General features: G+C 31.9%; 10 protein-coding genes, 1 long non-coding RNA gene and 1 pseudogene across 12 annotated transcripts; 7 read left to right on the forward strand and 5 right to left on the reverse strand.

The window, feature by feature from the left end:
* The first annotated feature begins 3,118 nt into the window (after positions 1 to 3,118).
* LOC129912876 (protein dimmed) lies at positions 3,119 to 4,275 on the forward strand. Its single transcript, XM_055991250.1, has 2 exons — positions 3,119 to 3,589; positions 3,646 to 4,275. Exons 1-2 carry the CDS (start codon positions 3,173 to 3,175, stop codon positions 3,991 to 3,993), a joined length of 765 nt encoding a protein of 254 aa, XP_055847225.1. The 5' UTR covers positions 3,119 to 3,172; the 3' UTR covers positions 3,994 to 4,275.
* Positions 4,276 to 18,446: 14,171 nt separating this feature from the next.
* LOC129912711 (methylcrotonoyl-CoA carboxylase subunit alpha, mitochondrial) lies at positions 18,447 to 20,900 on the forward strand. Its single transcript, XM_055991085.1, has one exon. The coding sequence runs from the start codon at positions 18,555 to 18,557 to the stop codon at positions 20,685 to 20,687; it is 2,133 nt and encodes a 710-aa protein (XP_055847060.1). The 5' UTR covers positions 18,447 to 18,554; the 3' UTR covers positions 20,688 to 20,900.
* A 4,465-nt stretch (positions 20,901 to 25,365) lies between these two features.
* LOC129912701 (ubiquitin carboxyl-terminal hydrolase CYLD) lies at positions 25,366 to 44,597 on the reverse strand. Its single transcript, XM_055991073.1, has 11 exons — positions 44,097 to 44,597; positions 37,298 to 37,844; positions 35,486 to 36,764; positions 31,813 to 32,122; positions 31,575 to 31,756; positions 31,352 to 31,506; positions 31,076 to 31,294; positions 26,388 to 26,622; positions 26,190 to 26,331; positions 25,937 to 26,133; positions 25,366 to 25,876 (listed from the first exon to the last, which is right to left on the reverse strand). Exons 2-11 carry the CDS (start codon positions 37,835 to 37,837, stop codon positions 25,683 to 25,685), a joined length of 3,453 nt encoding a protein of 1,150 aa, XP_055847048.1. The 5' UTR covers positions 37,838 to 37,844; positions 44,097 to 44,597; the 3' UTR covers positions 25,366 to 25,682.
* Positions 44,598 to 46,817: 2,220 nt separating this feature from the next.
* On the forward strand, positions 46,818 to 48,265 carry LOC129912788 (alpha-methylacyl-CoA racemase). Its single transcript, XM_055991216.1, has 3 exons — positions 46,818 to 46,913; positions 46,996 to 47,121; positions 47,180 to 48,265. Exons 2-3 carry the CDS (start codon positions 47,014 to 47,016, stop codon positions 48,200 to 48,202), a joined length of 1,131 nt encoding a protein of 376 aa, XP_055847191.1. The 5' UTR covers positions 46,818 to 46,913; positions 46,996 to 47,013; the 3' UTR covers positions 48,203 to 48,265.
* Positions 48,266 to 51,140: 2,875 nt separating this feature from the next.
* Positions 51,141 to 52,834, forward strand: LOC129912733 (cytoplasmic dynein 1 intermediate chain-like; annotated as a pseudogene).
* A 305-nt stretch (positions 52,835 to 53,139) lies between these two features.
* Positions 53,140 to 54,596, reverse strand: LOC129912988 (uncharacterized). The gene is made up of 4 exons (XR_008771950.1): positions 54,335 to 54,596; positions 54,183 to 54,253; positions 53,581 to 54,130; positions 53,140 to 53,496 (listed from the first exon to the last, which is right to left on the reverse strand). It is a non-coding gene; the product is annotated as an uncharacterized LOC129912988 (long non-coding RNA).
* Positions 54,597 to 59,409: 4,813 nt separating this feature from the next.
* On the forward strand, positions 59,410 to 62,741 carry LOC129912893 (uncharacterized). The gene is made up of 6 exons (XM_055991251.1): positions 59,410 to 59,597; positions 59,672 to 59,875; positions 59,942 to 60,001; positions 60,062 to 60,145; positions 62,304 to 62,357; positions 62,421 to 62,741. The coding sequence occupies exons 1-6, from the start codon at positions 59,539 to 59,541 to the stop codon at positions 62,644 to 62,646; spliced, it is 687 nt and encodes a 228-aa protein (XP_055847226.1). The 5' UTR covers positions 59,410 to 59,538; the 3' UTR covers positions 62,647 to 62,741.
* Positions 62,742 to 62,952: 211 nt separating this feature from the next.
* On the reverse strand, positions 62,953 to 67,142 carry LOC129912776 (2-oxoglutarate and iron-dependent oxygenase JMJD4 homolog). The gene is made up of 2 exons (XM_055991191.1): positions 66,501 to 67,142; positions 62,953 to 63,719 (listed from the first exon to the last, which is right to left on the reverse strand). Exons 1-2 carry the CDS (start codon positions 67,040 to 67,042, stop codon positions 63,035 to 63,037), a joined length of 1,227 nt encoding a protein of 408 aa, XP_055847166.1. The 5' UTR covers positions 67,043 to 67,142; the 3' UTR covers positions 62,953 to 63,034.
* On the forward strand, positions 63,631 to 82,817 carry LOC129912764 (WW domain-containing oxidoreductase). Of its 2 annotated transcripts, XM_055991177.1 has the most exons (7): positions 63,631 to 63,756; positions 63,830 to 63,872; positions 68,826 to 69,335; positions 69,400 to 69,579; positions 82,042 to 82,171; positions 82,261 to 82,389; positions 82,481 to 82,817. In XM_055991177.1, the coding sequence occupies exons 1-7, from the start codon at positions 63,750 to 63,752 to the stop codon at positions 82,664 to 82,666; spliced, it is 1,185 nt and encodes a 394-aa protein (XP_055847152.1). In that variant the 5' UTR covers positions 63,631 to 63,749; the 3' UTR covers positions 82,667 to 82,817. The 2 variants fall into 2 exon arrangements, with proteins under 2 accessions (XP_055847152.1, XP_055847145.1); XM_055991170.1 differs by lacking the exons at positions 63,631 to 63,756; positions 63,830 to 63,872 and adding an exon at positions 68,500 to 68,757 and having other exon boundaries at positions 82,481 to 82,816.
* Positions 82,818 to 89,879: 7,062 nt separating this feature from the next.
* On the reverse strand, positions 89,880 to 91,009 carry LOC129912941 (succinate dehydrogenase assembly factor 4, mitochondrial). The gene is made up of 2 exons (XM_055991255.1): positions 90,551 to 91,009; positions 89,880 to 90,400 (listed from the first exon to the last, which is right to left on the reverse strand). The coding sequence occupies exons 1-2, from the start codon at positions 90,615 to 90,617 to the stop codon at positions 90,129 to 90,131; spliced, it is 339 nt and encodes a 112-aa protein (XP_055847230.1). The 5' UTR covers positions 90,618 to 91,009; the 3' UTR covers positions 89,880 to 90,128.
* A 2,940-nt stretch (positions 91,010 to 93,949) lies between these two features.
* On the forward strand, positions 93,950 to 102,110 carry LOC129912812 (protein l(2)37Cc). Its single transcript, XM_055991246.1, has 3 exons — positions 93,950 to 94,062; positions 94,297 to 94,739; positions 101,302 to 102,110. The coding sequence occupies exons 2-3, from the start codon at positions 94,308 to 94,310 to the stop codon at positions 101,698 to 101,700; spliced, it is 831 nt and encodes a 276-aa protein (XP_055847221.1). The 5' UTR covers positions 93,950 to 94,062; positions 94,297 to 94,307; the 3' UTR covers positions 101,701 to 102,110.
* A 3,909-nt stretch (positions 102,111 to 106,019) lies between these two features.
* On the reverse strand, positions 106,020 to 123,586 carry LOC129912971 (WD repeat-containing protein 81). Its single transcript, XM_055991262.1, has 6 exons — positions 122,881 to 123,586; positions 117,746 to 119,028; positions 111,682 to 114,200; positions 111,444 to 111,619; positions 107,665 to 109,109; positions 106,020 to 107,603 (listed from the first exon to the last, which is right to left on the reverse strand). Exons 1-6 carry the CDS (start codon positions 123,205 to 123,207, stop codon positions 107,369 to 107,371), a joined length of 5,985 nt encoding a protein of 1,994 aa, XP_055847237.1. The 5' UTR covers positions 123,208 to 123,586; the 3' UTR covers positions 106,020 to 107,368.
* Positions 123,587 to 144,179: the final 20,593 nt, after the last annotated feature.

The raw sequence follows: 144,179 nt of genomic DNA on the forward strand, positions 1-144,179 counted from the left end.
CAAAATCGGGCCTAATTCTAATACTTCCTCTATTTTTATAACTGTGATTTATCAAAACTGAAGATTTGAATATTGCCGAGACAATTAGGATAATGCTAATTTTAAACGTCAAACTTTGTTAGATACAGGGGAAGTGGGGGCAAGACCGCCTATGGGGGCAAGACGGTTTTTGTACTATGTTGTATGAAAAAATATTAAATTGACAGGACTTTTAATATTAAATAAATGGCTTCTGGTAAGATCGATTATGAGCAAGTTTGGTTGAAATCCCGAAAAGTTATAGTAAATTTTGTGATTTTTCATCAAATCGTCATGTTTTGTGTGAAAAGAAATTATTACTTTTTTAAATGAAATATTTAAAAGTCTTAACTTTTTCTTTTTTTTTGTAATAAAAGTTGGAAACCGATGAAAATATAGCATACGTTTGTGATGATTGCAAAAAGATTCCAAATTTTAAGATAGAAACGGTTTTATTATTAACAGAAGTTGATAGTGCGTTTTTTGTTAGATGTTTTTTCAAAACGTATTGTCTTTTGTTCAGTATTTTTAAATTTTTTTTAATGATGAGATTTCCTACAAAAAACATTAAAGTTAATGAATAAACACTTTATTTTAATTAACAGATGTTTTTTATTGATTTTTAAAACGGTTAAACACTAAAGGGCGGTCTTGTCCCCACTTTCCCTATTATAAGAACTGCACCCACCATCTGAATTTGCAATGATCGTCTTTTGCGTGGTATTACTTGAAGGGAAAGCAATGTTTACCTAAACTTATCTGGTTTTTACCCAAAAGACGCATCTATTCAGTTTTGAATAGACTTTTTGTAATGACCGATTCAAATATACTGGTAGGTCAATAAATTGGACCTTAGTGCATTTTGTAAAATATTTTTATTAAAGCAAAATGATCCCACAAATCGAACTCTGCAAACAGATGAAAAATCACAATTTTGCTTTTTTTTACCCCCTTTTGATCACTCCTTAAGTATAGCTTGATATACTCAAATTTTATAATGGGTCAAGTCCACTTTTTAAAGATGTTTTAAGGTCTAATTAAGGGTTTCGTTTTATATCAAATAGAATGAAACACGAGATACATATAAGGCTATTGATCTGTGAAAAATTCATTTCAAAAGTTCCTTTAGTTCTTGAGAAAAAATTTCTCAAAATTTAAAATAATGAACAAGTTTCAAATGGACTTGAACGCCTCAAATGATGAACGTAAAGTTAAGGTACTGAAAAAATTAAGTAGTTATTTGCACATTTTGTCAAAACACGTGGGAAGGTTATACACCATGTGTTTTGGCAAAATATTTTCAGATATTAACTAGAAAGTAGTTATCAAAGTATAAAGTTGAACTACATTACTCAGGTCTATTTTTGCTTAGTAAGTATATAAATATCTTTGATTTGAATAAATAAAAATAAGTTCAAAAGTTACTTTGGGGACGTACTTTCGTGCTTTCATAATTTCTATTCATTAAACACAAATAATAAAAATAGTTTATGAACCTCTAAAGTGCTCCAGAGAGGCACTTTCAACGAATCTTCGTTTGTTAAATTTCGATAAGCAATTAAAATGCTAAGATGCCACAGATGAACATACATTCATACATTCCAGTCAAACACATAACCCTCCTTTTGGCTTTGCCAGGTTAAGAACAAATAAGCAGATTTTTTTTTTTTTCAAATATTTGCTGCATCTGAATTTGGAAAAGCATAGCTTTGAAAAGTTGATTTTTTGGGTTGGGATTAAAATTTTGTATGTTTTAATTTTTAAAAATAAGTTTCCGAAATTCTGAATACCAGAATTCTGTATTTTTAAATTCTGGAAATCCAAAATTTTCTATTCCAAAATAATCTAAATGGAAAAAAAAAATTGTTTTGATAATGAAATGACAAAACAATTTTTTGAAAACCTTAAAATTAACAGAATTTTAAAAAGCAGAATTATAGATTTATTTTTAAGTTCAGAATTTTAAATTTTCCAAATGTTAGATATTCAGAAATGACAGATTCTGAATTTACAGAATTTTGTTATACAAAATAATAAAAAAAAAGTATCAATTTAAAGTATATCGACATCAATTTAAAGTAAATGTTTTCAAAACAACATGCCGTTTTAAAAATATATTCTTAAATAATATTTATTTCCAAATGAAACGAGGTATTTTTTATGAAAATCAGTTCAAAATTGGCTTAGAAAAAGAAATTTCAACCAAGATACCGAACGTTTAGGCACCGAACAAAAATGTTATTTTGGCACGTAATACGATAACTTGGGTGCCAGGATTTGATAACGGTTTTTTGTAGAGGAGTTCAATACAATTATTTTTTACTATATATATTTTAAAATATTAAAAAACAACGGCAACACTTACAGTTATAGGTGATACCATTTCCAAAGTTGAAAATAGGCGAAAAAAAATTTAAAAAACTCATTAGGTAATTACTATTTTTGTACAGACTGTGTTTTATACATTTTTGAAAAGGTATAATTATCTTCTATCAGAAACTTTAAAAAAATCAATAATTGGTAAAAATTTGATGAAGTGTAATGGAAGGAATTAATTCCCCCTTTCGTGACCTTTTTTAGTAAAAAAAGTAAAATTTATAATGGAAGTAATACAGAATTTTCAAGTTAGAATTTTGACCCGCTCTAGAAATTACCTTTTTTTGATTTAAAAAAAATAACCATTTCAGTGTCTGGGATACTGCTTCAAAGCAAAGTTACATACATCAGTTTTTTATACTTTTGCTCAAATTTTAATTCTTATCAATTTTGATAGACTATAGATTTTACTCAATTTCATATCGAATTGGCATTTTAATTGCACACAATCTAAGGGTGATTTGTGTTTTTAACCCTTTAACGTTGAATTTATTGGCAACGTTCTTATTTTTCTATCCCTTCTTTGTAGTGCAATTCCTTAGCTTAGTCTTAAACATATCTAAAGCACTAAAACAACAATTATTGTTTTTTTTTTTTTTGAATAAAAATAACCTAACTGAATTCTTCTCTTTAATCCTACAGATTTAAAATGGATAAATAAAATCTCTAAATGAAAAAATAAATCAACTTATATATATCTCTCAACCCACTTCTGTACTTGAAACCCATATAAAATTTTAATATCCTAAATATTAAATAAAATACCAACAAAAATAAAATGGACACGAAACGAATTAGTGAACTTCTCGCCGTTCAGGATTTCACTATACAAACATTGGATTTTTCCGAAAATACAATACAATCGGAACAGGAGAGAATCTCTCGTCCCGTCAGACGTGCAAGTCGACGAACTTCACAAGCCAACAATACCCCAAATAGCATTAACCCCATCATAAGCAGCAGCAACTATGATCCCGAAATGACCGATTCCAGTTGTCAGAGTGACGACACTAGCGGCGGTGGGGGTAGTAGCAATGGTGGCAGTGTTAGACCATCTAGCAGGGGTCGTAATTCCAACTCTGCCCAAAATCGACGACGGAAGGGGGCACTCAATGCAAAGGAGAGAAATTTGAGGCGCTTGGAGTCAAATGAGAGGGAAAGAATGAGGATGCACAGTTTGAATGATGCGTTCCAGGTAAGAAATTTAAATTCATTGATTTATTTGTTCAGAGTCTTAACTGTCTTTAATAGTCCTTGCGCGAAGTAATTCCCCATGTGAAAAAGGAACGACGTCTATCCAAGATTGAAACACTCACATTGGCTAAGAACTACATTACCGCACTTACCGATGTAATCCTTTTGATGCGTGGCGAAGAGATACCCACCGGCAGCGATGGGGGTGATCTAACTGCAGAGCACTTCGATTGCAGCATCCTGGCAGACAATCCCAGCATCATACAGACCCAACAACAGCAACAGCAGCAACAACAACCGCCGATGACTGTCATCAACAACATTAACATTATGGCTGACAGCACAGCAGCAGTATTCAATGAGACAAATGGCAATTATGGTCAGCCATTCCGGGAGTTTATATAAATCCGCGAAAAGACCTATAGTCCTCGAGGGTCAACAAATTGGGGGAAACCGCCTACAAAACAGACATAATAACAAACCCACACCACAAAATAGTTACCTGAGAGCAACACAGTGTAGGTATAAACAAAAAACCTTTAATGCACACAGGATACATAGTTTGAGTTGTGCTGGTGTAAGTCTTAAGAATTATAATCATTACTGTTATTATTATTATAAGGATAAGAGTGACGATGACGATGATGATCCTTTTCAATGGCATCGAGAGTGAATAAGTTTGTATAAGGGTAGTAGTTAGTTGATTAAACAAAAGCTAAGTGGATGGCTTCAAAGAGTTAAATAAAAAAAAAAAACAAAAATAAGACAATTTTAAATCTTAAGAACAATTTAAAACCATAAGAAAAACAAAAAAAAAACCTTTGTGATTTAATGGTATACTTAGAGTAAAATACGTATAGGTGGCTCTTTTTATGGACATAAACATTTTTAAGTTATTTAATAGAAAATTTTTAAAAAATATACGAGTACCATAAAATTCTATCTCGTTGAAATTATAAATTTTAAGTTTCATTTTTAGGAATTTGTTGATTCTTTCTCCCAAGAAAATTTTCTAGAAAAAATTGCAAAAAAGAACACATAAATGTGGATAATAAAGCCTGTCGGGTAATATGGCCCACAGTACAGAAATGAAATTAAAAAAAAATAAATTGCTGATATGAGTCACTGTTGTTAATGGGACAAGTGGTATCGATTTCTTCAAAAAAGGCGTTGATAAATACACACTTTCCAAACATTGATTTATTGATATTGATTATTTTTTTTTTATTTCTTAAAAATGGCATGGTAATTTTTTTTTTTAATTTTTATAAAATCAAATTGCATTACAAAAATATTGAATTAAAGGCATTGAATTCAAAACCTTTTTGAAGTGTTTTTTATTTTTTTTTTTAATTTAAAAACAATTTTTTAATTTTTTTTTTTAATATTAAGGTATTAAATTAAATTTAATAATTTTTTTTATTATAGCCTAAATAGTTTTAATATTATTTTAAATCACCATTAGCTAGACCTTATGACCCGCACCTACTGAAATTACCTATGCAAAATCGTGTCTATGAATGGCGTGGATGAAGGCTTACATCTGCAAATGTATCTTGAAATTTTTCAAATGTTAGTCGAGTTTCCAACCTATCTGGGCCCTATTTCACCAACTTACAAATTTGTAATTACAAGTGATTTTCACAATATTTGTGAAAAAATCGATAAATTTTGTTTCACCAGTTTCTTGTGATCACAAAATTGTACTTGTAATCTACAATTTTAAATTTGTGAAAAAATCCATTTTCTGTTTCACCGAAACTTGTATTTTACAAGTAACAAATTTGTGAGCTTTCAAGTTTCTTGTGGGTTTCTGTTTCACCAAACAAAAAAAAATTACAAGTTTCTCTTTATTTGTGAAAATTTTCTACAAGTCTCAAGACGTATGTCATTTTTGATACAAATTTGTAAAAAACATGTTTCAGGTGGTAAAAGTGTTTAAAATGGCCCTACGCCGAAGGCCATTATTGTTATTTTTAGAAAAGCTATGTTATTATTATTCAGGGTTGTAAATATACATTTAAAATTAAAAAACAATCACTTATTGCAACTGAAAAAAATTGCATTAAAAAAAAAATTTTACTGCAACTGAAAAATATTTTTTTAATACAATTTTTTTTTTTGCAATAAAAATACAATAACATTTTTTTTAATGCAAAATTTTTTTATTTGCAATTAATATTTTTTTTAGGCAAATATTTTGCAGTTGCAATAAATATTTTCCTTAATGCAATTTTTTTTATTTGTAACAAAGATTTTTTAAATTTGTAATGGAATACAAAAGCATTAAAAATTGGAATAGCATTTGAAAAATTTAAATGAAAACATCACAAAATATCTATTTACAAATTTTTCCTAATCACTATAACCTGCCTCTTAAATGTGTAAAAATTCATTCTCTTTTGATCAAAGAAGCTTTAATAGTGTTTTTATTTATCAGATTTGTAATTCTTCATTCCTTATATTATTTTATTAATTTTCCTCACTATTTAGAATTATGTTTAGCATTTAAAAAAATTTCTTATTTGGTGAAACTCCAATGATATGACAGTATTAGTTATTTGACAATTTTCCGTTAAAAATAGCGTTGCCACATAGGAGCTCCAGTTTTAAAAGTGCCAATCCTATGTTTTCATGTTTATATCAACTTATTTTTCATTCTTAACCAATTTTAACCTCTGTCGTTATAAGTTAAGTAACTCAACGGTCACCAAAAGACTATAACGAGCTTTACAAGTTTGTGAAATATACTTGTTGTTTACAAGAAAAAAATATAATTGGTGAAACGGTAATTCTACAAACTTGTGGTTTTCAAAAGTTAGTTGTAATTTTTTTTTTCAATAATCACAAATTTGTGAATTACTTACCTATTTGTACTTTGTGAAACAGAATTTCATCGTACAAATTTGTACTTGTGATCTACAAGTTACAAATTTGTACTTGTAACTTGTAGTTGGTGAAATAGGGCTCTGGTGAAATGTGCAGTAAGGGACTTTCTCCGAACGTGTTCTCAAATTTCCGTATTTTCACCTAAACGATTCTAGATTTGATCGAAAAATTCTTTGTTCTACCTCACCGATCCATGATTTTAACAAGATAAATCGTGATTTTTTCGGAGTAATTAATGATTAAAGTAAGCTCACCTTGTTAATTTAATTAACATTATTGTAACTGAAGCAGATCGCAATTTGATCGTGATTTTACCATGGTGACTAGTGATTTTACTAAAAAAAAATCGCAATTAAACGAGACAGGTTATGTATTTTATAATAAGAGATTAGGCGTTTCAGCAGTTTCTATTGAAGGTAACATGTGTAGTTTTGCCTTTAAAAAACCGATTTCATTCAACTCAAAAACCCGATTTCATTTTTAAAAATTTAAACTTGATGAATGATGAGTGGAATTACGGACGGCCTTTGTTTTATTTACTCCTCACAACTGGTCTGCACGAGGTGAATGTTTTAATTTCGGTAAAACTAATTTTATCAACTTATATACCATTAAAATTACATTTTTTTTTCATTTACAATTCATTGACTTGAAGACTTCAATACAAAATTCATACCATTATTCTCAACAGTTAAAAAACCATACACTGAAAAAAAAAATATTTTAGATATCCACCGTAGCGTAATAAGTTTTGCGATGAACTGTTACATCGCGTACATCGAGTACTGTCGTACTGACAAAAAATTTATGAGAGTATCAGTGTACTGAAGAAGAGTAAATCAACTTAGCCGTTCAGACTCGGTCTCCTCCGTTCCTTCCTGCGAAGTACAAAAGTCAGAATAACTATTTTGAAAAAAAAAAAAAACAAAGAATATTTCTCGATTAGACGAGAATAATCTGTAACAAAATTATGTCTTGAAACAAAAGATGCACTAATTTCAATTTTTATTTCTGCTTTTTGTCCACTTTTTTCACTCAGAAATTAGCACTTCTAATACAAATAAAATGCACGACTGGGGTTGCACGTTATTGCTCTTGCAGTTCAAAGCACTTTTATGTTAGTCTACTTGTAGATTTTAAAAGCTGGATCTAAATTTAAAAAAAAATTGATATTGGGGAAGAGCCGACATTTAGGGCAAAATTTTGTTAAATGAAAAAAAAATTTTTTTTTTTATTTGACTTTTTTGAGAAAAAATAAAAATGCATTTTTATTGCCACTGCTTTAAATATTACGTATACAAAGTTTAATCAAAATCGTTAGAGCCGTTTTCGATAAATTCGTAATATCGTATTTTTTTGTATGGGAGGTATACGTTCTAAATGAGATATAAAAAAACAAAAAAAAACCAACTTTCAGAATTCCATAAAAATCATCTGTACCAAATTTGAAGAAACTCCATCCACCCGTTTAGGCTGTGGAAATGTGTACAGATGGACGCACATCCGCACAGACGCACGGATGGAATTGCGGGACCCACTTTTTCGGAATTCTCCATCATCGTAATGTTGGTTTTGATAAAACCTCAATTTTTTTTTCGACACGAAACCAATACTTGCCCTATAGAGCAAGTAAAAAGCATAATACCACCCATATGACTAATTTTGAGCATCATGAGATTCATCTTCTTTTATATTTAACCTTAACTGAATATTCTTGTCAAATCGAGAAATGTTCTTTTGTAAAAATAGTTATTCCAATGATTGTATTGAATAACGTGAAGCATTAACATCTCCATTCCATTCAATTTAAACTTACCATTTTAATAATCATTTTTTATCAAAAAACAAAACAGAGTTTTATGGTATTTCTAATAGTTCCTATGACCAGAACTGAAAGAAATTGCAGCCACCAGCTTTCCAATACAAAAAGAATTATCAAAATTGGTTCACTCAGTCCAAAGTTATGAGGTAACAAACACAAAAAAAAAATACAGACGAATTGAATACCTCCTCCTTTTTGAAAGTCGGTAAAAAAAAATTTCCTATCTTTAATGGAAACTTTATACATAATGGAGATTTACCAAACTCCCATGGTGGTATTGATTGAAGAAAGTGACAATCGGAAGAGGCAATATCTGAATATAACGGATGGAGTGCATCCGTTGTAAACACCCCAGAGGCTGTACGCCGGCGGCGCCGCTTAATATGATTATTAAGCCAAGAGGTGTTAGGCCAAATTTTTCTTGCGTTTGACTACAATATTGCTTCCGGTTTCACGTTTTTGTTCCTACTTTTTCGGCTTTCCACACCGTCAAAACTTTAGATGTTCGCAAGTGATTAAATAAATATCGAAAACTTACTTCTTGTATACTAAATTTTTTTAAATTCACTTCAGTATGCATTTGGGCTCTATTTGGATTTGTTAAGCTTTTAAACAAACATATTCCATCACTAAGGCCTTAGTTGATCAATTTTTATCATACATAATGTTCCATATTAAATTGATTAATAAAATATCGTATTAATAAAAAAAAAACACGTATACGCCACAGTGAACATTCGTTTTAATTTTTTGTTCTTGTTTGTATTTTAGGTTCTATTAATCGGATGGTCAAATTTAGAAGAAATGATAGAGTACTTTTCTAAAATAGCAAATTTTTAAACCGCCTCAAAAATCCAAACTACAATTGCGTGTTGGAACTATTTTCGAGAAAATTAAACTTTCCCAACTTAGTTATAACACAAGTGTTCAAAGTTTGGTAATACGCTTTTTATTATTGGGTAATGAAAGTCCAAAGGCTGATCAATTAATGAGAAAATAATTTTTTAGGATATCAATGTTTTAAGTCTTTCCTTACACATGCAAAATTTTGAAGGAACACCCTTGAAATACCCTTTATTTGAAATGTAAATACTAAAAAAAAATTATCATCTCTTTGGAAATTTCCGTAAATCCGGTGTTTTCACTTCTTTTTCTTATACATACATGTAGAGCATGATGGTATCCATCCAATAACTCCTTCCTCATCCATTTACCACGTTCATAGTGAGAACAACTAAATGAAATCCTCTTAAGAAAATGTATTGATGATTATGTTGGTAATCAACAACAAATGCTGATGGTAATGGTGTTGCTGGCGCTAGTTCTACACACATCTCTCATTTGACAAAAAAGTATGATGAAAACAAGCAACAGGACTCTACCAACTAACCCAAGAGTATAGATACTCTGTACTCCATTCCATTACAAACAGGATAAACTCAGCTGTGCACTTTATTGAATCTAGTGTCACTCAGCAAAACCCAACCAACAGGTCGGCTGGCCGGCCGGCAAGCGCATGGTAGATGGCGCGTCATTTTGTAATGAATTTTATGAAGAGAATGAGACACGAGCTGTATGTGTGTATAAAAATCCTGACGGGTGGTAATTTGTGGGGCGCCAAATGACATTATTTCTTTCGGCCAAGCGATAATTAGATAAAAATACATGAGAACAATTTTACTTTTAATACACACCAAAATCAATCAATTGTTGAAATTGTGTGTTGTTCGTATAATTGAAATTATTGGCGCGTTCTTAAGAGTTTGATTATGAAAGTTTATGGGTATAATACTTTTATGTATATGTGTTCTCATAATTGTGTATAGGAAATATAAAACTCAAGGATGACAATAAATTAATAATAGTCTAATATTAGACAGACATTTTTGGAAGCAAAGTGAAAGCAAAAGGTTAGTGTCACAACTTAAAAAACACGATTTTTCAGGAGAAGTGCCTAAAGAAAATTATTAAACCAAATTTACATATAAAACAGATGAATTTGATAACTACACTATAGTCACACTCGTACCATTTAGAACGACTGTAGAACTTAAATATCTTTCTCAACGTGCAATATTCTTAAAAAATTTGATGAATTCTATTCCAAGGTAGACTAGAATTGCATATTTGATTACCAAATCGTTTGATCAAAAGAAAAACTTATAAGGTACAAAATTTTTTAAATTTTTTTAAAGAAATAGTCATATTTCCTCTCATTCTGACAATAAAAATAAAATGATAAACTGGGTCACACGTATTTGCTCTTGGAATTCAAAATGCTAACAACAACATCAAATATAGTATAAAGGGGTCGAACTACGGCATACGTTCGTTAAAGTATTGACGCCTTATGTCTCTATCATTTTCTTCTGATTAAATAGAGAGGGAGCAATAGTCAAAACGTTAACGAACGTTTGTCGTCGTTCGACCCCAGGTTTATAAATAAAAGAATGTGTTTTTTTGAGTTCTATTGATCGCATTAGCAAGATTGATGTTTGTAGGCTTAAAGTTTCTATATTTAGAATATGAAATATTACGAATTTAGGCTATACATACGATTTGGAAAGCTAACTTTTTTGAACCCCTTGAAAACAACATAAAGCCAGAACTTGAAAAAATCGTTCAAAAAAAAATTTGGAGTGGACCACGCTAACCATTTATGGTATGGAAATAGATTTTGACCGATTCTTAGACTTACCCAATGTACCCACAAAATTTCATAAAAATCGTTCCAAAAATATATAAAAAAAAATTTTGGTTGGACCACCCTAAATATTTAGTGGTATAAAAATAGATAGACTTACCCGATATACCTACAAATTTCATAAAAATCATTTCAATAAAATATAGAAATTTTTTTTGATTGGACCACCCTAACGATTTAATGATATGAAAATTCATGTTGGTCGAATGGCCGATTCTCAGACTTCCCGACATACACAAAAAATTTCGAAAAAATCGTTCCAAGAAGATATAAAAAAAATTTGGCTGGACAACCCTAACAATTTGAGGTATGAAAAATAGATGTTGACCGATTCTCAGACTTACCCGATATGTGTACAAAATTTCATAAAAATCAGTCTAGCCGTTTCGAAGGAGTTTGATAACAAACACTGCGACATGAGATTTTTATATATTAGAAATATAAAAATAAATTTAAAAAAAAACACCTACTCGTAAATTTCGTTCTTCAAATGAAATCGTGAAAAAAACATGATGTTTAATTTCTTTTAGGTACAAAGTTGCATTTTTAGAATTTTTTTTTTTTTTTTTAATCGTTAGAACCGTTTTTTTTTAACTAATTTTGCATAAATATTAAATAAATTTTTTGAAAAAAATGTTTTAAAATAAAGTTAGTATGCCATTTAGTAAAACCTATTAATCAACACCTAAAAATTTCAAGAAAATTCAATGTCTCGTTTTCGAAATTTGATTTTTCAAAAAAAAAAATTTAATTTTTTTAAAAATCCAAAAATTTATTTTTTCAAAATTTAATTTTTGATTTATATAAAAATTATAAAAGAGCTTTTTTTAAAAAAATTTCGTTGAAATTGAGCAAATCGATTGGGAGTAAATTAAATACCGTTAATAACGACTTTTGAAAAAAACTTTTTCCATGAAAAGATAGACCTTGTCTAAGAACTAATACTAGAATTTTTTAACGAAATCTTAGGAGCTATTTTTGAGAAAATAAAACTTTTCCAAAATTGGTATATGACAGGTACCGTTGTTTTTGGCCTAAAAAAATTAATTCAAACAAACCCCTCTGTACAGAATCCAAAAACTGCTACACACCAAGTTTAAAGTTGATAGGCCCATCCTGTGGCTGTAGCAAAAAAAAAACTCACGGCAATTATACTTTTTCTAACCGGAATTAGATATATTTTATTGTTCCATTTCTCGTTTGTTTTTGTATTTTTTTTTTTTTTTTCTTAAATCCTCTTTAAAATTCCATTTCATTTTTATGTCAACTTACCTACTCGTTCAACTAAGAAAAAGTTATTTAAAAAATTAAAAACAAAACTGCAAAAGAAACTTAGCCTTGCTCATTTATTTTAGCTCATTTATTTTAGCTTGAGATAGTTTAAAAATTTTGTATTTAATATTTCTTGAAGTATACGCCGCAGTGAACATTCGTTTTTGTTTTTTTAAATTTTGCTGAGGGTATTAGATACAAATGTAAGTTCTTTTAATTTATTTATCAAATTTGAGCTCTTCAAAGTAAGGAAATGAAAGAGAGTCGGAGACAAAACAGAACCCTGGGGCACACCTGCATTTGTGTGATTTGCTTCTTTTAATGTTTATTTATCTAAAAACAATTTTTTTTTATTTTGATTTAGGGATCACAGTAAATTTTATAACTCAGGTTATCATATAATTTATCAAAATGTCCAGTAAGAGAGCCACTCCATATCTAGTAAAAATGTAAATAATATTATATTTGTTCATTCATGTGTGTCTAATAAAATATCACATAATAAAATTATTTAAGCTAAGAAATAGGCCTTAATCCCAAAATGTGAAAAAAAAAATATTATTTTAACTAAGATGTTACATAGTACAAAAAATTAAATATTATTTAAGACATATAAAAGAATTTATTATTATTATTTTTATTAGTTTTAAATTAAAAATTGTTTTTTTTTTTATTGATATGGCTTTAAACGGGATCGGGTCAAAATTCTGGCTTCAAAATTCTGCTTTTCAAAATTCTGCTTTTTCAGCGAAAATTCTGTTTTTCAAAATTCTGCTTTTTTTCTATTCTGTTTTTCAAAATTCTGCTTTTTAAAATTCTGCTTTTCAAAATTCTGCCAGCATTATATTTGAACAAAAAAATTCTGCTAATTCTGTTTTTTTTTTTATAGCATATGCGCTGGCTAAAGAAAAATACACCTCATTAATGTAATTCAACATTGGTACTTTCCTAAATTTTTTTATTTAAGTGTAGCAAATATTTTTTGAAATGCATATACTGACTTTCTTTCAAATAAAATATGTATACTAATTGGAACCGATGTTGTACATTCCTTTTCTTATTCAAAATTTGAATATTCATCTTTATTTGATAAATTAATAAATTTTTAGTTATTTTCGGAAATGTTTAATATTAAAAACCTTTTCTTAATATTTTCAAATTTATTCATTTATAAAACAAAAATTAATTCTCATTTAAAAAATGACAAATTATGTAGGTAAGTGATCAAATAAGCAGAATTTTGACCCCAACCCCTTTAAACTCCTTAAAACTTCCAGTAAAACAAATAAAACATTTTATTTTTATATTAAAAAATGTGTTTCTAAAAAAATATTCGTCAATCAGGGTGAAATTCATTGTCTTCACTACAGTCAAAATTTTCCTCAAGCACACATTTATTTGAGGAGATTTTTATGAACGCATGCATAAGTATTTGCTTAAGAACTTCCTCAGTAAGTATTTTGATCAAAATCTTTGGTTTTCTTCGCAAGCTTCGAGAAGTTCAAGTTTACCAGGACTACTTTGAATTCCACCCCGCCCACAATATCTTTTTCTTGTTATAATTTTTTTATTTTTAATGTGATTTAATATTTAAACCAAGTTATTTATTTACTAGTTAATTTCTCTGTGTTTTATTTTTTTTTTTTTTCAAATAATTTTTAAAAATGTTGTTCATAAACTTTAAAATTTAGCAAAAATCATTGCTTACTTAAATGTGAGGTAATAAACTAACTAAATGTAAATCAAAACAAAAACAATTCTAAGCAATCAGTATATGATAAATGCTTACTACTTTAATCAATAAATTAAGCAGAACTTAAGAAAGTGTAATCAAATTTAAGAATATTTTATCAAAAGATTAATTAAAACAATCTCTAAAAAAAACTACCAAAGAATACAAAAAAAAACATAGCCAAAAAAGAATGTATGACAAACAATGAAATGATAAGAAACGAAAATCAATTATGTATTAAATATTATAAAAAAATATTTGATGTTGGAAATTTATTTAAAATTAATAAAAAAAAAAAAAAAATAAATGTTTTAATTTATTTGTATTTAATTTTTTGTAAGTTAAATATACCAAGAAATAAATTAATATCAAATTAATTAACAAACCAAATACAAATAAAAAATAGTTATAATAATATTCTTAACTTATAAGATAAAAAAAAACTATAAAATACATCGATTGTTCAAACAAAAAGTATAATTCAAAACTAAATGTAAACTAACAAAATAAAAATTAAATCAATTATGTAAGAGATAACAAAAAAATATGTAATTTATACTATTATACATATACTGTCATTAATTTTAATTGCTGTAAATAAAAAATTAGTTGAAAATAATAAGCTGTTCTTTAATTCCAATCGAACCGAAAAATGTGTGGGTAAGAATCAACTTTTTTTGATTGGTATAGGAAAGAAAATACACGACTGGTTTGCACGTACTTTTCTTATTACGGTCTAGTCGTTTACGAGAATTCCAAATATGTATTAAAAAAATTGTTATACATATTTCAAGAATAAGGCTTTATTTGAAACATAATACACAATTATCTTCTATTTAAGTTATATGGCAATAGGTACCCCTTGTCTAAAAAAACGGAGAATGAGATATCAAAAAGAAAGGGTTTCTAGGATTTCGGGTCGCTGAATCAATGCAATTGAAATATTTGTTTTTCCTTCTTCATTACGAATCAGATATCTTCAGGTAAAAGTCCCGAAACAAGAAAAACAGAAAACTATCAAAATTAGCATACTCATTGAATAAGAAGTACAGGAAGGGGTGTTTATCCAAATAAGTGAAGTCGCTTTTTATTAGTGTGATTTGTACAGATGCTCATGTATTGGTAAAGGGTCGGAGTGCAGATATATTGTTCACTCAAGGGGCGCCAACGGAAATGTAACTAGTCTCGTGAGAGACTTTCGTATAAGTGCTATTTTTTATCATAATTATATACGAATTTTAAACTGTTTCTTTTCTCAACTAAAAACAGACTGAAAATTGTTTTAAAATCATCAAGATTAGCTGAAACATTGGCGGTCAATGATTGTATCGCCTTGTCATCACCAATAAGAGTAAGTTCGCCCATGGAAAACGAGCTCGAAATTTGACAGATTATATAAAATGTTTGACAGTTTATATAAAATTTATTTTTTTTTTATTTTTTTGTGGCTTCACTCGCCAACTCTATAGGTGTGATATACACCCCTTCCTGTACTTCTTATAGCCCAGTCGGGATGTACAAAAAATTAAGCTGAAATGGAAATAATTAGATCGTGCAATTTTTTTTCATAGGATGATAGAGGGGATCACTGAGAGCTTAAAATGAATTTTTCAAATCGGTTCATTAATGCCTGAGATATGACCAATTGTTTATAATAAGAGCTTAAAAGAGAGAGTGAGTTATAAACAATTGGTCATATCTCAGGCATTAATGAACCGATTTGAAAAATTCAAAGACTAGCTTGTCTTGCTAGACATCAATTATAATATTTATTAATTTTGTTTAAAACGACACTTACCGATTTTGAGATAGTTGCTTTTGTTTATAAAATTTCATGAATTTGCAAAAACTAACATTGCAGCTAGATTTATCATCTTCAAAAACATATAAAAACACTCCCATATTGCGTTGATCTTAAAATTTATAATCAAAGCGGGTATAAAGTTTAAGCTGATTAGGGGTATAGTTTTTTCAAATTAACTCGAAAAATATAGGTCATATAGAAAAATTTATTAAGACAAAAGTTATAGAAAATAAAATTTTCTACAAGTTTTACATATATAATTTTTGTCAAAAATCAAAAATGGCCGAGTTATTCACCTAAACGTGTTTTACCTTTAATCCAAGATGGCGGCTTAAGCACAAGGTCGATTTTCCCGAAAAACTGGTTTTAAGCTCTCAGTGATCCCCTCTATCATCCTATGAAAAAAAATTGCACGATCTAATTTTTTCCATTTGAAATGTTTAATTCTACTGGGCTATTATTCAATGAGCATACTTGCACAGTAATAGTTTGTGTATTATGCTTTTTTTTGCGTGTTTCGACTGTTCTAATATTCGTTGGAATTTGAACACGGAAACGAAAATTGAATCCGTAAGAATTCGGATTGTAGATCTGGGAGTCTATTCTGGTACTGTCTCCTGTGAATAAGTGAAACGAATAAAAAGTTTTCACATTGCTTTCACTTTTTCGATTAATTTGGTCTAAAAAAGCAATTTTCGCTCTGTGAATGAAAAACATCCAATGATTTTGGTGTCGACATCAAACCACCTTACGATTTCTATTGCAATACACTCAATGTCGGTACAATTTCCCCAAAATGTGTTCGAACACGGAATTCGGAGCAGCTTAAATTCGAAAACGTAAGCAAATACAATTCGACGATTCCTTTTCACTTTTTCTTAACATTTTCAAGGAAAAAACAATAACAAACGAGTCGATTTTTTCGCGTTTTTTCCTTCAAAGTGAAATTTCAAAAGTACCTCATAGTGTGACATGGGAAAAACTACGAATAAATTTTATTGTTTTTTTATTTCGAATCATCCATCAACCATTTATGAGGAGCCCTGCAATACTACTTTGTTTATAATTTCTGCCATTGCTCTCTTAATTTTAAGCCTTTTTACTTGCGATAAAGGTACTACAGTGGAATCTCGCTAACTTGAACACATACGAAACCAGGCCTGTTCAAGTTATTGGATTGTTCAAGTTACTGGAACATATAAAAAAGTCTTCGTTTTGTATGAATTCAATTTGTTATTATAAATGAATTCATGTAAATGACACACAACACGATTACAAAAGTAGTATCCTATATTGAGGAAATTCAAACTTCTGTTGAAATACAATTTATTTGTTCAACTTAAAGAGCTTCGAATATTTAAAATATTCAACTTATAGAGTCAGCAATAAAAAAGTTCAGCAAAATAGGATGTTCAAGTTATTGGATTGTTCAAGTTATGGTATGTTCAAGTTAGCGAAAGTCCACTGTATTATTAAGTTATGCATTCGTACCGAAAGTCCATCTGTCAGTCTGTTAGTCTGTCTGTATAAGGAGCTACAGCCTAAACGGATGGACCGATTAATGTCAAACTTGGTATGTAGCGTTATTTGGCGACTCTCCAGAGGGGTTTTTGGAATTAATTTTTTTGGACCAAAAATAATAGTACTTGTCATATACCGATTTTAGTAAAATTAAAATATCTCGAAAAGTGCTCCAACGAATTTGTTTAAAAAATTCAAGTGTTAGTTTTAAGCTAAGTTCTATCTTTCAATGAAAAATTTTTTTTGAAAATCATAACGCCATACATGCCATAGAACCGTTTTTTTTTTCAAATCCAATTATCTCCGAAACTGCTTATTCGATTTCAACGAAACTTTTTGTGAAGAAGCATTTATGTAATTTAAATATAAACCAAAAATTAAATTTCCAAAAAAGTAATTTTTGGATTTTTAAAAAAAATTTGAAATTTTGTTTTAAGATGTTGATTACTGATTTCTACAAAATGGCATACCAATTTTATTTTAAAACTTTTTTTCCAAAAAATTATTTATAAGAAATTAGTTTTTTTAAAAAACGGCTCTAACGATTTTTAAAATTTTTCTAAAAATGCACCTTAATATATCAATCAAAACTGCATACTTGTTTTGGAGGGCAATTTGATTTCAGATTTTATTTTATTTTTACATTATTTTAACACAAGAGCAAGCAAGCGACCCAGTCGTGCATTTTATTTCTAGTCGTTTCATATTTTTATGAAACCAAGCCCCCTGAGTAGAAATCTCAAATATTAATTTTTTTCTCTGCACTCAGAGAAAAAATAGTTAAAATCGCGATAGTTATTTTAAATACCCACATAATTAAAAATGGTTATTTGTGACTTTTTTAAAAGTTAATAACCATTTTTAAACTATTTAAAATAGATATCCCGGTATTAACTAGGTATATCTTTTGTTTCTAACGGCCATATGTTATTCACTAGTTTAAAAACTACACTTTTTTGGATTCTGCTGATAGTAAACATATTCAAATTACAAATTTCTAACTGATATCTTTCTTTCCTTTCTAATGCAACTTCCAAAACACAGAGGTCACTACTAAAGACAAAGAGAAAAAAGTGACAGCTACCCCCAAGGTCACATACCCACTTGTTTTTGATAACAAAAAACATTAGTATGCATATAAAAAATTATCAATTCTTGTTATCAACACGTTAAAAAAATTAAACTTTAAATTCTAGTAAGAAAAAAACAAATTTTAATAAATATGTTCAAGCACCTCAAAACGGTCAACAACTTCCTCTCCCACCTTCACATATCAACTCGACCAGCCCACAAAAATGTCACCATTCAACCAATAAAAAAAATCCTCATCGCAAATCGAGGTGAAATTGCTTGCCGAGTGATAAGAACTGCCAAAAAACTTGGTATTCAATCAGTTGCAGTATATTCCGATGCCGATAAAAATTCAATGCACACTTTAATGGCTGATGAAGCATATCGTGTTGGTACAGCTTCTTCATCTGATTCATATTTAAAAAGTTCTGTAATTCTTGACATTGCCAAAAAAACTAATTGCCAAGGAATCCATCCAGGTTATGGATTTCTTTCAGAGAATTTTGAATTCTCTGAACAATGTCATAAAGAGGGGGTTATTTTTATTGGACCACCAGGTTCAGCTATTCGAGATATGGGAATCAAAAGTACCTCCAAGTCGATAATGGCTGCCGCTGGGGTACCCATTATAAATGGTTACCACGGCGAAGATCAAACCGACGACAAACTCATCGAAGAAGCCGATAAAATAGGGTTTCCTTTAATGATTAAAGCAATACGTGGGGGAGGTGGGAAAGGCATGAGAATTGCCGAAAGTAAAGAGAAGTTCTTGGAAGCTCTGAATTCCGCTAGAACTGAATCTGCCAAATCCTTTGGCGATAGTTCAGTGCTTCTGGAGAGATATGTCCGTTCACCTCGTCATGTTGAGGTACAAGTCTTTGCCGATCAATACGGCGATGCGGTGTATCTCTTCGAACGAGATTGTTCCGTTCAGAGGAGACACCAAAAGATAATTGAGGAAGCTCCAGCTCCAGGTTTGTCGGAAGAACTCCGAAGAAACCTAGGAGAAGCTGGAGTTAGAGCTGCAAAAGCTGTAGGTTATGTTGGAGCTGGAACTGTTGAGTTTATTCTTGACAAATTTGATCATTCGTTCCATTTTATGGAAATGAATACACGCTTGCAGGTTGAGCATCCTATCACTGAAATGATAACCAATACCGATTTGGTTGAATGGCAGATTCGTATTGCCTCTGGGGAACCACTTCCTCTGACCCAGGACCAAATCAAAAGGAAAGGTCATGCATTCGAAGCCCGAATCTATGCCGAGAATCCTAGAAATGGATTCCTTCCTGGAGCAGGAAAGCTCCGCCATTTGTCAACTCCCAAAGCTGATAAAAATGTTCGAATTGAAACTGGAGTTCGGCAGGGTGATGAGGTATCTGTTCACTATGATCCGATGATAGCTAAATTGGTTGTTTGGGGAGAAGATCGGACGAGTGCTTTGAATTTGCTCATTGGCAAGTTGGGAGAATATCAAATTGCTGGGCTAGATACAAATGTTAATTTTTTGATTGATTTGGCGTCGCATGGACATTTTAGAGCTGGAAATGTTCATACGGGATTTATTGATGAACATTTTAGTTCGTTGTTTCCGCCGATTAATGTCACTGAAGAGTTGGCAATGAAAGCAGCGGCAACTCTATTCCTTAATGAAGACAATGCAGTGAGGAAGAATTCCAACTTAAAAGCCCTTACAAAAGGTGATCCATTTTTAGATGCTCTGAGATATCGTGTCAATCATGATTTTGTCCGAGAGTACTTTTTAGAAATGGATGGAGAGATGTTTAAAGTCGAGCTGAAAAGTAGTTCGGATGATATTCAAATGAGAATGAATGGTGGAGCATGGAGGAATGTTAAAGTGCTCCTCGTCCATTGTGACAATAGATGTACTATTCAACTAGATATCGACGGAGATATATCATCATTCAGTTCGACACTTTATAATGGTAATTTGGATATATTTGCAGCTGATGGTCGATACTCATTCAATGTAAAACAACCTAAATTCCTAACATCGAATGAAGAAGCTTCTGGTGGTGGTAATGGTAATTTTGTTGCATCACCAATGCCAGGTGTGTTGGAGAGACTTTTAGTTGAACCTGATGATGAAGTTAAGAAAGGTGATAATTTGGCGGTTATAATTGCTATGAAAATGGAACATGTACTGAAGGCACCGAGAGATGGTGTGGTTAAGAGTGTTGGAGCAAAGCAGGGGGATAGTGTTGTTAAAGGGAAACCGATTATACAGTTGACAGTGGAGGAGGAGGAGGAGGAAGAGAAGTAATCTCAAAAAAGGAGGGATTAAGAGATTTATTATGATGACGAAAATGTCTTCCAGATATGCATTTATTTTTTTTTTTTACTATATACACTTTGTTATAATATATAAATTTTACATGGGTTGTCTAATTTTTTAAGAAATTTTATAATATTGCCTTGAGCTATAAAGCCTCACTTTTTTATAAATATACAATTTTACACATGGACGAAGAATAAATTGGATAGTGTTTTTTTTTTTTTTTGTTTGTTGGAATGATTTTTGTTTCCAGGAGCAAATTGGGTTGATACTGCACGGAAAGGAGTGCTCAAGGGGAACCTCGTTATATTCATTAATCAGCTTGAATTTATAAAAATTCATTATATGAACCAAGTCCAATTTTCATAAGATGCTAACGAAATGGATGTCCTAAAATAGTTTCAACTTTTTTTTTTTTTCCCGTGGGTGGGTGTTGAAATCTTCAAAAGATTTTATGAGGACTGGAAAACGCGTGCTCATAGATATGTGGGACTCTTAACCACTAAAACCACCTCCTCCTCCCGATTGCAACTAAGTTCAGATGGAACTTATCTAGCAATTTATCTTTCTCGAAGTAAAGTTACGTGTTGCAGGTAACTTTCCGGTGAAAGTTCCTACTGATGATATTTAAAAATAAATAAATAACATTTGTTTTAAATTAAATCATTTAAGTAATGGTTTAAATTTTGTTATCAAGATAAAAAAAAAATATTTTAAAAGAAGTTAAACAAATAAATCTCTAAAACATTTTAATTTATATTAATCAATGCCGATATTTTGAAATAAAGGAATTAAATTGAAAAATTTCACTGTACCAAATCGGAAGGTTTAGTCCTTCGCAAGCGTCGTACTAAGTTTGTCTCGTCGAGAATTTCTAGTATTGTTCTATTAGTATGTTCGACTAACCGTTTTCTATGCTTTTTGGCAAAAGTTTTTATTTTTTTTTATTTTCAAAAGTTTGTAATCTATTTAAATTTGTATCGCGCGTACAACCCCAGAGTTGAATACCATATGTCCAGACAGGCTTAAGTACTTGCTTGTAAACTAATAATTTTATTTCAATACTAAGTCTAGAATGTTGTCCGAGCAACCAGTACATTTCTCTTAATTTCATAGTTAATAAAATAGTTTCAACTAAACAAATATATCTTATGATGGATATGAGAAGGATATAAAGGTTAAACTGGTTTAACTTACAGTTCTGTCTTCTGTATCCACTAGAAATGTTGATTTGCAGAACACTTATTAAAATTTAATTTAATTATAAGAAGCGCTACAAGGGAACGAAAAAAATCTTCCTGAAGACATGAAACTTTTAGAGATTTTAAAGTCTTTTATGTGGACTTGTGTAATGTTTTTGGACCAAAAGTAAATGGTACATGCAGAATAGCGAAAACATATTTTTTCTTTGAAAACTTTTTGGAATTTTTATTAAAAAAATCTCTAAACCTATTTATTTCAAGACAAGATAAAAAAAAAATACGGGGTTTCAGCGTAATGTTGTTTTCCTTTATTCCACAGTGAGTACCCTTTTAGTTCTTATTTATTCCCGAGTATTTTCTTTTAAAGGGTACAAATTCTTTATTCAGGAGTTAGTTCAGCAATTCGGTACACATCAGTTTTTTAATCAGGGGTGGAATCGGCTAAGGTGATTTTTGATAGCTGACAGTCATTTTACAAAAAATTGATCTGCGTAAGGTGACTGTCAATCTTAATAGTCAAACTATATTAGCTTATCTCATACTTTTTGGAACGTGCTTAAAATTAGTGGGTTTTCAATATTTAAAATTTATTTTTTGTTTAAATTATTTGCAGTTTTAATTTCGTTCAAAAGTATTTGTAGAACCGTTTGACCGTAGATTAAATTTCATGTTGTCCTTTTACTAGAAGACGGACGATTTTTTAATCATCAAATTATAAATAGGTAGCTTAGAAGTTATGATAGAACAGATAAACATTAAAACATACCGGAATCCCGGTCAAACGCAATCATAATTTTTTTTATGTCAACCGTAGTCGGATAAAATAAGTGTTTGTACGTATAAAAAGTTACACTTCTTTATTATTTTATCATTTTTAATTGCCATTTACAATTTACGTAAACGTTTACAAAAAAAAAAAAATTAAACAATTAAAAAGCCTAAAATGGGAAAATTCCAAAAAAGTGACTTTCCTCCAAAAAAAAGTTATTTTGGTTAAACCTAGGTAACGTGGAAACGACAATAAGGCTGAATGATACGGAAATAAAATCTTGTTAACCTATATTTTTTTTGAAAAAGTGTGCTAATATTGGAAGATTTCCTAATAGAGCAAGATCCCAGGGCCGCCAGACATTACTTATTTTCTCAAGAAAAAAATGTATGGAATTACGTAGTGCTAGGACATACTATTAGTGAATGGATACTGGCTATCTTGTGCCGACGGCCATTTTACCACTAACAGGTGCTAAAGGTACGAAAAATACGTAGTTAGATTTCTTATTTTCTCAAGGCTGATTTTTATATATGATACTCAGGGAACTAATACATTAATTTTTGTAAGCTGCCAGACCCGTCGGATGGGCCTAACACCTTGCCAGACACGCATAATAGGAATCAGGAAAGTTAGATTTTATTATATGGGGGTCTGGGAAAAAACTTATAAAATATTTTGACTTCAGGACTCGAAAGAGTATCAAGACACGCGTCGAAAACCACATTTTGCACAATCGCATCCAGAGTCATTTGGCCGCCATTTTGTTTTTTTAATAAAAATTGCAATTTTTCACATAACTCACGTATTTTTGAATCTACAGAAAAAAAATGTATTGCAAACTTGAAGATAATTTAATTTACTACAATATATGTTAAATTACTTTTTTCGATTATACCTTCGGTTTAAGAGTTAGGGTGGTTTTTTTTTGAAACCATATTTTCGTCATATCTCATTTATTTGAGCTTTTTTGAAAATTAACTTGAAGTAAAAGTTGTAGATCTTTTTATTACCTTCAATTATTACATTAACGGTTTTTCGATTTGACAGTCCGTTTTTGATCTGCAGGAAAAAAACTTCAAAAAGGTTCCAATTTTTTAATATAGGAAAAATGTTCTAGTACAGGGTAATTTGCATTAGATATAACAACAACCTAGGCGTGTAGGTTGCACTCAGACAAGAAAAAATCGTATAACTAACACTGCCAGACCCATTCCGACAGCCATTTTTTTTGCCAGACACCTTAAAGCTTTAAAAAAAAAAATTTTTTACTTTACTTATTTTCTCAAGCTTCATTTTTATACATGATACCCATGGAACTAATTCGTTATGAGTTTAAAGGTAGGTATATATTTTTAATAATGTAGTAATTATTGGTATTATTAAGCGTAAACATTTTACTTCAATACTACGGAAGACCCATTAGATTTTATTGATAACAAATCTAGCGAGCATTTGTGCGTGTCTGGTAAGGTGTCAGGCCTATCCGATGGTCTGGCAGCTAACAAAATAATTTTATTGAATTAGTTCCCTGAGTATCATGTATAAAAATGAAGCTTGAGAAAATAAGTAAAGTTAAACTATTTTTTTCAAAGCTTTAAGGTGTCTGGCAAAAAAAATGGCTGTCGGAATGGGTCTGGCAGTGTTAGTTATACGATTTTTTCTTGTCTGAGTGCAACCTACACGCCTAGGTTGTTGTTATATCTAATGCAAATTACCCTGTACTAGAACATTTTTCCTATATTAAAAAATTGGAACCTTTTTGAAGTTTTTTTCCTGCAGATCAAAAACGGACTGTCAAATCGAAAAACCGTTAATGTAATAATTGAAGGTAATAAAAAGATCTACAACTTTTACTTCAAGTTAATTTTCAAAAAAGCTCAAATAAATGAGATATGACGAAAATATGGTTTCAAAAAAAAACCACCCTAACTCTTAAACCGAAGGTATAATCGAAAAAAGTAATTTAACATATATTGTAGTAAATTAAATTATCTTCAAGTTTGCAATACATTTTTTTTCTGTAGATTCAAAAATACGTGAGTTATGTGAAAAATTGCAATTTTTATTAAAAAAACAAAATGGCGGCCAAATGACTCTGGATGCGATTGTGCAAAATGTGGTTTTCGACGCGTGTCTTGATACTCTTTCGAGTCCTGAAGTCAAAATATTTTATAAGTTTTTTCCCAGACCCCCATATAATAAAATCTAACTTTCCTGATTCCTATTATGCGTGTCTGGCAAGGTGTTAGGCCCATCCGACGGGTCTGGCAGCTTACAAAAATTAATGTATTAGTTCCCTGAGTATCATATATAAAAATCAGCCTTGAGAAAATAAGAAATCTAACTACGTATTTTTCGTACCTTTAGCACCTGTTAGTGGTAAAATGGCCGTCGGCACAAGATAGCCAGTATCCATTCACTAATAGTATGTCCTAGCACTACGTAATTCCATACATTTTTTTCTTGAGAAAATAAGTAATGTCTGGCGGCCCTGGGATCTTGGACTATAACTAGTTACTTAAATGAAAATCGGATATCGGATTGTGAAACAAGTCCTAAATCACATGAAAAGAGGTATGTTCGAAGAGTAGAAAAAAATCTCCTAGGTTCAGATTTTATTTCTATTTTTGATTTGTTTTTTTTGTTTTTTTTTCATTTAAATAAAAAATAATAAAACTAGTTTCGTAGTTAGTGGTGTATATATATATTGACTTAAATGTAAAATTTTTAAAAGTAGGTAACAATACGACAAAAAATATTGTTTGTATGTTATTATTATTATTAATAAATTAATTATTATGCTTTGCATTCAATTTTGTTATCGTTACTCGTATAATAAATAAGTTTCTACAGCTTAGTTCAACTATATGTGTTCACAATTGGATACTATGTATTCTAAAAATGTTTTTAATATTTCATTATATCATAATTTATTAATGGTGTATGTGTGTGTTTGTTTGCATTGTAAATTAATAATTTATTAGTTAATTTTTGTTTAAATACTTATTCCTAACGATACATCATTACATCTGTACTCTGATACATACACATGTATGCATCACAAAATAAACGTTTGGCATGCTCCGGTAACATTTTGTCATTTGATGATGTTTCATTTACTGCTCGAGCTCCTTCTTCTGATAGCCATTGTGGCAGATCGGGAACAGATATCATTTCGGGGATGTTATATCCATTTTGTTCACCTTTTATATTTAGAATGATTTAAAAGTTTGTCGTTTTAGGATATAAATCAAAATTCATACCTTTTCGATCAGCCATGGAATCGAAGAAACACCATGGTGCATCAAGACCTGAACCAGCTTTAACAAAAGCTACATAATGGGAAGTTTCAATGCACACGACTGCAAATAGTTCCATAAACAATCGTGGAACATTTAAATGTTCAACCATTATTTTGAAATCATGGGGAACCGAGATCTCCTTGGGTGTGTGATTTGCTCTGGAAATACAAAAAAGATTTGAATCGCAACTTTTTTAAGATATAATAAAACTCACCTCTTTGCATGGGAATGAACAGTCTCTAGGCATTTTCTACAAAATGCAGTACTCTCTAAGCCAACGCCACATTGTAAAATACCAAAACATTCTTTACACTCGTACTCGGCCAATTTTCCACAAACAGAACATTGGCGAGGTGCTAAAAAAAGTATTTCAAAATTATAAGCTTGAAATTAAATTCTAATTTACACTTACAGTCTTCAATAATATCAGTAACATCAAGTACTTGCGATGGAAGTATTCTCGGATACATTTTAAAATTTTTACCGAATCTTGGCATTTGTATGATAAGGCATGATGGTACTTCTTTCAATTTAATGTCGGATGAAAGGAAGCTCTGCTCGAATAATTGTTGAACTGAGGGAAATGAAAGACGTTCATCTTTTTCAACAAAAAGTTGATAATAGAAGGCATCTTGGCCGGAACTTAACTGAAATTAGAAAACAAATAAATATTTATTGAAGCAGGTAAAATTTATGACTCATAGTTTAAAAAGTTCATATGGAAATTGTCACTTTCATGGCACAATTAGTATTTGGTTGAGAGATTTCTTTTGACCAGTTTCTAGTCTCATCCTTAAAACGCCTTTTATGTCTCTAAAGAGCCACCTTCGGTTTTTTTAGTTTTGCTGTAACCTGAAGCCTTCGGTAAACTGACTTAATTTCACTCTTGTGTTTAATTAATTTTCAACACATTTTGACATCTCTATTAGTGCTTTCGGATGCTCTGTGTTTAATATTCTGAATAGTTAACGGGTGAACGGTTTTGGACATACAAGCTCGATGCACGGAAAGGAATGTTGATAGTGTTATCAATTCAATTTTCAGTCTTGAACTTCCATTCAATATAAGTTCTACGCTCAAACATTTCAACTATGTAGTTTCTTTGGTTGTTTTTAAAAAAGTGAGTATACGCCCGAGTGTCCATTAAATTAAACTAAATAAATGCACTTAAATATAATAAAAAATAACAAAAGTTTGGCGACAGTTCTACAGGGTATGCTGCACTGCCAAACAATGTTTTAAAAAGAAATTTAAAGCAAAGTTGTTCTAACTACATAGGATTTGCATATGACTTAGGTAGGTAGGTAGAGATGGCGGTCAAGGCAAACCATGTTTGATTGACCCAATTAGCGCAGGATGCGCCGGTTTGATACCAAAACTTATGAAACCTGTGAGTGATAATTGGATTTATTTGAAATACATTTTTTAATTGGTTTTAAAAAAGGGAAAAACAAGTGTTAGGAAGTCCTAAATCCACTTTGTTGCATTTAGGAACGAGATCAAGTCTTTGATCTTTGATTCTGAGATGTTATCTATGACATTAAAGAATTCACTCCCCAGAGAGAGTGCTCTATTCCTAGCAAGGGCGGGACATTGACATAGGAAATGGAAGACCGTTTCTTTTTCTTGCTGGTCCAAGCAGCTGCGACAGTAAGTATTGTGCGGTATACCCAACTTTGCTGCATGTTCCCTTATCGGCCAATGTCCTGTGCACACTGCAACGATTCTGCTGATATCTTTCTGGGTCTAGAGATTAGGTCATATGTTTTGGATTTATTATAGGTGGGCCAGATTTTTCTGGATATGACGCAGCTAGTCAAGTTGTGCCACCTATTGTTAGCTTTTGTTAGGTATTTTAAGAAGATATCGCCCTTCAAGACTCCTATGGGAATGTTAACTATTTCTGCTAGTGACTCATGAAGGGCTGATCCTTGCCTGGCCAGTTCATCCGCCTTTTCATTGCCTTCAAAACCACTGTGACCTGGGATCCAGATGAGAGTGATTGTGAGGCTTCCACTCAGCAATGAGAGTTCCTCTCTGCACTGCTGAACCAATTTGGAGGATGTCGTGACCGAAGCAATTGCTTTTATAGCTGCCTGACTATCTGTTAGTATAGCTATATTTTGGTTTTGATTTGGATATACTCTAAGTAATTTGCAAGCTTCTTTAATTGCCAGCAATTCCGCTTGGAATACACTGGCAAAGTTTGGTAGTCGAAAGGATTTTGAGATATTGAGGGATTCATAGTAGACACCCGAACCGACCCCACAATCCATTTTTGAGCCATCAGTGAAAATGCAGGTGTCGAAGCCTCTCGTCACAATGCCCTCTTCCCAGTCTGATCTCGACGGGAAGCTGACCTTGCAATTCATTACAGTATTCAAAATAGGGGTGGAGTAGTCCGTGGGTGTCAGAAGCATATCCGATGGTATTAAATTTGTTGCGTCACTGTGACCAAAAGATTTTGCCTTCCAACTACCTGTTTCTTTTAGCCTTAAAACGCTACAAGAGACCTGGTATTTAATATGAAGGTCTATGGGTAAGAGGTGCAAGAGAACGTTTAGAGCCTCCGTGGGGCACGACCGGAGGGCTCCAGTCGTCCCTACGCTTGCTGTTCTCTGGATTTTCTTAAGTTTGTTGATGTTATAAGCTTTACTAAGTGCAGGCCACCAAACAAAGGCGCCGTAGGTAAGAATGGGTCGTACAACCGCTGTGTAAGTCCATAGAATCATTTTTGATTTAAGACCCCATTTTTTCCCAAAGGTTTTACTGCAGGCATAGAAAGCAATGCTCGCCTTTCTAACCCGCTCTTCTATATTAAGCTTCCAGCTCAGTTTAGTGTCCAAAATTACACCTAAATATTTGGCGCTAGAGGAAAGTGATAAGATTTGGCCGTTGAGCTGAGGTAGAGGGAAGACAGGGATTTTGGTTTTAGTTGTAAAAAGCATCAGTTCCGTTTTACTTTGATTAACTCCACAGCTTGTAGCCCAGTTGCTAACTTTTCTCAAAGCCGTGTCAGTCATTTCACTGATCACAGGTAAAAACTTTCCTGATACAAGTACAACCAGATCATCCGCATATGTGCATATGACTTAGAACAATCTTTTTTTTCCATCGATGAATTATTATAAGTCACAAATAAAAGTTATTATTATAAGTCAAAAAGTTATTAATGAACGTTTGCCAACTGGGTTTATATGAATTAATCTTTGTGCTGTAATATTGTGATGTAATATTCTAAACCTACAAATATGGAGTATCAATCTCAGAAATGTTCAAAAAAGTTCGAAAATGTATCAGTGTTTTGCACTTCCAGACATTTTTAGCAAAGTTGAGTTGGATTCACGAGCTCAAAATTTTTTTCTAATAGCTACATAATCATAACCTACAAGGTTATTCATGTTTGTTCAGAAAAAAATCTTCCGCCCCTTCTTTACAAATAACAGCTCTTTTCGAAATACCAAATTTTAAATAGAACGTTTGAGATGCAAGGGGTGTTAAATCCACTGCGATCGTTTCCTTTAAATTTATTTTTGTTTTATCAAATCTTTCTTTGAACAGGTCAGAGGCCTATTTCAGAGCTTACTACATTGTTTAAATCGGCTACAAACATTAATTGCGGCGGCCTGTTGGACTTCTCGAAGCACTTTTTTAGAATATTTGCACTATTTAAAAAATAACAAGTATTTCCCGACGTACAATCGGTTGCTGATGTAGTAAATAACAGGGCCCAGAACGAACGTGGGGATCTAAAGTTTGTATGGGCTCATCTCCCTAACGCCAAAGGCTTTAGAGATATTTTGTTTAGAACATGAAAAACCGCAAGCGGTAAAATAGAAATGGTACATTATAATTTTCAATTGATTTTATGCTATAGGGATGATTTTTTCTTAATAAACCATCTTAAATTGCACCTTTTGTTAATTACTTTCAACTACAACCACCCCTCATTTAACTATTGTGTACTTTTCACCATCATATACTCATAAAAGATTATTATTTCTGAATTCTGAATATTAGTTTCTTTTTTTTGCTAAAACGACAATAAAACCAATTTTACTATTGTTACGCTTTAAAACATGGCATTTTACATGATTTAGATGTAAAGGCCTTTTTCGCATTAAAGGAACCGTTTAGACATAAAATAAAATTAAAAGTTAGAGTTTTATTTTCAGTTTACAGAAGATAGGTTTAAAAAACTGCCGACTTCATTATTTACGTTTTATGCCTTTTGTAATCGTTGTGTAGCCTATTCCTCATTGAACTAATTTAACTGCATCAACAACTTGAAACTAGATACTTTTTTTTGAACGGAGAAATTTTTAAAATGTCTACATTATTTTCACTATGAAAAGTACATCATATATCGCTGGCATGTTTGCTTACACATTCTCTGCAAATAGTGAGAGATTAAGAATTGGAATGCTATCAATGTTTAGTAAATCTTTCAGTATCATTAATATTTGTTTAAGAAAAATGAAAACAAACGATTGATGAAGTTGATTTAAAACTGTTGTGTTGTTATTTCCAGTTCCAGAAAAAGTTGTGTTAAACTTATCTGCGAGTTTTTCAAATTATGGACTTTGTTGAAAATGTATTCGTTATTTTTACTAAAAGTTTATATTTCATGAAGAACCGGTGATTTATTTAAAGAATTTTAATAGTTAAGTCGTGAACGCTTGCAATAATGATACTCGTACAAACATATTTAACTAATGGAGGATAGGTGACATGACCGTTGCTTTATGAAAGAGAAATCTGCTATTTGGAATTATAGGGGCTAAAATTACATTTCACCAAATAAATCCATCATCTTTTTTCTAACTCAGAGATAATAAGGTATCTACTTCACACAAGTGCTCAGATTGTGGTGTTCGCCGAGTATACCCCAAAAAGCAGAGGCAAACTTTTCCGGTTTTTAGGCATAGCTTCTTAGTAAGAAGTCGTACGTAGTTTGATATTTCTTTTTGATGAGATTTTCAGGTGTATTTATAGATTTTTTATGTAGTTTTATGAGAAACTATCCCGTCTTTGTCTTTTTGTTCGATTGTAAACAACTATAATATTGTTGTCACCAACATGACCTTCAATACAACTTACCTTAAGAAATGGTTCAGCCCTTAATATCTGCGCCAATAAACTATTTAAAAACTCTTCAGGATCTTTCTCTTCGCTTGTTAATCCGCTTACAGAACTTAATTTATCAAGTAATTGCCTTAATTTCATAACACGATCTGCTCGAACAAACATATTCTTTCTCAAAGGATTTACAATCTCTTCTCGAAGGACTTTTTGTACTTCTTCATAATGTGATATGTCCTAAAAGCAAAAATGTAATCGTTATTTTGAATTTATACAATCGGTTTGTAATCATACTTCTGGTTCCGGTGGTCTAAACAATAATGAATCAAATACACTTGTAAATGTAAACATCGAAAATAGTGTTGCATCCAAGTAACAAGAATTATGATGTCCTTGAATTCCTTTAAATTTGCCACACATCTCTTCTAGTTCATCCAAATTGTATATTTCTTATGGAAGAAAGACATTATTATTAGATTAAAGTTGTTGGTTAAGAATGGAAAATATGTCAACTTACTCAATGGTGAAACTGCTCCTGGCACAGATGGACATTCCACTTGGCCAAACATTTTCGAGTCTAATGTCTTTGCAGCTGATTTGGCAGCTCCTTGTGGTGTGTCAATTTCTACAAACCGTCTATCTTTTGCTACTTGATTTGGCAGCAAGAACAATGCTCGTCCTTCTTGGCATTTGAAGAGTCTAAAATAAAAGTTGGATTTGAAAAATTAGTTTTTGTAGGAAATTTAATCTGTTACCTGGCTCCATTATAAACACCATCGGTTAGTGGCAATCGCTTGTCTTCCTGTTCATCCTCTAACTCAACTCCTACCATAACAGTCTTTGTACTCGGTGGACATCCAATCCATCTTATTACTCCGTACAGATCTTCACTTGTTTCGGTTGATACCTCAACCATTGATCCAACTCCCAAATTGGTCCCAGGGACATCGTGCATTGGCGAAGCTTGAATAAATTCCTCTTCAGGTGAGGCAAGAGCAATGCTTTGCGGTACCGCTGGAAGTGTGTTGACATTATCGTACAGTGGTTCGATTGTATTTCTCAACTCTGGAAATAAAAAAAAATGTTTTCTTTTAAGTTTTTATGAAAAATAAGATCATTTTTTAAGCAAAAAAGAATATAAACAACCTCCATATCCACCATCGGAAGAATTTTCATCATCGTCGTTAAATGAAAATAGCTCAAGAACCGTAAGCGGAATATCATTTGTGTATTGGTGAAACCATTCGGTGGATGTTTCCATTGTTTTATTGCTCAAAATGTTCGCCTTATTATAATAATTTAAGAAAACTAATACAGAAATGATGCCATAAAGGCAGACACAATTGCCAATAAATGATTTAATGTGCGACCGAATTGGTCTCGGAATTATCTTTTCTGTATCTTTTCTTGTTCTCAAAAAAAAAGCTCAAATATCTTCCGAGCAATTGTTCGGTAGCGGCTGACTTGAACAATCAATAATTACCAACTAGCTAAGTAATCGCGAAAATGTATTTTTCCCTTTTTTTTCCCACCCATAATGTGTCAACTTTTCGTGTAGAACTTTTGTCTATTTTCAGAGTTTATGTTATGGGGAGAGTGTTGTACCAAAAATAGATCGACGACGCGCAAGTAAAAACTCTCACTTGTTGTCGAAAACGCTCGTTGGCACATCTGCTTACACATTTCCTGCAAAATGTGAGAGAGAATTTTTGAAAAGCAGACAATAGGCTGAGAGAGCGAAAGTAAATTTTTTTGAATGGCAGAATAGGCTGTAAAATGTCATGGGTCAGTATCGGTAAAGGTGTTATGGATATGATATTGTTTCTGTATTTATTCAATACGGTGTAGCAAGAGTTGGAATGACATCAATGTTTGGAAAATCTTTTGGTGTTATGAGTATAGAGAAAATATTTTCTCAAAAAATGAAAATAAATAAATAAACAAATCCACAATCCGAATTGATAAAGTGGTTATTGAAAATGTTCCAGTTCCAGGAAAAGTTCTATAAAGCTTATTTTAAAGCATTTTAAGCAAGAGAAAATTTTTCAATTTTTGTTTCAGTATTTTTCTTAATTTTAAGAAAAGGTAAAACAAAATTTAGAAAGCCGATGATTCACTGAAAGCTGATATTAAAATAATGACATTTTTTATTCACACAATTTTTTTTTTTTAATTGTACATAGTTGCTTGATAATTTTTTTTTTTAAGTATCAACAATTCAAGCTATTTTTTAGAGCTTTCGAAAACGCTCGCTAGCATGTTAGCTTACACACTTTTTTCTGGAAATAGTAAGAGAGTAAGAAGTGAAATGCTATCAATGTTTAATAAATCTTTCAGCATCATTAATATTTGTTTTAAGAAAACAAATACGAACGATTGATGAAGTTGATTTAAAACTGTTGTGTTGTTATTTCCAGTTCCAGGAAAAGTTCTGTAACACGAGTTCTTCAAATTATGGATTTTGTTTAAAGTTAATTCTTTATTTTCAACAAAAAATTTAATTTCATGTAGAGTAGCCGGTGAATCATTTAAAGAATTTTCATAGTTTAGTCATGAACACTTACGGCAAGCGTTAATATTTAACTAATAATTCGAAAGTTTTGTTGTTTGCATATATGTATGTAAAAATAATATTCTTTTTAACTAATTAATAGTTGTTTTTATTTCACCACATGTAATTTAAAACACATAGTTGCAGTTAATGGGTGATATGACTATGATGTTACATTTTACCAAGTAAAACAATCTTCTTCTTTTTAATTCGACACCATTATGATCGTCACCATTATGATTCTGCCCTTTTGATGGGTTTTTAAAGAGGAGAATTACTATTGTGTAGTATCTTACTAAAAAATAGTACAGGAATAAAAAAAATGTAAACGCAATTGCAGTTTTAAAGGACTCCATACTTTAAGGAAGCAATACTTAAAATTGAAACTTCTTCACCAAAAATCTCTAATCTATTTTGGCTTTCAGCCGATTTCAACGTATTCAAATTCTAGTTCTTAAAAATTTAATTTATAACTTAAAAGTTGATGAAAACATTGTTGAGTTTGGAAAATTTCAATACAGCGTTTTTTTTTAACTTGTAATTTAAGATGATGAAGAAAAATTTAGTTGCTATATGTACTAGAAAAATTCTGCTTAAAACGAAAACAGCCAAAAAACACATTTCTTTGATCGATTTTTTAATAAATGTCAGCATTGAGGTTTTGCGACTGGTAACTAATTATACTGGTCAAAACTAAGTAATTTTATTAAACAAAATAGTTAAGAATTTTGAGATAGCCAAAGGTAGCTAGTTTTACATTTCAGTTAGACTCACTTCTATTAAGATTAGGATGTCATCAGAAATAGGACTCATTTACTAGACCTATGACTGACAAACTGTTTGCAAATCATGTGCTAAAATTATTATTTTTTACTAAGAAAAAGAGTAAAATTCAAATCTGCTTATTTGAGTTTATTTGTTAAGCTCGTTGAGGAATGGATACCTGAGTGTTATCAGCTTCATTTATAGACAATAGTTCTTTAAGATTTCCACTTATGAGTATAATCGTTTCTTAAAATTTTATGTAAGCCAGAAGACGATTATATTATAACTATATTTGCTGACGTTCGCATGTTATGTTCTCCACATTGTGCGTGTACCGCAAGAGATCTCTGAGATTTTTTAATAATCGTTTTAGCACAATCGTTTTCAGGATGATAATCTAGTTACGGAAAAAAAAAACGATATCGTTTGCAACTATAGTGGTTATTGAAGTTACGAAAATCAAACAATCGTCGAAACGATATCGATAATCGAGTTACGGAATGGCCCCTTAGCTCTGAGCTACATTTACTATAATTGTCTGAGATAAAATAACGTTTGGATTTAGTTCTCACTGAGAATTTTTGTTGATGGGACGTCTCTATTCAAACACTGTCAATACATTCAAAAGCTGCCTGGCAAATTATAAATTAAATAATCAACAAATATTTCGCAAAGTAAAACAAACACTCTTAAATAAAAACACACGTGAAGTGGATATGGACAGCTATTTTTTACACATTTTCACAAAATAAATTATCGATACTAATCGCCCGAGATAAATATATTATTTTTGTTAACATCTTGATAGAGAAAGAAGATAAAACACTTCAGATCAAAGTTTAAAAAATTGAAAAATAAATAAATCTTCTTCTATTTTTATAAACAAGAGCATACAAAAGAGTCATTCGATTGCGTTTGATTATATGCGTTACATGAATCATTTTATTTCTTTGATTAGGCTTATCTCATCTAGAAAACAATTTCTACATAATTTGTAACAATTCCAGTATTGTTTACTTCATTTCGATATGAAATGACTCACAGTTATTGAATAATTTTGATATGAGAAGAAATTTTAAATTTAATTAAAAAGATATTAAAAAATTACTCACTCTTTTCCTTTTTCATTCCATCACCCGTTCCACTTCCTATTCCTGTGGATGTTGAAGTTCCCGAAATTGTTGCCAAATCTGAATGCGCCCAATGTGGATCCCGATTCTTACGATCCAAACTTTTCGTCCCAACCAAATGCGATATTGGATTGGCTGACTTACTCCTACTATCTATTTTCTGATTCATGCTACTCACACTACTATTGCTACTACTGCTGACATAAACAACACTGCCACCAGCAGCAGCATTCGCAGTTGTTGTCGTATTGGCCCCACCATTACTCATATTCGTCAATTTGTTATTTTGATCTGCTAGTGCTGTTGTATTCAATACCATAGCAGCGTCACCAGCATTATTTGGCCAATTGCCACCTAACAAATCGGCCAAATCAACTTCTTTTGTTTGCCTTGGGTTATCTACAACGATAACATTTGCCTCATTCTTTGTAGACTCTTTAATATCTGCCTTATCAATTACAATGATATCACGATCTTCTAGACTCATAATGGTTACCGGCTTAACAGGTACTTCAATACTTGTTGTTACAGTTTTCTTCTTCACAGTTGTTGTTGCTGCTCCACCTGGATTATTGGCAACAGGTTGAGCAGGTTTGCTGGATTTCAAAATACCCGGTGGAATGTTTTGTTGTTGTTGTTCGTACAGCTGTCGCTGTTCTAAATTTCGTTCGTAGTTTTCAACATATTTGTTGTAATCTTCATTATCCAATGGAACTAAATCTTCGTCACTTTGATTAGATTTATCTTTTTGATCTTGTTGTTGTGGTTGGGATTGCTGCTGAGTTTGTGGTACAGGAAGTGAGATCGTGGTTTCTTCTTTGGTAAAAGTATGTGTTATTGTTGTGGGCTTATTATCCTTTCGTGGATGTTTTGGATTTTGTGCTGTTGCTAGACTACGTCCTCCTCGATCCATTGCAGTGTCAACTTCTTCACAACCACTGCTACTGGCGTAATCATCGGCTGCACTTGGACTAGGCACGTAAAATTGTGTCTCTGATTGCGGGAAGAGTAGAGAATCCTTTTTGGTGGGTGATTTCTTATAGCTTTTTCGAGATGTCGATTGACGTGCTGTTAGGCCAATAGCTGAACGGGCTTTATCTATTGTCCCACAAAGTAATTCTCGAGGGAAGGATTTTTTCTTAATATCAATAGGTTCAATCCAGTCGGCTGAAACGATTAAAGCTAATCGCGGATCACATTGCATATAATTGATGACATAGGGGATTTCCAATTCCTGTGGAGAATTGACATTCTCTGAACTCTGTTGAAGTGGAGAGATAATTAATAAAAAAAAAAGATAGAAACAATTTGATATACAGAATGAATCTATTTTAGCATGGTAAATCAGTCTCGCAGAGTTTATGGGTTCATCCAGCTTAAGAGTAAAGCTTTTACTGAAGTAGTTTTCCCAAAAACTTGAGACTGATTTTTGAATTGATGTAATGTAAACCCTAACTAATTGCAGACGACAAAATGAGATAGTGTATTAGCTGTGAGTATGGTGCCAATGAATGTTCTTTTTTTAACATCTAGATCTGGATAGCAAACATATATATTTATAAAGTCCTTCTTTTCTTTTGAAAGCAACCATTAAACTAAAAATTTATTTTTTTTTTAAATGATGCCGAAAGGAAAATTAAAAATTTTATGAAATTAAAGAAACAAAACCAAAACACCACATAGTGCAAAGAAAGTGATAAATAATAAAAATAAAAATTATAAATAATAAATAAAACAAAGACATAAACAAACAAAAAAATTAGCGCAATTTTTGAATGCTGTTTTTTAGTTTACCCTAATTTGCAGCCCAAAATAGTAGCCTGGGCCCATCTCCTGCACAAGGCCAATATATCGAACAATGCATTCGTAGCGCATCGCATTTCCAAATAGTGCTCCATTCACAGCCACCAATTCGCCTTCTCGCAAATACAGAATATGCTTACATTGTTCTGTACTAAGAAAGAATTGCAGGCGACGTGTTGGATCTGATATGGCTATGCCAAATGGCCAAATATCCTGATGGATACGCTTCAAATGTGATGTCGGACACTCGTATAGATTCTCACTAATTGGATTGTGATTAAAATAGTCGAGAATCTGTACGGATGTTGTTTTGCTGTTGCTATTACTGTTGCTTTGGCTACTACTGTTGTTGTTTAAAGTGTTGTTGTTTGTGCTGCCGCTTCCGCCAGTGGTTGTGTCATAGACTTTAACAAGTGTTCCAGGTTCGATAGGGATTTTTTCGTTTTCTTTTTCATCTTGAAGGGCGCAGAGATCAAGACGTAGGTCCGTGCGTTTGGTTAAAACTGCATATTTTGTGTTAAAAACTTCCATTTCTTTTCTAGTTTTTTTGTGGGTGTTTTTTCGTTTTTTTTTTTTTTTTTATTTGTATAGAAAAATGATAGAAAAAGGAAATAAAGAAATAGAAGAATAATAAAATAACCAAAGAAATAGAAATAAATTATGTTTAGTTTGGAGTTCATAAAACACTTCTTACAAAAATAATTGATATTAAGCTTAAAGAAGAAATTAACTAAACGCTCTGGAAGAGCAGTTTTCAAACTCTATGTCCTGGTTTTCAAAAATATGTATTTAAAAAAATACATATTTTACTTCTCTATAAAAACAAACACTAGAAATTTTATTTAAATCGATATGGGAAGAGAAATAAATAAAAATAGTTTTTATTGTAGGCTTTAAGAAATAAATTTAATTCAAGGTGAACGGAGTGTATAATTTCTAATTTCGGACGGATTTTGATTATTTTTGCTAGGTTATACTTTCGAAAAACCCCTGTTTTGAACCAGCTCTGCAATTCCGTGTCTGTTTAAGTTCAAATTGCAATGATGTATCTAAATAAATGAACTTTTACTTCAAGTCAACTTTGTATTTCATTGCCCCACCAAACAATCGGGGGAAATACACTCCTGCTCCTGCAATTTTCGAATAATTTTTTCCAAAACAAGAAAAAATATTTTTAGTAGTAACCTTTTCGATCCTAAGAGGAAGATCATTTCTCAAATCTGGAAGTTATGATTTCTGGTACAATTTTTTATGTTAATAGCCTAAGTTTTCAGACCCGAGTGTCGCAACTTGTCAAAAATGACCGAATTTTTTAGTCTTTGTTCATTTTATCTTTTATAGCTGTTATTGTTTTGATATTGAATCTAGTGAAACTGCATTTTTGACATCGAGAGAAAGTTCGATCCACCTCATTGAATCAAAGATGCACAAAAGTGCATTTCATTAAATAACTCGGTAGGTATCTACCAGTACATTTTACAAAAAAAAATAAAATAAATAAAAAAGTCAAAGCTGTTGGAGCATAAAATAGAAAATTTGAAATCAAAATTACGTTGGGAAATAATTAAATTTGGAGTTAGCGTTTCTGGCTTAACGGAATTACCATGCCAAAAGTTCAAGTCAAGCCAAAAAATATAAGCGATAAAAAGTTCGCTATTTGAAATAAAATTATGCAAAATATAGCTCTCCTGTAGAAATTCTATGCCTACAACCTAAAATTGGATGATTTTTTGGGAAGAATTTCCCACAAATACATTCCACATTTTGTTTTAAATAAAGCTTTAAAATGTTTTTGACTGAAGTAGTTTTGGTTTTTTTGTTTTATTTCTTGAAACCGACAAAACATTTTTGCATCCGGTTCTCCGGTTTTTTTGCAATTTCTTTTTCTTTTTAATTTTAAAATTGAAAATGGATTTTTCAAAAACTTATAACAGCTTTATCTAAAAATAATATTTAAAAACTTTATCGGCTTTACAAAAAAGTTTTGTAAATGTTTGTAGTTCTTTAATATTTTTACTTGCTCAATAGGGCAAGTATTGGTTTCGTGTCGAAAAAAAAATTTGAGGTTTTAATCAAAACCAACATTACGATGATGGAGAATTCCAAAAAAGTGGGTCTCGCAATTCCGTCCGTGCGTCTGTGCGTCTGTGCGTCTGTGCGTCTGTACGTCCATCTGTACACATTTCCACAGCTTAAACGGGTGGACGGATTTTCTTCAAATTTGGTACAGATGATTTTTATGGAATTCTGAAAGTTGGTTTTTTTTGTTTTTTTTTATCTCTCTTAGAAAGTGTACCTCCCATACAAATTTCTCAATTCAAACCAAATAACTCAAAAACGGCTCTAACGATTTTGATTAAAATTTTTGTGTTTAGTATTTACCATAAGAGCCAACTTTTGAAATAAAAAAAATATTTTTTGTACCGTTATTAACGGTACCTGCCATAGAACGGTTTTTTTGGTTTTTGAATATCTCGTACAAGATTAACCCGATTTCAACGAATTTTTATACAAAAGCGTTTAAGTAAAAGTAATATTAAAATTTTAGAAAATTTTCAAAAAAATAATTTTTGGATTTTTAAAAAATGTTTCAAAATTTTTTTTGAAAAATCAATTTTTTGAAAACGAGTTAGTGAAAAATTTTGAAATTTCGTTTTTATGCGTAAATCAATTATTTCTTAAAAATGGCATACCAACTTTTTTTTTGAAAAATGTTAGAAATTTTTTATATATAAAAAATTATTTTTTTAAAAAACGGCTCTAACGTTTTTCGAAATTTTTTTTCTAAAAATACCTTTTTATACAAGTAATAAAATGGCATACTTGGTTTTTTGAAAAACATCATTTAAAACGGTGTTTAATTAATTATAAAAACAGATTTTATTTTTTTACACTTCTTATGAAATTTCTTGAAAATATCAAATAATAAAATTTTCCTAATTTTCTGGAATAAAAAGCTTTAACATAAGAGTTACTTTAGTATAAGAGCAAGTACGTGCGACCCCAGTCGTGCATTTTATTTTTTTTGCAATGTAATCGGAGGGAAATAAACCCCGCTCCCATACAATTTTTTTCTTGTCTAAGCCCAACTACTAAAAAAAATTTTTATATTTTTCGTCATCTGTCAAGTAAATTGTCTTCCAATGAATCAACCAATTTTTTGTTCTCTAAAGTTTATCAACCGCGTAAACAGACAATAATTGGAAGACAAAAAATTATCGGTAATTTGCAACCGATTTTCTACCAATGATTTGTCTAAATAAACAATTTTCACTTGTTAGAAAATTGGATGTTCATTGGTTGCTATTGGAAGATTTTTGACTGTTCGGCCAATATTAGAAGAATTTCCAGTCGTGTATACTAACATTTATGTAGCATGACAGTGTTAGCGCCAAAAATGCAATTTGGAGTTTTAAATGCAAAAATGACCAACACATGTAGACTTACCTATAAACAAAATAACAGTTTATTTTGGGAGACGAATTTATACTTAATTAGCCTACTATTTTCATTTTTTGAGTGTAAGAACAAAATAAATCTAGTCCTCGTACTGTTATTACATTCTATCGATGCGATTTCCATTTCATTCAACGTCGACATTAATTATTGTTTGATGCTCAAAGGTTTAAGATTTTTGTTAGCTTTTAGTTATAATCTAAGAATAATATAATAAACGGTGGTCTAGTTCAAAATTTTTTTGATTGGACTGTTCTAACACTCAACGACTTAATTTATCCTGAATACAATATCAAAACCCCTTTCTTTATCCATATACTTTATACAAAAAACTATCAAATTTAGGCCAATACTATAGTTACAAGAGTTGTATTATAAAAGGTATATTCTTGCGAGAGTTTTGTGTAGAATCGTAAGTCCTTTTATTGTAATAAAATGTAAACTTTAAATTAATGCAACTGGCAACTCTATTATGTAACACATTTGTTCTTTAGTTATCAATATTTTACATTTTTGAATTCTCAATTATCATTATCATTGAATAAAATTTCTTTCTCTTTTCCAACTTTCATCCAAGTAAGAACACGCGTTTTATTTCTTTTGCTCCGAAAATGGCTTTTTCTAAACCTTTTAATATAGTTATGGTGACCATATTTCTAGGAGCGAAACCCGTGACAGATAAAAAAATCGTTGGATCATTTTGAAAACATTGATAAAATGATTTTTCATAATTTATGGGAACATTTTTGTTGTGTTATAAAAGTCGTTTACGAGGAATTTAGATATCAAGAATACTTCTAAAAAAATATTTTTTATCAAAATTTTGTAATATTTAACATTATTCGAAATAACTTTTTCTGGTGTACTTTTTCAACCTGACAAACACACGCTGGAACTAAATAATTGACGAAAAGAATTTTACCAATGGCGCAAAATTTTAAACGATAAAGCAGAGATCAGAAATAAATCTCAACCTTTTGAAAGGTTCCTTAATAACTCTTATTTGTCGCCATTTTCAATAAAGGTCATAAAATTACCTTTATTTTTAAAAAAGAAAAATTTCGGTCAAGGTCTGAGAGAAACCTTTATTTATCGCTGAGAGAAGAAATTAAGGTCCATTTTCTTCACTCGGAGTTGAACATAACTTGAGAATTTTTAATATAAAAATTCTCAAGTTATGTTCAACTCCGAGTGAAGAAAATGGACCTAAATCTCATCTGCAAATGTATCAATTCCTAGAGACATGGGAGTGGTGCCATATGAATGGTTATATTCTCAGCTACCCGATAGTAATATAATCTTGTTTTGGATTTTTTTTTTTCAAAATTCCGAGAAAATCGCGTTTGAAAGATGGGGTAAAATTTTTTTCGAAAAATCCCCGAATCTTTTAACGCTCCTGGAAGCTAAACCGCTTGAGAGCAATTTTTGGAAGTGATGCTAAATGATAGCTTGTGTCATGGGCCTACGCTTTGCACACTGTCAGATTTTTAAAAAATCATCTTCCATGTTAAACCGCCACATCATGCCTATTTTCTCAGAATCGGGCTTAACTTTTTTTTACCTTTAAGTTCTCCCGGTTTGAGAACGCGTGCACCTACAGGGATGGGAGTTGTACCCAAATGTAGGTTAGAGTCCCCGCTACCTTTTTTTTTCAAAATTCCGAGATATAGCCGTTTGAAGTTGGGCGGGCGAAAACGCTTCTGGAAGCTGAACACTTTGACCTAGATATTAGAACATCGGTCTCCTGAAATATTAGAAATTGCATTGGTTTTGTGCTTGTCGTCCCAGCGACTCAAATCACAGTGGAAAACACATTTTCGTCTTTCGATTTTACTTTAAACGAAAAGAGATATAATCTTGGGTCTAAAAAACTTTGAGAGTCTATTAAGTTCATACATTCTTTAATACATAAACTTAGAAAATACATCCTTTTCATATTTATTTTTGCATTATAAAGACATTCTTGTAGTATTCGACATTTTCCATCGAATTGACCATTTTTTATTTATTTTCAGCGAAAACGGTTTAAGGTTGACCTTTTCCATTTATTTTTTTGTAAAAATCTCAACCCTTGAGAGATATTTAAAAAAATAAAAAATAAATCTCAACCGATAACCTTTATTTTTGATTTTTAAAAATAAATCTCAAACCTTAACCGAAACTATTTAAAGTAATGTGGTAACTCTCAGAGAGAAACCGATTGAAAATAAAGGTTGACTGTTATTTCTGGTTTTTGCGATAAAGTAAATTGCTAAAGCCATTTTAGTAAGTTACTAAGCCAAAAAGCATACAGATTTAACTTAGTAACTTACTAAATAGCTTTAGCAATTTACTAAATCTTTTAAAATTTTGCGCTAATGCTTTTATTCGAAAAATTAGAAAAAAAAAATTTTCCAACCACTGTTTTTTAGTTGTCCGTACTAATTTAAAATTTTGAATACAAAAATCAGAGAATGTGGAAATAAGAGATTAATTACAAAATACGGGACACTTATACGTCCCGGGTTTCTTAAATAAAAACCCAGGACAAGCTATAGAAATACGGGACAGTCCCGGGTAAACCGGGACGGATTGTCACCGTCTATAGACTACCATTGCCTTTAAAATTCACCGGAAGTGCTTTAAATTGTATCGATTACCTAAGCCCTGAGTTTTTAATCAGTAAGACGATCAAAAGAATAATGCCAATATAAAAAACGTTTATTCATAGGAATAGTTTTAACTGAGGTTTATCTGCCTTTTGGAAAATTGGCTTTCAAGTTCTTAATATATTTCATTTCCGTTTTTTTATACATACAACATACCTGGGGTCGAATTACGGCATACGTTCGTTATCGTATGGTTGCTATGTGTCCCTATCTTTTTCTACTAATTAAATAGAGACACAAATATTAAAAACGTTAGCGAATGATCGTAATCGTATGCTGTAATTTGACCCCGTTTTCATACTAAAATATTGGCAGAGAAACAACTCGAATATAAAAAAAATTGTTGTCCCTTAATTTTTTGTGAGAAGTGTATCATAAACAATCGATCGACGAACAACAACAACGCAACCATATTATAAACCCCGTAGACGACTAACAAGAAAAAAAAACATATTTTCATGGTTTTTAGGTAAAGAAAAAAAAAAAGAAGTAGAAAATTTCCAACTTGAACTTATAATCGATAAGAAAACTAACAAAAAAAAAAAAAAACTCGAAACTTAACAAAAAAAAAAATTCGTCTGGAAATTCCTGTTTTTGTTTTCAATTTTGTTTTATCTTTATTTTTCTGTAGAGGGAATCGCAAAAAATGCATGCAAGTTGTGTTTTTTTTTTTCTTTTTAACTTACAGATGGAGGAAAATCAACCAAGTTAGGTATTTTTCCTGTTTGAATTATAATTTTTTTATTCAATTAATTTAAACTTTCTCTCTATCAATGTTATGCAGTTATAAAAAATGTATAGAGAAAAATTTAAGTTTGTTGTGTTGTTCTTTTTTTCACGGTTGTTTTGTTTTTTTATTAGCTAATTTTTTTTTTTTCTATTGTTGCTTATTAAAGGTCTTTCGTTTGTGTGTTTCTCAAAATTTCAATTTTGTGGTTGCAAAATGCGAGAAATTATTCATGTTTTTTTCGGTTGTTAACCGAATTTATTATATTCACGAGGTGTTTTTAAATCAATCAAACTGAATGAGTCACACGCACTTGAACTTTGTTTTTGTTATTGTTAATTGTTAAATAATAACTTTTTTTCGTGGATGTATTTTTTTTTATATGCACTAAAGTTTTTATTGAAAAAAACACCACCACCTTATAACCAACACGCAGAACAGTACGAAGGAAACAATACAAAAAACACACCAAATGTTTTCGTTTTGCATCAATTATTTAATTTTTTTTGTAGATTTTACTTTTGTGTGACATTCTGTTGTGTCAATGTTGTTTGTTGCAGCAATGCCAGATGTAAATAATTTATTGTTTTAAGTTCAGGCCACAATTGTTAAAAGGTTGCATAGCTTTTTTAAAGCAATGTGGATCCGCTTACCCAGCCCCATTACTCAACTAACATTTCAGCATCGATAAAGGTATTAACGAAGATATATTTCAGCTTCTGTTTTACATTAGTAAGATTTTACCGTTGAACAAGTTGGACCCTTTATAACGATGTACTTATAAGGTCTTTAAGAAGCTTAAACGAAGCTTTACCGAAGCTCTACCGATGCTTTGAGATTTGGCAGATAGTTTTGGAAGAGCTTGTATAGCTATTTAATACAAATCTTATGGAAATTATAGAAATAAAAATAAAAAAAATCCATGTTGGATTAAAAAAAAATTTCCCAACAAACCAAAACTCGTTTGTAAATACACATTAAAATTAGTTGCATCGTTCTTGTGTTAAAAATGTTTGAAGGTAGCTAAATTGATTTACAAAATTTTTTTTTTTTTTAAATCAAACGTGGAAACTTTTTTATTTTAATTTCTAATTTTTAACAAACAATTTGGTAATTTTATATAATGTATATATTTGTTCAACAATCTTATCAGAATACATTTAAGACAACTCTTATTTGAAAAGAAGTGCATTGCGTATATCTTGAAATATTGCAATTTCTACTGTTTTTAGCATTGACTTAATAGGGGTATTCACGATCTGGTGCAACAGGCCTAGTAAAAATGTAAAATTTTATTTTTTTACAATAGATCGTGAACGCCCCTCTTCTTATCTATGATGTTTTTTTTCCTGCACCGTTGCTTCTTCTTTTTTTCCATTTTTTATAATTTAATTCTTTGTTTTGTTTGGGTTAATTAATTTTCACTAATTATTTTACATCAAAAGAAACTAAATTACGGGACATGAGTAGCGACAACCATTATAAACAGAATAAAAAAGACATACTGTTTATCATGGGCGACGCGACGGTGAGCTGCCATCTGTCAAAAATAATTTTACTCCATTGTATTTTTATTTTGCAATAGGGTTAGGGTATAGCAAAAGTGCAAGACCATTGTAAAATTTCAATCCATATATTTTGTTGTTGTAGTATTGTAAGATTTTACACTTTTGCACTTTTGCAATGATACTAGACCAGTTCAGGGTTCCCAGGTTTTCAAAATAAAAATCACCTTTTTTTAACACCAAAACTTTTATTTTTCCCCTTTTTTCGTGAAAAAGATCCCCTTTTTTCCAGAACAAAAATGCAAGCATTTATTTTTTTTTTTAAGTAAATAAAAATGAAGCTTAAATTACACATTTCATTTTCAAACTAAAAACAGTCAAAATAAAATTAATGAAGTATGGAACTACTTCAAAAATTTTATTTTGAGGGTAAATCTAAAATATCAGTGCTAATTTAATAAAAAATGGATATTATTTTCTATATTTGATGTATTTTTGTAAATCATAGAGTATTATGGCGATTAAGGCAAGCTTTTTTAACAACGATGTCTTAAAAATTTATAAGTATTTTTTTTAAATTTGTTTTACTGCCGCGGCTGCTGGCTGAAAATTTCGTTTGATATACCCAAAAAAGTACAGATTGAAATATTTTGAGGAGTGAATTAAAAAATGGAAGCACTCAAGTTTTAAGTAGAGCTGTCAAATTAAAAAATCCACTTAGCGTGGAATACGATAGTTTATTTCGAAATTAAGTTTTATTTAAATTGATTCCATTGTTCAAAGATTGTGTCTAACGTTTTTGTAAGTTTAAATGTTTCCCCTTTTAGATATTTTTTTCCCTTTTTTATCCCCGTCCCCTATTTTATCCCTTTCGTCTAAGAACATCGGCAAAAATGGTGATTTTCCCCTCAACCTGGGAACCCTGGACCAGTTGCATCGGATCGTGAATTGAATACCCCTATTACCTTTTTATGTGTACTGTGAAACGGACCTATATTTTCTAAGCTCAATACCCACTCCGCTACAACTGTGTAGTATGTACCTTTCTCATGTGTTTGCGCCTTAACGTATGGCATACACAAAATCCCAGTATTTCTTGTATATTTTTCCTTTGTTTTGGCTGTCAGCTGGATTTGTTTTTTTTTTCTGGAGATGATGTTATCAGTTGTTGTTATGATTTGAACATTTTTTTTTTATTACAATAATTTAATTTAGCTTATTGATCAACTTATCAACGAATCTTTGAATATTGTAACAAGTTATATAAAAACGTTAGTATTCATATCCATTCCTACAAATAGAAATACATTTTTGGTAACTAAACACAAGACTCATCGACTTTTTCTCGATAAGGTTCAAAGTACATAATCTATGCCCCTAAAAGGAATCAAAGTACTTGAGCTATGTGGTCTAGCTCCAGGTCCTTTTTGTGGAAAAGTTCTCACAGATTTTGGTGCTTCTGTGACAGTGGTCGACAAGGTAATAAATATACCAACAAATTCTGACTATCACCAAAATTAAAAATCTCCACCCCTAGGTTCTCCACAATCCTTTAGATGTACTCAATCATGGAAAACGTTTCCTTCCATTAAATCTAAAAAATCCCAATGGTCAACAACTTATCCGAAAACTATGTAAGTCTTATGATGTAGTAATAGAACCATTTAGACCAGGTGTCATGGAAAAATTAAATCTTGGACCAGAAATTCTTTGCAAAGACAATCCCAAATTAATATACGCTCGATTGACTGGATTCGGTCAAAATGGTCGTTTGGCAAATCGTGCTGGTCATGATATTAACTATGTTGCTTTGTCAGGAGTACTTTCTCTTTTAGGCAGGGCCAAAGAGAAACCAACTCCTCCCATAAATATTCTAGCTGATTTTGCTGGTGGTGGTCTTCTCTGTGCAATGGGAATTTGTTTGGCTTTACTTGAACGCCATCGATCTGGGAAAGGTCAAGTCATTGATAGTGCAATGGTTGAGGGAGCTGCATATGTCTCAAGTTGGATAACCATGTCTCAAAAAACTCCCATTTGGTCTGGTGATGGGCGTGGAACTAATTTTTTAGATTCCGGAGCATTTTACTATGATACTTATGAAACAAAAGATGGCAAATTCATGTCTGTGGGTGCTCTGGAAGAAAAGTTCTTTAGAAACTTTGTTGACAAACTTGGTTTACCACATCTTGAACAATCCATTTCAAATGAAGAAGGAAAAGAACTTGTTACTAAAGCTTTTCTAACAAAAACCCAAAAAGAATGGGCAGAGATTTTTGAAGATTGCGATGCTTGTGTTTATCCAGTTGTGGATTGGAAGAATGTTATGCAACATGATCATAATCAATCTCGTAAATCATTTATTCAAACTGATGAGGGTGATGTTATACCAAATCCTGCTCCAAGACTGAGTAGAACTCCGGGAAGAATTAAATTTGAAAAGGATACGAATGCATTTGATGCGGCTTGTGATATTTTAGCGGAAATTGGACAAAGTACTAACGATGTAAAGAAATTGATTGAAAATGAGGTTTTGTTAATTCCATTAAATGCAAAGTTATAGTTTAAGAACAAAAAAAAATGGAAATGGTGACAAGGACTTTAATAAAGTATTTGGTGTTAGTAAGTATTTTTTTTTTTAATAGTGAATCAGTCAAGGTGACAAGATTTCAAAACTATAACTATATATATATATATATATATATATATATATATATATAATAACTATAGTCCGTTAGCGAAAATCATAAAAAAGCATCATTAAAAAATTCATATTGGTTTGGTAGATATTGTGTACATATACTACATACATGAAGTATAGAAATTCTTTCGATGGGTTCCCGCTGGTAAATCGAAATCTGCTTCCAACAGCTTTGTAAATTTTATTTTTGCAGCAAAAAATTCTATACGTAAAGTGTACTAACGCTGCATTGTTAATGTAGTAGGTAATTTCTTTTACGAAATATTATGTTTGTTATGTTCACTTAAAAACCAATCGAACAGAGAGAGGGTATTTTTTTAAGTTTGCTCTTTCAGGATCTATTGCTGAAACCGCTGCTGGGGTTAATTTACAACGAGTATGAAAGTAATTGCGGCTGCTAGTCATATTAGTAGGTACTTTTTAGAGTTTTTTTGAAAATAAGAAAACCACGAGAATCTATATGGATATCTTGAGAAGAAAAGAGCGGCGCGCTGCTTATTACAAGCAGTTACAAAATGTAAAAATGTATAGGAAATAGACATACAAAAAATTGGTACTTTCATGAAACTTAGCACACAGTTTGCTTTTGATAAGGATGAAGGATCAAAAGATTGGAAAGGTGTTTTCCAAAGAAAAGAAATATGGGATTAATGAAAAAAATGTTGAAAAAATCCTTTATAGAATATAATCATATGACGATTGACGACTCGTTATTTTTTGCTTCAGAATCTAATGAGAATGACATCAACATCAGGTCAAAGTCAATCCGGATTCTCAAGAGATGTTATCATTGATTTAAAGTAAGCTTGCTTTTTTTTTGTCTAGTACAGGTTAAATACACTAGTCCAAAAAATTAAAGGAACAAAAAATATTCGTGATTTTCTATAGGTTTGTATCTCAGTGAAAAATGATCGTATTACAATAAAACAAAAAGCTACATTCTTCTAGTTTTACGATTTTAGCACAAATTATTTTTTTATTTTTTTTTTCAAATGGCGTTATCACACAATCATTAGAAAAAACGATTTTTATTAATAAAATGTTAAAAAAAACTCAAGAGAATTTGATTTTGATCATGCCATAGTGATTGAAAGTAAAGTCATTTACAACTCCAAAAATGTGGTGTTTTATTTCATCGCAAAACTTCGATCCCTCAGAACAAAAAACTGAATAAATCTAAAAATTTGTAAATTTATTTCAGGTATATTAAGCTTCAATAATTAAGCCTTATTGTATTGGCCCATGATTATGTTATAAAATAGCGGTTAATTTTCTAAAAAAAAAAACGTAAAAAAGGCTTATTTTGATAGCTTTTCTAAATAGATCTGAAATGTAAAAAAAAAAAAACAAATTAATTAATTTAGAGAATTAAATCACAACAAAAACATTTCTGTTAAAAAAAGAGCCAAGTTCTCCTGTGTTGAAATTATGCTGGCACAAAAAGGAGATACTGAGATGCAAATGTTTGAAATTTGTATGAATAAAATTCTTACTGCTTACATGAAAATTTTTAAAAATATTTGAAAAATTGCCAAGTAAACAATAAAAATTTTATTGATACAAATTTGAAACCAAACTTTAGAACTTGGTACACTTTTTCTCAGTACTCTCAGTATTTTTTGTGCCAGCATAATTTCAACACAGGAGAACTTAGCTTTTTTTTTAACAGGAATGTTTTTGTTGTAACTTCACTACTTTTTGCAAGGTATTGCTGAAGAATTTAAAATCTCTATATCTATTTGATGAAAATTCAGCGAAAATATGGGTGGTTGCCACGACACCCCTGGCTAAAATTCTCAAATAATAAAGTTTTTCCTCTGTATAAACTACCAGCTCTACCAAATTTCAAGACTCTACGATAGCCAAAAGTGCTCTACAATATTTGATGAAAATTCAGTGAAAATGGGTGGTTGCCACGCCCCCTGGCTGAAATTTTAAGATTTTAAATGTTTTCCTTTGTACTACCAAATCTACCATTACAACAATTTTCAAGATTCTACAATATTGAGAAGTGCTCTATAATAATTGATGAAAATTCAGCGAAAATGGGCGGTTACCATGCCCCCTGAATTTAAAACCTTCAATTTTAGATTTTTTCCTTTGTATACATTACAAGACCCATCACCGTGTAAAATTACAAGTTTCTACGATAGCGGGAAGTTCTTCATAATTTTGATGATCTGTCAGTGAGTCAGTTTTTCGCCATTTTTGAAGCCCTATATCTCAGGAACTACTCATCCTAAGAAGCTGAAATTTTGTGAAAAGTTTGGTTTTGGCAAGATCAACAAATAAAGCGAGTTTGAAATTTCTGGTTTCTTTGCTGTGGAAGTTAGAGGGGGGTCGAAAATGGCCTGAGTTGTTTCCGTAAATAAGGGTGTAGTGCCAAAGTTGCTAGAAAGCTTGGCTGGGCACTACTACCGTGCCCCTTAATGGAGATTAAATTTTCTGTAAAGTGATCCACTGTTGAGGTTTTGATAGCTAAGCCTAGTAAGCTACTGATGCGAACCGAATTTTTTCGTCGTTGTCCACCAGGAACAACGAAAATGTATGATTTTTTTTGCATTTTTCATTTTTTTAACAAAAATAAAAAAAGATACAGTAAATTAGAAGCAGCTATAGTGAAAAAAAACCCAAACTCGTCGCGCCACGAAGTTAAAGAAAAGTTCAACTTTTGAGCGACTAGCGACTGAATTCTTGCTAGAAAAGTAATGTCGTTTTCTATTGACTTTTGATATTTTTAGGTGTGTTTTTTTGTTTATCTATATAGATTTTGTGCAAAAAAACGACATCGAGATTTTTGGAATCCGTGTTAAAGTTTGGCAGCACTGAACATTAACTTTGACAACTGTCTGTCAAAAAGTTTGCTTTTGCTTTTTTATTTAAAAAATTAAAATTTAATAAAACAAAGCTCTAAACAAAATGAGAGAAAAAAAAACAAACAAAAAAAATCGTAGAATTGTTCCTGTTTTACCTATGCTTACTTATGATGCCCAAGGAGATGACGAACAGAGATCGCTGCCACACATCGACAATGGTTTCCATTCCAAACTACCACCAGGAATTCTACCACATGGTTTGCCCACTATGAAGGAAGTTGCATCAGCCATAACACCACTTGAATACAAAAAAGAACCTGAAGAGAAAAATAAAGTAAGTGAATTTTTTCTCTCCTCTCTTTACATTAATTTAACATTTGTGCTTTCACTTAAGGAACTATCGGAAGAACAAAAACAGATGATCATCTTGTCGGCGGACTTTCAAAGGTTTGTTTTACCCGCTGGACGTGTCATCGAAAGGGCTCTATCTGAGAATGTCGACATCTACACCGAATACATTGGAGGTGGTGATAGGAGTCAAACGATGAGAGGACACATGCTAGGTTGTCATTGAATCGAGATTTCCACGAAGACCGATGGTCTAAGAATCGATGCATCACTTCAATGGATTGGTCAACACATTTTCCTGAACTGGTTGTTGTTTTATATCACAATAATGAGGTTTGCATTTGTATTTTTTTCTACGATTCTATCTAAAACCCACTAACTTTTTTAAGGAGAGTCACAATGAACCAGATGGTGTTGTAATGGTCTGGAACACAAAATATAAAAAACAAACACCCGAAGATATATTCCATTGTCAAAGTGCCGTTATGTCAACATGCTTTGCTAAATTCAATCAAAACCTTATACTCGGTGGAACGTATTCCGGTCATATTGTATTATGGAATAATCGAGTGGAAAAGCGCACACCCATCCAGAGGACCAGAGGACACCTCTAAGTGCAACTGCACATACGCATCCAGTGTATTGTTTGCAAATGGTTGGCACACAGAATGCAGACAATGTGTTATCGATCTCAGCCGATGGCAAGCTTTGCTCATGGAGTTTGGATATGTTGTCGATGCCGCAAGATACACTGGAATTGCAGCCACGGCAATCGAACCCAATTGCTATCAGTTGCATGTCCTTTCCATCGAATGAGATTAACAATCTGGTTATGGGTAGTGAAGATGGCAATGTTTATTATGGTAAAAGTTTGTTGTGATTTTCCATTTGCTTATAAATAAATTGTTGTTTCTACTCAAGCTTATCGACATGGAATACGTTCGGGTGTGTCTGAAGTCTATGAGAAACATTTGGGTCCAGTGACGGGAATATCAACTCATCCAAATCAATCTACAACAGATTTTGATGATTTGTTTCTTACATCGTTCATTGATTGGACAATTAAGTTATGGAGTCTTAAGGTGAAATTTAATATCTACTATAACGACCAATATGTATTACATTTTTTGTATTTACTTGTAGGACACTAAACCATTATATTCATTTGAAGAAAATTCAAATTATGTTATGGTCTCCAATTCATCCCGCCTTGTTCGCTTCTGTCGACGGCAGTGGTCGCCTTGATTTATGGAATACCGAAGTGCCCTCGGCATCGGTGATTTTTTTTTTTTTTTTTTTTTTTGTGTATGTATGATAATGAAAATTAGTAAAAGAGTATTTACTGAGTAGGTACCTACTTATGAAAAAAAAAAAAACATGAAACAAAAATGTTAAATGTTAAATAAATATATAGGTAAATTTAGTCAAAAGCTGAGTAATTCTTTCTTTGAGTATGTTATTTATTTCTAAAAACTAATACAAAGTTATGTGTTGAATTTTTTATGGAAACATTTTGTAAGTCTGATGTTGCAGTTCCGAGATTATGCAGTGAGGCGCGCACAAATTTGTTCAATTAATTTTCATATCGGATTGGAAACTTGTCAGATAAATCTTAATGAGAAAAAGCAAAACGGATTACGTTTTAATTTTGCAATTTGCAATTTAATAATTAAATAACTTATTTCTAAGATACATTTAAAATTTTGATGGCACAAAGGGGGTCTGACGTTAAATAATAATGACAAAGTTATAAAATATAAACAAATATAATACATGGATAAACTTAGTTTAAAAAGTCTGCTGTACTCGAGTTGTTCAGACCCGGATGTCCAGTTGTAGGGTTGGTTAAGTTGGGTTGGGAATCCATGTGTTTTGCCTTAATTCCTCCCTCTGCATAACTGTTTAGGAGGGGAAAGCAATTGCGAAGAAGATTCATGCAGATTTTCTCGGGATCTCGATGGGGGCTTTAGACCCATTTGTAGAAGACATGTCCTACAGAAACAAAACGACATCAATGCAGGCAGAGTACATAAGGAATATATCGAACCAAAAAAGGAGAATCAATAAAAATATTACCTGCAACCAATTGGGGAGCTAAATGATGCTCTGAAACAATTACCACTTTCACATGCCATTTGTTTCCACACTTCACTTATCATGCACATGTCGTCCAAGTTTGAACGCAGTGAAGCGATCTCTTATAAAATGGTTTTTCATCAACGGGAGCTGAAGGATTTTTGGGTGTTGAATGAGCTGCATAATGCAATGTTAGGATTGTCTTGCTTGTTGCTGTCTGCTGTTTGGGATGAAAAGTGTTTCCTGGGGGAATATTTTTCGGGAGGTATGTTTGTATTTGCTTTTCTTCGCAGCGCACATACATGACGTGTATCATTTTAAAAATGTAAGAGACTGTTTTTGTGGTGGGCATTCTAATGAGGCAATTTATTAACAACAAGAGCTTTGTTATCATTTATTCATGTTGATCGTCTAAGAATAGACGTTTTCGCAAACGAGCGGGCATTCCAAGAACATTTTACATTACATTTTGACTGTGAGGGTTGAAGGTACCGACACGATTAAGACCCAAGCGCACAGTACACAGAATTCTTCTTTTGTGAAATAATTCCTAGAAAAAAAAGATAAATACGCTAGCTCATTGTAAGAATAAATTGATTTACTTTCCATCTCCTTTTCCGGTTTTTCTCTTTAATTTTGGGGAAGATATCGCACTCATGCAAACACGTGAATCCTTAAATTATTTAATTAAAAAAAAAAACCAAAGTTTATCGCACAATTTTCATCTTTTTCCAAAAAATATGCTTATACTTACATTGATTTGTGTTGTTTGTTATTCCTAATTGAATTCAATTTTAAATATTAAATTTTTTTTTGTCATATATCTGTCAACTGCAGCTGTCGTTTATTGGAATCTGACATTTAATAAGTGTAATGTACCTTGGCAGTACTGTTTTCTATCGAGAGAAAGTAAAATCTGGATAATTATCTGGATTTTTCAAAAATCTATACAGATAAAGTTTTTGTTGTAATTAACACGTAAATTGTTTTCATTTCAAAAATCTCGATGTCGTTTTTTTGCACAAAATCTATATAGATAAACAAAAAAACACACCTTTTGTGTAAAAGAATATTCTCAGATTTTCAACTACAAATAGAATATGAAATCCATGGTATAAAAAGACAAGGTATGATCATTAGAGCCGCCATCTTACAAAATGGGGTAATAAGGTTTTGACGTTTGGCATTTGGCAAAGTCAAAAGCAACAACAATTTCCAAGACAAATTTGTTTACAACAACAATTTCAATGGGCTGGGCTGTCAAAACCTTACAGGCCGCCTCCACAGGAGATAATTTTTATCATGTTGACGTGTCTTAAAAAGAAATGTCTTTAACTCCGAAGTGGGAAGCATAAACAAAAAATACCAAGACTGGAAACTCGGCGGTCAACTGACGTTTGCCTACAAGCTGCGAGGTGTGGTGAATGTCGTGAACCTATCGTTGTGTTCGTGTCAAATGTGTGGTGAATGTCGTGAATCTATAAATGTGTGCGTGTTAACGTCATTTACCAACGTGGTGGCTTTCACATATATTCACAGACAGCACTGTACACAATAGGGTTTCGGGGGGAAAGACGTACGAAAGTTTCCAGTCTTGGTATTTTTTGTTTATGGTGGGAAGGCCCATAAACAAAAAATACCAAGACTGGAAACCATAAACAAAAAATACCAAGACTGGAAACTCGGCGGTCAACTGACGTTTGCCTACAAGCTGCAAGGTGTGGTGAATGTCGTGAACCTATCGTTGTGTTCGTGTCAAATGTGTGGTGAATGTCGTGAATCTATAAATGTGTGCGTGTTAACGTCATTTACCAACGTGGTGGCTTTCACATATATTCACAGACAGCACTGTACACAAAAGGGTTTTGGGGGGAAAGACGTACGAAAATTTCCAGTCTTGGTATTTTTTGTTTATGCTGGAAACTGAGCGGTCTAATGACGTTTGCCTACAAGCTGCGAGGTGTGGTGAATGTCGTCAATCTATCGTTGTGTTCGTGTTGGATGTGTGGTGAATGTCGTGAATCTATAAATGTGTGCGTGTTAACTTCATTTACCAACGTGGTGGCAATCACATATATTCACAGACAACACTGAACACAAAATGCTTTTGGGGGGGAAGACGTAGGAAATTTTCCAGTCTTGGTATTTTTTGTTTATGGGAAGGCCATTACATCCATGTTGGATGCAAACAAAAATTTTCATATGGCCATGGCATCCATGTTGGATTCAAAAAAATTGTTTTTTCACAAAAAATAAAAAATTATCTGTATATTCTTAGCTACATTTTAAGACCATGACCATAAACAAAAAATACCAAGACTGGAAACTCGGCGGTCAACTGACGTTTGCCTACAAGCTGGGAGGTGTGGTGAATGTCGTGAACCTATCGTTGTGTTCGTGTTGGATGTGTGGTGAATGTCGTGAATCTATAAATGTGTGCGTGTTAACGTCATTTACCAACGTGGTGGCTTTCACATATATTCACAGACAGCACTGTACACAAAAGGGTTTTGGGGGGAAAGACGTACGAAATTTTCCAGTCTTGGTATTTTTTGTTTATGACCATGACCATTAACATTGGTTGAGTCGTTCTTATGTTATAAGCGTTTGAAGGTAGCCATATTGAATTTTTTTTCGATTTTTTAAAAATCAAATGTGAAAACTTTTTTATTTTTATTTCTAATTTTTCGAAAAAACTTTTGTAATTTTATATACATATCTGTTCAACAATCTTATCAGGATCCATTTAAGACTTTTATCTGAAAAGTGCATTGCGTATATCTCGAGATATTTACATTTCAATGCAACCATGTCAAACAAATTTTTGATTATTTTTTTCTCTGAGAGTTTTTTTCAAACCTCGTTTTCTCCGCTTTTTTTTTTGTTAATATTTTCAGATATTTTTGTATGAACACAACAAATAAAGTACCTTGGCACTACTGTTTTTATCGAGAGAAAGTAAAATCTGGATAATTATCTGGATTTTTGAAAAATCTATACAGATAAAGTTTTTGTTGTTTTTAACACGTAAATTGTTTTGATTTCAAAAATCTCGATGTCGTTTTTTTGCACAAAATCTATATAGATAAACAAAAAAACACACCTGTTGTAGATGTTACACATTGGGTGCGTTCACGTACGCACAGATACCCTATCCAAGATACCTAAGTATCCGCTACGTTTGTGAACACGAATCAGCTGTTCTTCAAATCTCCCATAAGATACACAAGAATCCAGAAATTTTTAGGATACCTTTGGATTTTTTTGGTTGTCAACACATGTGTTCGATCAGCTGAGATTTTATATGGGATTACAACAACACAAAGGTATCCGGATACCCTTGGATCGGTACGTGAACGCACCCATTGAGTTAGACAAAAATATCTCCTGTGGAGGCGGCCTGTTAAGTAGCCATAAGTTTTGACAGTTCTCGATACTGAGTTTTTTCTAATGATCATACCTTCTGTTTTTATACCATGTATGAAATCTAGTTTTGTAATTGTGTACGAAATCTGAGCGTATACAAAAATAAAACAACAACAAATGTTCAGACAAATGTCAAACAGAGGAGTGTGTGTGAAAGTGCGTGTGTTTGTATGCGTGAATAGGGGGGTTCACATTGACTAACTTACCGGACAGACCAGCCGCCATTTGGTCTGATCTGATGCTGTTTTGATAGTGTGAACACCCATCCGACAGCCTGTCCGGTTTGCCGGATGGTTTTCAAAAAATTTTGATTTTTTGGTGGTCGGTCGAACATGTTAGTCAATTAAACGACATGTCTGTCCGGCAGACAGTGATAATCCATTGTCTCTAATTTGAGAGCAGAATAGGGTAAAGGCTTAACTACATACACCACTTTTTGAAAAAGTACAAAAGTGAAAAGATTTTTTTTCTGGCTATCGCAATTGTTTTGGGATAAAGAGTATGCAAATTGTTTTTTAGACCAAAAAATAAGCTTTCTGCATCATTTGTTTTAATTGTTCATCCCAAAAAACTATACAAAAATGCGTTTGAAAATTTTCACTTTTGTACTTTTTCACTTTTTGAGCCAATGTAGTTAAGCCTTAAAGATATATTAAAAATAAGCTGAAAAGTGGGTTTTGATGAAAATTGTCTGATGAGTGTGAACGAAAAATATAATTCGGCCATCAGGCCAAATGACAACGGGTCTGTCCGGTAAGTTGGTCAATGTGAACCCCCCTAATCTTGATAAAAATCCAGATTCAGATTTCTGGTTCTCATGTCCCTTCACCCTTTCAGCTGTCAAATTCACAAATCTCATTCTGAGATTCGTCAATAGAAAACGACATCAGATTCATTTTTTTGAATCTAAATACGCAAATAGATCATGAAATCTGAAATTTTTCCACTATTTCCCCTCTTCACCCCCCCTTTCAGCTGTCAGATTCAAAAATCTCATTCTGAGATTCGTCCATTGAATAAGAAGTACAGGAAGGGGTGTTTATCCAAATAAGTGAAGCCGCTTTTTATTAGTGTGAGTTGTACAGATGCACATGTATTGGTAAAGGGTCGAAGTGCAGATATATTGTTCACTCAAGGGGCGCCAACAGAAATGTAACTGGTCTCGTGAGAGACTTCCGTATAAGTGCTATTTTTCATCATAATTATATACGAATTTTAAACTGTTTTTTTTTTCCTCAACTAAAAACAGACTGACAATTGTTTTAAAATCATCAAGATTAGCTGAAACATTGGAGGTCAATGATTGCATCGCCTTGTCATCACCAATAAGAGTGAGTTCGCTCCTGGAAAACGAGCTCGAAATTTGACAGATTATATAAAATTTTTGACAGTTTATATAAATTTGTTTTTTTTTTTTTAATTTTTTTGTGGCTTCACTCACCAACTCTATAGGTGTGATATACACCCCTTCCTGTACTTCTTATTCAATGGATTCGTCATTAGAAAACGACATTAGATTCATTGGGTGCGTTCACGTACGCACAGATACCCTATCCAAGATACCTAAGTATCCGATAAGTTTGTGAACACGAATCAGCTGTTCTCCAAATCTCCCATAAGATACACGAGAATCCAGAAATTTTTAGGATACCTTTGGATTTTTTGCTTGTCAACACATGTTTACAATCAGCTGAGATTTTATATGGGATTACAACAACACAAAGGTATCCGGATACCCTTGGATCGGTACGTGAACGCACCCATTTTTTTGTCATTTTTTTTTAATCTCAAGACGCAAATAGATCATGAAATCTGAGATTTTTCCACTATTTCCCCTTTTCACCCCCCCTTTCAGCAGTCAGATTCACAAATCTCATTGGGCGCATTCACAAACCTAGGTGCTACGTAGTCGATTTTCAACTAGCTTTTGGAATGCGAATTTGCACTACAAAGCTAGGTGACAGATGCAATAAAAAAAAATTTGTTTTGAGTGTTTTAAATGGCTTTTTTTCTTTGAAATTCCTCAATTTCCTGATTTATATTCACATACTACACAATTAATTTTATTTTATATGCTTTTTTCATCAACTCCACCAAATTTAAAATTCAAATAGAATTTGTTTCCATCAAACAGCTGACTGAGAAATGTCAGCTAGCTTTGAAGCTGAAAATTTTTCACCTACGTCGGAGGGGAAATTTCAACTAATTTCTTAGCTATTTTCAGCCAATCAGAACGAGTCGCTACGTAGCACCTAGGTTTGTGAATGCGCCCATTCTGAGATTCGTCAATAGAAAACGACATAAGCAAACAGATCTAGAATTATAGTTGCGAATAATTCCCCCTATAAAAAAACACCGATATTTTTTTTTTTGTTAAGGGATTTTTCACAGCTGATTTTTGTTTTATTTTTATCATCGTTTGGTTTTTGGTAGTTCGTCTTAAAATTTTAAGATTATTTAAAAAGTTTTAAGCAAGTGACAAGAAAAAAAAATAAAAATATATGAAAAAAGGTAATAAGAATTATTAACAAAATGAAGTGCTCAATAGTTGGCTGCGACACAAACGTCCTACCACGGCCATCGTTACACAGGTAAGTTACTCGTATCTTTCTTCTTTTAAAATAAACAAAATTAATTATGTACTAATTTCTTTAAAACTTTTCAGTTTGAATAGTGGAAGCAAGTTTGATAAAAACTGGATAGAAGCAAAATTGTCACTAAATGGCAGCGGTCCTACACTCACAAAAAGATTTCCAGTTTGTGAGAAGCATTCGAATAAAAATTGTCTGATAAACATTGGAGCAGGAAGAAGCCAGCTTTCTTCACAAGTGATTCCTTCTATTTTCTCCAACATGTTGAAAGATAAAACGTAAATAATTAACTTTTTAATATTTTCAAATATGTTTGGAATGAATAATAATTTCTATTTTTGCAGAGAAGTTTTAGATTCCGATCCATTGCATTTGGAACATGATGCAAATATTTCAATCAAAAAGTAAGTTCTTTCAAAAAACCCATTTTCTTTTTCGCAAAACAGATTTTATTATAATTTAAGTGAAACTATTGATACTGACCATTCCTATGCGGGTTTTACCATCCAAGAAGCCAATATCTCTTCAGAAGTTGTTAAAATTGAAAGGTAACTTATTTACAAAATTTGTATTTAAAAAAAATACCAGGGTTCGTAAAATATTGTTCGCGAATTGAAAAATATCGATACTTCTCAAATTTTTCCGATCTTCTTACGAGTCACGGTCCGAAAAAATGAAATTCTCTTCAAATACTTTTCTCGGTATCTGAAAATTTCAGTTCTCTCTCGGAACGAATTATATTATTATTTTTTTTTCTCTTTTTATCATTCTCATTCGTGAGAGATCGGAAAAAAAATTTCTTTCGGATTTCGTTCTCTCACGAAAAGAAATTGAAAAGATCCGAAAGATCAAAGTGCTGGTTGGATGGTTGTTTTTAATGGAATGATAAGTCTAGTTAGAAAAAACATGTTTTTTATGAACAAGTTACAAATACGTTTACTGGAAACATAAAAAGACATTTTATAAAAATGCATCATTTTTATAAATGTTGATGCAGTGCAGATTCAGGTGAAAAACCGTCCAAAAGCATTTCCGGATACAGTATTCAAAAAGAAGAAAAAAAAAATAATCCGTTTGCATTGACGTGGAAAATAATAGCCCTGTTCCATTGGAGTAGTAAACTACTAGTTAATCTAGTACTATCATCTACTCATGTTCTTCTTCCCGAGTAGATACGATTTGTATTGAATTCGTTGAAAGTGCGTTCCATTGAAAATCGCTAATAAACTACTAGTAGTACTTTGCCACCTCCCAAAGGAACAGGGCTAATGATGTTTTTAAATAATACTTTGAAAAATATTTTCTTAGAATTATTGAATTGTTCACTATTTACAATACATAAATACATCTATGACTTCAGTGTCGGAAGAACAGAAAGTTAATAAAAAACCAAACCCTTTTTTATGACATTTCACCGAAAGCAATCTATGGGATTTTCCGTCCCATGTAAATGCAAATATTTTTTCTAGAACTACTTTTTTACTAATACGCCGCCGCAACTGTGACCTGCGTTTGTAGAGAATCAAAGGTACCGCCAAACCAGCGTTCAACGTCGTCACAACGAGATGCATATATCGATCATTTTGGTATCGGTAAAAAAACAAAATCCTGAACCTTTTTATGGCTTTTATCGTGAACAAAAAAAAAATCGGAGTTTTCCCTCAAAATAAAAGTATGATATATCTACTAAATGATTTTTTTTTAAAGCAACAATAAGGTGCAGAAATAAACAATGGAGCATCAATTGATACCAGCACTAGTTTTGTACATGTGCATAGGTACCTTCATCAGAAATTTATTTATTCCAGGTTAGAAAATCAATTGTTTTATATAAATAAAGAAGGTTCTATAGCCCATTCGGAACGCATAGTACAAATTATACCATCAAAAAGTTAAAAAAAAAACTCTTGAAAAAAAAAACTTTTTTCAAAATCTCCGTAACCCATTCCAATAAGAAACAATTCTTTTATTGAAAAAAAAACTAAAAATGTAAAAAAAATTCCTGCCCTTCTAAACAAAATACATATATGTATTTAAAAACATAGAAATTACATACGAGTATACAATACATACCTTAAAATTGAAAATTATTTTTTATTTTAATCTACGATCCGTGAACGAATTTAATTTTTAAGTTTCCAAAAAATCAAATTGAATTGAAATTTATGTCGTTTTCCAAAATTATGGGAGTGAATCACTCCTTTTTCGTGCAATTTTGGAATTTGTTCACGAAGAATTTGACAAGTGGAGTGATTTGACGTTTGCTTTGCATGTGTTTGTAATACGAAATAATGAATAAAATAATAACACAATCTTTTAAATTCACTTTTAGTGATTTTTTACAATACTTTATTGAATTTTTTTTGTAAATAAATATAATTTCCTTCACAACAAAAGTTAAAACAACCACCCAACAATTTGACAAGCAGTCCATGAAGTCAAATGTAGAAGTATTGGTAATCACTCCGTCACTCCTTCAAAATTTTGGGAGTGAAGAATTCACTCCAAAAATTCACTCCTTTTTCAATTTTGGAATTTGAAATCACTCCTTTTGGAGTGATTATATAGCTAGGAGTGTCACTCCTTGAATTTTGGAAAACGACATTAATTTCTCGTTTGAATTTTTCAATCGTGAACGAATTAAATTTTACCGTTCTCCAAATCCTGCAAAGTACCCGACTTCGATTAATAAAGTTTTAATTGCAGCGAAAATGAAGAAGAAGATTTACAATCCGATGGCGTTACAAATGATGAATTAAGGTATTCATTTAGTTAAAATTCAAGTTTCAAAACATATAATTTAATGACTGATTCATTTTGCAGCACACCAATTAGAAAAACTAGACAGAAATTTGATATAGACAAAGCCAGCCCCGAAGAAGTAAAAAGAAAATGTTTGCATTATATGGAGTTATGCAGAAAGAAAGACAATCAGATAAAAGTCATAAGACGTGACTTGAAAAGAAAGGTGGCCAAAATAAAAATCTTGGAAGCCAAAGTCAAAGAATTGCAATACTTAGAATATAAAAGAAAAAATGGGGAGACTTAAGCTGTTTTTCCTATAAGCATTAATTTAACTTTATAATTATTTTTATTAATTTTATTTTATTTAATTAAATCTTATTTTTGAAAAAGCTATTTAAATCACGATTTTTGTATATATGTATCTAGTTTAGGATTTTCTCTCAGGTTTTTTCGAGGAGCGAGGAAAAAAGTTCCTGATATAAAATAATTCCGTGTAAGCTCGAATCTTTCTGCTGAAAAAGTTCCAAAAATTATTAGAAAAACAAACAAGAGCTATTTGCCATTATTTAAAAAATATATTTGAATAGATATATCTATCGGTAGGCAGGTGTTTTCTTTTTATTACAAAAAGAAAAAAATGATTATTCCCTTTAACTTTAATAAGTATTTTGTTGTTTTTTTTTTTTTTTGTATTAATTCTCACTCGCATTTTTGAAACCTTTTATCTTCTCTACCAATTCCTTACATCTATCACATAATTCCGCTCTCGCCAGCACAACTTCATCATTTTGTATTGCTTCTAAAACATCAGCGATTATTGCTAAATCATATCGCACATGAAAGTCACTCAGTGTAAATGTATCAAAAAGTATATTATCTATGTTATTATTGTTGTTAGTGCTGCATTGTTGCAAACGTTTCGTCATGATATGCTCTAAAATATTCAAAAAATCCGAATAATTAATGCCGAAACTAGCCCGCAACATTGTCTGACAATGTTCTTCAAAATTATCCATCCCACGACAGTCTTCGATTTCATGTATAACTCGTTGCATGCATGTGGCGAGATTGCGCCAAATTATTGGCACATTGCATGCATTAAACCAATTGTGATTAATCGAAATGGTATCGGTAAGGTTCCACACTTGATGATACCATCCGGACGGTACAAAAATAGATTCATTTTCTGTTTGTATAATTGTAAAAAATTTCACATTCTTCTCGGTGAGCAGTTGTTTGGTAATTCGAAAGGGAAGATTGCCAAGAGAATCGGTTAGTTTTTGTTCTTCAAGCGGTGGCAAAAGGAGCCATTGTTTGCGGCCGGCAATGTTCGTTGACCAGCTATAGGAACCGAAAACATCCGCATGAAAGGGTGTCCTTCAAGAAAGAGAAGAGGCATAAATCAAAATGTTAGGTAGGTTATGAGAATACAAAAAAAAAAAAAGAAGAAATTTGTTGGTTAAAATTCTTTTTGTTCTTTTCTTTAGGAAAGAGGAGAATGTCAACTATCTGTTTGGATGCTTTTAAGCTGTAAGTACATACACTGCGTGTCACTTGAATAGAAACAACAATTTTGCTTAAGAAAATAGCGCTTGGCGCTTTGGTGCGGTAACTTAGCAGATTCTTGGTTTTGCATTCTCAAAGAGGAACTTTTAACAAACAATGTTGAAAAACAAAAAACCCAATAAAACAAAAACCGTATGGCTACAAGTTGCGTTCTTACGCATTACTTCACAAAAAACAATGTTTATTTTGCGTCACTTGAAAAGAAAAAAGCTCTAAAATTAAATGCAAATGATGAAAAATCATGGAAAACATTAATTTAAGCAATGTAATGTTAGACTTTGACATTATTTGCAACTTAAAAATGCAGAAATAGAGACTAAAATTGAAAATGCACTTGCATTATGCAAAAGACGGGAAAGATTTTGGAAAATTTGCGAAATTTGGGTGACAATATTTTGAAAGTAACGTAAACTACTGATTGAATATAAAAATAAGGCAGACGAGACTCAAATCAAGAGCAGAGAAAAAATAATTTAAAAATTAGCTGCAATTCCGTTCACTTTGCCGCTAAAATCGATAAAAAAAAGTGGTGTTAGTGCGATGGTAATGTAATGGTTTGTACCATCATGAAAGTTATTAAATGCGCACAACATTTAAAAAGCCTCAGAATGCAAAATAACAACATTTTAAGTTCTACTAAGATAGCAAAAAACTTAACTATTTTATAGTTGCATACGAATTAAATAGAAATGAGGTAAAGAGTAGTTTTTTTTAAGGAAAGCATACCACCAAAAGTCGCTAAAATGTGTTATAGTAATACGCTTTGTTTTTATGATGTGTCAAAATTGAAGCTGAAGCTCGGAAAAAGATGCAAACTATTATAAAGAAATAATGGTAGCTCTTGGAAAGTTAGGGAACGTGGAAGAACAACCGTCATAGACAAGGAAAATTCTAGAAAAAAACAACGCAATAGAAACAAAACAGATGCATTCTGGTAGAAAACGAAAGTTTATTATACAAACAATTATACTTATTGTATCTTTTGTGGAAAATGTCATTTTCTAAATTTGAAAGAAGTTACCAAACACTTTAAGAGGCCCCGCACACTACAAACTTTCTATCGGCCGATAGTTTAATTGGCTTTTTAATCAGTATTCAAATGCGCACACTACAACGATTAAATATCGGCCGATCAAAAAGTTTGTTTGATCGAAAAAAGTTTGTTTTGATACACAATTGCCTTCAAACTAAGATATTTCATACCTACCCGACTATTTAGTCTGTTGTCTGTGCCCACAGTACACATAAAAAGGTAATATATTCCGAACTGACATTGGTCGCCAGATTGTCAAAACATGACACTTTGGCGACCAATGTCAGCTACCTAATTCTTAATTGTTTAAAATACCGACGAAAAACGCACAAAAACCGATAAACCACGCACACCACTAATTTTTAAAAAATTATTAACCATTTCCCGCGATGAAACACGAAGAAAATTTGTTATTTTTCAATTTATAATATTTTTAAATGACATTTTATAAATTAAAACAAAAACAAATTTCCTGTTTACTGCGATTGAAATATAAAAATTAAAGGCCGACCTGACAGATTGGTGCCCATTTTTGACAAACAAATTTTGACAACGTTCGGAATATATTACCTTATTATGTGTACTGTGGTCTGTGCCCACACTAGGAGTCCAACCCGACTAAACTATCGGCCGATTGAAACTCTGTAGTGTGCGGGGGCTTTAAGAATTAAAAAAAAAATAATAATAATTTTTAATTCAAATTTATTAAAAACTTTTTCTGTGCTATTGTGGTTAAGAAAAGAACAAATAGATAGAGCTCAGAATAAGTTTTAATTCATTAAAATTAATTCTGTAGGTATTTAAAAATATTTTTTTCTTTAATTCACTCAGTTTGTTTATTTTTTAAAAAATTACTTTCACTAGTCTTTTTCATGAAAAAAATCTTATTTTTTTTTAAGAAAATAAAATGGGCTTTAATAATAAGCGAAAACAATTAATACTCATTTACGTGTTTTTTTTTTTTTTTTGAATAAAATGATATGAAAGTGCAAAAAACAACTTAAAAAACGAAAAAAATTGGTTTTGATGCAAAATTGCGGAGAAACGGTTCTCCGCAGAAAAAAAGTTTTGAGACAAACTATAACTGTAATAAATTCTTAATTTGTTATAAAAAAAGTTTTCGAAACAGACGTAGTTTGGCAAAGATAAAGCCAGTTGAGGAAAAAGAGCCGTCATAACTCGAAAACGGGATGAAAACGAGCAAATTACCTCTTAAGTTTTTCGACTTGGAGATATCCTTAGAAGGAAATTGTATGGGAGGAAATATCTAGTTTTCTTAATTTAAGCTGGAAAGACCAATTGGTTTAAACACATTTTCGTGCATTTGCTCATTTTGTTTGTGGGCCTCTCAGGCCCTAAGTGTGCAATGGTGTGATTTTTTGCTAGGTGTGTTCTGAAGGGTTAAGTGTTCCTCTTTGAAAATGTAAAACAAAAAATCTGCCAAGTTACCTTACCAAAGCGCCAAGCGCTATTTTCTTAGCAAATATTGTTGTTTCTATTCAAGTGACGCGCAGTATATTATTTATATGAATGAAAACTATATAAATGACAACACTTACCACGAATCCCTTGGACCCATATAAACAAATCTATAATCATCTAGTTTCTTATCAACGAGGTATTCATTTAGCCAATCGGATGCAAAATACTTAGGAACTCTGTAAAAATCATAATCAGGCATTAGCGCTTTCAAGTGCCAATCCTTGAGGTAGAGGTTACGATTAGTATCAAAGACAGACTGTTGCCATTGGTCCAGGTAATCAAAGAATTTCATTTCGCATTTCTCATGGCTATTGTAGTATTCTTTGGAACAATTTGCCACTGGCACATGACAATTGCCAATTTTTTGTTTGAGGTATATGAAATTTATTTCGGTGGTTTCGTTGTTTGTGGTGGTCGTTTGTTTGGTCCAATTGCGACGACATTCCCAGTCATTGGATATGGATGTTAGTATGATTGGCCAATTGGCATTCATGTAATTCCAATAGAAATCATTGTATGATAAATCACTTTGTTTTATGCGGGGAATTAGATTTTCATTATCATTGTTTTGTGTTTGATTGGAATTTTGTAATTTTAAATCCAATAAAATTGTTGACATAACTTGCTAGACGACGACATAAAAAAATTATGCTTTTTTCGTTTCCTTGCTTTTCCAATTAATTTTTTTTCTCGTGTTTTTGGCGTTGACGTTTGTTTGACAGTTTTTTATTTTGCAAAAACAAAAAAGGTGTGTTTCCTTGCTTATTTACAAAAAGGAAGTATTTTTTCTAGGCTCTGTTTGGTGTTGAAATAAAAATGTATCCAACTTTTACTTTTTCTTAAGGCCATATTATTCACTAGTTTAAACAATACATCTGGATGTAAACAATGTCAAATGTCAAAAATAAATCCAATTCCATAATATTCACTACTTAAATCCAATCTCGTTAAATCCAAACAAATTTAAACTGCCCAAGTAACAATTTAGCTTTCATAAGGGTCAATGTGCTCTCTGGAGGTCTGTTTAACTTTAAAAATCCAGATGTAAAATTCATTTTCACAGAGTTCAGTTGCTTTGCCAAGTATTTTGAAAAGGAAAACAAAAAAAATATAAATGCAAATCATACAAAATTTATTGAGTAATCACATAATTTTTTTTTTGAGTGAATAAAGGCATAACTACAACGGCCACTTTTTGCAAAAAGTCAAAAAGTGACAATTTTCAAACTCATTTTGTGACAGCAGAAAGCTTATATTTTGGTTTAAAAAACAATTTTTGTAGATTTTTCCAAAAACAAATAGCGCTAGAAAGAAATAAAAAAAATTTAATTTTGCAAATTTCCCACTTTTTCACTTTTTAGGTCATTGTAGTTATACCTTAATATGAACAAAAAATTAAATCCTTGGATTTATGAAATTCAAATGAAATTTCAAATACATTTTTTTTTTTATAGAATTTGACATTCGAAATCTCATTTTGCATTATTACCTATCTCATTTGGACTGTAGTGAAAACAGGCTATTATTTATTTCGTCTTCACTTTTTAAGTATTTTATTAAAGAGCCCCCTTAACTTTGTTTGAATTGTTTCTACTTTTGTTTTATTTATTTTTTCTTGCCAGCAGAATAATACTTTGAACATTATTTGTCGGCACAAAATTAAGTAGAGACTTTTTCTTTACAACGGCTCCAAATATTTAAATTTTGCGCGTGAACTGCGTACTGCTTAAAAAATATTCAAACAAAATTTGTCCAGAGAAAAAATTTGTATGAGAAATGAAATGTTTCCCTGTCTGACTACTAGGCTTTCACTGTTGGCTTTGGAGACTGAAACATTTTTCGTTTCGCTTCAGCTGCATACAGCATACTAGGCTTGAATGTTGACGATAGTTTGGATCTTTATTTTCACATCTTTCTTTATCGGTCTTTATTGGTTTTGCAGCAGATCTAATTCACGGAGAAATGTAGTTCAGTCATAAAAATATTTATGTCAAAAAATGTTAGGTATCTGGCAATGTTATCCAAACTTTATACAAAAATATAAAAAAAACTCTCCACAAAATTACAAATCAAACAGAACTAATGCAAAGTATTTGTTGTTAATTTTTTGTGATAACAATTTTTAATTGATAGATAATTAAAAGTTTTTTAGCAAATTATTATATGATACCCCTTCTTTTGAATAGTGTTTAATTCTTGTTAAGTTCAAGAATATAGGATATCCTTTTTGTTTTTCAATATGCCAGGATTTCTACCCGATTCCGATAGTGAGGATGAATTACCTCCAGGATGGGAAGAAAGAGCTACAGATGACGGTCATGTTTTCTATACAAAGTTCGATTTACAAAATGATTCTATCTGTGACATCATCTTTGTTACCTTTAGATTTTCTTTATTTCCAGTCATCAAAACAAATCAACTCAATGGGTTCATCCCAGAACTGGCAAATCAAAACGTGTATCCGGCGAATTGCCAATTGGTTGGGAGAAAATAATCGATGAAAAAACCAACCGTCCGGCGTTTCTGCAAAAGAGTACCAATCAAGTAACTTACACAGATCCACGTCTAGCATTTGCTGCCGAAGTACCAACCATGAACATTGCCGAGGTACGTCAACGCTTCGATTCTAGCACAACTGCTTTGCAGGTTTTGCATGGCAAAGATTTGTCGGGCAAATTAGCCGTAATAACTGGTTGCAATGTCGGCATTGGCCTGGAAACAGCAAGATCATTGGCTTTGCATGGTTGTGAGGTGATCTTTGCGTGCAGAAATCAACAATCGAGTGAGGAAGCTATTAAAAAGATTGCCACCGAAAAGTCAGCAGCGGGAAGGAAATGTAGATTCATGTTACTCAATTTGAGTTCATTGCAATCTGTTAAGAATTTCTCAAAAGAACTTAAGCAAACTGTTAAGTAAGTAGTTTATGCATGCAAAAGTTAAATGATTTGTGTTTTAACTAAATTGATTATTTTCCAGTCACGTAGATTATCTTATTCTTAATGCTGGCGTATTTGCTTTGCCCTATTCAGTCACGGAAGATGGAATAGAAACAATTTTTCAAGTTAGTCATTTATCACATTTCTATTTGACTCTTGAGCTGGAGAAATTGTTTGATCATAAAACTAGAGTTGTTGTTTTGTCATCAGAGTCACACAGGTAAGATTTTTTTAAGTAACCGTTTGACAGGTAATTATGTTTTAAAAGTCAATTGTGAACATGCACGACGAAAAATCTCATGGATTGTAGGTACAATCATAAAAGATATTTCAAAACACTTCTACAGTCTACACTGAAACTGATGGTTAAAAAAACCAGTGAAGTTGTAAGAATTGGAATATTTTCAGAAAAAACTTGACTGAAAGTCAAACTTACAGCACTGTGAGTCAAACTAAACAAAGAATTAAACACAAATTGGTCGCAAAAAAAATACAAGTAATTAGCTTTATCTCGATAGTCTTAAGTTTTTAGATGGGGAGAGTACGATAACTTAGGCGACAAGAATTGATAACGGTATTCTGTAGATAGATTTGATACGCCTTGGACCTCTTATCTATATATATGATTTTTATTTATTTTTCTATTTATTGAATGCTAATAGAAATTTTTTTTGCTCAATACCTTCGTTTTGGCATTCTATAACATACCTCGAAAGTCTAGAAAAATCTCAAGTCGCGATTTTGAAGGTCAAAGCGCGAAATGGGATTTTCAAAATTAGCAGAAATAGACGATAGTATTATATACACTAGACTGATTCAAAAAAGATTTTTTTTTCTGTTCAAAGCATTGTTGAAAATATTGTTGGAAATGACGAAAAAAAAATACTGTAAAAGTTTCAGGCCTTAATGTTAACATTAAGTACCGCCGCATCGCAAATTTCTATTTCTGGCAAGGTGTCAGGCCCATCCGACGGGTCTGGCAGCTTACAAATATTTATTGAATTAGTTCCCTGAGTATCATATATAAAAATGAAGCTTGAGAAAATAAGTAAAGTTAAACTATTTTTTTCAAAGCTTTAAGGTGTCTGGCAAAAAAAATGGCTGTCGGAATGGGTCTGGCAGTGTTAGTTATACGATTTTGTTCTTGTCTGAGTGCAACCTACACGCCTAGGTTGTTGTTACATCTAATGCAAATTACCCTGTACGAGAATATTTTTCCTATATTAAAAAATTGCAACCTTTTTGAAGTTTTTTTCCTACAGATCAAAAACGGACTGTCAAATCGAAAAACCGTTGATGTAATAATTGAAGGTAATAAAAAGATCTACAACTTTTACTTCAAGTTAATTTTCAAAAAAGCTCAAATAAAAGAGATATGACGAAAATATGGTTTCAAAAAAAAACCACCCTAACTCTTAAACCGAAGGTATAATCGAAAAAAGTAATTTAACATATATTGTAGTAAATTAAATTATCTTCAAGTTTGAATACATTTTTTTCTGTAGATTCAAAAATACATGAGTTATGTGAAAAATTGAAATTTTTATTAAAAAAACAAAATGGCGGCCAAATGACTCTAGATGCGATTGTTCAAAATGTGGTTTTCGACTCGTGTCTTGATACTCTTTCGAGTCCTGAAGTCAAAATGTGTTATAAATTTTTTCCCAGACCTCCATATAACAAAATCTAACTTTCCCGTATACTAAAATGCGTGTATCATATGTGTATATAATACCATCGTCTATTTTTGCTAATTTTGAAAATCCCATTTCGCGCTTTGACCTTCAAAATCGCGACTTGCGGACATGAGATTTTTCTAGACTTTCGAGGTATGTTATAGAATGCAAAAACGAAGGTATTGAGCAAACAAAATTTCTATTAGCATTCATTCCGAGGTTAAACACTTATTTGACTGGATTATAAAAGTTTTTTTTTTTCGAATTCAAAAGAAACTTTGTACATACCCAACCCTGACCACACCCCAAATCCTATAGTGTGCCCAAGCAGGGGGTTACCCATCTCACTTTGATACGACTTGAACTTCATACCTCTACCATTTTTATAAAAAAATAGCGAAATTCTTAGGACCGATTTCAAATGGCCTAAGAGAAGCAACGAAGTTGTCTGAGCGGGACAGAGGACTTAAAAAAAAAGTTAAAATACTAAGAACCCGCGAAGCGGGTCAGGCATGATACTTTTAAGTTAAAAAGCTGTTAATATTGACGAAAATAGTCAAGAAAATGAAAATCTGATAAAAAGGTAAATTTCTTATTTTCAATTTTCTCGGAAACTATAAGGCATAGAAGTATATGGTTTTCAGTATTTGATAAGAAATTGATTGAGGCAGCTTATTTCATTGAATAATTTCATATTTAAAGTCACAGTCTTGGTAAAAATAGTATTTAATGTGTTTTTTTTTTTAACTTTTTTTCCAAATTTTGAATTCGAAGTTGATTATTTCGAGAAAAATCAATTGAAATAACTTGTTTTAAAAACTAGAATTAAGTGTATAATCCATTTATCACTCATAGGTTCCATGAGTTTTGGTATCAAAACGGCGCTAATTGGGTCATCAAGCTCGGTTGTTTTGACCGCCATCTCTACCTACCTACTTCAGCGTGACCATAAGATCTAGATTTTCGAGAATCGGTTAAAAAACCAGTGTTATCACAGGCCTAATTTAAAATGAGTCCAAGAACCTGATATAAATACATTTTAGTAATCTGATTTTCACCACTGAATATCTTGAGGTATATACTATTTTATTCATATTTTGAGTTTTGAATGCTATGTCAATATCATAAAATATCCGCAACCAATGTTAAACATATGTAAATTGCTACCACGTGAAAGGGCTCTGTAACTCAGAATAATTAAATAAAAGCAAAAAAAAAAAAATGCGTAATTTTCCTCCAAAAGCTGCTTCGCAAGCACCGAATCATAATTATCTAGGTCGGAATAGTTTGCCTCTAAGTTTTAAAGATAAAAATAAACCTAAATATTGTAGGTACTGCCTTTCTGTTCTATTTTTTATTTCATGTTTGAGGTAAATTTGTTAGAAAACTGCTTCTACTGCTTAAACGATGGAAAACTGTTCCGCATTCTCATAAAATTACAGATTTGGCACAAGTTGCTAAATAAAACTTAATAAACAAAAAAAAAGAAGTAATTTACATTCAAAATCGGCGAAACTCTAAAAAAAATAGGCAAATATCTTCAGGGCTAAAAGTTTTAGTAAAAATTATTTTCAATTTCTTTAAACAATGATTAGTCAAAAAAAGTTATGGGAAAACCATTAAAACAACGATATTCTCAAAAGTTTCATATTAACGAGAAAATTCGCATCAAAAATTTTTTGTTAAAGGCTGTTTTTTTTCCAAAATTTATTTTCTAGATTACTTTCTGAAAAACTTTTTTTAAGCTTTGAAGTTTTTTTTATTCACTTATAATTCTACTCAAAATCTTAAGTACCTACCTACTTGTTCTTTTACTGAATCGAATTCATACGACTTGCTCGCGAGCTTCATTTTAGTAAGTATTTCATCCATAGCTTTTCAAACAATAAGTTTATAGATTTCAATAAGTGATATAATATTCAGATAGTAAGTGTTGTTGTAAAATTTATCAAAAAGATAGGTACTGCTCTATGACAATAATGTTTGTTCAATTGCCCTTTAGATAATTGTGAAACCTTTGCTGTAAGTAAGTTTCACTTTTTTCTAGCCCAAGGTTACCCAATAAATAAAACGGTCGTTTCCCTGCATTTAATATGATCGCAGGCGTATATGAACGGTGTACATGATATGAAGCATGTGCGTGACCCGTGTTCACGTGAATACTCACGAGTTGTATGCAGTATCTACATACTTTGAAGAGATTAGATACAATTTGAAAAATGTAAACAATGGAACATAGAACTCTTATTGTAAACAATCAACAAAGTACGTATGTATGTGTATGAAAATTTTGAAAATAGGTCAAATAAATAAACACAAATAGAGTTGTTATTGTAGAGCAGAGCATTCTTTAACCATGGTATACCATGTTCTTTAACGATGTGAATATGGAGCAGTTTTTGTCGTTCATTTATCGGAAATGTTTGTTTGGAGTATTTGTAGGTACCTACTTTTGTTTCTCATGTATGATGTTGAAGGGATATTACTACTGTGAACGTGATTGGAAAACCATTACAAATTGTAGTTTTTTTTTTGTAAACAAAAATATGCGCGAATGAAAAAGAAGAAGGGAGTTTTAGACCCGAGTAAAATGAAAAGTGTTTTGGATATGTATTTGTTTTTGTTTGTTTGATTTCACTAAAATATTTTTTTGAAAATTAATAGACATCCAGATATGCTCAAAGACAATTGAAGAACTGAATTTATTTACAAACTTTACCTATTTTGACAAAAAAAAAATCAAAGTTACGTTCATCAAGGTCTGTTATTAACAAGTCTTCAATGTTTGGAAGGCAATCATCAACGTTTAAATGTATGTAAGTCATTTAGAAATTGAAAAATAGAGCATTGATCCATTCAAAATAATAAATAATAATTTCGTCGGATTATTCAATTTTTATTCTCAATGTTGAGGTTATGATTTATGTATGTTTTATTTGGGCTTTAATGATCTTTATTTTTGGATGCAAATAATGAAAAAAACTAATTCATCTTTTTGTTATCCTACGTTTCGATGTTTTCTTTCCAGCTTCCTCGGGGTTTTTGAATGACAATATGGTTTTAAGCACCACTTAAGTCATGTTTTTTGCTTGCAGTATCCAAAAAGATTGTTAGCTTTTGTGGATCGCGTAAATTATTTGTTTATTTTTTAAAAATTTGGTAGTGGAGGTATAACCAAAATGTTATTATGCAGTTTTATAGCCTTATGCCTAATAACGAATTCAGCTTTAAATCGCGGCTTTGCATGGATATTGTAAATTCCAATGTAATATTTTTGTGATATCGTCAAAAAAAGTTTAAAAGCGGGTAATCCGTTGAAGCAGATTAAATTGCATTTTTACATTGAAAAATGATTAACCGGACTTGGGGAGGGACGATTGGAGTAAGCGCATGGAAAAAAACTTCATGAAAGAATAAAATGCAAACAAAGTTGTGTTTAATTTTGTGCTTGCTGTAACCCCAAATTTTAATCTCTTTTAACTAGGTACTATTTAGCAAAAAAACATTTTTGTAAAAACGTTAAGAACTTTCGAAAAAAAAAATAGGTTTGTTTAAAATGTTTGTGACTTAATTAATTTTTAATAAATTTTGTTAATTTGCAGAAAATCTCATCTAGGTCAACTTTTTAAATCTAGCATAATTTTTTTGTTTTTTTATTAACAAATACATATTCTGCATTTTCAAACCTCTAATTGTTATCACCTGAGATCAAACCATTTCTAGTACATAGCTTACTCATATCCATTATCTTAAAAAAAAAATAACCTTCTCACGGTCAATAATCCTACTTTTAAAAGACCATAAATGCATTTGTTACTCATAACTGGTTTATTCACTTGACCTGTCTCAACCACGCTGGCAATTTGTTTTGTTCTAAATTCGCAGCATTCATCACGTATCACACAAAATTCTTTACCCAATAAAAAAATCAAATTCAAACTCCACACAAGCATTGCGTCAAATTATCTGCGATGGGCAAAGTCCACAATAATCTTTGAACTCCTATCAATGTTGTGGTAATTTTAAAAATTACGACGACGAATGTCGATATGGTGACAACGCAGAAACAACAATTAAGCGTATAAATTGTAAACAAAGATGATTGATGGCTCAATGAATGCACAATATAGATACGCCTATACCCCATACAGTTATTCTATATTTAGATATAAAAGATTAGATTTGATTTGATTTGAGATTGATTTGTGTCAACATTTTTATTAAAATTTATTAAAATGGCCATGGATGATCGTTGTTTATTTGATTTCTTATTAGAAGATATCAATGCAAATATTATTTGGGTAAATAAATTTAGAACAAAATATGAAAATTATCGATGGAATCATTCCGTTAAGTGTTTGCATGTTAATTTGTCATTTTAATCATGTTAATAAACATAATTCGGTGATTATTATTAAAATTAACATGCACACGTTTTTGAATTTGATAGTAATAATATCCTGTCTGACTTTTATCCATGAACAATGAGTAAAAGAAATTAAGAATGTTTTTCCATTAATCATTGGTATAGATCGTCTGACATACAAAACAAAATACTATTTTGTTTGTTTATTTTTTGGATATGATGGCAAAAAAGGAAAACCAGTTATAAATGCGAGGCAAACAAATATGCAGCTTTTGCGGTGTTTTAAATGTTACTCAAGAATAATGTTTTTAAAAACATTTAATTCTATGATTATAATCATTTTGGTAGACAGTCTCGTGTTAAAATGGTAACTACCGTAAAACCGGGTGACTTTGGCACGTTTTCAAATTCAAATGTGAATAACTTCTGCAATAATTTTTTTTTTTAAATAAAGATTTCAACCAATTTACCTACTTCGCTCATTCTATAGGTATGATTAATCTTTAAGAAATCTGTCCGACAGTTCTATAGATAAATGCCAAAATATGGGTGGCCAAAGTCACCCTCCATTCCGGGTGACTTTGGCCGGTAGGACGTTTGCTATATTTCCAGTTCAACTACAAGTAGCACGTCAGTCTAATCCAGCCCAAATGAAAGAGCAGATTTTTTAAAACATGTGGGTATTGTTTTTATTTTCGTACACAGAATTGTCGGTTTTTATTTGATTAAAAAAAAAAAACAAAACCTTAAAATTAGCATATATTTTGATATCCTTCAAAGGATATGGATAGCGGTCAACCGTTGGAACAGGAAGTTTCTTCTCCAGATCACTTTTGGTGACTTGTGCAACGTCTTTTTCTCTGGGTATATGAAGCTGAACCCAGCACCTCTTCGCAGGAATGACACTGTAACCTCATCGTTATCAACAGATGCAGCCGACGTAAAATGTTATTTTTTTCTTCACTGTCTTGGCTTCCGGATGTGACTTATTTTTGAGGGGCCGGACTGATCCGTGGTCATTTCTTCAGTGGCATCATCGGGTGCATCTACATTGGGAGAATGTGTTAAAACGCTCGACGATAATGTGAAGTCCGCCATAGTGACACTAGCACCTGGTTCAGTGTTAACTTTTTTCTCTCTTGGCTTCCTGGTTGAGGTATCCGGGGTCCGAAGGCTCTTCATATAGTCCAATACTGAATCGCTAAGGTTCATCATGTTGCTGGAAGTATTATCTGTTCTTGATTCAGTTTTGTCGAGGTTGCTTAAAACTTGTTGCCTATCGCATGGATAAATTCCAATTGCCCGGAAGCCAGATATCATATTTTCCTTTGCCTTGTCGTTCTCATGTAAGCTGTCCCAGACTTTTTTTTGAAGCCTAGGAAACACATCTTTCGGCACTGTTTTGTTTTTCCAGTTTGCCATCTTATACGCTGTTAAGGTTTTTCTCCATAATATTTTAAGAGGTCGAAAGGAGGCTACGTCTAGTGGTTGAGCTGCCAAATGTTGATATGTATGATCTGATAACATTTTAATTATATTGCCAAATATCAGTTTTGTCAATATATACCAATATATAAAAACAAAGTCTAGTGCAAAAATTAAGAGGGTGACTTTGGCCGGGTGGCCGATATGCCGGCCAAAGTCACCCTACCATATGGCATTTTTTATAAAAAAATTAAAATTAATTTTTATGAAATAGTTACAAGGTTAGAATGAAAGTAATTCAACTTGCAAAACAATACGCATAGCGGAGTTAAAGTCATTTTGCAATCCTATTTCTGCAACATGTTCAAACCATCCAACACTTTCAGGTAATTTTTTTTTTAGCATTTTTAAGAAAAATAAATTTTAGTATAAATGAATATCTAATTTTAATTTAATAAAGCTAGTATGATCACTTTTTAATTCATCAAATTATACGAATTTACAAAGAAACTTGAAAAAAATCAGACAAGTCCTTCATATATTAACAATTTTTTAAAAAGTGTCCATGTCAAAGTCAAAGTCACCCGCCAGGCCAAAATCACCCGGTTCTACCGGTATTGAGTTATTAAAGCAGTATAGTAAAATATGTAGTAAGATTTAGCTATGAAGCACACATGAATCGCATTTTGCACTTAACTCACAAATTTGTTACCAAAAACAAGACTCACGTTTCGTCTCTTGACAGATTGTATATAGTCAGTGAGTTATTCAAGCACAGAGAAAAAAGACCACCTAAAAACAAGCTGATTTCTACATGTTTTTTTTTTTTTTCCAAGATGACTTTTGTCTTAAATTAAACGGACAAGTCTTCTTAATATCCATGTGCCAATTTAAAAGAAATTCGCTTAATTTAAAAGAAAAATCATGTTATTTTTATGTGGAAACATTTTATTTAAAAAATTCGATTCAAAAAAAAAAAAAAAATATACAACTCACTTCCAAATAAAAAAAGTGCTATGATTTTAAAATCGACTTAGTTATAGGTGAACTGCTTCTAAGCCAATTGTAGATTAAGAAGTTATGTTTTTTTAATTATTAATTTACTTCTTTGTTAAAATTAAATTATGTATTATGATTCCTTAATGTTTAATCATTTATGCCATAATGTTTTACCCTTTCGGGACGAAATTCAGATGATGAAGTTTCAGAATTTTTCTCATATTGGAATTGGTTAAGGACATTTAAAAAAATATTAAATCACAAAAAAAAAATGACAGATTCTGAGCATTTTTGAACTTTTGATGGTACACATGCGTACCGTGCGTTCCGAAATGGTTAGTGAATTTTCGACGCATTAAATGTTTATTATTTTTAACTTGTTCAAATTTGATTTTGAAATTAATTTATTTTATAAAAAATATATAGTATTGGAATAACTTGATTGAAAAAGGTATAATTTTAAAACGGTAAATTTTGTCGTTGTTTTTTTTTTTATATTTTCTTTGATTTAAAGTCATATTTTTTTAATTCCATATCCCTCTTAAACTGGTTAACATGTATTCCACCTCCCATCATATAAAAAACTAGCTGACCCGGCGGACTTCGTTCCGCCATTTCTGGTATTTATTTCTAATTTTCGACTCTGTAATTATTTAATTTTCAAATGAAAAAGAGGATCAAAACTTGAAGAGTTCATAAAATGAGTTTAAAAATATTCACTTTTAAACTTTTAGCAAAAGTGGCCTATGCAAAATACTAATGCATGCGCATAACTAAAACCTATATTTTCTATTAGTTTGAGATTTTTTGCAGGCTTTTAAAAATTAAAAAAAATTAAAAAAAACTACTCAAAAATTTTCCTAAAAATTAGTTGTTTTTCAAAAACTCATATTTCAAAATGAAGTGCCTATGAAAAAAGTCCGTTTGAGACACCTAATTTTTTTTTAAGTATCGTTCCAATGGTGTAACTCTTATTTCTGTAAAAAAATTTCCCTACCTGTAATAAGACTTTTGTCGAATGTCAACCACATGTTTTCACTACAACTTAATTTTGAATTTTTTTAGAATTTTTTCAATTCGTTTTTCAACCTTAAAAATAAATTTATCTGTCATTTAAAAAAAATTCAACTCTCTTCACCTTACCGTTTAGGAAATAGTCGGATTTCTTAAGAAAAAAAATTTTATCTCGGTTATTTATGAAATATTCCCAACAATGTTACACCATTTTGAAAAGAGAATTGAACAAACCAACTTTTAAGGCAACTTGCCGAAACATCGTAGTGTATATTTTTTACACTACGGCTCATTGAATTAGAGTCATGTAAAATTTTTTAGTACTAAGTTGGGTAAAAAAGTAATATTTTCTTTAAAACTGATGCAGCTGAGTTAAAATTTTTGAATGCATTTGATAGCAGGGTTATTCAAGGTTCCGTAACAAAAGAAAAAAATGAGAAAAATTAAGATTTGTAGTCACGGCACATGAAAAACCGTCACAGGGTGACCATTTTTTCGACTTTTTTTCAAATGCTCATAACTCCCAAAATATATGGCTGCGATTTTTTTTATTATTTTTCTGATAACTGTCATCACCTATCCTATCTACCGTTTTCGTTTCGACGTAAACTTTTGGGACACCCTGTATAAGATTATTCATTAAACGTTTCACTACCAATCTGGTGCCATTGCTGACCCGGCGGACTTCGTCCCTCCTTTCCTAGTATTTATTTTCAAATTTTAGCCCTGTAATGTGTAAAACTTATCCAATACAAAAAAAAATCGGTTCACTTGGTTCGGTTGATATTTGGAGCACAAACTACTAAAATTCATTTTGGCTATTTAGGAAATTCAATTAGCAGTAATTTTTTTTGAAAATTTATGTGTGTCCTAGTGACAGATCAAACAAAATATTTTTTACTATTTTGAAATAATTTCATGTTTTAAATTTCTATATTTTTATCCAATAAAGGCTCTGGTTTATTAAATTTTGTTTTGTCTCAAACTATAGTTTGGTTTGACGTTTTGCAATTGTATATTGTAGTGTGTGTGAAAATGTATGTGAATCCGTCTCAAAAAGAGATTTGAAAAGATCGAATCTTCCGGAATCTTCCGGAAAAGTAGCAAATTTTTTTCAATGCAGGTTGATTCGACTGCAGATTGAATTTTTGGTTGTTTGGAATTCGAAATAAGGTTCTTAACACATTTTTGTAAGTTTTCAGTAGTATTTTAGTTAGTAAAATCAGTTTACTTTTAAACTTTTACTTTAGAACTTATGTAAGGAAGATTATAAAAATACTCATTTAGTGCACCACAAAATTAGTTTTCAACTCCTTCAAACTTTTTTCAATAAATATTTCAAAATGGCCTTTTAAAAATTCGGCACTTCAAAAATTAGGCTTTTAAGAAATACGGCTATTTGCCAATACACTTGTGGCGACATCTCAAATTTCATCGCTGAATTCTCAATTTATTTGACATTACTTTAAGTCACTCATTCTTTTAAATTTCATTCATTTCTTTTAATTTTTTTTATTTCCTTTTTCTATCAAAATATTAAATGTATAAAGAGAAGGCTTAACCCAAAATCTTTCTTCTTGATAATCATATACGCCTCGTGGCTACAATCGAAATTTGTATACTTAGTTAGTAAGTTTAAATTTTATTAAATTGGATTATTTTTAGATGAAAGTTCGCATCTTTTTATTAAATTAAACGACTCCACACACTTAAATAATACAACTCTTTACTTTACAAATTTAAATAATGTGTACCTATGTTAAATTTTAAATAAAACTGATGAATTGGGCAGTCATTACCCGTTAGCAGTGTGCATTAGATTATAATTTCATCTTAAAAGCCAAGTAACATGAAGTCAAGTCCAACTTAAGACAGTTGAATGATTTTAAACCCCAAATATTGAATTTGCTTATATTTTGACATCAGCGTCACCTTCCGGGTCCAAATATAAAAAAAATTGTCTCGAATGAACCTTATCAACAAAAATTCACAAAAATTCACAAAAATCTATACAGTCTTTCGGACTCCAAATATGGAATTTCACTATAACTTGACAACAGCGACACCTACCGGGTCCAATTATAACACAAAACCTGTCTGGGATGGACCTTATCGCACACCCGAAATTTCACAAAAATCTGTTCAGTCATTCGACCCCAAGTACGCAATTGCATATAACTTGACAACAGCGCCACCTACCGGGTCCAATTATAGCACAAAACCTGTCTCGGATAGACCTTATCGCACACACAAAATTTCACAAAAATCTGTTCAGTCATTCGACCCCGAACACGAAATTTGCATATAACTTGACAACAGCGCCACCTACTGGGTCCAATTATAACACAAAACCTGTCTGGGATGGACCTTATCGCACACACAAAATTTCACAAAAATCTGTTCAGTCATTCGACCCCAAATACGGAATTTGCATATAACTTGACAATAGCGCCACCTACCGGGTCCAATTATAAAACAAAACCTGTCTTGGATGGACCTTATCCCACCCACCAGATTTCAGAAAAATCTATCAAGTCGTTTAGAAGGAGTAGGGTCACAAACAAACGCACAGGAGAATTATATATATAAGATGGTTTCTTTGGCTTCTCTATAAGAATTACTATTTTTTTTAATTATATTTAACCGCCCAAATTATCGTACTACCCTCTCCGTGTTTTTATATTAAAGCTCTGCCAATTTTAAATTCTATTCTACGCATTCAAACTTAAATTATATTCTTTTATTCTATATAATATATTTCAAATACAAGTTTAACAATTGAAGAAATGTATTCTGAATCAATTTATATGCTACATTTATTGTTTGATACACTGCATAAATTAAAGTATGTATAAATAGAACCACATTATAGGTAGTCAATTATCAATTCATAATAATTACTTCAAGTATTAAAAAAATATCGTTTAAGAGTGCAGTCTCAATTATTATTATACAAACAGTTTTGATTTTTGTTTGTATTAAAAAAATATATTTTTTTTTTACTACGGAAACAAACGTTTGCAAACATCCATGTCCAAACGCACAAGGCCTCACCCAGAATCAGTGCGGCGGCAGCATCAACAATTGAATGTCTGCGTTTAGTCACGTACAATTTTTCTCTTCCTTTTAATACCGGCTTCTCACATATGTTTTTGTGTATATTATGTACCTACTGTAAGATTTATTAATTCCCCCTTTTCAGATTCTCTACTCTACCCGCAGATCATTTGACCGAACAGCATCTTTCACCGCCTGCGTCCAAATTTTGGAGCATGATGGCATACAACAATGCCAAACTGTGTAACGTGCTGTTTGCCATGCATCTTGCTGAGGTAATTTCTTCTTTTTTAATGACTCATATGCGAGTAAATTATACGAAACCCAATACTCTTACTCACTTGATTTTTAAATTTGAACATAGAAATGGAAAAACCGAGGAATATCTGTGTTTTCTGTGCACCCAGGTAATATGGTCTCAACGAATATAATGCGCAATTGGTGGTTCTATCGTTTGCTCTTTGCAATTTTTCGACCATTTACTAAATCAGTGGTTTGTATTTTTTAAGATGAAATTTTGTTGTTGTCGTTTAAATCAGTGCAACTTTTGGTTTATTTTTGGAATATCTCCTTTTTCTTTGCAGCAACAAGCCGCAGCCACATCGGTCTACTGTGCAACGGCCACTGAACTCACTGGCCTCACTGGATTATATTTCAATAATTGTTTCTTCTGTGAGCCAAGCAAATTGGCACAAAGTAAAACATTGGCTGAACAATTGTGGCAGTTGAGTGAGAATATGATTAAGGGCATACTATCTGAGCAACAATGATGATTTGTGTAGTCGATAGGTCATATATAGCAATTTGGATGGTTAGATATGGGTTCGATGGAATCATTACGACTACGAGTTTGTGTTTTAAATGCACTTGCTTGTCTTCTTCATCAAATATGTTGTGGCTGCCTATGTAATTAGTGAATTAAAATTAATTAACTCGTTTTTGCCTTTAATTTATTTTATAAATACAAATATGTACCAAATAAACTTTTCAAACACAAAAAGAGTATGTTGTTTAAATATTTAATTTAAGGTGGTTAAACGGGCGACATTGGAAGCATTAAAAAAACTGAAGCTCGTGTCTGTAAGACAGTTTGAGTAGAAACAGGGGCTATTTTGATAATAGGTAGACTTAGCAATAAGTAATAAATAAGAATATAAGCCAGTGGAAAGATGACCCAACCAAGGAAGCATCCTACAATAAGTACTTTCCTGAGAAGTCGAAATAGTGTAAGAAAGTTACGGTTTAGGATGAACCAAAATAATGATTTTCTTTGACCTACCCCATCCATTAGGGTAAGCGTTGACGCGGCGGATGGGGTTTAAGGTGACAGTGACTACATGCAATCGAAAACTAGTTTTCGCAGAAGGGTCTTCTGTAGTCAAGAGTTCGAAGTGGAGTAAGCACTTCCAAAAAATGACGGTAGCTGAAAAACTAGGTGTAGAATAACAATAGAATAACAAACCAAACGTTTCTTCGAGGTCTAGTTGCTAAGTTATTTGCATTCTATACATTTTTTATTTATATTCGGAGGGAGATATCTGTGGACCAAAGTCTGGAAACAATTTTTAGTTTATACATAGATATGAATTCGCAATGAACTGGGTCTATGCTTTCAGCTAAAAAAATTACAAATTTAATTTTTTCAGATTTTCGAAAAAAATCAAGGGTTACCCCTTGTCTCATAAAAAAAGGAATTTTCAAAAATGTTCTCTAAATCCATCGAAGAAGACATCAAAACAAAGGACTCTTTAGACTCTATTCATAACTAACAACCAAAGGGTTGTAGGAGTTCGGGTTACTGAATTATTTGTAATCGAAATATTTTTTTTTCTTCCTTCATTCGGAAGAAGATATTTTCGGATCAAAGTCGCGAAACAATTTTTGGGTTATAGATATGAAATCACAGTGAACAGACCCATCACCCATGCATTCAGCTAAAAAAAATTACAAATTTATTTTTTTTCAGATTTTCGAAAAAAATTCAAGGGGTACCCCTTGTCGAAAAAAAAATTCTTAGCAACTTAAGTGCAACTATAATCTATTTTTAGCATTTATTAAACAAAATTATAAAATTTTATTATTGATATCCTTGAATTTTATGTTGATAAGAAAAGTTTTTGAATAGTTTAGTGGCATATACATAAGCATATAATTATAATAAATCGTTTTTCCGATTAGGTTTTAATTATTATTTTTATAATCATTAATTGATACTATTTTCATGTACATATATACATTTTTCAATTGCAGATCTGAGATAATTTATTTAAATTTTTATAAATTACTATCTTTATACATTGTATATAGGTAACAATTAAAATTATCAAAAATTTAAATAAATTAGAAGTAGGTACGTAAGTGCAGAGAAATTAACTATGTACGTAGAAAACTTAAATATTTAATTTTTACTTGCGATATAGGTACTATAGGGCAAGTTTAGGATTCGTAAAAAAAATCGAACTCGAGATAACAATTTTACATAATATTACGATGATGGAGAATGCCAAAAAAGTGGGTCCGGCAATTCTGTCTGTCTGTCTGTCTGTGTTTCTGTCTCTATCTGGAGCTGCAGCCTAAACGAGTGAAGTGATTTTCTTCAAACTTGGTAGTTAGCAGTTTTTGGTGATTCCCTAGAGGGGAAATTAAAATTTTTTTTTTATGACCAAAACTAACGGTACCTGTCATATAACGGAAATAGAAAAGTTAATTTTTTTCAAAAACGACTCTAACGATTTTGATTAAAATTTTTGTGTGTAGTACTACACATAAGAGCCAACTTTTGAAATAAAAAAAATATTTTTTGTACCGTTATTAACGGTACCTGTCATAGAACGGTTTTTTTCGTTTCTGAATATCTCGTACAACATTAACCCGATTTAAATGAAAATTTTTATACAAAAGTGTGTAAGTAAAGATAATAATAAAATTTTAGAAAATTTTCAAAAAACGAATTTTTGGTTTTTTAAAAAATATTTCAAAATTTTTTTTTGAAAAATCAATTTTTTGAAAACGGATCAATGAAAAATTTTGAAATTTAGTTTTTATGTGTAAATTAATTATTTCTTCAAAATGGCATACCAACTTTTTTTTTTTTAAATGTTAAAAAATTTTTATACATAAAAAATTATTGTTTTTAAAAACGGCTCCTACAATTTTCGAAAATTTTTTTCTAAAAATACGTTTTTATACAAGAAATAAAATGGCATAATTTTTTTTTTTTTAAGATAATTTAAAACGGAGTTTAATTGATTATAAAAACAGATTTAATTTTTTTATACTACTTATGAAATTTTAAATTTCTTGAATAAAAAGCTTTAACATTATTGTTACTTTAAGCATAAGAGCAAGTACGTGCGACCCCAGTCGTGCAATTTATTTTTCTTATAAACTGAACTTATTAAAAAAAATCAATTACGTTACCGAATAAAGTTAATTCTTTTTTCTTATCTTTATTCATCTTATAACTTATTGAGTCAAAATTATTGGAAATCAAAGTTCAACTTATTCTTAATTAAGCTCCACACTTCCATAAAAACTTTTAGTATTTATAAATTTAAATAATTTTTGACAAAGGAGAATGGGCATATTGGACGTTTGGCGGCCAGTAATGAAATTGGTATCAAATGAAAGAACTATAACGTAGGAAAATTTTTTACTATGGCCGTTTCGTTGTATTGCATTTGGAATGGAAGATATTGCAATATTAGTGTTGTTAATGCATCGAGCAATATGTGAAGGGCAAATTGAATTACTATTTTAATTAAATTATGAAATATGATTTTATGTCATTTTTTCTATGATTTAAAACCTCAATCTTGAATATCCGACCAATGGAACTCAAAATATTAGCTTTTTAAACCAACCACTTCAAGATTTTTTTTTAAAAAATAAATAAAAAATTGAGAAAAAAGTCTTAAAATAGACTCGAAATTGATGTTTTAAAAAGCCAATATTTTGGGTTCTATTGGTTGGATATCCAAGATAAAGGTCTTCAGGTTCAGGGAAAATGACAGATTATCATATCTTGCACTTAAAATACACGTTCAATTTTAAACATTGAGACAATTTGCATTAACTTTTAAATGCAAAAATGCATTTTATCGATTTGTGAAGAACGTAAGAAGGATAAAAATTCTGCACAATGTATGTAAGACTTAATTACATCAAAAAATAACAAAATCGTTCTTGGCCGCGGAACGTCCAAGTTCCATACAAAATTGCCCATTCTCCTTTCTGCACTTTTATCCGATAGATTTGTGGCTACAGGTCTATTCTGCTATTCAATTCGCGTGAGTCGAAAGATTTGCTTCATTAATCCCATCAAATCGTCAGTTCAAGGGAAAAACTCACTAACTGCTATTGAAATCCTATGCAGTTAGTAAGTTTTTCCTTTGAACCGACGAAATTGAATGAATAGCCTTTTTTAATTATTATTTTATAAGAAAAAAAATTCCGCTTTCCTATGAATAAAAAAGTTTTGAAAATCTTGTTTTTGGGATATCTACAAAAATTAAAAATATTTGATAATTAGATCGTAAAACTACATTTGCATGCTTATTACCTTTTCAATAGAGCAAATTGTTTAAATTTTAATCGAATACAAAATTTCAATTTTTTATATTTTTGAGAAAAGGTCATTACAAAAAAGCAGTTTTACGACATGTACAGTGGTGGCAAAATAATTAGAAACGTTCTTATTTGTTTACAAAATGTTATTTTTTCTTACTATAAATACAAAATATTTAACAAATTTTTAGCAAACATGAGTGATAATACAATCCTTGTAACATTTTAGGAAAAAAATTTTAGAATTTATCCAACAAAAGAAAAATATTGCAAAAAATCTAAAATATAGTCCAATTTTGTGTGGAAATATAATTAGAAACACTGAGGAAAAATTACTAAGAAATATCCTGTTTTTGATTTTTAGCATTTACATTTGCCAAACTTGGTCAATTAATTAAACGTACAATTAATAAAAAGGACTATCACCAACTAATTTCTATTAGTTGGTTAATGTGGTTGCAGTCCTCGAAAAATGCCACATGTTCCAAAATAAGAAGAAAAAAATAAGATGAAAAATAAAGAAACAAAAAACCTCTCCATCGTTCTTAAACGTCAACCCTAAGAAAATTTATATTGCATGTACCTATTATGCAGGATTGCCTTGTATGTAATGAATTTTTTTTTATATTTCGAAGAAATTACGGTAAAAAGTCCTTAAAAACATTTTTTGTCAGAATTTATTTGATTTTTTTTTTGTTGTTTTCTTCCTTTTTATTGAAAGGTCCTAGTTCTTTTTTTTTTATTTTGGTACCTGAACTGATTTTACCGATATCAATCTACTTAAACGCAATCAATGTCCTGGAGGGATGTTGGGAGAGAACTACATCATCATCATCAACAACATCCACATCCTGGGTTATCATTATCTTGGTGATTGAGTATGGAAAATGCGCGCGCTTTTTTTTTCTCTTCCTTTTATACATTTTTTATTGAATTTTTTGATGCATTTTTTATACCTACCTGAAATCCTGTACAAGGATAATTGCAATTGTGCACGCAAACAGCGTCTTTTTCGTGATTAATGACTTGTATTTGTTCTTCTGAGACAGATTGGGGGAATTATTTTGAATGCAGATAAAGAAATTTCTAATAAAAATGTTAAGGATGCCCCCAAGATGTTTGCACAAAAGAAAGTCGAAGGATATCAGTGTCTAATTTATGCGTTACATTTTACGAAAATGCAAAGAAGATACAAAAGAGATAAACAGATACTTTTTTTTAAGAAATAAGGACTTTGTTTTTTTAAGGATGCCTGAGAACTAATTTGAATGTCCTGTCCCTGCCAATTGTTAAGAATTTTATTGCTTCAGTTACCAGAAGTCAGTTTTTTTTAAAGATTGTTTCCAATTTTTTACGACGTTGGTCGGTCCTGTGGTAATTTCTAAGGATTTTTTACCTGAAATTTATCTACGTGTTGTTTTTATTTCTAGTATTTTTTTTACGACTTTATTGTTTTATGGATGTTTTAAAAATGGATAGAAAAAAGTCTTAAAACATTTTGAGAGTAATTTTTAACATCTCAATGCGAATCGCAATTAACGCGCCTACTATAGATAATCACGCATATCCTTGATCCCGAATAATTTTTAAAATGTATAGTTTTTGTTTTTTTGTTTGAATTTGTATTTTATTTTATTTTTTTACGATGCTACCTATGTTCTTAGAAGATCACACGGTGCGTGTAACTCTTCGTTTTTTTTTCTTCTTCTTTTTTTTTACCATGAACAGACGGAGGAATTTGGAAAGATAAATCCATAAAAAGGATGCGTGAGATGTTTTATGATTTAATTTATACTTTTTAACACCCGCACCGCAGGATATTCTCAATTTTTTTTATGATATACGTAAAAAAATAAACAAAAAATTGACTTTTCAGCCAAAAATAGTTTGGTTTTTTTTTTACGATAGTTATGTTTCCTCAAAAATATGCAAAAGGTAGGCAACATTTTATGATGTAGGTATGTTTTATTATTGGGTGTTTTGTTTAGTTTTGTAATTTTGGTAATTTGCATATCCGATTTTAGGATATCCAAACACATTTTTAAGAAACAAAAAAATTGAAATTTTTTGTTTCTATAAAATATTAATGTTACGGAAATCTCCAAGGGCATTTATAAAAATATACTTTGCTTTGTTCTTTTATTGTAAAAAAAAAACTTTTTGAAAGTGTTTTTTTTTTTTGATAATCATTTTTAGCAAAAAAACAAAACCGACTTCCATGGATCAAAACTGCTTTTTATGGTTTTTAAAATAGTTCCTATGGCTAAAAGTAAACGAAATTGAAATGGGACCACACTGCAACCAGCAGCTTTCCAATACAAAAAGAATTATCAAAATTGGTTCACTCAGTCCAAAGTTATGAGGTAACAAACATAAAAAAAAAAAAAAAAAATACAGACGAATTGAATACCTCCTCCTTTTTGGAAGTCGGTAAAAAATAATAAAACGTTATTAACAATATTCCTGACACACCAACCCCTTATATTTTAGAAAAAGAAGGTGCAATAAAGAGGAGATCCTTAGTAAAACATCAAGCGCTTCAAATACCTCTGTTAAAAAATATTTCTAATATTTTTTATTCATATTAAGAACATACAAACATTTTGAAAAAAAGAGCGTGTTTCTAATTATTTTTCCACCACTGTACATACCTTTAAACGTTCAAATTGTTTTAGAAGAAGGACCTTATCTTTTAAACACAAACTTTAACCGAAATGGTAAAATTTGTTCTCGGGAAAAAGCTTTTCTGTAATAGTCCTACGGTAAATTCTCGTGAAAAATGTTTATTTTCTCTTCAAGGCTGTCTAAATTCTACATTCCACAAATTGGAATGGATTCTAAGTTGAAAGTTGATTAAAAAAGCCGTTAGGACTGCAGCTCTACAATAAAATATTGCGGATTTTTTTTTCGCGATTCGAAATATATCAAAGAAAGGAATTCGGGATAAGGCCGAGTATTTGTTAGATCCATGTTTTGATAATAGTTGCGTTCCTTTGAAAACATTTCTCTACTGCTTAGTACTTAAAGTTGCTTCATCTACTCTTTCTCTACTGAAAACGTAGTTCAAAGCAGCTTTAACTACTAAGCAGTAGATAAATGTTTCCAAAGAAACGCAGCTACTATTACAGAATCAGGAGGTTGATTTTTCTCCAATTTGAAATTTATGAGAATTTCCCATCACGAATTTCGAGATAGGTTTTGTGTTAAGTTTACTTGTGAATTTAAGTTTTTAATGAAAAATGTACCTTTAATTAAACACCAAATTCATCTCATTGCTCAATATTCTCTTCACCTTTGAATTAATTGAAAAATCCACCTTTGAAATGAGTTTGCTTCTTTTCCATTTCAAACTTAAAACTTTAAAAACAAATTGTTGAGAACACCAACATCTTTCCATCAAGAACAAAAACAAAAAAATCATTTTTTTCTTTTTCAAATTTTTGATAAAACATTTTTATTTTCTAAAATCAATTTAAAATTTCTATAAACTACATTTTGTTAGATTGCGAAAAGCAGTCTTTAAAAAAATAAGTTATTTTACATAATTATAATTCGCAAATCTATTATGATAAAGCATCTTAAATCCTTATTTTCTAACTAATTGGTAGGTGGTATTCTTAAAAAACAAAAAAACACAGGAACTTATTCGAATAAAACTCGACTAGACTAGAAATCTGACACTCGGCCCTTTCTTTCCCAATCACCATAGCGAGTGGGTTCTGGTCCAGCAGGTCCACCAACTTCGCCGGTGTAAGGATTGGTATTGTTTGGCCATGGTTTGAGTGGCTCCTTTTCTTGGTATGGATGTTTGCCGACAATTTCATCCAATTTGCCAATTGGAGTTTTCTCACGCATTTTCTTTTGGAATTCGGTTAATCGAGCACTAACTTTTGGTTTTTCTGTTGAAGGTCCAGCTGATTTGGTTGAATAACAAGTTGCTATTTTTTTTTTTTTTTGGGAAAAAGATGACAACAAAAATTGAGGTTAGAAATGAATTTTGTCAGAACACATAAAAAAGGTTGAGAATAATTTCATCACATTTTTTACACAAATTTAATTGCAATTTTTTTTAGTTTTTTCATCTTTACCTTGTTTAGCAATTTGTGTTAAAAGTTCACAGTGAGTTTTGGTGCATCTTACAACGATTGAACTCATTTTGATTGTTTTTATTTTTTTTTTTCAATTAGATTTAAAATGATTGGAAAATATATATAATTATTATTTTTCTCGATTGGAAAATATAGGTCTTATTCGCTTAAAATCGACGAACTGAATGATGAATTGTTTACGTTCTCACTTGGTTTTAAATACTGCGCCGGAGGAGAGTTTGGTGACTTGGTGTACGCGTCGAGCGACAGCGGGTTAACAAAAAAATAAATAGATAACAAGACAAACAGCTGGCTGCTCTGGGTTGGTCTTGCGACTTGGATGGTTAACTCGAGACTTGCACGTGAAGTTGTGGACGTCCTTAAATGCACGTAATCAGAAAACGAGATGCTTTTCCAAAATGAGAAAAATATACACAAGTTGAGTTGAGAAACAAACTGACATCGATTTATTTTTGTAGGCTATGCTGCAAACGTCACGTTTCATAGGTTGTGCTTTTTCCAATGAAGTGACAGCTTAAAAGCTTTTGACATTTGAAGTGGAGAGATAGTGAATACAAGAACCATGGATAGATTTGATGAAATGAAAATAGAGATGTCGCTAGTTCATTTTAAACAGGGTGCTCCATAAAAAAAAAACAATTTTCTTAAAGCGATTATTTTTACGAGCAATACAGGGGGTAATTTCGTAACTCGATTATCGTCAGACAGTAACATTTGGATCATTGACATACTATAAATGCACTGCTATGTACTATGTAGTCGTGCGAATTTAATGAAATGACATAACATGACATGACATGACATGACATGACATGACATGACATGACATGACATGACATGACATGACATGACATGACATGACATGACATGACATGACATGACATGACATGACATGACATGACATGACATGACATGACATGACATGACATGACATGACATGACATGACATGACATGACATGACATGACATGACATGACATGACATGACATGACATGACATGACATGACATGACATGACATGACATGACATGACATGACATGACATGACATGACATGACATGACATGACATGACATGACATGACATGACATGACATGACATGACATGACATGACATGACATGACATGACATGACATGACATGACATGACATGACATGACATGACATGACATGACATGACATGACATGACATGACATGACATGACATGACATGACATGACATGACATGACATGACATGACATGACATGACATGACATGACATGACATGACATGACATGACATGACATGACATGACATGACATGACATGACATGACATGACATGACATGACATGACATGACATGACATGACATGACATGACATGACATGACATGACATGACATGACATGACATGACATGACATGACATGACATGACATGACATGACATGACATGACATGACATGACATGACATGACATGACATGACATGACATGACATGACATGACATGACATGACATGACATGACATGACATGACATGACATGACATGACATGACATGACATGACATGACATGACATGACATGACATGACATGACATGACATGACATGACATGACATGACATGACATGACATGACATGACATGACATGACATGACATGACATGACATGACATGACATGACATGACATGACATGACATGACATGACATGACATGACATGACATGACATGACATGACATGACATGACATGACATGACATGACATGACATGACATGACATGACATGACATGACATGACATGACATGACATGACATGACATGACATGACATGACATGACATGACATGACATGACATGACATGACATGACATGACATGACATGACATGACATGACATGACATGACATGACATGACATGACATGACATGACATGACATGACATGACATGACATGACATGACATGACATGACATGACATGACATGACATGACATGACATGACATGACATGACATGACATGACATGACATGACATGACATGACATGACATGACATGACATGACATGACATGACATGACATGACATGACATGACATGACATGACATGACATGACATGACATGACATGACATGACATGACATGACATGACATGACATGACATGACATGACATGACATGACATGACATGACATGACATGACATGACATGACATGACATGACATGACATGACATGACATGACATGACATGACATGACATGACATGACATGACATGACATGACATGACATGACATGACATGACATGACATGACATGACATGACATGACATGACATGACATGACATGACATGACATGACATGACATGACATGACATGACATGACATGACATGACATGACATGACATGACATGACATGACATGACATGACATGACATGACATGACATGACATGACATGACATGACATGACATGACATGACATGACATGACATGACATGACATGACATGACATGACATGACATGACATGACATGACATGACATGACATGACATGACATGACATGACATGACATGACATGACATGACATGACATGACATGACATGACATGACATGACATGACATGACATGACATGACATGACATGACATGACATGACATGACATGACATGACATGACATGACATGACATGACATGACATGACATGACATGACATGACATGACATGACCGAAGCTTTGAGATGTGACAGATAACTTCGAAAGAGTTTTTATAGCTCTTCAAAACAACAAAAAACAAAAGTTAGTTTTGATTTGATTTATATCATGAATTTTACCTTATAATTATTATTCAGTCAAAATCATAAAATGTCCGAGCGAGATTATTCAATTTCATAATCATTTTTAGCAAAAAAACAAAACCGACTTCCATGGATCAAAACTAGGTTTTATGGTTTTTAAAATAGTTCCTATGAAAAAAAGTGAACGAAATTAAAATGGGACCACACTGCAGCCACCAGCTATCCAATACAAAACGAATTATCAAAATTGGTTCACTCAGTCCAAAGTTATGCGGTAACAAACATAAAAAAAAAAAAAAAAAAAATACAGACGAATTGAATACCTCCTCCTTTTTGGAAGTCGGTAAAAAAGCAAAAAAATATCCCAGTGTGTTCCTTGTTCCAGAGAAGATTCTTGTCGTGATAAATTTTACTTCTGTAAAATTCCTATAAAACTCGAAGAATTCTAGGAATGTACGGGAGCTAAAATTAAGCTCATTTTGCATACTAGGCTTTTTTTTAAATAATTCAATTTTCTTTCATTAAATAAATAAAAAAAGTAATCACCAGATACTGTTTTGTGTTAACCAAGACTTTTCATTTTCGCATAAAAAAAAATCAAACAGTACTTATTTTGACGTTTTGTAAATTTCAAATTTTGACATTTGAAAATTTTCTCTCCTCGTTTTCTCACAAGGTACACTCCATTTTGCGGTGTTGATCTACTTCGTTCGATTTTTTAAAATATAAAAACAAGTTAGTTATATTTCTATTTAATTTTAACAAATACTTTTAATCAATTCCAACCCAATTAAATATCCTATTTAAAATCAATTCATACTTATTTAAGTTCAAAATTAATCATAAATTAACAAACATAATTTTCTAACCTCAAAGTGATGAAATCGCCATAGAATTCATGAAAAAGATTATCATTTTTCTTTTATGTAAATTGATGAAATAACATTTTATACCATACATTATTTCTAGATCATAAAAATATGGCTGCACAATTCTTCAATCGCATTGGCCAATTGGGCTTGGGAGTTGCAGTCATCGGCGGAGTTGTCAATTCTGCATTATATAACGTCGATGGTGGCCACCGGGCGGTTATATTCGATCGGTTTACTGGAGTCAAGCAAGAGGTTGTCGGCGAGGGTACACATTTCTTTATTCCATGGGTACAACGTCCAATTATCTATGACATTCGTTCGCAACCCCGAAATGTGCCAGTTGTAACTGGAAGTAAGGATTTGCAAAATGTCAGCATCACACTTCGTATTTTGTATCGTGCAATTCCCGATCAATTGCCCAAGATTTATACTATTCTTGGTCAAGATTATGATGAGAGGGTATTGCCTTCAATTGCTCCTGAAGTACTTAAGTCTGTTGTTGCTCAATTCGATGCTGGGGAGCTCATTACACAGCGTGAGGTAAGTTTTGTTGTTCTTTTTTCTTTTTAAGCTTTGATATGCAATTATGAAAAATAAAGGTAAAATGCAATGGAATCCACAATTTTAAAAAGACCATAAATTGTAAATTGTTAGACCGAGAGCTCACTGCAGATTTTTGGTGAGAGTGATAGCAAAAATTTATGGGTATTTTTATTTATATGAATGAGATGAGCAATTCATGCAGTCCCTAGTAGAAGCTTTTAGAAATCAGGGTGCCATGACATTGCAACTTCTAAAAAAATAATTATGGTATCAACAAATGGCTAGTACTGAGATACAAAAAGTTTTTTTTTCAGGCACTTAATTTGCTACAACTGCTACAAACTTTGATTTTGCGAATGAATCCATACTATTTTCATAATGCAGACTTTTTGTTATGAGACAAGGAAGATCTATCTTAGTTCGAGTCATTCATTTTAGTAATTTTGAATAGGTAATTTCCAAATGCCCCGATTTTGGGAAGCAAAACTTGCATGTCTCATACGTCATACATACAATTTAAAGACTTTTCCAAATATACAAATCATTTATTTCGTATCATATCCAAAACCTGCTGCTGGCTCTTAGACTGTGTTGGTTTTTCTCCTTTCCATATTAAAAAAAAAAAATATTACGTATACACCATGTAGTACACAATTAAAACATTGTATGTTATGTTTTTAAATATGCAATTTTTTTTATTTGCATTTAACCCTCTACTGCATGAATTATGTTCGAAGTGATATAAAAATTTTTTTTACAATTTTTTAGCTTTATTAGGGGTTGAAAAAAGGTATTACATACAAATTTTTATTTTTTTACATATATATAAATTTTTGGAAACATAAACCATATATGGGTTAGTATGCAGCAAGGTGATTTCCAGCAAAAAATTAATAACCCATATATGGTTTAGTATGCATTCAAGGTATGTCTTGTTAAGTATGTTTTTACTACACTGGACTTTTCTTATTCATGGAATTTATTCAAACTCTTTCTTATATCATTGTAGCAGAAGAACACATTCCATTTTCTACACATTGTGTACGTCTTCAGTCCGCAAATTTGGCATATTGGCGTTTTTGTTTGCCATTCAGGGATATGATCGATGTTTTCAGTTGGCACTGAATTCAACGACTTTTGCCCTTGGCTGTTGTGAGTGAATTGAAGTTTCGGGATAAGATGGGGATGGACTTCCGTGACTTGTATAACCCCATCCCCTTTGTTTTGTTCCATCTCTGCTTTGATCACCTGTCAAAGTTGAAGGTCGTCCTCTTTTTCGTGACATTGTAGGTTTTAAAGATTTGCATAAAAGTGCTCGGAGATGGCTAGATCATCATCACTTCGAAAGCCATCACGAGTTATAGCATTTACACACTTATTTTTTCTATAGAAAGTCATCGAATTCATTTTACAAAAAAAAAAAAAAAATATCGTACAAAAATCAGTAATGTATGTCGCCAATGCATGATAACCCATATATGGTGTTTTGGAAAAAATGCCAAAAAAAGACAAAAATTATTATAAAAACAAAAAACAAACTTCGTAAACATATAAAAGTATAATAAATACATACGAAACTTATTTTTAATTGGATGCAACTTACTTGTTTATTTAAAAAAAAAAACACGGGAAAAGTAAACACTTTTATTCACTGATTTGCACTTTACACATGCATTTGAAACAATGAGTTTATTTCAGAATCACGTCTCTCTTACTGATAATAAAAACCGATTTATTATAAAAAAATAGACGTAGTTTTACTATAGTTTTTTCTTTTTGACATTTGGTGCAATATAACGGAAATAAATCGATATGAAATCGATAAACCATATATGGGTTGGTATGCGGTAGAGGGTTAATAAATCTATTTAACAGATGAGTTCCCAAAAAAATTAAAAAAAAAAAATAAACTAGTGCTCCTCTCAAACATTAGTTACATGATTTTATAGAATTTAAAAGTTTTCCACATAAACGTTTTCTATGGGATGCATATCGGCCCGTTCTATGTTTGAATGCTTTTATTCACAAAAGATTTGGAACTCTAAGCACCTTCGTGACTGAATGTATCTTCTATTGTATGTACTTTACTATTAGAACTTTAACTCGTATTTTAGTAAAATAAAACGATTGAAAGCGATTTCAATTTGAATTTATCAGCCCTATTCTGCTATCCATCGGGGGGAAAAATCGCTAAATATTCACCAATTACCATTCTGCTATTCATCGGGGGGAATCCAAACTCACGTCGGTAATATCGGTAATGCTGTTCAGTATTCCACTAATCACGTGAATGAACTTGCTCCATACATTTGCAATCCGCATAAAAAATGTTGCGGATCTGTCACTTTTGTTTGTAAAAATAAATTCACCATCGTTGAAATTAAGCAAAATGCCACTTTTCATAAATTTTTAATTGTTTCTTAACATTTAATCGGCTGCTTTTATTTTTTCTATGCAAATAAACACAAACAAAAAAATTTGTTTTCCTTTCAATTTACTTCGTCGCCATTTTTTTTTTTTAATTTGACGTTCACCTGGACGTCAAATTGAGGGATGATAATGCAGTTTACCCGATGGATAGCAGGATGGCAAGGTAGAGTTAAAGTGAACCGAATGTGTGAATCGGATCTGAGATTCACGGGAACAGCAGAATAGGGCTGTATATTTAAACTGATGCCTGATTTACAATATTGCAAGACGATGAGACGAGAGCGAGACGAGCTTTCTTCTTGATCATTTTAATCGTAAGCCATTCGGGAATGTTACGATTTTTTTTGTTTATGTACATTTTTGACAGAAGAATGTGTGTGAAAAGAAGGAAATTATTTGGGAAAACATCGAAAACTGTATATCAATTTTACCCTCGCAACGCTCTCGTCTCGCAATATTGTGAATCAGGTATGAGCGAAGAATGCGTTTTCGAGCAATTTTTTAAAGTTTAAAATCAATTCAAATAATTTTAATAGAATCAAATTAAAGTTTATGATGAAATAAATAATCTGTATTGTGTTCTTAATTTTTTTACCTCGTTCCTTGCAACTAAAATGTTTACTAATCGCTACATTTAGCGATTTAAAGCTCTTCACCATCCCATTCAAGCGAATTCGCTTTTGCCATTAATCGCTTTCAAATACTTACTCGCGTGGTTATCAATTTCTTTTCAAAAAACCGTTGCTGAAATTAAAAAAAAAATGGAATTTTGTTTCTTCGTATATAAAGAGTTTAAACTAGAATAAAACGCATCAGTCTGTTACTTTTCTTGACAATGATACTCATAGAGAATTTGGCAATTCGTCCCATAAATAATAAGCTTTATATTTTGGGTGGTAAAGGCTGGGAATCAAACAATGGCCTTTGGAAAATAGTTTATTACACATAATTTCTAGGTTGACAGAGAATACAAAAAAAAAAAAAACAAAAATACCAACACATCAATTAAATAAAAAAAATGTAGAAAATAGAAAAAAAAAATTATTTTGAAGGGCGATGAGTCCGTTTTATAAATTTTTTCAGGCGAAATTTTATGTCGAACAACCAAAAATTCGATCTGAAGAATCAATCCTTTTTAAATCTCTTAAATTTTGTAAAGAAATAAAAAACCAGAAGAATTGCAAGTTTTTGAACCCATTTACAATAAGTTGAAACAAAACTAACCAATGATCTTTACAAAACAAGTTCTATCTATTTTTTGTATGGTCTGAAAAAAATGGACTAATCTCCTTTCAAAAAATGTAACTAATTCCATTCAGTGTTCTCTTTTGAACTTCGATTTCAGATTGCTCACATATTTAAATCCTATAAACAAGTAACCTAATTTAACTTAAGAGTCGTCCTTAATCTTGAATTAATATTAATTTTTAGATAATGTTTACATTTTTCGAGATTTCTTAGGAACCGTTTTTTGATTTTCTAACCTACAATACATTTCAACATCATCAAAACATTGAATTAAAATTAATAAAACAGTTGAATATTTAATAATAACGTAAAATTTTTAACAGAAATCAGTTTAAATCAATTTTAAAAACAATATTTATCAAAATAAATTCATTTAATAAAAAAAAAAACTTAAAAAACGTTTACATGCGATAGACTTATGCAATTTGCATTAACACAATTGAGATGCAAACGTGTTATCTTCCCTTTACTGGCAATCTTTGTTGTATAGATTATAAAATCAACAATTATCAAAATAATTTGGGTACTGTTTTTTTTTTGTATTTTTCAACTAACACCGGAAATCCCTGACACAAACAATTTTTGAATTCATATCTCAGTCATATATGTAGGTATGTATATTGTTAGTGAGCCAATACATTCCTTTATTACCTCATTCGTGACCAAATTATCTACAAATTGGAATTTTTATGCTTAGAAATCTGATGCATTTTATACATACATATAAAATATTTATTTACACAACTTGAAAAACGTCATATTTTTTACCATTTTGTTTTACCAAAAATCAATCGAAAATACAATTATTTTAACATATACAGTTGTGTTCAAAATAATAGTAGTGCCTGCAACAAAATAACACTTGTTATATTTACGGTGCTTCTATGGTTAAAAATTTAATTTCTTTGATGTCAAAGTTTGTAACGGTCAATTACTAATAAATGTATCGTAATTTTAAAGTGGAAAAGAAGGTGCCAAATAATTTTTCAATGATTTTTGGTTGTTCTTTCGAATTTGACCTGTTCAAAATAATAGTAGTTAAAGTTATTTTTTAAGAATTTAAAAGCGGTTTATAACTTAGAATATTTATTTTTGGTTTAAAAGTAAGTACTCATATAATTTGAATAATTTTTCAACAAAAAACGATTTGTTTCGGTTTTAATCTATTTAAAGTTCGAAGAGCAAAACACTGCAGTTCGGATAACGGAAACTTATACGAAAGCTGCTTGAAGAAGGGAAAACCTACTTGGAAATTCAAGTTTATATTAGGATGCTCCCCTACAATGGTAGCCAATGCAATAAAGTCAACGAAAAACCCGAAACGCGCGGTAGAAGAAGAAAAAAGACCGCCGTAGATGACAGGAGTAATGTCCAGACGAGCAAAGTTGAGCCTTCTGCATCGTTGTTTCACATCCAGAAGGCTTTAAGCCTGGATTACAGTGCAGTGAAAATTCGGAGGCGAATGTTAAACACTAATTTGTACGCTTGAAGTCCACGAAAAGTTCAGCGAAACATGTTAAAAAGCGTATCCAGTTTGTAAAAGACCACATAAACTGGCCAGCAAAGTAATGGCGTAACATATTGTTTATTGATGAGAGCATATTTGTCCCCTTTGGTGGTACTGGATCTCCAGAATAAGTCCGACGTCCACCCAATACGGAATATGTTCCAAAGTATACGACGGAAACAGTTAAACATGGAGGGTCGAAAATTTAAGAATTTAAACATATTTCTTTGTTAACAGCGGAACTTTTCGTGGACTTCAAGCGTACAAATTAGTGTCTAACATTCGCCTCCGAATTTTCACTGCACTGTAATCCAGGCTTAAAGCCTTCTGGATGTGAAACAACGATGCAGAAAGCTCAACTTTGCTCGTCTGGACATTACTCCTGTCATCTACGGCGGTCTTTTTTCTTCTTCTACCGCGCGTTTCGGGTTTTTCGTTGACTTTATTGCATTGGCTACCATTGTAGGGGAGCATCCTAATATAAACTTGAATTTCCAAGTAGGCTTTCCCTTCTTCAAGCAGCTTTCGTATAAGTTTCCGTTATCCGAACTGCAGTGTTTTGCTCTTCGAACTTTAAATAGATTAAAACCGAAACAAATCGTTTTTTGTTGAAAAATTATTCAAATTATATGAGTACTTACTTTTAAACCAAAAATAAATATTCTAAGTTATAAAGCGCTTTTAAATTCTTAAAAAATAACTTTAACTACTATTATTTTGAACAGGTCAAATTCGAAAGAACAACCAAAAATCATTGAAAAATTATTTGGCACCTTCTTTTCCACTTTAAAATTACGATACATTTATTAGTAATTGACCGTTACAAACTTTGACATCAAAGAAATTAAATTTTTAACCATAGAAGCACCGTAAATATAACAAATGTTATTTTGTTGCAGGCACTACTATTATTTTGAACACAGCTGTATTTCAAAATAAAAACATATGTTTTAATATGTTACATTTATAATGTTTTAAATATAGGCATCGTAGGCAATTCCATGTTCACTTTAAGTTCAAAAAACGTTCCAGTAGAGTATTTTCTGTCAATTTTAATACAGATTGATACGAGAAATACTGATCATGAACGTAGCTCACCCATTACTTTCACAATTAACAAAATTTTTGTTTAGTATTTGCTAAGAAAAAATAAAATTCTGTTGTGTTAACACATGCTGCATTAATAGGCACTTAGTTTTAAGAATACGATTGTATGGAACTTTTCTGTTAACTTTTATTACCTCAATTTATTGCAAGTCAAAAATACATAGAAATAATAATGATATTTTTTATAATTTTGTTTGCTTGTTGCGTACCATTGCATTTACCTAAATTGCAAATTAAAAAATCTTTAATACCATTTTCTTTCGTCAGATGGTTTCACAGCGTGTCTCCGAAGAGCTGACCACTCGTGCCAAACAGTTCGGTTTTATCCTTGACGACATCTCCATCACACATTTAACTTTCGGTCGGGAATTCACATTGGCCGTAGAAATGAAACAAGTTGCCCAACAAGAAGCCGAAAAAGCTCGTTTCGTTGTCGAGAAGGCAGAACAACAAAAATTGGCTTCCATTATTTCAGCTGAGGGTGATGCCGCTGCAGCTGGTCTTTTAGCCAAGGCTTTCGCCGAAGCTGGTGATGGTCTTGTTGAACTTCGTAGAATTGAAGCTGCCGAAGATATTGCTTATCAACTATCCAGATCACGTGGAGTTGCCTACTTGCCAGCCGGCCAAAATACTCTCCTTAATCTACCTGCATCTATTGCTCAATAGATCTGATTGAACACAGAGTCTGAATGAGTTGATTAGCATTTAACACCATTTCGCATACATTTTCTTTTTATTATTATTTTTGTTTTTCTTCTTATTTTATAAACGAGTGTAAGAATAGTTCCAAAAGAAAGAAAAAAAAAAGTTCAAAAAATCCAATTGGTTTGCAGAATTGTAGTATGAAGTTTGACTGTGTCATCGTTCTGCTTAATATTTCTCGAAAAAACTGTTGAAAGAAAGATTTTTATTGTTTGATTTTTTACAACAGCTTTTTTGGGAGATTTTATTGATTTTTTTTTAATTTAGTTTATCGATAAAGTCAAAATTTAAAAATGTTTTCTTTAAGGAAAAAATAAAACTGTGCATTATCTTTTCGATAATAAAAATTATAAAATACAATCATTTGTTATTTATTTTGTTTTTTTTTTTCGAAGAGTTTTCAAAACAATGAAACAAATGAAGTCTAAGAAAAACCAAACCTTTGATGCAATATGAGAATTTACATATCGTTAAGACAAAGCCATAGTACATAGTAGCTTCGTACTTAGGATTGTAAACCACTCAAATTAACAAGCCATCCCGTTGAAGTGATTGATTCGGTTTCATTAATGAAATTTCGTTTGGAGGTTCACAATTCAAGTCTCTAAATAAGTTGTAAGCTATGTTTGAAATATTATGATAGATTTATAAAATAAATGAGATACAAAAACGAATTCTAATTACCGAAATAATAAATATTATTATACTGAATTTAAAATCTTAATAGATGGATGGATTAGCACATTAAAAATGTTTAATTTTCCTGACACATACAGTGACGAGCAAAAGTGGTCAAATGTTTTCCCTTTTTTGAGAAAGTTGTTTAAAACTTAGTGTTATTTACATGAATTAAATCCTTTTTATTTTATTATTTTTCTATATTATGCCAGCATTTGTTTTCCTGATTAAAATTTAAAAAAATGCTTCATTGTTCAAAAATGGAGAGTATCATATTGGTATTTGGACTTGACCAATTCTGCTCGTTTTGGAAAAAGGCTTTTGTTTCAATATATTGAGTGTACTAGAATTAATTTTTACCACTTTTAACCACTTTTAACAATGCCGCGAGATAGGATCTATCAATCTGTGAAGAAATAATTTTAAAATTCGGTCGTATTTCAGCTTAATGGAAAGCTCAAAGCTCATCGCTTTTAGACTTGTGTTTTTTTTACTGCGCTTACAATTTCTTCAAAAATTTTAACAGATTTTCAGCCAGATTATGTCAGGGTCTTATGCTGACTACGAAACTGTCTAAAATTTTTTATTTCTCAAGCAATATTTGACAATTTTAAAGGTTTTGCTGGGGTCTTCATCTAGTTGAAAAATTATATCAGACAACACGGAGTCTTCTTTTGCCAAAAAACTTGGTAAATTGTTTCGTTTTATATCAGGATAGGTTCGCTTGTTCATTATTTTTTCAAAATTAGCTAGCAATCCACAAGATAACACCGGAAAATATTCTTGAGTCCATAATAATTTATGTCCGTTCTATAAACTTGATACTGCTGAAATGTTTTTTCCAGTTTTGGATAGTAACTAGATTTGCATTCTATTTCTTCTGAGTTCTCGTCAATCCAATCTACTTTTCCCATTGGTTATTGATTCTTTTTTGTGGTTATAGTTAAAGTTTTAGTAAAAGTTTTAGTAAAAATTCATCTAACCTATCGATTTTTGACTTAAAAAAAAGGTTTGGTGATGTTCTGTTTGAGTTTTTGGGGGGAGTTCCCGACCTTTGATAAAATTTGAAGATATGATGAGGAGGAGAATCTATCTTGATATAAAACGGTACAATTTAACAAGTTTTTTGGCAAAAGAAGACTCCGTGTCGTGTGAAATAATTGTTCAACTACATGAAGACCCCACGAAAACCTTTAAAATTGTCAAATATTGCTTCGGAAATCAGAAATTTAAGACAGTTGCGTAGTCAGCACAAGGCCCTGACCCATTTTGGGTGAAAATCTTTTGAAAATTTTGAAGAAATTGTAAGGGCAGTAAAAGAACGCAAGCCTAATAGTGATGAGCTTTGAGCTTTCCATTAAGCTGAAATACGACCGAATTTTAAAATTATTTCTTCACAGATTGATAGATCCTATCTCGCGGCATTGTTAAAAGTGGTTAAAAATAATTCTAGTACACTCAATATATTGAAACAAAAGCCTCTTTCCAAAACGAGCAGAATTGGTCAAGTCCAAATACCAATATGATACTCTCCATTTTTGGACAATGAAGCATTTTTTTAAATTTTAATCAGGAAAATGAATGGTGGCATAATATAGAAAAATAATAAAATAAAAAGGATTTAATTTATGTAAAGAACACTAAGTTTTAAACAACTTTTTCAAAAAAGGCAAAACATTTGACCACTTTTGCTCGTCACTGTATATGGTTTAATTAATGGATGGGGAAAGAATTTTGTTTGATACATAACTGAGTTTTCAATAAATAAACAAATGTTCCACATACGCCATGGTGACCCATTTTCATAATTTTGATATATTGAAATTAGATTTGTTGTTTGAGAGCTTTTTTTCACTAAGGTAGAGAGAAACATTTTGCAAATGGATTATCTAGTGATATCATGTAAAAGCATACTGTAAGCAACCTTTAAAGTTCAATTTTGGGGTTTTTTCACCTCAACGGCTAAGCTTATTTGATAAGTCTTGGAGGTGAGAATGAGAGCATGTATAAAATGCTCCTCAGTGAAGCAGGAAGTGGGAGATTACTTTAGATTAGATTAGATTAGATAAACGGTAAATAAACTACAAAATTTTAAATATTTGTTTAACTCGCGTTAGAGTTATCACTTTTACAATAAGCCTACTGTTAATTTTTCATATTCTGATCTCGAAAAAATTCAAAATTAAAAAAAATTATACTAAGCACTTTTAAAAAAACTGACTTAAATCAATTTAAAATTCGAAAAAAATCGTTTTTGATTTGCCTCTTCATTATAAATCCAATCGAATGAGACATCAAAATAAAGGTCTCTTTAGGAAGGTAGGAGTTCGGGTTGCTATCGAAATATTTTTTTTATCTTCCTTTATCCGGAAGCAGATATTGTCGGATCAAAGTCCCGAAACAAATTTTGGCTTAAAGATACATATGAGATCACAGTGAACAGGCCTATGCGTATGCGTTCAGCAAAAAAAATTACATACAGCTGTGTTCAAAATAATAGTAGTGCCTGCAACAAAATAACATTTGTTATATTTACGGTGCTTCTATGGTTAAAAATTTAATTTCTTTGATGTCAATGTTTGTAACGGTCAATTACTAATAAATGTATCGTAATTTTAAAATGAAAAAGAAGGTGCCAAATAATTTTTCATTGATTTCTGGTTGTTCTTTCGAATTGGACCTGTTCAAAATAATAGTAGTTAAAGTTATTTTTTAAGAATTTAAAAGCGGTTTATAACTTAGAATAATTATTTTTGGTTTAAAAGTAAGTACTCATATAATTTGAATAATTTTTCAACAAAAAACGATTTGTTTCGGTTTTAATCTATTTAAAGTTCGAAGAGGAAAACACTGCAGTTCGGATAACGGAAACTTATACGAAAGCTGCTTGAAGAAGGGAAAACCTACTTGGAAATTCAAGTTTATATTAGGATGCTCCTCTACAATGGTAGCCAATGCAATAAAGTCAACGAAAGACCCGAAACGCGCGGTAGAAAAAGAAAAAAGACCGCCGTAGATGACAGGCGTATTGTCCAGACGAGCAAAGTTGAGCCTTCTACATCGTTGTTTCACATCCAGAAGGCTTTAAGCCTAGATTGCAGTGCAGTGAACATTCGGAGGCGAATGTTAGACACTAATTTGTACGCTTGAAGCCCACGAAAAGTTCCGCTGTTAACAAAGAAAAATGTTAAAATACTTAAATTTTCGACCCTCTATGTTTAACTGTTTCCGTCGTATACTTTGGAACATATTCCGTATTGGGTGGACGTCGGACGTATTGTGGAGATCCAGTACCACCAAAGGGGAAAAATATGCTCTCATCTGTAAACAATATGTTACGCCATTACTTTGCTGGCCAGTTCATGTGGTCTTTTACAAACTGGACGCGCTTTTTAACATGTTTCGCTGAACTTTTCGTGGGAATTATCCCTTGTCTAAAAAAACGTAATTTTCAAAAAATGTCTGCAAATTCATCGAACAAGACATCTCTTTAGGGTCTGTTCATAACTAAAAACCAAAAGTTTCTAGGATTTTGGGTTGCTAAAAAAATTACAATTTTTTTCTTTAAGATTCTCGAAAAATATCCAAGGGGTGCCCCTTGTCTAAAAAACGGAATTTTCAAAAATTTTCTCCAAATCCATCGAATGAGATATCAAAATAAAGTTCTCTGTAGGCTCTATTCATAACTGAAAACCAAAAGTTTCCGGGATGTCCCTTTTTAGAAGGTTTTGTTGTACGGCAATTACCTTGTTCATGGTGCATAACTTTTTTTTTCTGCCAAATTTCCGTTGCACCTCTGCCATAATTGGCCTGGTTAAGGTTAATTTTGTTGAAAGCACATAGAATCGAAAGGAACTCTCTTCCGGTGTAATTTTGGGACAAAAATTTAAAAAAGTACCTACGTTTTCTTTGAAAATATGTATATTGGCCGACAAAACAACTTGAGGAAAATGCGCTACAAACTGTGCCTCGAACTGGATAATTTTATTCTCACGAATAATTTCAATTCATATTCTATAATTCTTCTTATTTATATCTCCGTTTAAGAATCCCGATAAAAAACAATCACAGAATTCGCTCGTAATGACAGTTTGTATGAAACTATCTGATTGTTTTTTCGGGATTCATAGCAAATTTCCGATATAATTTATTGCTTTGCATAGTAAAAAATGTGAGAAACGGAGATTCTCTCAGGAAGATAAAAGACTTCACTTATTCGAAGATGAAGGGTGATCGTTATGACTTGAAGCGCAAAATAAAACAGGACTATTGAATGTGGTTGCGACCCACATAGCACTGTAGTGTCACCAATATAAATCGAATCATATAAAACGCAATAATGTTAACAATTTTTAGAATATGCAAATATTTTTATTTTTATATATTTTTTTTTTTTAATTTATACCTATTTCCATTCTACATGCCATTAACTTATTTGTATTTATTTATTAATTTAATTTTTTTTCAACTGGAATGTTATTGGCATTATTTTTGAAATTTTTATTTATTTTTTTTCTTGTTTGTTATGTTACATTAATAAATAATGGAATATAATGTCTTTATGGGTTCCAAAGTGCAATCAACAAAACAAAAAAAAGATATAAATAAAACAACTAAATAATATAACAAACAAAAATTATAAACATTTTGCACCCCTTTCTTCAATTATTATTAAAAAAAAATTGATAAATTATTATTATAAAAAAAACTATACATTTTCTGTGTATATTTGTATCACTTTGTCTTGTATATTTTTTAGGTATATTTATATAACTAAATTGTGTGTAATAATAAAAAAAAAATTAAGAAAAAAACAATAATATAATAAATATTTATAAAGAATTGATATTTGTTCAATAAGCTCATTAATTTTAAGGTCGATTTTGGGAAACTTAAAATAAAAAAAAAAAAATACAACAAAAAAAAAATGCTTTTATGATAATTCAACTGAGATTTAACACAATAAGACAATGTTTCCACTTTCATTGCCTGCGAGGAAGGTTCGGTTTAAAGGTAAAACAGCAAGGCTTGTAAGGACACCTCGCAGTGTTTCTGATCGAAGTTTTGTCACCGAACATGTAGCGTCTCGATTTCCAATGTCTGAATAGATGCCAATGCGATTGGCGGTGGTTGCAAAAACTAATTCAGAGCCAATAGGCTGAAGGCAGTGGGCTGGTTCTGGTGGGGGTCTAGAAAGAAAAAAAAAAGCTTTTAAATAACATAAACATTTAAAAATGATGAATAACTCACTTTAGTTGATATTGTAGACTGCTATCATTTACATTCCACACAGAAATACTGTGATCCAAAGCAGAGCTAATTAGTTGAGTATCATTGGACGCAGCTAACTGCAACATATCACATTCCATTGGGCGCCACGATGATAACAGAATTCCTGTTCTCGCATCTAGAATTGAAATTCCACCTGACGAAAGCCCAGCTGCTATCCAATTGCCAGATGGCGATGCGGCTAGACATCGAACTGTGCTGCTCAGATTCGAACTCAAACGCCATTCATTTACATATTGCATGGTTCGTGAATCAATGATCTTCACCGACGACTCAGCTGTTCCGGCAATGATTAGTGGACTGGGTGAAGGAAAACATCGAACAACAGTGACTGGATTGTGTCTGGGAGAGTCTAAGATTCCCAGCGGACGGCCAATAAATGGATCCCACATATGCACTCCCGAATCACAAGAAACCACAAATCTAGCCGATTCTAGGAAAGCCAGCGAATGCACTGACTTTTTGTGACTGTTGTAGGTGAATTGACAAGAGGAAACTTTTTTACCGTCGCCTTCACTTCGGAGTGACCATAATTTGACGGTTTTATCTTTCGACGCTGACATAAAACTATTCTCATTGTCAAGAGCGACGATAGCTCGAACGGAGTTTGTATGTCCAGCAAAAGTCTGCAGTTTAATCTGCTTCAAACTAAGATGGGAATCTTTGTCAGGACGGCTAATCTCATGGCGCCAATATGCCAACCAATTGCCACGCAAATGACGTGTTTTTCCGATTTGATCGAATTTATAAGCCACCATATCGAGTACTTCCATTGGGCCCATTTCCTGTTTAGTACTTGTTGTCGCTACTTCAATTCGATTTCCAACCATTGTAGTGCCAAAACTATTTGCAGTCTGTTGTTCTTCCACAGAACCTCGTCTGGATGATTCTGGCGTATAATTTGCACTTCCATCATCCGGTGCAGAGAGGTCAGGCTGTTCGAATTCATGACACAGAGTGAGTATGAATTCCAAATTGACTACAGTTTTTGTCATAATCGATTCGCCGAGAAAACGTAGAAACGCTAAATACGAACAGTGGGCTAAACTTGGACTGAAGACATCACGGATTTCTTCGTTTTCTTTCTGATGATCTTGAAAGTCACCAGCATCTTCATTGCCACCAACCATGTAATTGGGTGGTGAGATGCCAATATCGTCGCTACTATCACGGAAATTTTCACCAATTCCATAGGCCTTATCGAAAATGAGGAAGAATTTTCGTAGGGCAGGAATACAGAGGTGTTCCTTGGACATATCGGGACCAATACGAACAGATAGAACATAAATAGCATCCAAGAGCTTGCGGGCTAATACACTGCGACCAAGGAAGCCACTTGGCATTAGACAACGTGTTGAGCCAAGAAGAATAATAATCGGGATTATGATTGTGTCCAAAATAACATCCTGAAAAGAAATCAAAGAGAGGGTGAATGGAAGGTTAAATATGATTTATACCTAATGGTTATAGTGTGGTAGCGAACAGAGATGGACACCCGAAATACAAAAACATGTGTGATCAAGGTATTCTTTGTCATTTGGATGTGACTCTCTGTCACATACAATACAAGGTGATTGTCATTTATAGAAACCCTTCAAAATATCGGGTCGAATTACGGCATACGTTCGTTAACGTTTTGACTATTGCTCTCTCTATTTTATCCGAAGAAAATGATAGAGACATAAAGCGTAAATACGTTAACGTACGTATGCCGTAGTTCGCCCCTGATCTTTTCAGGATATTACCAGCCGAATAAATATACATGCTTCCAACCGTTTGTTTTATTCAATGAACAATGAAAGGGTATCGCAACGAATCTACATTGATCTTAGTACGACCGTTACTAGACCAACTGTCAGCAGAACAACCATAGTCGAAAGCAATAACTTTTTATTCATTAATAAATGATCAGGAGTCAAATAAAAATACAAAAAAAGTTGTCATGAATATGAAAACCTTTAAAAATGTTATTTTAAAAGCTACCCCAATTTCGCTGGTCTGGGTTTGTATTCCAAGAGAGATTGGTATTTTTTTTTTGTTTGCATTAGTAGAGTAAAAAACCGCAAAATTGTGATTTGTCTAACAATAAAAAAAAAGTCTGCAATGTAGATTTTTTAAAATTGGAAAATTAGTATCAAAATGCTAAAATTATGTATTATTTTTTCAACATTTGCTTCTGGAAGGTTTTATGAACTTTACTTTAGCATTTAAAAACATGAAATCCTATTAAGGCAGCTCTAAATTTTTAAGTGCATAATTTTGTATGTAACCTTTATGCAACGACGCACGGCCTCATAAATTCTTGTTTGTGCACCCATTACAGTGGATGCTATTTTTGACTTTTTGTTTCATATAAAGTACTAAGAAGAAAAAACCTAGAACGTTTGGATATGAATACTAAAATTGAAGCATAGGCAACAAATTTTAGTTCGTGAAAAAAAAGTTGAAATTCGTCCGGCTCTTTTATTCAATTGCAATTTTCATGGAGTTTATAGAATAAAATCCATTTTCGCTGTTGAAAGGTTAAGTTTCGATTGCAGATAAAATCTGCAGTGAAGATTTGTAGTATTCCAAACTCTGGGAATGTGAAGAAAATCTGCAAAATGCAGATAAATTTGCACATACATATGTCAACACTGCAAATGACCAATATGGGGCACATACTTTTTTGCGAAATGGCTCTCACTTTTGAAATAGGTAACAATTAAAATTTTTTAACCATTATCTGTTTTTTAAATTGTGTGGTTACTTGAACAAATTATTTAATTAATTTCGGAGCAATGGAAGCATGTATGCAGTTCGTGATATATCGTGTTTTTCAATCTGAACCTTAAATAAATGTGAATCTAAAAAATACAAAGTTGTTTTTATTTATTTCAGCATTAAAAAAAAACATAGTTCCATTAGTCCAAAATAAAATTAAAGTTCTAACATTTAATTTTTTATCAAAAAACATTTTTTTCAAGTAAACGGCTTTTGATGCATACTAAATAAAAAAAAACCCATGTGTCAAGAACAAAAAGGAGAAATGTGTCACAGTTTATGCCACAATATGAGCAGGCGGACCCCATTACACAGGGTTCTAGTGAACATTTGTATCTATCAAACATTAAAAAAAGCGTAACGGCAAATAATGAATAAATATTGCTTATCTTGTTCTCAGCATGAACAAGCTGTATTTCAAGGAGTTTGGGACCTTCTTTTAATGGACATGAAATTTTACACAAAAAAATAAATTAAAAAAAATCCTTATTTACATTTTTCCCACATGAACAAGCAATTGTAGCCAAAAAAAAAAAAATGGTAGTTAAAACAAGAAATGTATTTCTTCTCAATTAAGAAAAGACCAAAATAACAAAACAAAAAGGAAAAAAGTACTTTGTATTAAAAGTTAAGAACTTCCTTAACTATCCGCTCATTTCAAACTGAAGGAGAGAGACAGTTATGAGTTATGACAAATAATAACATTTTTCTTAAGACGAACACTGTTTTTTAGCTATTATTTGTAACCCCTGTTACATCTAATCCCGCTCACTCCTACTCAAAAAATATTTATTTCTTTATAAACACAATTGAAAATTGTTGTAATGTTGTGGTTTCGAGTCTTGCACATGCTGTTTACAAAAAAAGAAAAAAAAAAATAGAGCACGTATACGCCACCCACTCTCCCTCGGTATAAAACCATAGCTACGGCTATGCCAACAACCTAACCTTAATATGATTAATATCTTACAACCAACCTTTAATCTCTCCATTATTGTACTTTCAATCAAGCACGGGACAAGGTATTTCAGCAATTGCAATGAACTAATTAGAGCACCTTCCAAACTAGGTGTGATTCGTTTCTGACAGAGGGCAACCAGCTCACCAATGTGTGGGAAATATTGCAACAAAATGAATTCCTCACCAAAAAGCGCTGAAATGGAAAAACAAAATCATAAAGAATCTCTCCCATTTCTACAAATTAAATTTACTTACCAGTAACAGCAGTTAAACACTCCAAAACCCTTTCAGCATTTCGGTCTCCTACAACTTTAGCATCAGAAGTTGAAAAATAGTTCAAATTACTAGATTCTTCAGAATCATAAGTCTCAGGAAGGAGATTCTCCTGACCCACATAGCACAATGACAACATTTTCAACAAATTCTTTGTCAAATAACGGGCAGTTAGAACCGGTCCCAATCGATGAGACAACCAAATTAAACTCTCCGAACTCATTTCAGATATTCGATTATTTTGCAACGACTTTGCCTCGGATAACTTTGAAATAACCGATGCTTGAAGCGAGTCATTTGGTTCACTTTTGCTGCTACTCTTTGGTTGCTGTTGTTGTTGTTGTTGCTGTTGAGCCTCGTCAATCAAATCAAACGAATCAACACTTTTCTTACTTCCAATCACACAATCAATTGTATTCAACTGATACGATCTCCTGAAAGCACTTGGAATATCAATAGTTGGTGACTTTGGACCCATTAGGCAAGAATCGACCATTTTTGATGGACTATCTGTTTGACTATTAATGGAAATTTTATCTTCATCAAATGAATTGTTGGATAGTCGCTGACCATAGAAAATCTCATTAATAGCCATTTTCTCTGGAGTATAAATCCTTGTGTCTTCGGTAGCTTCCTCAGCGTTTAAAGGTCTACTATCAAATGAGTCTACCGATTTATTCTCCGGATCAATCACATTACTAGACTTATCCGAATTGTCATCATCAAAACTAAATACATCTTCGATTTCTTGTTTAGTCGAGGCATCAAACGAGAGTGTGGCATCGGCTTCGGGAGAAATCAACGTCATTGAGTTTTCCGATTCGTCATTGCAACAGAATTTGAAATTCTTTCCACATCGATTCTGACGTGAATTTGAATTGCTATGATAATGAAAACCAGAGCTATCCTCAGGCTCTTTATAGCCACCGACTGCTTCAATCAAAGGTGCTATGAAATTGTCCAGAAAGCATTTCAATCCGAATCTCACAATCAAGCGCAACAAGAAGCTATGATGATAGAGTTTAACTGATTTTCGACTTTTGAACGATGAACTCGTTGTGAACCGAATTGAGTTTATGCTTCCGTCCATTACCTTACGTGTTCCGACTGTCCCACGATCATAAGATTCAATGTCATAGAGTTTCATAATTGGCTCGAGGAGATGCTTTTGAGTTTCTCGAATACCAACAGCTGTTGCCATCAAATCAAATAAGTACCAAGCTGTTAGGATGGATGTTTCGTCATTGCGAAGCAAGTCAATTATGTGGGGAAGGAGTAGCTCCACAGAGCCAAATTGCTCATAGGCAACTGGTTCAAGCAGTTTTTCGATTTGGACGCAGCACGCCTTCACTTTGCATTCGGCGATTTTCCTGGTAAAAAGCACTCGTTTACGGTCAATTTCTGTGTACCTAGAGCAATCTTTCCCATCACAATTGAAGTGAGTGCAAAGCTCCAGAAGCGTGGAGTCGAATTCAAAGTTATGTAGAGTCCGAAGGAGGGTGTAGATTGGAAAGTAGGTGTTGGGGAAAGGTATTAGATTATGAGCAAAAATAGGTTCCAGAAGCTGTTGAGCAGTTGGAGGCGGTAAACCTTGTTCTGTGACCAGTCCTACAGTATTGAGATTTAATAGTAACTTTACAACATACCGCAGACATTTGGGAATTTCGGAGGCATTTGATGCTGCTACCAATCGACATGCTTTAAGTCGTTCTTCAAAGCTTGAATTCAAACCGAAAAGCGGTCGTAGCTTATTCAATACAAAAAGTTCCACCATAATACAACCAATGACTTGCAAGTCCTTCTCACGTTTGTCAATCAAAATTTGCTTAAGATTCCGTTTCGATCCAGTTTGATGGGGCACAATGAAACTCTTTGCTTTTGCCCCTCGTTGGTTATCAATGGATTTAGGTTGATTTTCAATTTGACTAAAATTATCAGCAAACAATTGATTTGTGAATGAATTTTCAGATTCTTCAAAAAGCAAATCATTGTGTGCCATTTTTTCGGTATGATTTTGAGATGCCCTTTGGCCGAGGAAAGTTTTTGAAAAAAATATTTCCATGGTTTCTAAGCTATGTAAGAAGGCATAGGGCTTGTAGTCTTTTGGTAGTTCTATAATCTTTGGAGGTGGGTAGAAATTTGATGTGGAAGATTCAATTAATTGACTGTTGTCTTCGATAATTGTATTTGGTGTACGTATGGTTTTGGGGCTTAGTCTGCCAAATCTCTGTGGAGTTGTTTGTAGAAGAGGTGAATCGACTTCTCTAGATGGAGATCTGATATTTGGGGATGAGATATCATCTTGACTTCTGGCAAGACGACGATTGAGATCGATAAGACGTGGTGGAGTTTTACTCATCCAGGGTGAGGGAAATCTTTTTGGTGGATGAGGTTGGGTAAAAAGTTGAACGATTCCTCGCTGGCATAGGTTTTTGTGATTATCAACCATACTGAGGCAAACATTTTTTGATTTTACAGCAGCTTTTCCTGTTAATTTGTATCTGAAATTAAATAGAGAATTTAATATTAGGAAACAAAATAATAACATTAGTAGTAATAAATCATACCCGTCAATAACTATGGTATTCATTTAAAAGAAATCAAAACAGAAACAGTTTTCAGTTGTTTTTAGTAAAGATTATAAAAGACGATGAAGGTCAACATTCTTTATTCAAACAGTCTTAAAAACTTAACGATTAAGGTATAATCTAGAATCATCGTTAGGTAAAAATAAAGCAGGAAAATATCTACCACGTTAGAAATTTTTTCAAAAGAAGCATGTATAAGGTCTTTTGTAATAATAGGTGGCAAAATTTAAAAAAGATGAAAGGATTAGTTTTGTGAACATAAGATAAGATAAGTTATTTTTAAGCATTTTCAATTGTTTGTTTTTCGTAAATATTTCAGGTCGTTTAGCAGTAGGGTTAAATAAATAAATAAATAAATACATTTTTGGCACGAGGAGTTCATGAACCTAGAAACTCAATTAACACTAAGCGGGTATTACGAATTAAATACCGATTACTTATTTTTCATAGATTTTTTCGTTTTTACTTGCGATATAGGTACTATATATCAAGTTATGCATTCGTACAAAAAAAAAAGTTGAGATAACATTTTTCCATGACATTACGATGATAGACAATGCCAAAAAAGTGGGTCCCGGGAGTCCGTCTGTCTGTCTGGTAGTCTGGTAGTCTGTCAGTCTGTTTTAAGTTTAATTTAACGAAACCGGCTCTAACGATTTTGTTCAAAAAATTCAAATGTTAGTTTTTAAACAAGGTCTATCTTTTGAAGAAAATTTTTTTTTTTGAAAATCATCATTAACGGTACCTGCCATAGGACCCCCTTTTTAAATCGGATTTTCTGCAAAACTACTTATTGTATTTCAACGAAATTTTTTATACAAAAGCATTTATATAATTTAAATATAAGCCAAAAATAAAATTTTGAAAAAAATAATTTTTGGATTTTAAAAAAAAATTTGAAATTTTTTTTTGAAAAATCAAATTTTCGAAAACGGGACATTGAATTTTTTTGAAATTTTGTTTTTAGATGTTGATTAGTTATTTCTACAAAATGGCATACCAATTTTATTTTTAAACTTTTTTTTCAAAAAATTAGTTTTTTAAAAGACGGCTCTAACGATTTTGAAAAATTTTTTCCTAAAAATGCACCTTAATATATCAAATAAAACTGCATACTTATTTTGTGGGGCAATTTGATTTCAGATATTGTTTTTTTTTTTTTGAAAAATGAATTTTATTTTTTTTTTTTGTTTTTATATATGTACCTACATTTCCCAAGTTTCTATATAAAAAGTCTTAAAAATTTAAGCAACTTGAACTCTAAGAGCAAGTTCGTGCGACCCAGTCGTGCATTTTATTTTTAATGAATCTATTTTAATGGATTTCACTCATCCAAACTTTAAGGCTAGGAACACACATGCGACTTTGGTCGCGCGATTATTCAGTCACAAATTAGATGACTGTGATGTGTGTTCCTAGCCTTAAATGAATTTTTTATTATTTTGTTTTAATTAATTTTAAAATAGTCTTTTTCAAGGTATTTTTTTTGAAGAAAATGTTGAAGTAGTAAAGTACCTCCCCAATTAATTAGCATATGACTTACAGCTACAGCCGTTTTACCAAACGGCTCTTCTACACTGTTATACTTAATTTGTTAATTGAATACAAATTGTTTAACAGGAAAGACCTAAATGTATAGGTGTGAAATATACAGAATTTTGTAAACAGATTGGATTTACAGAATTTTGAAATACAGAATAATAGAAAAGCAGAATAATGGAATACAGAATTATGATCATATAGAATTTTTACTTGCTCTATAGGGCAAGTATTGGTTTCGTGTAGAAAAAAAAAATCGAGGTTTTAATCAAAACCAACATTACGATGATGGAGAAGATCAAAAAAGTGGTTTTCGTCATGCCGTCCGTCGGTCTGTGCGTGTGTGCGTCTGTGCGTCTGTGCGTCCATCTGTACATGGAGCTAGGGCCTAAACGGATGGATGGATTTGCTTGAAACTTGGTACAGATGATTTTTACGTAATTCCCTAGGATCGTTTTTTTTATTTTTTTAATATCTCCAATTTAACGCATATCTCCCATATAACGTTTTCGAGGTATTTCAAATTTCTCGAAAACGGCTCTAACGATTTCGTTTAAATTTGGTGGGCGCAGTACTCTTATTGATTCTAACAAAACTGCATTTTTAGTTTTTTTTTCAAAAAATGCCGAGAGCGGAAATATGGCGTTGCCGTTTTTCAAAAATTGAAATGTTTTTTAACTTCATATATTTCATCAAAGCATAAGTCAATTTTTTCAAAATTTACAGACATCATAGGTATTGAAGTGTAAAATGTAAAAAAAATTTAAAAAAAAAGTTTTTCAAAAATTATTTAAAAAATTGAATTTTTTTAACTTTCGATTTTTTTTTTTTTTTGTTTTTATTTTTTTTTTTCCACAAAATCTTAAATTTCCAATAGATATTTAAGATAAAGATGCTTTGAACTACAAGAGCAAGTACGTGCGACCCAGTCGTGCATTTTATTTTTATTGAAATACAGAATTTTGGTCATACAGAATTTAGGAATACAGAATAACGACCCGTTCCCGAGAATTACATCTAACTTTCTCACTAAAAAAAAAAAAACAAAGAACTCTCAGAATTCCATAAAATTCATCTGTACTAAAACTGAGAAAAATCCGTACAACCGTTTGGGTAGTAGGAAAACTAATAATATTAGCTAAAATACTAATATTAGTATAGAATTTACTAATATTTTTTATTTTTTTAGTTGATATTGAAAAAATATTAGTAAATTCGCTAATAACTATTAGACAAAAAGTTTTATGACATGGTGCCCTGATCGCTGTAATGGTCCTTATGTACCATTCCTGTTTATAAAATTGGTAAAATTTGCCATTTAACTATGATAATTAATTTAATAAAAAAGTAAATATTTGTTCTGCAGCAAGGCGAGAACAATAATTATCTAGACATCGCTTGAAACAATTAAATGTAAAATGCATATAAGGTTTCCTCAGTCAAAACATCAACAAGATTTTCACCTAGAAAGTACAGTATATTATTTTCCTTACTAATTAATATAATTATTTGCCATCTTATTTAAACAGGTGTTGTTTTTGTTTTGACTTATTATATTTAAGATTGCAATTGCATATATACATTTAAATTCTTTGATAAAGAAAGAACAAAGCTATCGGAATGAAAGAAAACAAATTACAAAAAATGCAATAATTCTCGTTGTCTTGAAAACCTTTTCATTTTTAATTAATCTCCACATTTAATCAAGCTGACTCATGGTTGTATCCATGAGTCAGTGATTACATATTTGTCCTAAACATTCATGAGTCATTGCAAATCAATTTAAAACTAATCTCATACTACGTGTGGGCGTATTAACTTCTTATCAGAATTTCTAAGTTTGTAATTTAAAATTTTCGAATTTTATTTCTCAAACGCGCGAAACTTACCTAGTAAATATATACAAACAAATAACTTACCCAAAGTTCAAATCAATCCACAACTGCAATCTCTCACTAACATGCTGACTCTCTAATGCTTCTCGATGTTTTGCAATAAAATCCTCTGGACAACTCGCCCACATTGGTAACTCAAGATCTGGTAAATCTTCATGTATACTCTTAAAAACCATTGGATCTGAATAGAATTCGGGTATACATTCATCTGGTGTCCATTCTTGCAATCGCAAAATCGAAACAGGATACTCAGCAGGCACCCAAATAGGTCGAACATGATGACAAAGTATATGCTGAGGTGTTCTCCTAGCCATATAGACAAAGTAAGTGATTTCCGATAGGAAATCCGAAACATGATGTGGAACATCATGACTCGATGTTGCTCCATGCGATCTGAACATCAAATCGAGATGAACATCTCCTTTATTTAAACGATATTTACTTTTTGACAAATCTCTCCAATTGGCTCCATTGCGATGTGCAAAATCTGTTACCCATGGCATAATGTGGTGGTACTCGGGATTCGTTACACTTCGACCAGCTGCATTATTCAATATTGTTAGATAGTCAAAATTCGATAATTGACCATTACACCACATTTCACAATATTCCCGCAATGTAAATTGTTCCAAGTCATAAGCAAATTTCAAATCAAGCTTTGTACTGCCAGAGTACTCATCATCATCGTCATCATCATTTACTGGATTATCTGTCGATGGTGAAGCATCATCCAAATCCTGTTGAATGATATTTGATTCAATTCTGGGAATTATTTGCAACCATAGATTATCCTCAACAAGAATATCATGCAATCGCAAATCTCCAAGGAATAATCCCAATTTTGACAAGTATTTGGTTAGCTGTAGTAGTTGATAGATTATGAATAGGGATTTATTGTTAGATTTACTTAATATAGCCGGACTGTATGTTATACAGTCATAGAGGGAAGTCTCGATGGCTGTTGGATAAAATATGACGGCAATGTGTAAACTAGTTTCAATGGCGGCCAGCGCAGGTAGGACATTGGGATGACATTCACCACCGGCAGTTGGTAATACAACGAGATGTGGTTCAATGTGGACGTGGGTATTATTGCAATGGATTACTGAGCAATTGAAAATACGTTGAATGAGTTCTCGTAGTATTATGTCGTAGGGAAGGAAGGAGGACTGATCAAGATTTCTTCCTCCACTTCCATTATTGCTGTGGGTGGCTTGCTTTGAAAATTTCAAATGCGAAGCGGGGTATTTTTTGTATGCAGTTTCCCAGAGGTTTTTGAAATTTGTATTGGAAACATAACTTACGGCCTGAAAGAAAAATTAAGAAAGAACTTTATGATAAGTCTTTGACTTTAAAATACAATGTATTGGTTATAGAAATTAATAGGTCTATATGAGAATGCAACTCATTCTTTTGAATTGATTTCAAGAACAGCAGAAAACAAAAATTAGTATGCACTCGGCATGCATACATTATATAGAGGAGATTTTGATAACAGCCCATCCATTAATAAATTCCATTGATTCAAATTTCTCTTGTTCGATCTTCCAATAGTGGGGGATTGTTTGTGTTGATAAGAGTATTAATTTATGAATGCAAAGCCAAACATTATAACACCATTTGAAAAAGATTAAAACAGAAAAGAATTCCATTTATAACAAAATCATGTGAGAGATAATCTCTGATGGTTTAGTCATAAAAGAAAAAAGTAAATAAAAGATAAGACATATTAAAACGGGTTCAAAATAATTAAGATTATGAGGGTAACTTCATTGAGGTCAAAATACTAATTAGCTAGGTAGCAATTGAACTTGAGTTTGATAGTATTTTTCTTTCAGTTTAGTTTAAATTATTTGGGTGGTAAATAGATTTTCAATTTTGATCAATCAAGGTAGATATTACTTTTAAAAGGTGGTTAACATCGAATGAAATACTGAAAATTTCAATCGCCAATTTCTCATCCATTAAAATATATAATTTTTAAGTTATTTCTTTTATTTCTTAGCCAAAAATTCAAGTGGGGTCAGATTCAGATGCGAAAGTTGATTTTTTTAGTAATAAAGAGTTTTTAGGCGTTGGATTTTTTTTGATAAAAAAAAAGATTTATTGAAAAAAAAAAAGAAATTATTCTCTTAGCTAAGGATGTGTAATTAACCAAGGATTGTACTTGTATAAAGCCGAAATTCCACTAAATAGATTTTTTATAACATTTAATAAAAAAAAGTTTTAAGAATAAAGTGTAGGGCAGGGTCGCACGTACTTGCTCCTATGGAAAAGATTGTTTACAATATTAAAGTTTTAATGTTAAAATTTATTTAATTAATTTAATTTCATGAGAAACTAAAAAAATAAAATTGAAAAATAATAAAAAAAAAAAGAAATTCCAGAGCCCTATTAATATTTTTCGCAATGTTAAGTGACATTGACATTACTCTGCGTATGTATGACAGATGTATCTTTAATGTATTTAGGAAAGTCTTTAAAAAACGTGTTTCAATGTGAATTGCACAGTTAGTCCAAACCAAAGAATATTTTTACGAAAAAACGTTGAAGTTTTTCAGTTTGAAAATGTATTTTGCTACACTAGCGCACGGAAGTGCATTATTGAATTTTTTATTGCGTCATGTACTTTATATTTAGCAGAGTAAGTTACAAATTTGTACCTAACAAATTTCGACCATGTGAAGTTGATCGAGTTTTTCGATGATATATTTTGTTAAGTAGTATACTATTACTATTTCACTACTATTACTTTTTCAGATTTTTTTAGGTTAACACATACATAGGTTCTAATTATTGCAATATTTGCTGAAGCATCTTTGCTTGAATCCTTTGGACGACTGAAAGAAGATAGACAAGAGCCATCCCTTTAAAAGGGGGAAAATTATAGGTTTTCTTAAGAATGCAAGCATTGACGCAGAAAAATTCGCTTAGCACATTATACGGCTCACAATATTTAGAATGTATAAGAATTATGAGAGTATATTGAAGAAGGCTTATATGAAAGAAATTTATTTCGAATCTGTTGAATCTCAAACTTCCCGAGTGAAACTATTACGGCCGATTTCTTCACAGAGTCCTAATACTAAAACCGGTCCTAGTCCTAAAGTTACTACTCAAATAAGTACCAACTCACTTCTTCACCCAAGTACTAGGTCCTAAAACTGTCAATTTAGGACCGAGTACTAGCTAGGACCTGGTTCTAGCTAGCTCCTCAAAATCGGCTAGTACCTGGTTATTATACCAATCGTTAGTACTCAAATCGGTACCAAGTGATTTCTTCACAAAAGTACTAAGCCCTAGTACTTTCAAATTGGTACCGAGTATTAGTTAGGACTCAATATTTGTTAGGACCTCAAATTCGGTAGTCTAGCGCTTAGTATTTGAATAAAAACAATGGATTCTATTCTTTTTAAGAGAAATCTGAGGGATTTATTAATTTCTTGGGTGCTGTTTCGCTTGTTAAGTGATTTTTATAGTAATTTTAATGATTTGAACGATTTTTAAAAATTAACCAAAATTACCTGAAATGAGAAATGTAATGCCGGAACCGGAAGAATGGACAAGAGAACAATTCTTGGTCAAGAAGTACCAAAAAAGTTCGATCTTCCTAAAAGTGACAACCAAGATGGTCTTTACATTTCTCGACCTGTGAACCATTTACACCCTCAATAATACCTCGGACTTGCCTATAAGTCACGATAAAATATTGCGAGTTGCAGTTTAGTAAAAAAAAAAAGACAATATAAGGACTGCGTTCTTTTAAATTATTCTTTTTATTAAAATAAATTTATGCAGGTACAAACGTCTATCCGAAAATATCGTTAACTTAATATGGGTCTACTGTTAATGTTAGCGATCCATTTATATGTACCTCGAGTACTTGTGTGAAACCTTCCTCGTTTTTGGTGACCTGTATTTCAGAATTGTTAACATTACCCAGATCACACAATTCAGCATTCATAAATTAATTCTTGACTGTTAAATTTCTTGATAAATGAATCGAATTTGTTTTGCTTGTTGGCTTCTTGTTACGTTTGACCAGATTTGTTTTTAAATTTTTTTGATAGTCCTATTATTACTTTCTACTTTTTGTCTTTCTTTATTTTGTTAAAATCTCTTAAATATGAAAATAAATTATTTAAAATATCAAAATTAATTATTTTAAACATCAAAATATTGTCAGAATGAAAGTTAGACCAGTTTTATACGTATTAATTCTTAGGACTACGTTGTAAACTTAGATCAGGTCCTATATATGTGAAGAAATGCTAACTTTTCCTTAGGACCGAGTACTAGTGCTAGTACCTGGTCTAGCTAGACCGGGTACTAAGCTCACTTAGGACTTATGTGAAGAAATTGGCCGTTTGACTTTGCTTTTTGAGATTTATTAGCTCCCCGACTACAAATCATTTGTCAGCAAGATATTGTCATACTCGATTCATTTTTCAATACTATATCCGCTAGTGTATTAAGATCTTTGGGACAGAATTTTGAATTGATGTTTCCGCCTTTCTACAACTTTCAGCTTTGAAAAATAATATTCCTGAAGGAAGTCGATAACAAAAGCCTTATTTATTTTTGATTAAGAAATGCAAAGATCAATATAATAATAGAAATCATACTGGCTTTGTATACCTACGTCTTTTCAATCTCTGTAATCTTTTCTTATCTTAATAGGTACTTTTGTTACTAAATGTAACTTTTAGAATCATGTTTTGAACCTTTGCCAGCTTTCAAACAAAACAATCAAAAGAAATAAAATCTAATGCTGTAAGTAGATATATTATAGGTGCCCGGAAAGTTTAAAGCAAAACTAGAATTTTAATTTGATCTTTTGAACTGTTAAATGAATCTTCAATTAAAATTAGTCACAGCAACGTAAATTTATAAATTGCCTATAAATACGTTTCTTTTCATTTTAAATTAACCCAAACCCCAAATACTCTATTGAATTAGTTCAACAAAAATATTTCAACAAGAGAAACATGCAAACTTAAACACATTCTCCACATTCATTTCCTCATTTGATACGAAAACTCCTCTTATTATTTTACAAAAAGCTACTTTACAACAAACTAACAAACAATAGAATTTTGTTGCATAATGATTTTGAAAGTGTAAAAGTTTTTTCATCATTTTCAAGTTCAAGCTCTTACCTGCGAGTATGTCATTGGCAAGTCTCCCACTACTGTAACATCATCTGTTACTGTTACTAAACTAGCATCGCGATTGCGAGGCAATGGAAATACTTTATGGTTTTGTTTGCGATAAATTTGCACATGAACTTTAGTCCAAGGATGCTCTAGCCTCTGCGGATGGATTCGTTTATCCAATCCCGGATAAATTGGAAAGTCTGTTAGTTTCTTTTTCTGTTCGAGACATTGCAGCCATCCTTTGTCAACAATTACAACAAAACGATCTGGCAATGAAGTCTCACGAACGTGTTGAGTGGCAATACCCAACTCGGACCAAATTGAATCCATTTGCTTGTTTTCTTTTTTACAAAGTTTCTAATTAATATATTTTTTTAATCTGCATTATTATCAGCAAAAAATTCAATGAAGAACAAGGTTATTTCTCTGTTTTTTCTTTGTTTATTTTTTTTTCTTTTTAGGCCTTCGTCATGGTTAAGAATTTTTTGTGTTGGTAGAAAAAAGAAAGTTTGTAGTTTGTTTTTAAATGAACACAAGTATTTTTTTTAAACATAACACAATATAAAGTTATTGTTTATTTTGAACTGGGGGATTTAGAATTTATGGTTTTTTTTTTGTCTTTTTTTTAATAAATTTTATAATCTTTTTTACACGAGAGTGTGGTGTGTACTCATTTGTTTAGAAGTTGCTACAAAAATACGGAATATGGAAGAGAGAAAAAATTGATGAAGAATGAACTTTTTTTTTGCAAGACACAGCTGTTTTTTGATTTTTGGCAGTTGTGCTGTCAAAAGTGACATAAGGGTGTGTGGTTTGAGAATGAATGCGTTCAGTCAAACAGTTAAGGCTTGGCCACACCGGAGGGTATGCGGTAGCGGTACGGGTAGAGGTAACGGTACTTGTATGAACAAAATTCCAAACTGACATATCAGCGTTCAGATGTTGAATTTTTTTCATACAAATATCGTTACCGCTACCCGTACCGCTACCGCATACCCTCTGGTGTGGCCAAGCCTTTAAGGCTTGGCCACACCGGAGGGTACGCGGTAGAGGTACAGGTAACGGTACGGGTATTTGTATGGAAAAAATTCCAAACTGACACATCAACGTTCGGGTGTGGAATTTTTTTAATACAAATATCGTTGCCGCTACCCGTACCGCTACCGCGTACCCTCCGGTGTGGCCAAGCCTTTAATGTTTTGAATTCATTATAGGGTAAATAGGCTGTGTTTTTGATGTAATTTTTTTTAATTTATGTAAAATGTTTTCGCTTTTGAGTTGAATAAAAAAATTTCAGCTGTATGGCTTATTGTTAAATATTTTTCTATGCCTCTTTTCTGCCATGATACTCCTTAAAAAAAAAAAAAAACAAAACAAAACCATCTGCAAAAAAAAATTTAACCCAAATTTAACCAGGTATCAGAGCTCATTAAATTTTTAACAGCTGAAATTTTTTTTATCAGTGTCAAAAATTTTACACGGGGTTAACTATTAAACAGAATTCACACACGATCTTAAAAGCAAAATATCGTTAATTTCTTTAAAAACTCGGTAGGTAAAACAGAAAAAATTGTATTAATATTTTTAAAACACGGATATTGATGGTTATTTTTAACTAATCAAACATTGAAAATACTTTTTCTCATAGGTACGTGTTTCGTATTAATCTTCAGCAATTAAATTTACTACATCACGAACCTTCCGTTAAATCTTGGACATTATAGATAACAAACATGAAAATATTTGCTCAAAAAAAGTGATAACGTCTTATAAATCGATGAACTATGACAGCAATGGGATGGGACTTTTTCAAAAAAATGTCGAAGTAGATTTGAACAAATAACGCAGTAGATTCATTTTTATCGCAGTAGATTTTTATATTTGTATTAGAGCCTACGATTTTGTTCGTGTATTTAATTACACGTGTACCCGATACACGTGTACACGTGTATCTAAAAAACGTTTACACGTGTATCTTATTTACACGTGTATTTATTAAATACACGTGTATTTATATTTACACGTGTAAATACGAAACAAAATGATTTTTTTGCTTTTTGGGGGTAAAATAAAAGTTTTTAAAACTAAACAACTGAAGATTATTGTGCAAATAAATAGTTCGAATTGGAAAAATAGTATTTGAACTTTTTGAAGACCTTATAAATAATTTATTCAAAAATTAAAAATAATGATGTGCCTTTTCATTAAAAAAAAGCTAATAAATTTTTCCAAGATATTGTAACGATGAATTACTGAACTACTTTTAAGATAAAAGTCTGAACACACTACCTACTACTGCAAAGGTAGAAATGTGAACGGACCTTTAGTAATTAAGAAAAATATCTCACTGAACACATCTAAAAATATCCCACTGAACATATCTCACTGAACACATCTCAAAATATCCCACACTGAACACATCTCAAAATATCCCACTAGACTGGAAGCCTTCCTGGAAAGGAAGTTTCGAGAGACAGGGACGAGAGCCTTCGAGGACGTTCTCGAGTCTCGAGATTCCGGTATAAAAGGCAGCGTAGACACCGACCGGACACAGTTTAATCTTGAAAGTGAAAGAGTACAGTACAAAGTGAAATAAAGTGTTGCGAATTGTTAGTAGTAAATAAAGTGATTTAAAAGTGTGTTTGTTTGAGCGAATAATAAAAGTAAATTGAGTTGAAATAAAGTGTGTTCTTATTTGAACGGAAATATAAGTGGAAATTAAATAAGTTTTATTGTGAACCCGAAATAAAACATTACAGTGGTGTCAGAAAAGTGGAATAAAACTTATTTATTTGTGCGAATCAGATAATTTCGCGAATAAAGTAAAAAGTGCGCGTGTGTTTTAAAAATAAACAAAGTTTAAAACATTTTGAAATAAGTAAAAGTGCTCGCGTTTTAAAAAGTTAAAATGGGTAAGACATTAAATCAGTTAAGTTTGACTGAGCTGAAGGCGGAATTAACTAAGCGAGGTCTTCCTACTGCTGGATCGAAAAATGACCTCATTATTCGTCTGCAGGATCACTTAACCCAGATAAACGAAAATTTGGACACATTTCAATTCGAAATTGAAATGCCAGAAGAACAAGTAAGTACTGGTTCCGCTTCCGATATGTCGTCCGTGATGTCTGTTCTCCTTGCTAAGTTCGAGAAAAATCTTCTTGAACAAATTGAAGCACAACGTAATGAACAGAAGGATGAACAGAAAAATCTTCTTGAACAAATTGAGACACAACGCAAGGAACAGAGAGAACAATTAGAAAAACAACAGAGTAGTGTTCTCGAAAAAATTGAGGCACAACGTACCGAGCAAAAGAGTGAACAACAGAATCTTCTCGAAAAATTGGAAACCCAGAAGAACCTTCTAGATGAACAGAAAAACCTCATCGAAGGTAAGCTTGATGCTATCGAGAACAAGTTCGTTGCTCTTGATGCTTCCATCAAAGGTGTTGAAAAACAATCTCAAGAAAAGTTCGAGAAAGTTGAAGAAAAACTCGAAAAAGTAGAAATAAAATTCGATGACAAATTGAAAGGAATGGAAGTGAAAATGCAAAGTTTTACCGAAGAACTTGACAAGGTTCGAAAAATTAAGGTGCGAGAAAGTTCTGGTGAGTATTTAAAGAAGAAGGAAATGCATCCACCAACCTTTGATGGACAAAGTTCTTGGTCGATCTACAAGAAACAGTTTGAGGCAGCTGCCACAACAAATGGCTGGGATGACGAAGACAAATGTATAGCGCTGACTCTTGCTCTTAGAGGTCCTGCTGCTGAGTTGTTACAAACGTTACCACCAGAAAAGAATGGTAACTTTAACGCTCTTGTCCAGGTCATTGAAAAACGCTTTGGAGATGGCCATATGCAGGAAGTCTTCCGCGTCCAACTCAATACAAGAGTCCAGAAAAGAGGAGAAACTCTGCAACAACTTCAAGCAGATATTGAAAGGTTGGCTCATCTGGCATATCCGACAGCAGGAGACGACATTATCAATCAGTTTGCGACAGAAGCCTTTGTACGTGCTGTATCTGATATAAATCTTCAGCGAGCAATTCGAACAGCTGGAAAACGTTCCCTTCCTGAAGCATTAGCGTTTGCACTGACTATGGAAGCAGCAGAACAGGCTTCTCAAGGCGTTCATCGGGTAAGAGAAGTTGCAGTGGAGGAATGCTCTTGTCAAAAACTCGCGTTCCAAAGAAACCAGCGAGACGGAGCTGCTCGATGCTGGAACTGTAACAAGACAGGACATCTCCAGCGGCAGTGCAGATTGCCACCAAGAAGAACTGCTTGCGAACACTGTGGAAACAGGAATATTGCCCAACAACAGGTAAGCGATACAACTAACACTCATGCTCATCTTGTTTCCCATTCGGGAAACGAGTAAGGACCAACTTCGAGGGGCAGAAGCTGGTTTCTGGTATCGATGGCCCCAGAACCACAATTCAAGTCTCACAGACTAAACGAGACAACAAAAGTCTGACAGTGGAGGCGACCATAAACAACAAACAACACGTGGCTACAATTGACACCGGTGCCACCGCCTCTATTGTACGAAGAGACTTGGTGAAGATGACATGGCTACATAACACCAACAGCTACCGTCTGAAGACAGCCACAGGAGAAGCAGCAAGGGTGTACGGTGAAGTTCGTCTTACGATCCGTATGGCAGAACTAGAGTTTTCACATGTGTTTTTGGTGGCAGATATATGTGACGAGTGCATCATTGGAATCGACTTCATGAAGGAGCATGGAATCATTTTGGATATAGGTAATCAAGTCCTGAAATACAGAAATGTAGAGATTCCAATGGTCTATGGCACTGAAAACTCGACAACAATTAGAACTGTCATCAAAGAAGACATGTGCCTGCCTCCTTCTTCAGAAGTTTTTGTGTGGACCAAGTTAAAGGGGAACTTTGGAAGCCATCGATACCTCATGGTTGAACCAGAAGTTGAGCAAAGTTCCGAAAACATCATCATCGGGAAGACTCTTGTGGCACCAAAGAACAACATGGTACCTGTACGGATACTTAACATCAAACCGTACCCAATCAAGCTTAAGAAAGGAGAAGTTGTTGGGCAATGTGAATCTGTGGCCGCAATAACTAAGATCAACGAGGTGGATACACAGATGACTATGAACTCGGAGAAACTAAAGAAACAAATTCTCAATTCAGACAACCTGAGTCAACATCAGCTTAATGTTGCGGGAAGGCTTCTTCATGAGTATGCTGATATCTTCTCTTCACCCAGCGGGCAATACGGCCGAACACAACTGGTGCAGCATCGAATCGATACAGGAGATGCTAGGCCGATTCGTCAACCAGCAAGACGTCTCCCCTTGGCCAAACAAGGTGAAGTTGAAGAAATGATAACAACAATGAAGAAAGACGGGCTAATCGAAAATTCCAAAAGCCCTTGGGCATCACCGGTAGTTCTCGTCAAAAAGAAGGATGGAAGCACTCGATTTTGTGTCGACTATCGCAGGCTGAATGATGTGACGAAGAAAGACAGCTACCCACTGCCAAGAATCAGTGATACTCTAGATGCAATGGAAGGAGCACAATGGTTTTCGACTTTGGATTTGAAGAGTGGCTACTGGCAGGTGGAAATCCATCCAGAAGATCGGGAGAAGACGGCTTTCTCCACAGGAAATGGTCTGTGGCAGTTTAATGTCATGCCGTTTGGGCTATGCAATGCCCCAGCTACTTTTGAGCGCTTAATGGAGTGCGTTTTAAATGGATTAACCTGGAAATCTTGCCTAGTCTATTTGGATGATGTCATCGTTTACGGGAAAACATTTGATGACCATTGTGAAAACCTAAAGGCTGTATTCCAAAGGCTACGAGAAGCACATCTTAAGTTGAATCCAAAGAAATGTGCACTTTTCAAGACCGAGGTTAAATATTTGGGGCATATCATCTCATCCCAAGGAGTGAAGACTGATCCTGAAAAGGTTGACACTGTGAAGAACTGGCCAACCCCTCAGGACAAGCATCAACTTCGGAGTTTCCTCGGTCTGGCAACGTACTATCGACGATTTGTGAAGGATTTTGCGAGAATCGCCAAAAGCTTGCACCAACTTACGGAGAAGGGTAAACCCTTTAAATGGTCAGGTGAGTGTGAGAAAAGCTTTCAGGAACTGAAGCTGCGGTTATGTGAAGCTCCTGTGCTGGCCTATCCGACTCCAGGCAAACAATTCATCATTGACGCAGATGCAAGTAATGTTGGAGTTGGTGCTGTTTTATCGCAAGTTCATGACGGAGAAGAAAAGGTCGTTGCCTATTTCAGCAAGGTACTCTCGAAACAAGAAAGAAACTATTGCGTGACCAGAAGGGAACTTCTAGCTCTAGTATTGGCAACAAAGCACTTCCATAAGTACATCTATGGACAGAAGTTCCTTCTTCGCACAGATCATGGTGCACTAAATTGGCTTTTGAACTTCAAAAATCCAGAGGGTCAAGTAGCAAGATGGATCGAGATACTTCAGACGTATCAATGTCAGATTCAACATCGAAGAGGAAAACTGCATTCAAATGCAGACGCATTATCTCGACGCCCGTGCAAGCAAGACTGCAAACATTGCACACGACTAGAAGAAAAGGAAGTTGTCGCTGTTAGAAGAACGAGAGCTGATCCCATTTGCGGCTGGAGTAATGAAGAACTCAGAATGGCCCAACAGGAAGATTCGGACATCGAACCCATCCTTGCATGGAAGGAACATCAAGAGAAACCAGAATGGGCCGACATCTCCGACCGAAGCCCCACTCTAAAAGCATATTGGGCACAATGGGACTCACTTCATGTGCAAGAAGGGCTACTCAGGCGTAAGTGGGAATCCGCAGATGGTAAATCCTATGTAATGCAGCTAGTCGTACCTCAGTCAAAGGTAAATGATGTTCTCCGAGAGATGCACGGTGGAACTTCTGGAGGCCATTTAGGCATCAACAAGACGCTGGAAAAGCTACGACAGCAATTCTACTGGTTACGTATGAGAGAAGACGTTGAAAAGTGGTGCCGAAAATGTGATACTTGTGCCGCTAGCAAAGGACCAGCTAGAAAAATCCAAAGCAAGATGCAGCAGTACAATGTGGGTGCACCTTTTGAGAGAATTGCAATAGACGTAGCAGGTCCTTTCCCCGAAACCAACAACGGAAATCGATACATCCTTGTAGTGATGGACTACTTCAGCAAATGGCCTGAGGCATTTGCCATTCCAAACCAGGAAACCAAAACAGTTGTGGATAAGATTGTCTTTCATTGGGTGAGCAGGTTCGGAGTACCCATGGAACTTCATTCCGACCAAGGAAGGAACTTCGAATCTAAGATTTTTCAAGAGGTTTGCTCACTCCTTGGCATCAAGAAGACGCGAACAACACCGCTTCATCCACAATCTGATGGGATGGTTGAGCGATTTAACAGGACACTTAAGGAACACCTGTCAAAAGTAGTCAATGATAATCAACGAGACTGGGACCGACATATTCCATTATTCTTGATGGCTTATAGAAGTGCAACACATAGTTCTACTGGACATACACCATCGGAAGTCCTATTTGGCTCAACAATACGTCTGCCAAGTGAGATAAAATTTGGAAGTGTTCCAAACGAGCCACATGAAATGGATGAGTACGTAGATAAACTGAAAGGAACACTGGCTGACATTCACCAACGGACAAGGACAAATATAAAAGCGTCTAGTGACAGGATGAAAACAAGATATGACGCACGAGCGACAGCAACAGGGTTTCAAGAAGGAGAACTTGTGTGGTTTTACAATCCCCACCGACAAAAGGGACTATCACCGAAGCTACAACAAAACTGGGAAGGCCCTTACACAGTAATAACCAGAATTAACGACGTGGTTTACCGTATACAAAGAGGGGTAAGAGGCAAACTAAAGGTAGTTCATTGTGACCGTTTACATCGTTATAATGGTGATAGAAGCAATGGAGTTGTTCGGGACGAACAATCCTAAGAGGGGGGCAATGTAACGATGAATTACTGAACTACTTTTAAGATAAAAGTCTGAACACACTACCTACTACTGCAAAGGTAGAAATGTGAACGGACCTTTAGTAATTAAGAAAAATATCTCACTGAACACATCTAAAAATATCCCACTGAACATATCTCACTGAACACATCTCAAAATATCCCACTAGACTGGAAGCCTTCCTGGAAAGGAAGTTTCGAGAGACAGGGACGAGAGCCTTCGAGGACGTTCTCGAGTCTCGAGATTCCGGTATAAAAGGCAGCGTAGACACCGACCGGACACAGTTTAATCTTGAAAGTGAAAGAGTACAGTACAAAGTGAAATAAAGTGTTGCGAATTGTTAGTAGTAAATAAAGTGATTTAAAAGTGTGTTTGTTTGAGCGAATAATAAAAGTAAATTGAGTTGAAATAAAGTGTGTTCTTATTTGAACGGAAATATAAGTGGAAATTAAATAAGTTTTATTGTGAACCCGAAATAAAACATTACAATATATTTGCATATTGCCTACTGTGTCTTTCTCAGAAGAAAGTGTACCAACTGTTACATGTTTTTTTTTTTTTGTTAATCACCGTTTATTTGAAGATCATATGGTTTACTAAGTTCATAGTGAAAGTGTAAAAGGTGTTTTATAAATAAAGCGACAAATTCAATCAAAATAAATTTTAAAATAAAACTAAAATATGAAGCCAAGGAGTTGGGTATGGCAATATGCCCACCGAGAAGGGACAAATGCCTACTGTGACTTATGTAGTTCACAACAAAACAACCGTTTTTCTTGTCCCGGTGGAACAACCGGAGCCCTTGGACGGCATTTAAAGGGACTCCATGGAGTCAATTTAATTATTTTATATGTTTTGTTGCTTGGTAATCTAATCTAATCTGCTTTATTTTTTTACTTTTTAGTCGTATAATATTTGAAAGAAGATGATAATTTGCTTGGGTGGTATGAGCTCCCAAAGCCCCTCTCTTGCAATTTACCTACAAAAGCTTTTGCGATATTTAGAATGGGATAAAATAGATTTGGGGTGTTTCAACCCCCCAATGCCCCTCCCCTGAGTTCGGACCCCAAAATATTGCGTTGCAATCCAAACTTCATACAAAGTTCAGTTCGATACGATAATGGGAATCGGGTCAAAATTTTTTTCCAAGATTTATATGGCTAGGGTTGAATAAGAATTTCCAATTAAATTTTCCGTGTAATTTCAATGTGTAAATCTAGCCAATAACCGCAAAAACCTGAACAATATCCTTTTCATTCAATATAATACATATTTTAGGAAATCGCCACCAAATCTACCTGTTCGAACGCTATTTACACGTGTAAATATAAATACACGTGTAAATATAAATACACGTGTATTTACAAATACACGTGCTTCGGCACGAATTATTTAAATACACGTGTAGCACGTGTACCTTAATACACGTGCAATAGTAGGCTCTAATTTGTATACAATTTCATAAAAATTAACGAAAACTAAAAAAATAACAAAAACAGAACAAAACAAAAATGTATGCATTGACTGCATTCAGAAACACGATCAAACAAAAATAATATGTTCATAACATTTTTACATGAGATTCACTTGGATATTTTCAACCCGAAACATTTTTGTTCATGGTATAAAAAGAGAAGGTATGATCATTAGAAAAAACTCTGTATCGAGAACTGTCAAAACTTAAAAATGGCTACTTAAGGTTTTGACAGCTGTCCATTGATATTGTTGTTGTAAACAAATTTGTCTTGGAAATTGTTGTTGCTTTTGACTTTGCCAAATATTAAACGTCAAAACCTTACTTCCCCATTTTGTAAGATGGCGGCTGTAATGATCATACCTTGTCTTTTTATACCATGATTTTTGTTCGCATAGAATTTAAAAATTTATTGTAAGTTTCCCCAGAAGCCCGAATGGAATTTCCATTTTCGGCAAAACTTGTGCGTCACTAAAATTTTAGTTAGAAAAGACCTGTCGACTACCTCACTCATTACCTGAAAGAAAAGTTCAAAATATGAACGTGAACAACTTTCTGCACGGAACTTATAATAGGGTAATAGTAAAATTGAAAAATTAATTTTTTTCGGGTGAAATCTTGTTCACATGAAACTCGCTGATTTATTTCAAAACCAAAAGTGCAGTAGATTTTATTTAAAGGCAGTAGATTCGTTTCTTGAAAAAAATGCAGTAGATCTACTGCAATTGCAGCAAAGTCCCATCCCTGGCACAGCATCCATGAAAAGTGACACCATTTTCTTACATTTTAAAAATAAATAGGGTAAATCGTAGTAAAGGTCATGGTAAAAAAAAAATATTTTCTTAACGGTAGGTTGTAGAGAGTTGATTTTTTTTTAATTCGATAGATAAAGTTAATACAAGAATGTTATTGAAAATGAAAAAAATTCTTTAAAATTTCAAAACTAAGTTATGAACGGGTTTTTAAAATGAAAAAGACCTTCGACTAAGTTATAATTATAGATAGGAACATTTTTTTCGACAATCTGAAAGATACCACTGGAATTAAGAATTTCTTTTTAAGAATTTTTTAAAACATCCAAAAAATTTCAAACTTACATAATTTATAGGTTTTACTAATGCGCATGCGGACACAAAAAATTGAATTTCCAAAATGATAGGGTAGAGTTGCCTATTTGCGGCCGTCTCCAGTATCCGGCCACCTTTCGGAAAATCGTTATAACTAGTGATTTCGTAGGCTTCATTCCAAAATTGCGCTCTTATGCTGTTCTTACATATAAATGAACAGTATAAGAGCAAAATTTTGGAATGAAGCCTACGAAATCACTAGTTATAACGATGTTTCGAAAGGTGGCCGGATACTGGAGACGGCCGCAAATAGGCAACTCTACCCTATATTGGGACTTTTCACGAGTTGATTTTAGCCGCACCATAAATATGTCGGCCGACTAGGATTTTTCTATGGGGATTGTCACTTTAGTCGCCTGCGACTTACGTTCAGATGAGTCGAAAAGCTGTCGAACAGACATGATTGAGGTGAATATTTTAAAATAATAGGTGACTTCGGAAAAATGATAGAGCATCAGTTTTTATATTTATAATTTGAAATTGTTTAAATTTAAACCATTCACATTAACTGGAAAACTTACGTTATTTAACCCCCAGAAAACCGTATAAAGCACAAAATTAGAACTGTCCGAGCTTTGAATTCGCTATTTAGGGTGTGTCGAAGTGCTCAACTATGGCAATTTCAAATGTAATAGCTTTTAAAAGTTGCATTGCTTATCAACATTAAATTCTGCGTTTACAATTTTCATTTTTATTAATATCTTTGGCTCGCTCAAAATATAGGAAGAAATCGAAGTTTGCATATTTAAAGATTTTTGAAATATGTATATGTTTTTTTTTTTAATTGCACGGCCGTTTGGATACAAAAAAAAAATATATTAAATATTTTTAGGCTTTCTAGCGAAAGATAATTCCAAGAAAAAAACTTTTAAGCTTATATTTCTAGAAATTGAACACTTTGCAAAAAAGGTGCGAAATAATAGGAAAATAATTCTAAAAAATGCTAAAACGTATAGAATAAATAGGTACTTATGTATCTTTAATGTTTAAGTTTTTAAATTCGCAGTTATGATCCCCAATTGATTGCTGTTTAAGGTTTTTTTTTTAGGTTTTTTGTCTCGCTTTAATATTTCGAAAATTAACAAAAAATGTCTTGAAAAATACGTTTTTAAGTATATTTTTAAGTTTTGATAATTAAAAACGTTTTTTTTCAAGACATTTTTGTTGATTTTCGAAAACTAAAATAATCAAAATCGGAGCTGTTTCGGAGGTTTTCGAAAGGAAAGCATTCAGTGACTTCACTTTTATAAATTATATTATACATTTAAAAATAAAAACAAATTATATTGATCAGCCTTTTTAGTGAAATATGCCTTTGTGGGGAAAAGCTGGTAACGATATCTAAAATAAGTTTTATACTATTTATCACGTTGAGTACCATAAACGGGGTGAAAAATATAAGAATCCGACTTATTTTACAACTTAGATTTAAATCAAATGTTATATCCATTTCTAGTCAGCTGCCGTTTATGTTATATAAAATTATATTAATCTTTGGTTTATTTCTAATTACTGATTAGAATTTCAAGAAAAATGTATTTTATTATTAAAGATATTGACCGAAATAAAAATTCATATTGAATTTAAAATACCTACAGCTATAAAATAAAAAAAAAATAACAAAAATATTTAAAGCAATTAAGATTAAATTACAACCTTCATAAACAATTCAATAATTTAATTGACATTTCGTCATTTCATTTCATGAGAAATATAACACCAACAAGATGAACCATTGCTTTCTTTCAATAACATGTTTGGATTTGTGTTAAAAATACTTTGGACTATACACAAACAAATGTTAAAATTAAGTCACTTTTTCTCACAAAATTCAAAAAGGTTAGAGTTGAACAAGTGATAAATTATAATGTTTTGCTCAACATCATAATAATTAATAAAACAGCAAAAAAAGTTCAATAGTGAATAATTGTGAAAATAAATAATAAGAAAAGAAGCTTTTTATTTATTTTTGTACTCATATTCATATTAATTTTGAACTTATTTCACAAATCGAATAAATCGAAGAAAAAAAAATAAATTTTAAATATTCTATCAAAATTCAGCAATTTATCACTTCTTAACCTCGCCGAACGATATCGATTTGACATTTTCATTAGCTAATTAAATCTAATTACCGTCAAAGACCAATATATTATTACCTATTTTTATTATACTCATTAATTTATTACACTTTAAGCCAACATAAATCATTCGTTTAATCGCCCAAAAAGCCCACAGGCATGCTTCAAATTTGATATCGAATTATTTTGCATTTTCATTTTATGACTGCGAGAGTACGATAATTGTCACCATGCAAAAAAACCCAGCACACTTTCGATTTCGATTTATTTATTGTTATCGTCAATATCGTCAATATCGTTAATATCGATCATCTTGAACTTAAACTTTAAAGTATCAGACAAATAAGCTAACTTACTTAACACGAACATGTATAAACTTTAAAGTCAGTTTTAAAGCATATGATCGTTTGTATTTTCGGTATCAAACTAAATATGACTGACTACTAATTAACTTCCGGAAGATGGTACATTATTTATAAACAATGCGTTCATTCGGCAAGGACATTTTTAGTTTATTACGTGAATTGAATGTTTACTTCAGTGTTTTAGTTAAACAATAATAAAAAAGTATCACTAAAAATACATACTTTGAACGTAAACTTGATCACATTGAATGACGTAGTTAAATCTAATTATATAATCAGTTCCGGCGTCATATCAGCAGTTTAATTTAAAAACAAAGCATGATTTTATAATCAGGTGGAAATTAATTGCAAATATTCGAAAAAAAGTGAAGAATTTTTAGGGTTTTATTTTTAAATTTTACGTGAAATGTATATAAGTGACAGACACCTCGAGATTGCCGTAAAAACACAAAGTTAAAAGGGGCTTGAATAATGCCGTATTGATTAACTTATAATACATTGAACTCCATTAAGAGTTAAGACTTAAACATTCCTTAAGGTTGTATCACATTATCATAACAAATAATTCATTTTTTGTTTGCGAAAAAAATGTGTTACACGTGTGATATTGCAGTATTCTGTACATATTTAACATTGAAAGCTATTTTATAAATATTATATCTATGAAAACTATGTTGGATTGATCTTATTTAATATATCTCGAGACTAGCTTTGAGCTCTTCATCATAAGAAAATCACTTTACATATGGCACGAAGATAATTTTCCAAATCAAGGACAAGCTATGGATCAGGGTTAGGGTTCCCAACATTTTCGGTGCCGATTATAGTACATATTTTGAGGAAACCGTAAAAAAATATAGTACTTTCCAATCAAATATAGTATTTATAAGAACATAAAGAAGTCAAGGAATTTTTGTTTAAGTTGTTGCATATTGATGTTTGTAAAACCTGTATTTGTTGCACTTATTGCATTATTCAAAAGTTTTTTGTAGACAAAAAATTATCATAATGTTTTTCACATTCAATATTGTAACGTTTTATTACGGGTTCACAATAAAACTTATTTAATTTCCACTTATATTTCCGTTCAAATAAGAACACACTTTATTTCAACTCAATTTACTTTTATTATTCGCTCAAACAACACACACTTTTAAATCACTTTATTTACTACTAACAATTCGCAACACTTTATTTCACTTCGTACTGTACTCTTTCACTTTCAAGATTAAACTGTATCCGGTCGGTGTCCACGCTGCCCTTTTATACCTGAAATTCGGAATTCGAGAATGTCTTCGAAGGTTCTCGTCTTTGCTTCTCGAAGCTTCCTTTCCAAGAGGGGGCGCTTCATACTTCCAGTCCAGTGGGATATTTTGGGATATTCAGCAGTCGAGGGAATTTCTTTGGATGCGTTCAGAGGGTAGTTTCTTAATTACTAAAGGTCCGTTCACATTTCTACCTTTACTGTAACAGGTAGTGTGTTCAGACTTTTATCTTAAAAGTAGTTCGGTAATTCATCGTTACAATATTTCAATTTTAGCAGAAATGGAATATCTGATCACAGTACACATAATAATAATAATTACAAACATTGTCAAAATTTGTTTGTCAGGTCGGCATTTAATTTTTATATATCAATCGGAGTAACAGGAAATTTGTTTTTGTTTTTGATTATAAAATGTCATTTGAAAAAATTATAAATTGAAAAGTAACAAATTTTCCTTGTGTTTCCTGTCGAAAAATGGTCAATAATTGTTAAAAAATTAGTTGTGTGCGTTTCATCGGTAATTTAAAACAATTAAGAATAACGGTAGCTGTCACTTTTATTCAAACTGACATTGGTCGCCAAATTGTCAAAGCATAAGCTCGGAAGATATTACCTTTTTATGTGTACTGTGATATCTTAAAAACATTTGGGAGGTGTTTTAATTGCGTTAAAATTAAGGTTACAATTTTAACCTTGGTTAAATTTTGACACTAGCATGGTGAATAAAACAGGTTTACATGGTATTCTCCTGTAGAGAAGGCTTAAATTTAACGAAGATAAAGACTTTAACCCAAATACTAACTTAATCGACACACGGCTTTAGTAGGCTAGGCTTAGTGCCGGTTTGTTCATAGTCGATTATCTTTTAATCAAGGATTATTCCATACAAAAATCCTTGATTAAAAGATAATCGAGTGTCAACAAACCGGCCCTTAGGGTAGTTCAGATACATGGAAAATATAAAGCAATAAAGTTCAATCAACAAAATAGCCTATTGATTATGTAGTTTAGAAAGGAACTAAGACGTTCACGAGTTTTTATTGCAGGAATCGTTCAATGGGTTATAAAAGAACATAAAACCGCGGAGCACGGTTGCCACTCGCATAAAAAATTTCCTACCAAAGTTTCCAAAAAAACCTACCAATTCAAAGAAAAACGAACTTGCTCTTGGAGTTAAAGTTGCTTAAATTTTTAAGACTTTTTATATAGAAAGGAGAATGGGCAAGTTTGTATGAAACGTGGACGTTACGCGGCCAGGAATGAATTTGTTATTTTTTGATGTAATTAAGGTTTACATATATTGTGCAGAAGTTTTATCCCTGTGATGTATTTCAATAACAGATAAAATGCATTTTTGCATTTAAAACTTTATATATGTCTCAATGTTATAACTCAATTGTGTATTTTAAGTGCAAAATATTATTTTCTGTCATTTTCCCTGAGTCTGAAGACCTTTATCTTGAATATCCAACCACTAGAACCCAAACTATAAGCATTTTTAAACAACAAATTCAAGCCTATTTTTAGAGTTTTGTTGTTCAATTTTTTGTTACTTTGAATTGTTTGAAAACTTTCGAACCTGAAATGGTTGTCTTAAAAATCTTATATTATGAGTTCTATTGGTCGGATTTTCAAGATTAATGTCTTCATGCTCAGGGAAAATGACAGAGCATCATATTTTAAATTCCATATAAAAATATAAATCAGTTTTTCCTTCATACATTGAACAATGCATTAACAATACTAATACTGCATTATCTTGCATTCTTAACGCAATACAGCGAAACGTCCATAGTAAAAGTTTTTCCTGGGCTATAATTCTTTCATTTGATACCAATTTTATTGATGGCCGCTCAACGTCCAAAATGCCCATTCTCCTTTGGAAAAAAAAAAATAAAATTCGTTTAAAAAAATAAAATTAAATCTGAAATTAAATTGCCCTCCAAAACAAGTATGCAGTTTTGATTGATATATAAACGTGCATTTTTAGAAAAAAAAATTTCAAAATCGTTAGAGCCGTTTTTAAAAAAAAAAACAATTTTGTATAAATAATTTTTTGGAAAAAAACTTTTAAAATAAAATTGTAATGCCATTTTGTAGAAATCACTAATCAAGAATGTGAAGTTAGTGTTAACACAAAACATGAAAATGGATGAGTTCAGACACCAACAATGAGGATACTGCGTTTACATACACTACTTAATATTATTACTCTCGGTTTAGATGGGCACATTTGTTTGGCACAAATATTTTGGGTAGATTTGACATTATTACAATTTTTTTTGTCAATTATTAAAAATAAAATTATTTTAGAGAAAGAACTTGGAAAAACCTACCAAATTGACTTCAAACCTACCAACCTACCCAAGGTAAAAAAACCTACCCAGTTTGGTAGGATCCTACCCACTCCGGCAACCGTGCCGCGGAGTGCTATTAAATGAGAGGGTGGAAACTGAAGATAGGGGTGCAAAAGCCCCCTTTTTGGTTTTTTCAATATACCTCGTAAACCAAGCAAAATTTTGATATATTGTCTATACATTTTTTTGTAGAGAATTAAATTTCCAATTGGAATAATGTTTTTTAAAAATTGAAAAAAAATTTCCATACCAAAATAGTCGAAACAATCATAAAAAAAATATCAAAAAAATCGATTTTTTGAGATTTTTTGCTTTTTTAGTTGTACATTTTTTTTGGGTTGAGATAGACATAAACATTGTTCTAAAGAAAAAAAAAAGATTAAATTTCCTTCAAAATGCTGTACTCACTAAATTTTTTCATTGAAAATTGACCGAAATATGGCCATTTTAATCTATCTTTTTTTCGTATTTTTAGTTTTACTTAAGTAAAACAGAAACATTTGAGGGAAAGTACGATTACTTAAGCACTAAGAACTGATAATGAGATTTTGTAGAGGGGTTAAATACAATCATTGTTTACTATTTGAGGGAGGGTCAATGTCCCCCCGTTTTGGAGGGAGGGGCAATTTTCTAAAAAAAATACTTAAAATTAAAAAAAATTATTAAAAAACAACGGCAACACTTACAGTTTTGATTGATACTTTTTTCAAAAGCTAGAATTATAAACTTAATATTAATTTTAAAATGAAGTTATTTTAATCAATTCTTTTTGAAATACCCGATTTCAAAGTCAAAACTTGTAAAAAAAATGTTTAAAAAGCACATTGAGTACAATTTTCACAAAGACTGTGGACTTCAATACGAAATTGATCGACAAAGTAAACTGCCTTAATTGATTTCTTATCAAATCATGAAAATCATAATGTTCCTATGCCTTCTACTTTTTGAGAAAATTGAAAAATAGACGAAATACTTTCTTTATCGGAATCACTCGTTTATTTCAAAAAGAATTGATTAAAATAACTTAATTTTAAAATTCAATCAAAACTGTAAGTGTTGCCGTTGTTTTTTAATAATTTTTTTTAATTTTAAGTATTTTTTTTAGAAAATTGCCCCTCCCTCCAAAACGGGGGGACATTGACCCTCCCTCCTATAGTAAACAATGATTGTATTTAACCCCTCTACAAAGTCTCATTATCAGTTCTTGGTGCTTAAGTAATCGTACTTTCCCCTCAAATGTTTCTGTTTTACTTAAGTAAAACTAAAAATGCGAAAAACGATATATTAAAATGGCCATACTTTGGTCAATTTCAATGAAAAAATTTAGTGAGTACAGCATTTTGAAGGAAATTTAATCTTCTTTTTTTCTTTGGAGCAATGTTTATGTCTATCTCAACCCAAAAAAAATGTACAACTAAAAAAGCAAAAAAACTCAAAAAATCGATTTTTTTGATATTTTTTTTATGATTGTTTCGACTATTTTGGTATGGAAATTTTTTTTGATATTTTTAAAAAACATTATTCCAATTTGAAATTTAATTCTCTACTAAAAGTTGTGTAGACAATATATCAAAATTTTGCTTGGTTTACGAGGTATATTGAAAAAACCAAAAAGGGGGCTTTTGCACCCCTATCTTCAGTTTCCACCCTCTCATTTAATAGCACTCCGCGGTTTTATCTTCTTTTATAACCCATTGAACGATTCCTGCAATAAAAACCCGTGAACGTCTTAGTTCCTTATTACCCTGTTTTTTTCGACATAATCAATAGCCTAAAAGAAATATTTTTGTTATTGATTTCGTTCACCTCATTAGAATATAGTATTTTTGCGTACTATATATTTCTTTAACAGTATATAGTACGTAAAGCTCAAATATAGTACAATACAATACTATATATTATAGTACGGTTGGGAACCCTAATCAGGGTTCGGACTTCAGTTTCAAAATTTCGAAGCAAATTTGAAAAAAAGTGAAGTAGATCCAAAATTTCGGAAGTAGATTTCAAAATTAATCTTTCAGAACATTTATTTATGTCGTTTTCGATTGGCTCTCCGGAAGCGTCCGGAATCATTCAGAAGCCTTCTGAAAGTGTTTTATTCGCACTATTATGACAGACAGAACGCTTCTGAAAATAAAAATTCTCTTCTTGATTTCAAAACAGAATTCACTCAAAATCATTAATATTTAAATAAGTAAACGTCAAACCAAATTTTTTAGTAGAAAAGCAAAAAAATTGTATTTGATTATTCACCAATACAGATATAAAATTTCAGAATTGAGTGGAAGCGATTTAAACTGTTTTATTGGATTTTAGAATGAGTGAATCCTTGAGTTATTCCAATCGAAAACGACATTACAAAAATTTATTTAAAATAAAATTATTTTTCAACGAAATTATTTTACTTTACTTTTTTTTTATTATGATCTTTTCCAAAAAAACCTTTCTCATCTAGTGGTTGTAACGGTGCTTTGGGGTAAAACGGTTAATTCAGCATAATCTAACAAATTTTTGATCAGAAATTCTTCAAAATCAGTCAAAATTACTTTGATAAACTTTATTTATATCTTGAATTCAAAGAATAATAATTAACCTTTTGTGATTTCAGTTGAGCTTTTATTTCTCAATACCTCGACCAGATTTAAAATTGAAGTTAAATCCCTTTCTCTTAATTTATTATTTGAAAAATATTTTTCAATCAAGAAATAGAAGTAGATCCTGAAAAAGAGAAGTAGGGAACTAGATTTTATTTTTTTTTTCCCCAAAATCGAAGTAAATCTACTTCGATCGAAGTAAAGTCCGAACCCTGCTATGGATTAAAAGACGTGTCGAATTTTATCAAAACAACATTTTGCACAGCAGCTTTAGAAAATCGCGCCAAAGAATTTTTTATTTAGGCCCAATATTTTCTCTATCCATCAATAGAAAATAAGAAAATTGTTAAATCACATACAAATTTACATACATAATACATAATACTGCTTATTTAAACAATACCTAGCCTTTGTATATTGCTAGGTCAGTACTTAGCTCAGTAAAATTTTGCAAGGTAAAGAGCAAAAAAGTATTGCTGAGGATATACAAAATTATTCGTTTGTTGTGATTTACAGAGAAAGATTTTGTCAAAACTTATACATTTTTTAACCTTCAACAACAAAGGATTACGAAAATCGCGTACGGGTTATTTTTCATTCAAAGCCTTTCTAAGTACAAAATTTTTTAATATTTTTTTTTCAATTCGATCGGTGTATAGCTGAAGCTGATTTGTATTCAGATATTCACATTCGTAAAAACAAATATAAACCAATAATTCTAAAAATTAAGAAATATTACTAGAATTTTTAAAAAATTTCTGACTTTGCCGAAATTTTACATTTATGAACACGATGGGTTCTTCTTTTGAACAGTACTCAATCTCAAATATATTCCTAAGTAAGTTTCACACTTGAAATGACTTAAAATAAATTTTAAATGAAATACACATAAAAAAGTACGTATACACCATAGTGAACCGTTTTAAACATGTATATAATTTTGCAATTCATATTATTTTTATTTATTCAAACCTCAAATTAATTTAAACCGAATTTAAAATGTAGGAGATTTCTATTATTTACATACATACATATGTACTATGGAATAATATGATATGCAGCCAATCAGGCATATCGATCGGTTAAATTTCAATCTAAATGAAGTTTACATCAAAAACACAACTCATTGCTACCAATTTTTTTCATTCTAAAATACCTAAACCTAATTGAAACCGAGTAAATTAGAACTCAATTGGAGTATAGTTGAGCTTTAAATTGTTGTTTCGTAAACAGTGGGACAAGCCCTGCAAAACATGATGCAAGGTTTTAAAAACATTTGCATAAATTGCTACTAAGAATATCTACTTAATTTAATTAAGTATTCAATAGTATAATTATTATTATTAATCCCTACTTCCGAGTACTTACTTCCTCATACTTCATTGATTTGTTCTCATACTTAAACAAACTAAAAATAAAAGTAATCGTGATATTATTCTTAAAAAAGTTACAGAGCAATAAACTTAAGAATGAAAACTGAATAGTTTATTATTCAAGCTAAACAAAAAATAAATCATTTTCGTTCATTATGTGAATTGAATACAGAACAATTAATTATTTTAAAGATATATTTTACAGTACATGACTTAAACTTAGTGAATGACTTAAAAATCTTTAATTTAATTCAATCTATAGAGAATACTATCTTGAAATGTTATATTGGTCTTAAGAGAGCCATTGTGGTACGTTGATTCGCCGGGGCCCCGGGGCAAGACTAAATTTTGGGGCCCCTTTGATATTTGAGGGCCCCTTAGATACAAAAAAAAGTACGTATACGCCATAAATTTTTTTTTGTATGGCTTATTTATTTTTAGGTTTATTTTAATGTTTTAATATGCTGGTAATGCACTTTGCTATACTTACTTAAAATTTCTATCATAAAAGTAGTAAATACTTGTACTAGGGGCCCCCAAAAATTAGATATTTAGAGACCCCTAATATAAAATTTTTTTTAGATTAGAATTGATAGTTCTTGGGGCCTCTGTTCTGAAGTTATATGTACACATTTGATTTTCCGTTATCAAACATAGTTTATTTCTTTTGGGGCCCCT

This window comes from Episyrphus balteatus, chromosome 1 (assembly GCF_945859705.1).
Source record: "Episyrphus balteatus chromosome 1, idEpiBalt1.1, whole genome shotgun sequence".
NCBI lineage: Eukaryota > Metazoa > Arthropoda > Insecta > Diptera > Syrphidae > Episyrphus > Episyrphus balteatus.

What these genes read in the sequence shown, in the direction of transcription:
- LOC129912876 (XM_055991250.1), top strand. Translation starts at nt 3,173, where the DNA reads ATGGACACGAAACGAATTAGTGAACTTCTCGCCGTTCAGGATTTCACT. An exon ending in GTTTGAATGATGCGTTCCAG is followed by an intron (nt 3,590 to 3,645) that starts GTAAGAAATTTA and finishes TGTCTTTAATAG; the next exon opens with TCCTTGCGCGAAGTAATTCC.
- LOC129912711 (XM_055991085.1), top strand. Translation starts at nt 18,555, where the DNA reads ATGTTCAAGCACCTCAAAACGGTCAACAACTTCCTCTCCCACCTTCAC.
- LOC129912701 (XM_055991073.1), bottom strand. Translation starts at nt 37,837, where the DNA reads ATGGAAGTTTTTAACACAAAATATGCAGTTTTAACCAAACGCACGGAC. An exon ending in TGGAATGAAAAAGGAAAAGA is followed by an intron (nt 32,123 to 35,485) that starts GTGAGTAATTTT and finishes TTTTATTTCCAG; the next exon opens with AGTTGAGAAATACAATCGAA. An exon ending in TTAGACCACCGGAACCAGAA is followed by an intron (nt 31,295 to 31,351) that starts GTATGATTACAA and finishes TTTTGCTTTTAG; the next exon opens with GACATATCACATTATGAAGA.
- LOC129912788 (XM_055991216.1), top strand. Translation starts at nt 47,014, where the DNA reads ATGCCCCTAAAAGGAATCAAAGTACTTGAGCTATGTGGTCTAGCTCCA. An exon ending in CTGTGACAGTGGTCGACAAG is followed by an intron (nt 47,122 to 47,179) that starts GTAATAAATATA and finishes CTCCACCCCTAG; the next exon opens with GTTCTCCACAATCCTTTAGA.
- LOC129912893 (XM_055991251.1), top strand. Translation starts at nt 59,539, where the DNA reads ATGAAGTGCTCAATAGTTGGCTGCGACACAAACGTCCTACCACGGCCA. An exon ending in GAAGTTGTTAAAATTGAAAG is followed by an intron (nt 60,146 to 62,303) that starts GTAACTTATTTA and finishes TTTTAATTGCAG; the next exon opens with CGAAAATGAAGAAGAAGATT. An exon ending in GTTACAAATGATGAATTAAG is followed by an intron (nt 62,358 to 62,420) that starts GTATTCATTTAG and finishes TTCATTTTGCAG; the next exon opens with CACACCAATTAGAAAAACTA.
- LOC129912776 (XM_055991191.1), bottom strand. Translation starts at nt 67,042, where the DNA reads ATGTCAACAATTTTATTGGATTTAAAATTACAAAATTCCAATCAAACA. An exon ending in ATGGGTCCAAGGGATTCGTG is followed by an intron (nt 63,720 to 66,500) that starts GTAAGTGTTGTC and finishes TCTTTCTTGAAG; the next exon opens with GACACCCTTTCATGCGGATG.
- LOC129912764 (XM_055991170.1), top strand. Translation starts at nt 68,663, where the DNA reads ATGCCAGGATTTCTACCCGATTCCGATAGTGAGGATGAATTACCTCCA. An exon ending in GAACTTAAGCAAACTGTTAA is followed by an intron (nt 69,336 to 69,399) that starts GTAAGTAGTTTA and finishes ATTATTTTCCAG; the next exon opens with TCACGTAGATTATCTTATTC. An exon ending in GACCATTTACTAAATCAGTG is followed by an intron (nt 82,390 to 82,480) that starts GTTTGTATTTTT and finishes TTTTCTTTGCAG; the next exon opens with CAACAAGCCGCAGCCACATC.
- LOC129912941 (XM_055991255.1), bottom strand. Translation starts at nt 90,617, where the DNA reads ATGAGTTCAATCGTTGTAAGATGCACCAAAACTCACTGTGAACTTTTA. An exon ending in AACACAAATTGCTAAACAAG is followed by an intron (nt 90,401 to 90,550) that starts GTAAAGATGAAA and finishes AAAAAAAAATAG; the next exon opens with CAACTTGTTATTCAACCAAA.
- LOC129912812 (XM_055991246.1), top strand. Translation starts at nt 94,308, where the DNA reads ATGGCTGCACAATTCTTCAATCGCATTGGCCAATTGGGCTTGGGAGTT. An exon ending in AGCTCATTACACAGCGTGAG is followed by an intron (nt 94,740 to 101,301) that starts GTAAGTTTTGTT and finishes TTCTTTCGTCAG; the next exon opens with ATGGTTTCACAGCGTGTCTC.
- LOC129912971 (XM_055991262.1), bottom strand. Translation starts at nt 123,207, where the DNA reads ATGGATTCAATTTGGTCCGAGTTGGGTATTGCCACTCAACACGTTCGT. An exon ending in TGCCAATGACATACTCGCAG is followed by an intron (nt 119,029 to 122,880) that starts GTAAGAGCTTGA and finishes TTTTTCTTTCAG; the next exon opens with GCCGTAAGTTATGTTTCCAA. An exon ending in CAATAATGGAGAGATTAAAG is followed by an intron (nt 109,110 to 111,443) that starts GTTGGTTGTAAG and finishes ATTTCTTTTCAG; the next exon opens with GATGTTATTTTGGACACAAT.